Below are 125,471 nucleotides of genomic sequence, written 5' to 3'. Positions count from 1 at the left end.
AGAGTCAATGTGTTCTGTCCAGGTCAGCCTAGTATAACCAGCCTAGTGTCAATGTGTTCTGTCCAGGTCAGCCTAGTATAACCAGCCTAGAGTCAATGTGTTCTGTCCAGGTCAGCCTAGTATAACCAGCCTAGTGTCAATGTGTTCTGTCCAGGTCAGCCTAGTATAACCAGCTTAGAGTCAATGTGTTCTGTCCAGGTCAGCCTAGTATAACCAGCCTAGTGTCAATGTGTTCTGTCCAGGTCAGCCTAGTATAACCAGCTTAGTGTCAATGTGTTCTGTCCAGGTCAGCCTAGTATAACCAGCCTAGTGTCAATGTGTTCTGTCCAGGTCAGCCTAGTATAACCAGCCTAGTGTCAATGTGTTCTGTCCAGGTCAGCCTAGTATAACCAGCCTAGTGTCAATGTGTTCTGTCCAGGTCAGCCTAGTATAACCAGCTTAGTGTCAATGTGTTCTGTCCAGGTCAGCCTAGTATAACCAGCCTAGTGTCAATGTGTTCTGTCCAGGTCAGCCTAGTATAACCAGCCTAGTGTCAATGTGTTCTGTCCAGGTCAGCCTAGTATAACCAGCTTAGTGTCAATGTGTTCTGTCCAGGTCAGCCTAGTATAACCAGCCTAGAGTCAATGTGTTCTGTCCAGGTCAGCCTAGTATAACCAGCCTAGAGTCAATGTGTTCTGTCCAGGTCAGCCTAGTATAACCAGCCTAGAGTCAATGTGTTCTGTCCAGGTCAGCCTAGTATAACCAGCCTAGAGTCAATGTGTTCTGTCCAGGTCAGCCTAGTATAACCAGCTTAGTGTCAATGTGTTCTGTCCAGGTCAACTTAGTGGGAACCTGAAGGCCCACAGCCTCTACAAGTTTCTCCCATAAAACCTCAAGCCTGCTTCATCTCCCACCTTCCTCCTGGTAAAGAACACTGTCCGAGTTCCCCACAGAGAACCTGAATCACCACATGAATGCCCAACGCTCTACCTCCTCAATGGCTTCCTGTCCCTTCCCGGCTGTGTATGATACCCCCTCTTCTCCTCTTCCACAAGACCCCATCACCTGCAAATAGAGACCTTCCAATATCCCGCCGTACCTTGAGAGTAAGCATAATTAATGATGATTGAGAACAGAAGAGGACTAATCACGCCACCCTGCGGTGTACCATGATCCACTATGTAGCGGCTCCATAGAGACTTCCCCACCCTGACCTTTGTCCACTTGTTCTTCCTTCTTCCTACAACAGCTTCATTAGCAACCCCTTCCTTTCAGATCGTATCATACGTCTTCTCCACATCACAGACAGACGGAGAAGGTTGTGTCTGTCTGTCTTCACCTGGGCCTTCTTGACCTCTGCTTCTAGGCAGACCACTGGGTTCCGTAGTTCCCCTTCGATTCCTGAACTCACGCTGACGTGGCCTACTCTCCAGGAAGTTGGTCAGCCTCTCTGTACGCAACCTTAAACACGATTAGGGCTATTGGCCGATAGCTTGATGCCCTCGTTGGCTCCTCCCCTGGCATCTGGATTGGCACCACTACTCCCCCAGTAGACTCCATTACGTTATCCAGCACCTCATCTGGATTGGCACCACTACTCCCTCAGTAGACTCCATTACGTTATCCAGCACCTCATCTGAATTGGCACCACTACTCCCTCAGTAGACTCCATTACGTTATCCAGCACCTCATCTGAATTGGCACCACTACACCCTCAGTAGACTCCATTACGTTATCCAGCACCTCATCTGAATTGGCACCACTACTCCCCCAGTTCAGACTCCATTACGTTATCCAGCACCTCATCTGAATTGGCACCACTACTCCCTCAGTAGACTCCATTACGTTATCCAGCACCTCATCTGGATTAGCACCACTACTCCCCCAGTAGACTCCATTACGTTATCCAGCACCTCATCTGAATTGGCACCACTACACCCTCAGTAGACTCCATTACGTTATCCAGCACCTCATCTGAATTGGCACCACTACTCCCCCAGTAGACTCCATTACGTTATCCAGCACCTCATCTGAATTGGCACCACTACTCCCCCAGTAGACTCCATTACGTTATCCAGCACCTCATCTGGATTGGCACCACTACTCCCTCAGTAGACTCCATTACGTTATCCAGCACCTCATCTGAATTGGCACCACTACTCCCTCAGTAGACTCCATTACGTTATCCAGCACCTCATCTGAATTGGCACCACTACACCCTCAGTAGACTCCATTACGTTATCCAGCACCTCATCTGAATTGGCACCACTACTCCCCCAGTTCAGACTCCATTACGTTATCCAGCACCTCATCTGGATTAGCACCACTACACCCTCAGTAGACTCCATTACGTTATCCAGCACCTCATCTGGATTGGCACCACTACTCCCTCAGTAGACTCCATTACATTATCCAGCACCTCATCTGAATTGGCACCACTACACCCTCAGTAGACTCCATTACGTTATCCAGCACCTCATCTGAATTGGCACCACTACACCCTCAGTTCAGACTCCATTACGTTATCCAGCACCTCATCTGAATTGGCACCACTACACCCTCAGTAGACTCCATTACGTTATCCAGCACCTCATCTGGATTAGCACCACTACTCCCCCAGTAGACTCCATTACGTTATCCAGCACCTCATCTGAATTGGCACCACTACACCCTCAGTAGACTCCATTACGTTATCCAGCACCTCATCTGGATTGGCACCACTACTCCCTCAGTAGACTCCATTACGTTATCCAGCACCTCATCTGAATTGGCACCACTACTCCCCCAGTAGACTCCATTACGTTATCCAGCACCTCATCTGGATTGGCACCACTACTCCCTCAGTTCAGACTCCATTACGTTATCCAGCACCTCATCTGAATTGGCACCACTACACCCTCAGTAGACTCCATTACGTTATCCAGCACCTCATCTGGATTAGCACCACTACTCCCCCAGTAGACTCCATTACGTTATCCAGCACCTCATCTGAATTGGCACCACTACACCCTCAGTAGACTCCATTACGTTATCCAGCACCTCATCTGAATTGGCACCACTACACCCTCAGTAGACTCCATTACGTTATCCAGCACCTCATCTGAATTGGCACCACTACACCCTCAGTAGACTCCATTACGTTATCCAGCACCTCATCTGAATTGGCACCACTACTCCCCCAGTAGACTCCATTACGTTATCCAGCACCTCATCTGGATTGGCACCACTACTCCCTCAGTAGACTCCATTACGTTATCCAGCACCTCATCTGGATTGGCACCACTACTCCCTCAGTAGACTCCATTACGTTATCCAGCACCTCATCTGGATTAGCACCACTACTCCCCCAGTAGACTCCATTACGTTATCCAGCACCTCATCTGGATTAGCACCACTACTCCCCCAGTAGACTCCATTACATTATCCAGCACCTCATCTGAATTGGCACCACTACTCCCCCAGTAGACTCCATTACATTATCCAGCACCTCATCTGAATTGGCACCACTACTCCCCCAGTAGACTCCATTACATTATCCAGCACCTCATCTGAATTGGCACCACTACTCCCCCAGTAGACTCCATTACATTATCCAGCACCTCATCTGAATTGGCACCACTACTCCCCCAGTAGACTCCATTACATTATCCAGCACCTCATCTGAATTGGCACCACTACTCCCCCAGTAGACTCCATTACGTTATCCAGCACCTCATCTGAATTGGCACCACTACACCCCCAGTAGACTCCATTACATTATCCAGCACCTCATCTGAATTGGCACCACTACTCCCCCAGTAGACTCCATTACGTTATCCAGCACCTCATCTGAATTGGCACCACTACACCCTCAGTAGACTCCATTACGTTATCCAGCACCTCATCTGAATTGGCACCACTACACCCTCAGTAGACTCCATTACGTTATCCAGCGCCTCTTCACTGAAATGGGCCAACCTGACACAGCTCATCCTGCTCAGGTGAAGTCGACCCAAGAGACAACTGGCTGATGCCTTTTCTAATGCCTCTAAGGTATTTCAGACGGTTGCTAGGTGACCTCGTTACTGAAGACTGGCTGTTTTTTATGATTGTGTTTTGCTTTTCCTGTATAATGTTTATTTTAAATGTGTAGTTGAATGTGTTGATGTGTATTTTTTTTTAACCTTTATTTAACCAGGCAAGTCAGTTAAGAACAAATTCTTATTTTCAATGACGGCCGAGGAACAGTGGGTTAACTGCCTGTTCAGGGGCAGAACGACAGCTCGGGGGTTTGAACTTGCAACCTTCCGGTTATTAGTCCAACGCTCTAACCACTAGGCTACCCTGCCAACCCAGTATTGTGGTGCTATCCAGGGCTCATCTGGGAAAGAGACCTTGGTCTCAGCTTTGACTCTCTGTCAAAATAAAAGGTACAAAAAAAAATAAACCCAGCCTATTGCCCTCTTCACCTCTACCATAGTAGGGTGCATCCCCTCTCCTTCTGACAGAGAAACCCAGCCTATTACCCTCTTCATCTCTACCATAGTAGGGTGCGTTCTCTCTCTCCTTCTGACAGAGGAGAAACCCAGCCTATTGCCCTCTTCATCTCTACCATAGTAGGGTGTGTCCCCTCTCGTTCTCTCTCTCCTTCTGACAGAGAAACCCAGCCTATTGCCCTCTTCACCTCTACCATAGTAGGGTGCGTCCCCTCTCCTTCTGACAGAGAAACCCAGCCTATTGCCCTCTTCACCTTTACCATAGTAGGGTGTGTCCCCTCTCGTTCTCTCTCTCCTTCTGACAGAGAAACCCAACCTATTGCCCTCTTCACCTCTACCATAGTAGGGTGGTTCCCCTCTCATTCTCTCTCTCCTTCTGACAGAGGAACCCAGCCTATTGCCCTCTTCATCTCTACCATAGTAGGGTGCGTCCCCTCTCCTTCTGACAGAGGAGAAACCCAGCCTATTGCCCTCTTCACCTCTACCATAGTAGGGTGGTCCCCTCTCATTCTCTCCTTCTGACAGAGGAGAAATGCTTTAGCCATCGTCTCCGCTTCCTCCTATCTTACTGCCATATCCTCCCACTGGTCAACACGGGATCCTATCCCTTCTGAACCCCACTCATCCTCTTGATCGTCCCCCACACTTCTCGCCCTTCCAATGCTAGCCTTGTGTATACGGTACGAAAGTGATCCGTCGTTTTCCAGGAAGTAGCCTGGTAGTCTATTCCCTTTTGTAGAGGAGTTTTGAATGGTTTTGAATGGTCTTCATTGTAAAAACATCATCAAATTCATCTGGGAGAAGTACATTCATCCACAAACAAGAATATATTCTGAATGCTGATTGGCTGACAGCCTCGGTATAATAAAGCAATAAGGCCCGAGGGGGTGTGGTATAGGCCAATATACCACCAAGTTTATAATATTTCACAAATTTGATGATAGAATTGTCAAAGCCCGTTCAAAAAAAGATGGGGACCCCGGAAGCATGAAGCAGGACGACGCCCCTGATTACCGCTGTAGCGAATCGGAACGCAAGCTCACGAGACCTCTGGATGGTTGTACCAGGCTAGATCCTCTCCACTAAAACCAGAAACCACATATGTTGAAGAGGTGTCGTAGTAGTGGCATGCCGTAGTGTAAATGTCATCAACAACATCAACAACGATTGCGGACAATGAAAGGACTAGCACATTCACTATCTATACTTTTATTTCCATTGTTCACGTAACATGATTATGACATCACGTAACATGATTATGACATCACTTAACATGATTATGACATCACATCCATATCACTATACCACAAACACCTCATTCTGAAATGATTGTCCACACACACACACACGCTTCTTTCAGCAATATCCTACTCTGAACAATCTCGACATTCTAAAACAACTAACATCGTTTGCTAAGATTATGAACATTGATATTAAAAGACAAGTTATTGTAAAGTGTTAAGAACAGGGAAGAAGAGCTACTCTACGGACTACAAACCTAATATTTGGATTGTTGCATAATTAGCATATTTAATCACATGAATTAACCATAATAAAATAGAAAGAACAATGAGCACTTTATTAAAATGTTTATAGACACCACCGGCTCGTTTGCTCATGTCATTTCTCACGTTGGATTGACTGATGTGTGATAGTATGTTTTGTTTGTCTGCTTCATACCGTTCAGTCTGCTGTCGTTATACACCTTTTCATGCTATTCTCTTTCTTTTTTATAGTTTAAATGTATTTGATACAAATTGGCTTAATCTTGAAACCATTAACCTTTCACAAAAAACATTGCTCACTTAAAATAAAAAATACAATTCTTGCGAAACATGCATCAGTGTGCAGATATATATATATATATATATTACATTATGAGGTCATCATTGTTCATCATTCCCAGTCTAAACCGGCACCTCGTTAGGAGACCAACGGTCATCAAGCGGCACTCTTTCAATCATCACGATTATCCACCCTACTAGCATCCACTAACTGTAGAGGCTCCTCCTCTTCATCTTACTAGCTTCCACTAACTGTAGAGGCTCCTCCTCCTCCTCCTCTTCACCCTACTAGCATCCATTGACTGTAGAGGCTCCTCCTCTTCCTCTTCACCCTACTAGCATCCACTAACTGTAGAGGCTCCTCCTCTTCATCTTACTAGCTTCCACTAACTGTAGAGGCTCCTCCTCCTCCTCCTCTTCACCCTACTAGCATCCATTGACTGTAGAGGCTCCTCCTCTTCCTCTTCACCCTACTAGCATCCACTAACTGTAGAGGCTCCTCCTCTTCATCTTACTAGCGTCCACTAACTGTAGAGGCTCCTCCTCCTCTTCACCCTACTAGCATCCATTGACTGTAGAGGCTGCTCCTTCTCCTCTTCACCCTACTAGCATCCACTAACTGCGGAGGCAGCCTCCACTTCTTCATCATCATCATCAATACTTATGGAATACTCTTCACATCTTTAGTCCGAACCTCTTCAGTTTTTGTGTTCTGATGGATCTTCTTGTGTCGTCCCAGCTTCATAGAACTGGTGAATGTCTTACCACATTCGGCACAGCTGTACGGTCTCTCTCCTGTATGAGATCTGTTGTGTATCGTGAGTTCAGAAGCTTTTCTGAAGGTTTTCTCGCAGACAGAGCAGGAGAAAGGTCTCTCTCCCGAGTGTGTCCGTAGGTGTTCTTTCAGGCGCCCTGCTTGAGAGAAACTATTCCCACACACAAAGCAGCAGTGGGGTTTTTCTCCTGTGTGTAACTGCTGATGTCTTTTTAAGGCAGAGGAGAAGCTGAACCGCTTGTCACAATGGGGGCAGGGGTACGGTTTCTCTCCAGTGTGTACTTTCTGGTGGTCTTGCAGATGTCTTTTCTGAGTGAACTGCTTCTCGCACACAGTGCAACTGAAGGGCTTCTCTCCTGTGTGGATCCTCATGTGTAACTTGAATGCGGACAACTTCTGGCAATCTCTCCTACATATGTTACAGGTATAAGGACTCTCCCCCATGTGGACTTTGCTGTGCGTTTTGAGGTACGACGCAGTAGTGAAGCGCTTCCCACACACAGAGCAGCAGTGTGGTTTCTCTCCCGAGTGCGTCGGGTAGTGTTCCTTCAAACGTGACAGTTGAACAAAACCTTTCCCACACACTGTGCAAATGTGAGGTTTCTCTTCTCTGTGTAACTTCTTGTGTCTATTCAGAGCTATGGTGGAACCGAACATCTTGTCGCAGTCTGAGCAACCGTAAGGTTTTTCAACTGAATGCACACTCTCGTGTCTTCTCAGATGTCCTTTGTGGTTGAACTGCTTCCCACACACAGAGCAGCTGTACCTCAGAGCTGTATTGTGGTTCACCTGGTGTTGTTCAGTTTCTCCTGATGTTGACGGACTCTCCTCTGCCTCGGAACTCGGAGGATTGAGACGAGGAGGATCCAAGTCCAATCCAACTTCTTCTCCATCAGAATTGATCAGAACACCAAATTCCTCCTCCTCCTCCTCCTCATCTTCCTCCTTCAGTCCTTCGTTTTTAGCATTCATCTCTGGTGTTTGGTTGTGGTTGTCAAACTCAACAGGTTGTGGTAGTCCAGGTGGTAGATGGGTCTTCTGATGTTTCCATAGGTTGTGGGAACTGGTGAAGCTCTGGCCACATTCAGTGCAGCTGTAAGGTTTCTCCCCTGTGTGATCTCTGTGGTGGACTTTAAGGTCTGCTGGTCTTGCAAAACTCTTCCTGCATACAGAGCAGGAGTAAGGTTTCTCTCCTGTGTGCGTCCGGAAATGTTGCTTCAAACGCGATGATTGGGTAAAACTCTTCCCACACACAGAGCAGGGGTAAGGTTTCTCTCCAGTGTGTGTCAGCAGGTGTATTTTCATGGCTCCCAAATGGGCAAACTTCATCCCGCAGGTGGGGCAGTGGTAAGGTTTCTCTCCAGTGTGTGTTTTCAGATGTGCTTTCAGGTGTCCCTTCTCACGGAATTGGTTTCCACACAAAGTACAGGGGTAAGGCTTCTCTCCTGTGTGAATTCTCATGTGTTTTTGTAGCGCCGATAATTTTTGGCAGTCTTTTCCACACACTGAACAGCAGTGAGAGCTCTTAGCGTTGTGATTCTCCTGGTGATGTTCAGGTTCTCCTGATGTAGAGGGACTCTCATCAATGTCAGAACTCTGACTGGGATTATATCCTGTGTGAAAGAAATTGGAACAAGTTAAACAAAGCAGCAGACGAGTCAAGAGAAAATCCCCAGGTTTTACTGACATCCTGGCTGGAGGATTCCGGATTTCCTGTTTATTCCCTGCTGATTCCGGGAATCTTCCAACCAGGATTTCTGAAAAACCTGGGCATTTTGGGAAAGTTTACCTGACTCACAAACTCATCTCAACATACCAAGAAGAGAAGGATCCCAGTCCATTTCTTCTCCATCAGAATTAATCAGCCCAACAACTTCCTCCTCCTCTTCTTCCTCCTCTTCTTCTTCTTCTTCTTCTTCTTCTTCTTCTTCTTCTTCTTCTTCTTCTTCTTCTTCTTCTTCTTCTTCTTCCTCCTCCTCCTCCAGTTCTTCAGTTTTAATCTTCAGTCCAAGTGTTTGCTCCTCCTCTTTCACGCCAACAGTCATCCCAGCAGTTTGAGTGGAGGATTCACTATGGCTCTGGTCAGAAGGCAGAGACTCTGTGGGTTTGTGCCCAGCCTGGTGAGAAAATAATAAACGTTTATTTAGGATGGAGAATAACAATCAAAATGGTTCAAATGGCCTTAAAATGTTATTTTTGGTCCACCAGCCACTCAAATGTCTTACCAGCTAAACTATTAATAATATCGGTGCTTAAATGACACCAACAAAACACAAAAAAAAACAGATGTGCATGCTTTGTAATGTTTCAACTAGTAAAAAGTAATGTGGTATTTAGTCCAATCACTTTTTTGTGACCCCGTTAATCAGCCAGTGAAAGTGCAGGGCGCCAAATTCAAACAGAAATCTCATAATTCAAATTCAGCAAACATACATCTTATACAATTTTAAAAGGTAATCTTGTTGTTAATCCCACCAAAGTGTCCGATTTCAAAAAGGCTTTACAGCGAAAGCACACTAAACGATTATGTTAGGTCACCGCCAAGTCACAGAAAAAAACAGCCATAAAGCAGAAATAGAGATATAATTAATCACTAACCTTTGATGATCTTCATCAGATGACACTCATAGGACTTCATGTTACACAATACATGTATGTTTTGTTTGATAAAGTGCATATTTATATCCAAAAATCTCATGTTACATTGGCGTGTTATGTTCAGTAGTTCCAAAACATGCAGTGATTTTGCAGAGAGCCACTTCAAGTTACAGAAATACTCATCATAAATGTTGATAAAAGATACAACTGTTATACATGGAACTTTAGATAAACTTATCCTTAATGCAACCGGTGTCTCAGATTTTTTTTTTTACTTTACGGAAAAATACCATGCAATAATCTGAGTACAGCACTCGGAGACCAAAACAGCCAAACAGATATCCGCCATGTTGTGGAGTCAACATTAGTCAGAAATGGCGTTATAAATATTAACTTACCTTTGATGATCTTCATCAGAATGCACTCCCAGGAATCCCAGTTCCACAATAAATGTTTAATTTGTTCGATAAAGTTCATAATTTATGTCCAAATACCTCCTTGTTGTTAGCGCGTTCAGCCCCGTAGTCCATATTAATGACGCCCGAGCAGACGCGCGTTTACTAGGACCACACGAAAAGTTTAAAAAAGTTCCATTACAGTCCGTAGAAACACGTCAAACGAAGTATAGAATCAATCTTTAGGATGTTTTTAACATAAATCTTCAATAATGTTCCAACCGGAGAATTCCCGTGTCTGTAGAAATGCAATGGAACGCAAGCTAACTTCCACGTGACCGCGCATGGTCAGCTGCTCCTGGCAGACCTCTGACTCGTTCCCCTCTCATTCCCCCTTCACAGTAGAAGCATCAACCAAGGTTCTAAAGACTGTTGACATCGAGTGGAAGCCTTAGGAAGTGCAAGATGACCAATATCCCGCTGTATCTTCAATAGGGGATGAGTTGAAATGCCCAGCCATAAGAAGTTTTTATGGCGGTGGGTTACCGTGGGAACGGGACTCATGTTTGTGCTTGTGAGATTGAGTCTGATTAGTAGAAGTGCTACGTTCTCTTCCCTAGCGTGTTGAAACTCAAACATTGAAAAACCAACCTAGCTTGTGAACAAAACCACGTAGATAGAAAAGAAACAACGTGACACTTCAGTCGACTTTTCTTTTCAAGTAAATTAGACAAACTTTTATACCTGTGCCCTGCGCTTCTAAAAATGAATATTTTAACTCAGCTCTTCACGTGCGCACAGCCCCCCAGCCAGGCAGCGTTGCAACACGAGGTGGGATAGGCTATAGTAGTCGCAGTTCTTGGACTTTGTGCGATTCATTTTCCAGTTAAGAAACAAAACCGGCAGATGGCAGGTGTTAATTTTAGGCCCTGGCCACCTGAATGAAGAGACGTTGGATTCACTTTCCCAGGATACAAATTAAACTTCTGTGTTCTCGTGACAGCGCAGGTGGTTTCACACTATCTAGGGGGCAGAGTCGATGAGAGTCAAAGGTGACAGGAGACAGCGTGACAGGACACAGGTGACAGGAGACAGGTGACAGGTGACAGCGTGATGCAAACAGACGGGCTTCTATTAACATAAAAGGCTCATCTTGGATCTTCCAGAGCTCTACAGGGGTCGCTGCAGGACAGGACTAGCTAGACGCTGCAGGACAGGACTAGCTAGACGCTGCAGGACAGGACTAGCCAAGAGTTGCAGGACAGGACTAGCCAGACGCTGCAGGACAGGACTAGCCAGACGCTGCAGGACAGGACTAGCCAGACGCTGCAGGACAGGACTAGCCAGACGCTGCAGGACAGGACAAGCCAAACGCTGCAGGACAGGACTAGCCAGACGCTGCAGGACAGGACTAGCCAGACGCTGCAGGACAGGACTAGCCAGACGCTGCAGGACACGACTAGCCAGACGCTGCAGAACACGACTAGCCAGACGCTGCAGGACACGACTAGCCAGACGCTGCAGGACACGACTAGCCAGACGCTGCAGGACACGACTAGCCAGACGCTGCAGGACACGACTAGCCAGACGCTGCAGGACACGACTAGCCAGACGCTGCAGGACACGACTAGCCAGACGCTGCAGGACACGACTAGCCAGACGCTGCAGGACACGACTAGCCAGACGCTGCAGGACAGGCCTAGCCAGACGCTGCAGGACAGGCCTAGCCAGACGCTGCAGGACAGGCCTAGCCAGACGCTGCAGGACAGGCCTAGCTAAACGCTGCAGGACAGGACTAGCCAAAAGCTGCAGGACAGGACTAGCCAAACGCTGCAGGACAGGACTAGCCAAATGCTGCAGGACAGGACTAGCCAGACGCTGCAGGACAGGACTAGCCAGACGCTGCAGGACAGGACTAGCCAAACGCTGCAGGACAGGACTAGCCAAACTTTAAGTGACATGTGCTCTTCAGAACGCTCTTTCTCCATAGTGAGAGCTGCAGACCTTGAAGTCTATAGGGAGTCCATTAGAGGGCTGCCTCACCCTTGTTAGGGGAACCACGCTCAGCTGGTATCTAGGCTGTGATCCTGCTGCACCACAGTCCTGACTAAAATGCATGCTCAATGGAGAGTCTCCCAATGGATCATTTTTGTACATTTTTTATTTTATTTTACCGTTATTTAACTAGGCAAGTCAGTTACAAAACCAGTTATGCATTAGGGGGCGCTATTCAAATTTTTGGATGAAAAACGTTCCCGTTTTAAACAAGATATTTTGTCACGAAAAGATGCTCGACTATGCATATAATTGCAGCTTTGGAAAGAAAACACTATGACGTTTCCAAAACTGCAAAGATATTGTCTGTGAGTGCCACAGAACTGATGTTACAGGCGAAACCCAGATAAAAATCCAAACAGGAAGTGCCGCATTTTTTAAAACCGCCTCATGCCAATGACTCCTTATTTGGCTGTGAATGAGCTACGAACGAGCTTACGTTTTCCACGTATCCCCCAAGGTGTCTACAGCATTGTGACGTCTTTTTACGCATTTCCATTGAAGAATAGCCGTAAGGGACCATATATAGCAAGTGGTCACATGGTGTCTCCCGCAGAAAATCTTGCGTAAAATACTGAGGTAGCCATTTTTCCAATCGCTTCTTATGAGAAACCAATTGCCTCGACGGATATATTATCGAATAGATATGTTAAAAACACCTTGAGGATGGATCTTAAACAACGTTTGCCGTGTTTCTGTCGATATTATGGAGTTAATTTTGAAAAAAGTTTGGCGTTGTAGTGGTAGCATTTTCCGGTTGATTTCTCAGCCAAGCATGATGAACAAACGGGAGCTATTTCGCCTACAAAAATAATATTTTTTGAAAAAAGGAACATTTGTTATCTAACTGGGAGTCTCCTGAGTGAAAGCATCCGAAGTTCTTCAAAGGTAAATGATTTAATTTGGTTGCTTTTCTTAGTTTCGTGAAAATGTTGCCTGCTGCCAGCAGAGCTAGCATAGCATTATGCCATGATAAACTTACACAAATGCTTGTCTAGCGTTGGCTGTAACGCATATTTTGAAAATCTGAGATGACAGTGTTGTTAACAAAAGGCTAAGCTTGTGTTTGAATATATTTATTTCATTTGCGATTTTCATGAATAGGAAAAGTTACTAGGGGTATTTATGTCCGCTGCGTTATGCTAATTCGTTTGAGGCTATGATTACGATCCCGGATCCGGGATTGCTCGTCGCAAGAGGTTTTAAGAACAAATTCTTACTTAAGATGATAGCCTATCGGGGAACAGTGGGTTAACTGCCTTGTTCAGGGGCAGAACAACAGATTTTTTACCTTGTAAACTCGGGGATTCGATCCAGCAACCTTTTGGTTACTGGCCCATTGCTCTAACGACTAGGCTAATGCTTAGTCCAGGGCTAGTCTTAATCTGTGTCTGGGACATGGGCCTTTAGAATTAAAGGTGAAAGATTGGCCCTATATGAAGGACAAAAGTTGAGCTTTATTGAGAGGACCACAGCAACTTGGACAAAAGTTGGGTTGATAGAATAATAATTTCCACCGACCTTGACCAGTATATTCGGGAAGACAGCAGCATCTTGTAGAAGTGGAATCCCACTCCCAGTAGCCTGGTTAAGGCTCACAGCACCACAGATCCCCGAAGAGTTACGCTGGTGTCTCAGTAGGTTCTCAGAGAGCGAGAACCTCATTCCACACCCGGAGCACTGATACGGTTTCTCTCCAGTGTGAACTCTCTGGTGTTTCAGCAGCTTTGACTCGATAGTGAAACTCTTCCCACATTCGGTGCATTGGTACAGGTTCTCCCCAGTGTGGATTCTCTGATGTTCCTTCAGCTTGGTTGAAGTGGAGAAGCTCTGGTCACAATGGAAACATTTGTAGAAGTTGACTCCAGTGTGTGATTGAGCATGTATTTTCAAGGACACCAGTTGAGCAAATCCCTTACCGCATTCTCCACATTGGTACGGCGTTTCTCCGGTGTGGAGTCGTTCATGCTTCACAAGTGTCCCAGATAGAGCAAAGCGCTTGGGGCAGTAGGAGCAGCAGTAAGGTCTCTCGCCAGTGTGCACTCTCTCGTGGTTCTTCAGCTTGGCCGCAGTGGAGAAAGTCTTTTCACAATGAGCACAGAGGAAAGGTTTCTCGCCTGTGTGTGTCTGTTGGTGAGATTTTAGGTGCGCCAACTGAGAAAAACTCTTCCCGCACTCGGGGCAGCTATAAGGTTTCTCACCCGAGTGCAACAACTGGTGTCTCTTCAAGTCTCCCATGTGAGTAAACCTGCTCCCGCAGTCAGAGCAGGGGTACGGCTTCTCTCCACTGTGCACTTTCTGGTGCGTCTTGAGGTTTGCGGCTTGGGAGAAGCCCTTCCCACACACCATACACTCGTAAGGCTTCTCTCCTGTGTGTGTTCTCTGGTGTAGCATTAGTTTGTAGGAGCTGGATAGTTCTTTTCCACACGTTGAGCAGATGTGAGGGCCCAGAGCTTTGTTGTTCTCCTGGTGTTGGTCAGGTCCTCCTAATGTAGAGGGACTCGCCTCACTCTCAGAGCAATGGTCAGGTCTCTCTGCTGTGGTAAAGAGGTCGTATGGATAAGTAAGCACCTCAAATATGTTAAGATTTGAGACTGTCAATAATATAGATGTTTCTTAATTTGGGTAATTGGAAATACACAATTTATTTAAATTTCCTAAAATAAAGTAAACGTGAATGTGTAGGCTAACCCATACCTTAATAAATTAATCTTTGAACTCACCAAAAGCAGGATCTTCCTCCTCTTCTTTTACTTTGACATCTAGTACTAGACTGAGACCAGACTCCTCTACAACTGTGGGTTCAACCTGGTTGTTTTGGTCAACATAAGCCTAGGGTTAATAATCAGACAACTCATTCAGTATAATATGTCAACAGCAGCATGAATCTTAGTTATATTGTGTTAAGGGCCTTAATGACTGGTTTAAGGGTGCAAAATTCCAGTAACTTTCTTAAAAAATTCAATTTTTTTCCAGAAATACAAGTTGGAAGATTCCTGGAATCAGAAAGAAATAAGCAGGAAATCTGGAATCCACCAACACAGATTTAAAAATAAAACTTATTAAGAAGGAAAATAAATACAAAATTGCACTGGATACACCATATAAACCTACCTTATTGGTACCGTCCACAGAGGTGGCCTCCTGCCGCTGTGACCCACCCTGTATACCTTCATGGATACGACGACGGTGACTGGTTCTATTCGCTGACGAGGAGAAACTCTTCCCGCAGTCGGAGCACTGGAATGGTTTCTCTCCGGTGTGAACCCTCTGGTGTCTTTTAAGGAGTGACGACGACGAGAACCTCTTCTCGCATTGAGAGCAGTGGTACGGTTTTTCTCCGGTGTGCTGGCGCATGTGTATCTTTAAGGTCCACGGCTGAGTGAATTCCTTCCCACATTCTGAGCAGCTGTACGGCTTGGCGGTACTATTCGCTTCGCTTATATGGGATTGTTCATGTCTTGTTAGAGAGCTTGGGAAAACAAAGGTCTTTTTGCATGTGGAACACTGGTAAGGTCTCTCCCCCGTGTGCATCCTCTGGTGCATCTTGAGCTCTGCTGCAGAGTTGCAGCCCCTCTCACACTCAGAGCATGGGAAAGGTTTTTTCATGCTGAGTCTCTGCTTTTCTCCGGCGTGCGTCATCATGTGGACCTTCAAGTGCCACATACGTGAGAAACTCTTCCCACACACAGAGCAGTGGCAAGGTTTCTCTCCGGTGTGTGTCCGATGGTGTAGTTTTAACTCTCCTTGGCTGACAAACCTCTTCCAACAGTTCTTTTCCGGGCAGATGTACGGTTTCTCTCCTGTGTGCAACCTCTCGTGTGTTTTGAGGGTCCCCGTATCACTGAATCTCTTCCCGCACACAGAGCAAGGATATGGTTTCTCTCCTGTGTGCGTTCTAAGATGTCTCTGTAGTTTTGATGGGTGAGGAAACTCTTTCCCACACTCCGGGCAGCGGTAAAACGTCTTCTTAGCTGTGCGATTCTCCTGGCGTCGTTCTGCTGATGCCTCGTCACTAGAGCTGGGGTTTGGACTCTCTCCTGTTACAACAGTAGGGATAAAACAAGTTACGGTGCGTCCCAGATGCTACCCAATTTCCTATATAGCACACTACTTTTGACCTGGCCCTATACAGGAACTAGGGTATCATAATCTACTGTAGCGCTCTAGGTTCATGTATTAAAACTAATAAATCATCTCCTCGAGGGGCATTAAAGTATCGTCAGAGGGATTTAAAGTATTGTCTATCTGTGGGTAGGGTGCTGTGGGTAGGGGGCTGTGGGTAGGAGGCTGTGGGTAGGAGGCTGTGGGTAGGAGGCTGTGGGTAGGAGGCTGTGGCTGTGGGTAGAGGGTTGTGGGTAGAAGGCTGTGGGTAGAAGGCTGTGGGTAGAGGGCTGTGGGTAGAAGGCTGTGGGTAGAAGGCTGTGGGTAGGGGGCTGTGGGTAGGGGGCTGTGGGTAGGAGGCTGGGGGTAGGAGGCCGTGGGTAGGGGGCCGTGGGTAGGGGGCCGTGGGTAGGGGGCCGTGGGTAGGAGGCCGTGGGTAGGAGGCCGTGGGTAGAAGGCCGTGGGTAGAAGGCCGTGGGTAGGAGGCCGTGGGTAGGAGGCCGTGGGTAGGAGGCCGTGGGTAGGAGGCCGTGGGTAGGGGGATGTGGGTAGGAGGCCGTGGGTAGGGGGCCGTGGGTAGGAGGCCGTGGGTAGAAGGCCGTGGGTAGGAGGCCGTGGGTAGGGGGCCGTGGGTAGGGGGCTGTGGGTAGGAGGCCGTGGGTAGGAGGCCGTGGGTAGGAGGCCGTGGGTAGGAGGCCGTGGGTAGGGGGCCGTGGGTAGGGGGCCGTGGGAAGGGGGCCGTGGGTAGAGGGCCGTGGGTAGGGGGCCGTGGGTAGGAGGCCGTGGGTAGGAGGCCGTGGGTAGGGGGCCGTGGGTAGGAGGCCGTGGGTAGGAGGCCGTGGGTAGGAGGCAGTGGGTAGGAGGCCGTGGGTAGGAGGCCGTGGGTAGGAGGCAGTGGGTAGGAGGCTGTGGGTAGGAGGCCGTGGGTAGGGGGCCGTGGGTAGGGGGCCGTGGGTAGGGGGCCGTGGGTAGGGGGCCGTGGGTAGGGGGCCGTGGGTAGGGGGCCGTGGGTAGGGGGCCGTGGGTAGGGGGCCGTGGGTAGGGGGATGTGGGTAGGGGGCCGTGGGTAGGGGGCTGTGGGTAGGGGGATGTGGGTAGGGGGCTGGGGGTAGGGGGCTGTGGGTAGGGGGCTGTGGGTAGGGGGCTGTGGGTAGGGGGATGTGGGTAGGGGGCTGTGGGTAGGAGGCTGTGGGTAGGGGGCCGTGGGAAGGGGGCTGTGGGTAGGGGGCCGTGGGTAGGGGGCCGTGGGTAGGAGGCTGTGGGTAGGAGGGCTGTGGGTAGGAGGCTGTGGATAGGGGGCTGTGGGTAGGGGGCTGTGGGTAGGGGGCTGTGGGAAGGAGGCTGTGGGTAGGAGGCTGTGGGTAGGAGGCCGTGGGTAGGAGGCCGTGGGTAGGGGCCCGTGGGTAGGCGGCCGTGGGTAGGGGGCCGTGGGTAGGGGGCCGTGGGTAGGGGGCCGTGGGTAGGGGGCCGTGGGTAGGGGGCCGTGGGTAGGGGGCCGTGGGTAGGAGGCCGTGGGTAGGAGGCCGTGGGTAGGCGGCCGTGGGTAGGGGGATGTGGGTAGGGGGCTGTGGGTAGGGATATGTGGGTAGGGGGCTGTGGGTAGGAGGCTGTGGGTAGGGGGCCGTGGGAAGGGGGCCGTGGGTAGGGGGCTGTGGGTAGGAGGCTGTGGGTAGGAGGCTGTGGGTAGGGGGCTGTGGGTAGGGGGCTGTGGGTAGGGGGATGTGGGTAGGGGGATGTGGGTAGGGGGCCGTGGGTAGGAGGCCGTGGGTAGGAGGCCGTGGGTAGGGGGCTGTGGGTAGGGGGCTGTGGGTAGGGGGCTGTGGGTAGGGGGATGTGGGTAGGGGGATGTGGGTAGGGGGATGTGGGTAGGAGGCTGTGGGTAGGAGGCTGTGGGTAGGAGGCTGTGGGTAGGGGCTGTGGGTAGGGGGCCGTGGGTATGGGGCTGTGGGTAGGATGCCGTGGGTAGGGGGCCCGTGGGTAGGGGGCCGTGGGTAGGGGGCCGTGGATAGGGGGCCGTGGGTAGGGGCCCGTGGGTAGGGGGCCCGTGGGTAGGAGGCCGTGACAGAAATAAAATAACAATATATCTGTCTGTCTCAAGACAATAAATAACCATCCAAACCATTTAAAATAGGCAAACATTAATTTTAGGGATTAAAAAAAATAAAAAAAGTTGGATGTGTCTGACTAGGACTTTATCGCCCCCCCTGTCGATGAAAGTTTGCATCACGTGGAATTAAAATCGCCCCGGCAACAAGGAAAGCAGGTCCGGGACCAGACTAATTAATTGCCCACATGGGACAATAAAGCTGGAATCTTTAATGGTGAAACTAACACGTGAAACTAAAGACGTTACTGTAAACAACCAACACAGTTCTTTCCCCCTCAGACATCACTACAGCCAACACTGTTCTTTTCCCCTCAGACATCATTACAGCCATCACTGTTCTTTCCCCCCACAGACACCATTACAGTCAACACTGTTCTTTCCCCCTCATACATCACTACAGCCAACACTGTTCTTTCCCCCTCAGACATCATTACAACCAACACTGTTCTTTCCCCCCTCAGACATCACTACAGACAACACTGTTCTTTCCCCCCTCAGACATCATTACAGCCAACACTGTTCTTTCCCCCCTCAGACATCATTACAGCCAACACTGTTATTTTCCTCCTCAGACATCATTACAGCCAACACTGTTCTTTCCCCCCACAGACATCATTACAGCCAACACTGTTCTTTCCCCCCTCAGACATCATTACAACCAACACTGTTCTTTCCCCCCACAAACATCATTACAGCCAACACTGTTCTTTCCCCCCTCAGACATCATTACAGCCAACACTGTTCTTTCCCCCCTCAGACATCATTACAGCCAACACTGTTATTTTCCTCCTCAAACATCATTACAGCCAACACTGTTCTTTCCCCCCTCAGACATCATTACAACCAACACTGTTCTTTCCCCCCCAGACATCATTACAGCCAACACTGTTCTTTCCCCCCTCAGACATCATTACAGCCAACACTGTTCTTTACACCCTCAGACAGACATCATTACAACCAACACTGTTCTTTCCCCCCTCAGACATCATTACAACCAACACTGTTATTTTCCTCCTCAGACATCATTACAACCAACACTGTTATTTTCCTCCTCAGACATCATTACAACCAACACTGTTATTTTCCTCCTCAGACATCATTACAACCAACACTGTTATTTTCCTCCTCAGACATCATTACAGCCAACACTGTTCTTTCCCCCCTCAGACATCATTACAACCAACACTGTTATTTTTCTCCTCAGACATCATTACAGCCAACACTGTTCTTTCCCCCCTCAGACATCATTACAACCAACACTGTTATTTTTCTCCTCAGACATCATTACAGCCAACACTGTTCTTTCCCCCCTCAGACATCATTACAACCAACACTGTTCTTTCCCCCCACAGACATCATTACAACCAACACTGTTCTTTCCCCCCACAGACATCATTACAACCAACACTGTTCTTTCCCCCCCAGACATCATTACAACCAACACTGTTCTTTCCCCCCACAGACATCATTACAACCAACACTGTTCTTTCCCCCCACAGACATCATTACAGCCAACACTGTTATTTCCCCCCTCAGACATCATTACAACCAACACTGTTCTTTCCCCCCACAAACATCATTACAGCCAACACTGTTCTTTCCCCCCTCAGACATCATTACAGCCAACACTGTTATTTTCCTCCTCAGACATCACTACAGCCAACACTGTTCTTTCCCCCCTCAGACATCATTACAACCAACACTGTTATTTTCCTCCTCAGACATCATTACAACCAACACTGTTATTTTCCTCCTCAGACATCATTACAACCAACACTGTTATTTCCTCCTCAGACATCATTACAACCAACACTGTTATTTCCTCCTCAGACATCATTACAACCAACACTGTTATTTTCCTCCTCAGACATCATTACAGCCAACACTGTTATTTTTCTCCTCAGACATCATTACAACCAACACTGTTATTTTTCTCCTCAGACATCATTACAACCAACACTGTTATTTTCCTCCTCAGACATTGCATGGGTGACAGAACAGCAGATACTGCAACAACAAAAAATACCAAGCTGCTCACATCCGTTTCATCTACAAAACATAAGAAATAACAAAGAGCAGTGGATCCGTTTCCCCTAATGAGGAATCCATCTTTAAAAACTCATCAAATTGCATTGCCCTCTTGAGAGAGAACCATTTTATTTCTAGTTAACATTCAGTCGGCTACTTACCTGTATAATTAAAACTCCACTCCTCTAAATCTTCCTCCTCCTCTTTGACTACGATGTTAAATCTAGGTATTTCACTGAAGTTGTCAAGGCCTCCAGGGTAACCAAACTCCTGCCCCTGCGGTGTGTGGTCCCGGTCACCGTGGTTACCGTCAGGACCCAGTGACAGCGTTGGTCGGGGTTCAGTTGAGCAGGATGGGGACGGCCCACCAAAGTCCTAGAATACAGAATCAAATCAAATTGTATTTAAATCGCAACACACTGTATAGTAAAACAAACAGTCGGTGCCACTTGTCAGTTAAAAAAAACGACATCATCATTTAAGAACCACCTTCTCCTGACTCATTAGCCTGCTGTGGGTTAACAAGCCTGTATAAAAGGGACTCTACGGTGACCCTTGACCCTATTCACACTCATTAGCCTGCTGTGGGTTAACAAGCCTGTATGTAAGGTATTCTACGGTGACCCTTGACCCTATCCACACTCATTAGCCTGCTGTGGGGTTACAAGCCTATTCTTCGGTGACCCTTGACCCTATTCACACTCATTAGCCTGCTATGGGTTAACAAGCCTGTATGAAAGGTATTCTACGGTGACCCTTGACCCTATTCCCTCAGAGAGTCTCAGGGAGAGTAGGAATATGCACACACACAAAAAAATAAATAACACATTTCCAATTCACATGTGTGTGTATTAATACATACTGGTACATGTGTGTGTATTAATACATACTGGTACATGTGTGTGTATTAATACATACTGGTACATGTGTGTATTAATACATACTGGTACATGTGTGTGTATTAATACATACTGGTACATGTGTGTGTATTAATACATACTGGTACATGTGTGTGTATTAATACATACTGGTACATGTGTGTGTATTAATGCATACTGGTACATGTGTGTGTATTAATGCATACTGGTACATGTGTGTGTATTAATACATACTGGTACATGTGTGTATTAATACATACTGGTACATGTGTGTGTATTAATACATACTGGTACATGTGTGTATTAATACATACTGGTACATGTGTGTGTATTAATACATACTGGTACATGTTTGTATTAATACATACTGGTACATGTTTGTATTAATACATACTGGTACATGTGTGTATTAATACATACTGGTACATGTGTGTATTAATACATACTGGTACATGTGTGTATTAATACATACTGGTACATGTGTGTATTAATACATACTGGTACGTTATGACTAAAGGCCCTGACAATAAAGACTATGACTACAGGCCCTGACAATAAAGACTATGACTACAGGCCCTGACAATAAAGACTATGACTACAGGCCCTGACAATAAAGACTATGACTACAGGCCCTGACAATAAAGACTATGACTACAGGCCCTGACAATAAAGACTATGACTACAGGCCCTGACAATAAAGACTACGACTACAGGCCCTGACAATAAAGACTACGACTACAGGCCCTGACAATAAAGACTACGACTACAGGCCCTGACAATAAAGACTACGACTACAGGCCCTGACAATAAAGACTACGACTACAGGCCCTGACAATAAAGACTATGACTACAGGCCCTGACAATAAAGACTATGACTACAGGCCCTGACAATAAAGACTATGACTACAGGCCCTGACAATAAAGACTATGACTACAGGCCCTGACAATAAAGACTATGACTACAGGCCCTGACAATAAAGACTATGACTACAGGCCCTGACAATAAAGACTATGACTACAGGCCCTGACAATAAAGACTATGACTACAGGCCCTGACAATAAAGACTATGACTACAGGCCCTGACAGACAACACTGTTCTTTCTCCTCTCAGCCCAGTTTCCCAACAGCGCCTTGAAGATGTAGTCCGTGATCTTAAGCGCTCACAAATTTGTAACATATTGAACAAATTGGATTTGTATCATATCATGAATTGCAAAAAAATAAAAATAACTACATAAAAGGAGGAAGTGCACAATTTGGGGGGGGCTCGTTGTGGCTCGTGAACTCTACATTCACAACTACTGGCTGCTGTTAAAAGCTCTGGAGCATCACTTTAACACTAAAGTGCATCGTTAGAACCTTCGTAGGAGCATCACTAAATCTCTGAGCTGTTTCTCTGTTGTCTTCGTAGGAGCATCACTAAATCTCTGAGCTGTTTCTCAGTTGTCTTCGTAGGAGCATCACTAAATCTCTGAGCTGTTTCTCAGTTGTCTTCGTAGGAGCATCACTAAATCTCTGCGCTGTTTCTCAGTTGTCTTCGTAGGAGCATCACTAAATCTCTGAGCTGTTTCTCTGTTGTCTTCGTAGGAGCATCACTAAATCTCTGAGCTGTTTCTCAGTTGTCTTCGTAGGAGCATCACTAAATCTCTGAGCTGTTTCTCAGTTGTCTTCGTAGGAGCATCACTAAATCTCTGAGCTGTTTCTCAGTTGTCTTCGTAGGAGCATCACTAAATCTCTGAGCTGTTTCTCAGTTGTCTTCGTAGAAGCATCACTAAATCTCTGAGCTGTTTCTCTGTTGTCTTCGTAGGAGCATCACTAAATCTCTGAGCTGTTTCTCTGTTGTCTTCGTAGGAGCATCACTAAATCTCTGAGCTGTTTCTCAGTTGTCTTCGTAGGAGCATCACTAAATCTCTGAGCTGTTTCTCAGTTGTCTTCGTAGGAGCATCACTAAATCTCTGAGCTGTTTCTCAGTTGTCTTCGTAGGAGCATCACTAAATCTCTGAGCTGTTTCTCAGTTGTCTTCGTAGGAGCATCACTAAATCTCTGAGCTGTTTCTCTGTTGTCTTCGTAGGAGCATCACTAAATCTCTGAGCTGTTTCTCAGTTGTAATTGAAAATGCTTGTTATTCACTAACCACCTCAGACCACTCAGAACAGCTCAGTGTGTCGTTAGACGCCCTTTTAAAATATAAATACATAGAAGATCTCTGCAAAATATAGAATCAAGAGATATATATATATATATATATATATATATATATATATATATATATACACACATACATACATACACACACACACACACACACAGTACCAGTCAAAAGTTGACACCTACTCATTCAAGGGTTTCTTTATTTTTACTATTTTCTACATTGTAGAATAATCGTGAAGACATCAAAACTATAAAATAACACATATGGAATCCTGTAGTAACCAAAATAAGTGTTATACAAGATAAAATATATTTCATATTTGAGATTCTTCAAAAGGAGCCCCCCTTTGCACACTCTAGGCATTCTCTCAGCCAGCTTCATGAGGTAATCACCTGGAATGCTTTTCAATTAACAGGTGTGCCTTTCCTTCTTAATGCATCCTTCTTTCCTTCTTAATGCATTAATATGAAATAACTGGCTCTCATGAGGAAAGGAAGACCCCGAATGATCTCTACTGAAGAGGATACATTCATTAGAGTTAACTGCACCTCAGATTGCAGCCCAAATAAATGCTTCAGAGTTCAAGTAACAGACACATCTCAACATCAACTGTTCAGAGGAGACTGTGTGAATCAGGCCTTCATGTGCCAATTGTTGCTAAGAAACCACTACTAAAGGACACCAATAATGTGTGGAAATCTGTCCTTTGGTCTGATGAGTCCAAATTTTTCATTCCAACCGCCTTGTATTTGAATGGATGATCTCTGCATGGGTGGTTCCCACCTGAAGTATGGAGGAGGAGGTGTGATGGTGCTTTGCTGGTGACACGGTTGGTGATTTATTTAGAATTCAAGGCACACTTAACCAGCACGGCTACCACAGCATTCTGCAGCGATACACCTTCCCCTCTGGTTTGCGCTTATTGAGAATATAATTTGTTTTTCAACAGGACAATGAACCAACACATCCAGGCTGTGTAAGGGCTATTTGACAAAGAAGGAGAGTGGAGTGCTGCATCAGATGACCTGGCCTCCACAATCATCTGACCTATCTGATACATTTTATCGCCATTTCTGACTTTTGTTACTCGTCTACTTGGCTGGTGACTGTTTGTAATGATTTCTCTGCTGGGCGCTGTTCTCAGATAATCGCATGGTTTGCTTTCGCCGTAAAGCCTTTTTGAAATGTGACACCGTGGTTGGATGAACAAGAAGTTCATCTTTAAACCGATGTATAACACTTGTATGGTTTATTCATTTTTATAATGAGTATTTCTGTTTTTGAATTTGGCACTCTGCAATTTCACTGAATGTTGGCCAGGTGGGACGGGAGCATCCCACACCCCCTAGAGAGGTTAAACTGGTATACTTCATTTTCTACAATTTTCTTTAACCAACTTTGGTCTTTAATGCATTAAAATTAATCACTTACCTTTGATGATCTTCATATGGTTACACTCACAAGTCTCCCAGTTACCCAATAAATGTTAATTTTGTTCGATCAAGTCCCTCTTTATATCCAAAAACCTGTCGGCCGACAGACAAGCTCCTTACTTTACTTCCACTTCCACTTGCCTCTTCCATTTTCGCGGTTTTGGGTAGAGCAGACATTTCCATATATTTTTGTTAGCTGCATGTGGGGATGAAGCGGTTACCGGTTTCACGATAAAACACGGTACAATTCCAGACGGTTAGTAATACCGTTTCAAATTTGAATTATCATTAAAACCGTGTTTGATTACCGCGGTTTGAAAAACTCACGGTCAAAACAGTCCAGCATCAAACAAAGTTAGCGACAGTCTGACGCCGCACCGCGGGTTTGGTTTTGTGTGAAAACAAGGCGGAAGGCAGTGACAGCGCTTGGGAGATTTTTTCAGCCTTCCTAAGAGGACCAAATCTGAAGTGTGGTCGTATTTTGGCTTTTACAAGAGTGCTGAGGGAAACTTAATCGAAGATGGTCATCCTGTCTGCAGAACATGCAACAAGGCACATGGTTTGCTGCAACTACTGACCTCTGGACCAGTGAAAGTGGTTCAACCCCACATCAGCTTCACTATCCATTACCTCACCCCAAACTGGCAACTGGAATCAAACTGCCTGGAAACACAGTTCTTCCCAGAAGATCACTCGGCTCACACAACATCAGAGAATTGAGAATATGCTGGAAGAATGGGGAGATCAACAAGAAAGACCTGGTCTGCATAACCACAGACAACACAACAAACATGATCAAGGCTTTTGAAGGGTGCTGTGACTTGGGTGCTTTGGCCATCATTGGAATCTGGCTATCTCAAAAGGCTCTGAAAATTCAGAGCGTTGACACAGCAGTCAAGGCCTGCCATCATCTGGTCCAAGGCTTCTCACGAAGCCGGGAAGAGAAGAAAATAACTGACAACACCGACAACACCGATAACATTTTCATAACGTTTCATCTCTAACTGCATGTGTGACATAACTCCACCAGTCCCATGTATTTTATTTACAAAGATTATACCTTTTCAAAAAAAAAAATCATTAATTTTATTTAATGAATTAGTATATTTCAGTTGAACCATATTATTTGTTGTGTTATTTGTTCTGTCTTTTCTGGTGGATTAAATTGAAATTGCAACTAACTTTCTATGGCTTGTTTTGAAAAAAATGGAGATATTTCGGAGAGGATTTCATTTTAATATAACCGGAAGTACACCAAACATCTTAGTTTTGCACGACTAAGATCTCCTCAGCAAAAAAACGTCAATTTATAACAGATTTCTTGAGTCATCTCTGAAGTTAATTTGGACTATTTTGAGTCCAACTGTATATTGGCTACGGCGTCTCAAAATGGACAAACAGTACTATTGCCGCATTTTTTTTTCCTTTTCCAAGGTTAGGTCTTTTAAAAGGGAGTATGCGAGGTGTTTGGTTAGCCGAGCCGAGCTAGGCGCCAGCCGAATCGAAGCATCCTGGCGCATTAATAAGCCGCCTCGTTTTTTGCAGACAAGGCCTATAGGTGATCATACCTCTCTAGGAACTGATCCGTCGTCAGTATTGTGGAATAATTCTAATGATCAATTAAGATTTGAATGGGGGAAAAACTGATCCGAGAGCAGCGCTGCCTTTCTTTCCATCCTATCAGTATCAACACACGACGCACTTAGCGAGGATCCTCTCTGCACGGTGTTGAGGGGAAATGCATGTTCGTTCCATCCTATCAGTATCAACACACGACGCACTTAGCGAGGATCCTCTCTGCACGGTGTTTAGGGGAAATGCGTGTGACACCTTCGGCCGTTAGGATCGGTACATCATTAAAAACACTCGTAAGACGGGGGTGTGGCCAAGTAGCTACGCAAAACGAAAATCGTAACGATATGGGCAATTATAATTTGATTATTTTTTTTGTAATTATCCGCGCTTTCATGTCAATTAGTCAGGTGCGAGGTACTATGGGGTCTAAATCAGTGGTTCCGAAACGGATGACTTATTTCAGTTGTAATAGTAAAACGCACAAGGTGAAATGTAGAATTTGGGTAGTTCATCATCGGCATTGTAAATAAGAATTTGTTCTTAACTGACTTGCCTAGTTAAATAAAGGTTTAAGTAATTTTTTAATACATGTTTTAATTCATCAGTTCCTCGTGTCATGTTAGTCATTGCAGATCTTAAGAGAGACATTTATAACTGGTCTGAAATGTCCAGATCAACTAACGTTTTTTTAGCTTGTTTTTCTTTTAGCACATAGATTTTGTTTAATGTTTGAGTCACTCAGATATCACATCAATAAACATTATACATTGGCAAAATGTATAGAATTGCAAGAAAACGTGCTTCAAAAATTGCTACATTTTCTCTGCACCCCATGACAAAATGTGTAGAATTGCAGGGAATAAGTTTTAAACCTGCCAAAACAGTTTGTGTCATGAACAGTGCTTGTGCCCATAGAAATAGACCTGGGAGAACAAAAGGGTGGGCTGTTGGTCCTGCTGCTCTGATTGGACAAAGAAATAGACCTGGGAGAACAGAAGGGCGGGCTGTTGGTCCTGCTGCTCTGATTGGATAAAGAAATAGACCTGGGAGAACAGAAGGGCGGGCTGTTGGTCCTGCTGCTCTGATTGGATAAAGAAATAGACCTGGGAGAACAGAAGGGCGGGCTGTTGGTCCTGCTGCTCTGATTGGATAAATAAATAGACCTGGGAGTACAGGGTGGGGCTGTTGGTCCTGCTGCTCTGATTGGATAAAGTGAAGGTGTATTTCTCATTCATAATTTCACCCGGTCTTTTCCTCAAGTTTGGGTCTTGTCATTCAGATTGCTGCTGCTTCCTGTTAGTCTGCTACTATGATACATCAATAGGTAAGAACACACACTATCAATGTGCATAATATCTAACACGCAGAGCGAGGGTAGGGGAAATTGTTACGCTAACTTATTAACGCTAATTTATTAAGGACACACACCAGTCCGCACGCTGCTCCTAATCTGCAACTTTTTTTGGTCGATAAACGTGCAGGGAGATTTTGCCAACATCTACTTAGCAATATTAAAACACTAGTTTTTTCCCCCCCGATCACGAGTATCATCTGATTATCAACGGTCAATTTACGGATACGATTACAAAGCATTGCCATGTCGGCACACTCCTCTCATAGGATGAAGTTCCCAGAGTGTTACACTACGAAGCAAAGCTAGATCTACTCAGGCCGCTACAAAGCTAGATCTACTCAGGCCGCTACAAAGCTAGATCTACTCAGGCCGCTACAAAGCTAGATCTACTCAGGCCGCTACAAAGCTAGATCTACTCAGGCCGCTACAAAGCTAGATCTACTCAGGCCGCTACAAAGCTAGATCTACTCAGGCCGCTACAAAGCTAGATCTACTCAGGCCGCTACAAAGCTAGATCTACTCAGGCCGCTACAAAGCTAGATCTACTCAGGCCGCTACAAAGCTAGATCTACTCAGGCCGCTACAAAGCTAGCCAGCTTCATCCGTACTACGACGGTGGATATTGCTCGTCCGCCTCCAGCAGGCTTGTAACTGCGTGCATGTTGCACGTCTTAATATAGACAAATCTACTACGGCGAAAGTATAACTGCCAGAATAAAGGAAACACCAATATAAAGGTGTCTTAATATAGATACAGCGACTACAGAGAATGTATATATGAGAAAACACCAATATAAAGGTGTCTTAATATAGATACAGCGACTACAGAGAATGTATATATGAGAAAACACCAATATAAAGGTGTCTTAATATAGATACAGCAACTACAGAGAATGTATATATGATAAAACCCCACCATGAAGTGTGTTAATAGGGCGCTGGGCCACCATCAGAAAAGCTTCAATGTGCTTTGACATAGATGGTACAAGTGTCTGGAACTCTATCGGAGGGATGCGACACCCTTCTTCCACAAGAAATTACATCATTTGTTGTTTTGTTGATGGTGGTGGGAAAACGCTGGCTCTGGCTCTGCTCCAGAATCTCCCATAGTTCAACTGGGTTGAGATCTGGTGACTGAGACGGCCATGTGGTTTACATCGTGGTGACTGAGACGGCCATGTGGTTTACATCGTGGTGACTGAGACGGCCATGTGGTTTACATCGTGGTGACTGAGACGGCCATGTGGTTTACATCGTGGTGACAGAGACGGCCATGTGGTTTACATCGTGGTGACTGAGACGGCCATGTGGTTTACATCGTGGTGACAGACGGCCATGTGGTTTACATCGTGGTGACAGAGACGGCCATGTGGTTTACATCGTGGTGACTGAGACGGCCACGTGGTTTACATCGTGGTGACTGAGACGGCCCTGGCACGTGGTTTACATCGTGGTGACTGAGACGGCCATGGCACGTGGTTTACATCGTGGTGACTGAGACGGACATGTGGTTTACATCGTGGTGACTGAGACGGACATGTGGCTTACATCGTGATGACTGAGACGGCCATGTGGTTTACATCGTGGTGACTGAGACGGCATGTGGTTTACATCGTGGTGACTGAGACGGACATGTGGTTTACATCGTGGTGACTGAGACGGCCATGTGGTTTACATCGTGGTGACTGAGACGGCCATGTGGTTTACATCGTGGTGACAGACGGCCATGTGGTTTACATCGTGGTGACTGAGACGGCCATGTGGTTTACATCGTGGTGACTGAGACGGCCATGTGGTTTACATCATGGTGACTGAGTGGGCCATGGCACGTGGTTTACATCGTGGTGACTGAGACGGCCATGTGGTTTACATCGTGGTGACTGAGACGGCATGTGGTTTACATCGTGGTGACAGACGGCCATGTGGTTTACATCGTGGTGACTGAGACGGCCATGTGGTTTACATCGTGGTGACTGAGACGGCCATGGCACGTGGTTTACATCGTGGTGACTGAGACGGCCATGTGGTTTACATCGTGGTGACTGAGACGACCATGTGGTTTACATAGTGGTGACTGAGACGGACATGTGATTTACATCGTGGTGACTGAGACGGCCATGTGGTTTACATCGTGGTGACTGAGACGGCCATGTGGTTTACATCGTGGTGACAGACGGCCATGTGGTTTACATCGTGGTGACTGAGACGGCCATGTGGTTTACATCGTGGTGACTGAGTGGGCCATGGCACGTGGTTTACATCGTGGTGACTGAGTGGGCCATGGCACGTGGTTTACATCGTGGTGACTGAGACGGCCATGTGGTTTACATCGTGGTGACTGAGACGGCATGTGGTTTACATCGTGGTGACAGACGGCCATGTGGTTTACATCGTGGTGACTGAGACGGCCATGGCACGTGGTTTACATCGTGGTGACTGAGACGGACATGTGGTTTACATCGTGGTGACTGAGACGGACATGTGATTTACATCGTGGTGACTGAGACGGCCATGTGGTTTACATCGTGGTGACTGAGACGGCCATGTGGTTTACATCGTGGTGACAGACGGCCATGTGGTTTACATCGTGGTGACTGAGACGGCCATGTGGTTTACATCGTGGTGACTGAGACGGCCATGTGGTTTACATCATGGTGACTGAGTGGGCCATGGCACGTGGTTTACATCGTGGTGACTGAGACGGCCATGTGGTTTACATCGTGGTGACTGAGACGGCATGTGGTTTACATCGTGGTGACAGACGGCCATGTGGTTTACATCGTGGTGACTGAGACGGCCATGTGGTTTACATCGTGGTGACTGAGACGGCCATGGCACGTGGTTTACATCGTGGTGACTGAGACGGCCATGTGGTTTACATCGTGGTGACTGAGACGACCATGTGGTTTACATCGTGGTGACTGAGACGGACATGTGATTTACATCGTGGTGACTGAGACGGCCATGTGGTTTACATCGTGGTGACTGAGACGGCCATGTGGTTTACATCGTGGTGACAGACGGCCATGTGGTTTACATCGTGGTGACTGAGACGGCCATGTGGTTTACATCGTGGTGACTGAGTGGGCCATGGCACGTGGTTTACATCGTGGTGACTGAGTGGGCCATGGCACGTGGTTTACATCGTGGTGACTGAGACGGCCATGTGGTTTACATCGTGGTGACTGAGACGGCATGTGGTTTACATCGTGGTGACAGACGGCCATGTGGTTTACATCGTGGTGACTGAGACGGCCATGTGGTTTACATCGTGGTGACTGAGACGGCCATGTGGTTTACATCGTGGTGACTGAGACGGCCATGTGGTTTACATCGTGGTGACTGAGACGGCCATGTGGTTTACATCGTGGTGACTGAGACGGCCATGTGGTTTACATCGTGGTGACTGAGACGGCCATGTGGTTTACATCGTGGTGACTGAGACGGCCATGTGGTTTACATCGTGGTGACTGAGACGGCATGTGGTTTACATCGTGGTGACTGAGACGGCATGTGGTTTACATCGTGGTGACTGAGACGGCATGTGGTTTACATCGTGGTGACTGAGACGGCATGTGGTTTACATCGTGGTGACTGAGACGGCCATGTGGTTTACATCGTGGTGACTGAGACGGCCATGTGGTTTACATCGTGGTGACTGAGACGGCCATGTGGTTTACATTGTGGTGACTGAGACGGCCATGGCACGTGGTTTACATCGTGGTGACTGAGACGGCATGTGGTTTACATCGTGGTGACTGAGACGTCCAATCTGCAGCCTCCTCGTGTCACTTAATGATGCGTTTCATGGATGGATGGGGGGGGTATTGTCATCCTGGAAGAAATTATTCCTAATTGACTCAAGTGTTCCCTATATTTTGGCAGTTACCTATAGGTCTATGTGGGCTTATTAGTTTAGTGGTCCTTTTTTTTTTTTTTTTTTTTTTACTTTACCCCTTTTTCTCCCCAATTTCGTGGTATCCAATTGTTTTAGTAGCTAGTCTCATCGCTTCAACTCCCGTACGGGCTCGGGAGAGACGAAGGTTGAAAGTAATGCGTCCTCTGATACACAACCCAACCAAGCTGCACTGCTTCTTAACAAGGCGCGCATCCAACCCGGAAGCCAGCCGCACCAATGTGTCGGAGGAAACACAGTGCGCCTGGCAACCTTGGTTAGCGCGCACTGCGCCCGGCCCGCAACAGGAGTCGCTGGTGCGCGATGAGACAAGGACATCCCTACCGACCAAGAGACACATGACGTCAGGCGAGAAGTACACATTAGTCAGAGTGAAGTCAACTGATCGAATGCATAATGCCCCTGTTAGCCTTGACTGCCAGCTTAGTGGAGTCTGCCACTAGCACAGTCAGTGTAGTCAGATCAGCTATCACCATTGAGACCGTGTCTGTGCCTCGATCTAGGTTGGGCAAAACTTAACATGTTAACATAACTTAACATTCTCCTTAACAATCTCACTGGAATAAAGACCTCAATTCCTGTCATTATTGAAAAATATTCTGATATCTCACTTCTCAAAATAGGGCTACTTAATGTTAGATCCCTCACTTCCAAGGCAGTTATAGTCAATGAACTAATCACTGATCATAATCTTGATGTGATTGGCCTGACTGAAACATGGCTTAAGCCTGATGAATTTACTGTGTGAAATGAGGCCTCTCCTCCTGGTTACACTAGTGACCATATCCCCCGCACATCCCACAAAGGTGGAGGTGTTGCTAACATTTACGATACCAAATTTCTAATTTACACAAAAAAAACCTACTGCGTTTTCATCTTTTGAGCTTCTAGTCATGACATTGATGCAGCCTCCTCTCACTTTTTATAGCTATTGTTTACAGGCCTCCTGGGCCATATACAGCGTTCCTCACTGAGTTCCCTGAATTCCTATCGGACCTTGTAGTCATGGCAGATAATATTCTAATTTTTGGTGACTAACATTCACATGGAAAAGTCCACAGACCCACTCAGTGGGGTTTGTCCAACATGTCTCTGGACCTACTCACTGCCACAGTCATACTCTGGACCTAGTTTTGTCCCGTGGAATAAATGTTGTGGATCTTAATGTTTTTCCTCAAAAATCCTGGACTATCGGACCCCCACTTCATTACGATTGCAATCGCAACTAATAATCTGCTCAGACCCCAACCAAGGAACATCAAAAGCTGTGCTATAAATTCTCAGACAACCCAAAGACGTCAGAGTACAGAAATCAGTTAGCCAACTGAGGACCTAAATGTAATAGCCTAGATACAGTCGCACCCCAAAAACAAAAAACATTTGTCATAAGAAACTAGCTGGTATACAAAAAATACCCGAGCCCTATATTTCTTATTGTCCCTAGAACAGCTGGAGGCAGGGTTTTCTCCTATAGAGCTCCATTTTTATGGAATGGTCTGCCTACCCATGTGAGAGACGCAGACTCAGTCTCGACCTTTAAGTCTTTACTGAAGACTCAGCTCTTCAGTAGGTCCTATGATTGAGTGTAGTCTGGCTCAGGGGTGTGAAGGTGAACGGAAAGGCACTGGAGCCACGAACCACCCTTGCGGTCACTGCCTGGCCGGTTCCCCCCTCTCTGGGATTGTCTGCCTCTAACCCTATTAAGGGGGCTGAGTCAATGACGCTCCTCCATGCCATCCCTAGGAGGGGTGTGTCACTTGAGTGAGTTGAGTCACTGACGTGATCTTCCTGTCCGGGTTGGCCCCCCCTCGGGTTTGTTTCCCATGGGGGAGATCTTTGTGGGCTATACTCGGCCTTGTCTCAGGGTAGTAAGTTGGTGGTTTGAAGATATCCCTCTAGTGGTGTGGGGGCTGTGCTTTGGCAAAGTGGGTGGGGTTATATCCTGCCTGGTTGGCCCTGTCCGGGGGTCTCGTCGGACGGGCCACAATGTCTCCTGACCCCTCCTTTCTCAGCCTACAGTATTTATGCTGTAATAGTCTACGTGTTGGGGGGGCTAGGGTCAGTCTGGTGTATTTCTCCTGTCTTATCCGGTGTCCTGTGTGAATTTAAGCACGCCCCCTCTAATTCTCTCTCAATTTCTTCTCTCTGAGGACCTGAGCCCTTGGACCATGCCTCAGGACTACCTGGCCTGATGACTCCTCTCCACGCTTCTTCTGTGGTTCCTGCTGTTCTAGGGAGTTTTTCCTAGCCACGGTGCTTCTACATCTGCATTGCTTGCTGTTTGGGGTTTTAGGCTGGGTTTCTGTACAGCACTTTGTGACATCATCGGTTAATGTAAAAGGGACTTTATAAATACATTTGATTGATTTTACCATTTGAAAGTAGTCAACTGGGTGGGACTTCCTATGGTTTAAAGAAGCATCACATAATTTCATCCAGGTAGGCAGGAGGGACCTGCCAATGAATTATACTCATGAGCAGAAGGATCACATAATTTCATCCAGGTAGGCAGGAGGGACCTGCCAATTAATTATACTCATGAGCAGAAGGATCACATAATTTCATCCAGGTAGGCAGGAGGGACCTGCCAATTAATTATACTCATGAGCAGAAGGATCACATAATTTCATCCAGGTAGGCAGGAGGGACCTGCCAATTAATTATACTCATGAGCAGAAGGATCACATAATTTCATCCAGGTAGGCAGGAGGGACCTGCCAATTAATTATACTCATGAGCAGAAGGATCACATAATTTCATCCAGGTAGGCAGGAGGGACCTGCCAATTAATTATACTCATGAGCAGAAGCATCACATAATTCCATCCAGGTAGGCAGGAGGGACCTGCCAATTAGTTATACTCATGAGCAGAAGGATCACATAATTCCATCCAGGTAGGCAGGAGGGACCTGCCAATGAATTATACTCATGAGCAGAAGGATCACATAATTTCATCCAGGTAGGCAGGAGGGACCTGCCAATGAATTATACTCATGAGCAGAAGGATCACATAATTCCATCCAGGTAGGGAGGAGGGACCTGCTAATGAATTATACTCATGAGCAGAAGGATCACATAATTCCATCCAGGTAGGGAGGAGGGACCTGCTAATGAATTATACTCATGAGCAAACATACCATAACTGCAGGCCAACCTTGGCTTAATAACTGTTTAAATAACACCCTCCGGGAGGCGATATGCACCCTTTCAGGTTGTTTACCAACTCATAGAAGTAGTAGTAAATTTACTCATTCAAAATGGAGATGGCCTCAATGGCGCTGCCCGTGCGCTCAGAGACGCCTTAATGAGAGGTACAACGCTGCGATCTTAATAAGACATCTCTATTCTCCCAACCGACACAATCAGAGAACGGTTAGATCTGGTTCAGGGCATGGGAGCGGAATTCCACGATGTCCGGTCTCTGCTCTGTTCTTCAGAAACTTCCTTCACCCTTGGAGTTGAGTTGAGTAACCTAGCTAGGTCTGGGAGAGATCTGTAGACCCAACCAACAGAAATAACAAGGCATTCCACTAGTGCTGAGCAATTCGCCAAAATATCTGTTATTCTCCCTTTTTTTTAAACAACTAATTGACCAACGTTTCATTTCTTTCTGTGAGCTCAATGCGCACACTGCAGTTTCTCTAGATACACCAGATCCAGCCTGAACTGTGAGATGTAGTAGGGAGTTGTAGTTTCCAACAAGCTAATATTCCACATAATTACCACGTGCGCTAAACTAACTACAATGACCATAATCTAATGTGCATCTATTTGTCTGGTCTGTCTTTCTTTTATGCCTGCTACAGCATGATTTGAGAGGTATCTCTACCTGAAAATGCATGATCTAAGTGATTGATAGTTGCATGGAGAGGCAGGTAGCCTAGTGGTTAGAGCTTTGGGCCAGTAACCGAAAGGCTGCTGAATCGAATCCCTGAGTTGACAAGGTAAAAATCTGTCGTTCTGCCCCTGACATGGTGGATGTTGATTAAGGCAGCTCTCTCTGGTTCAGAGGGGTTGGGTTAAATGTATTAGACACATTTCAGTTAAGGTATTCAGTTGTACAACTGACTAGGTATCCCAATTTCCTCAATCAGCAGTCATAAAAGTATGCCTTCTTTACTTTAAAGAACTACAAAATAGTGATTGTCAGGCAGTAGCTCTGAGATGACTTGGCATAAAATGAAAGTCATAAAATAAAACAAATGTAATACACACAACTGACATATTTTAGAGTAAATGAATGGTTAATATGTGAAGCGCAGTAACTGTCATCACTACCATCATGGGAGTTTTATTAATAATTGTATCCTGTGCATCATTCAACCCCAATAATCGAAACAGAAAATAGTTTATTTTTCTGAATCGAACCGACCTCAAAAATAACTAATCGCTCAGCGCAGCGGGGAATGGTCGTGTTCGTGTGTAAACCAAGTATATGTCGGGAGAAGAGTGGAGAATGCTAAAGGCTAGCTACTATTCTGCCGACGTGTACTTGGTTTCCACAAGATCAATCCCCGCTACTGATAGCTAACGCTAGTTATCTCCATCCAGCCACTACCCATTGTGCTAACACCAATCCGATACTTCTTTTAAATCTGGGAGTGCACACTTTGGGAAAAGGGTGGAGAAACGGGACACAACTAGCTAGCTAGAGAACGTTTCGTTTGCTAGCAACCAAAGTCGTGGTTCTCACCTCCTCCATCTTGAATCCTTCAGGAATTGTTGAAGCAGTTAGCTAAATGCTGTAGCGGGAAATTAATTTCTGAAATCGTCCACGTCCTTCCTCTGAAATGAAATGTTCACCACGAGGTCACGTTAGCTAGCGAATGAAATAGTAGCACTTGCCATTACAATTTGACAAAGGTTAGCTAGCTAGGCTAACGGCAGCCAGGAAGCTAGCTAACTGCTTTGCTAAACCCGATTACAAAACTATTAAAATAGTACTTGGAAATATTGCCTGATCCGTGTTTACAGTTCAAGTTTGGCAACGTCACAGTATATTTTTCAACCGTATCATTGTGATATTTGACGAATTTCAAACACAATTACGTGGACAGCTAATCCAGACGGCTGGCTAGCTACATCAGCGTCTTTCTGCTTCCGGTCTAACTTCCGGTCCGGATTAGCTTCTACTGTGGACTCCGCTATACCGCCACCACCAGTTCAGGAGCACATTGCAGTGGTGTTTTACATGTATATTTTAATAATACTGAGTTGACTGTTATTGATATTTTATATGCAGAGCTCCTGAGGCATCACCTAAATGTGTAATACACAGAGTGGAAGAGGAGAAGTCCAGGGGCTACATGACTCAGGCTGCTTCCCTGACTTGACCTCTACAAGATTATCAGCAGATTCCATCACCGTCATCTACCATCCTCTGACCACTCCCTCCGCTCAAACCATGAACTGACCCGCTCCTCTTCGGAGGATGCAGCGTTCAAAGACTCGGCCTCTATTCGTCGACCTGTCATGATATATTGCTTGTCATTTTTGTTGTTGCAGGGTAGCCTAGTGGTTAGAGCGTTGGACTAGGAACCGGAAGGTTGCAAGTTCAAACCCCCGAGCTGACAAGGTACAAATCTGTCGTTCTGCCCCTGAACAAGGCAGTTAACCCACTGTTCCTAGGCCGTCATAGAAAATAAGAATTTGTTCCTAACTGACTTGCCAAGTTAAATAAATAAAGGAAAAATACATTTAAAAAATGTGTTGTTGTGTTTGAAGCGTTTTGGGATTCTATGAAAAACCCTATAGAAGTGTAATAAATGATTAGTAGTAGTGTATTGTAAATCCCAGTAATATACTTCAGACGACCCTTCTCACGCATCGCTAGTGGAGAAAAGCAACGAGCAACTTTTACAAGTTGTAGATCACAAATCTTACTCTTAATACAATTCATTATCAATTAATGGTCTTCATTTTTCGGTTCCGCTTCCTGAACCATGAAACACATTATTTGAAGCCTGTTTTGTTGGGTGGGCCTTAGAATTTACTTCCATGAAAATTAGACCATTTGGAATTTACTTCCTGGATTGAAATAGCTGTGAAAGCCACGGCAAATATGATGGATATACTGACAGGATACATACAGTACGTCTCTCCGTTGGGAGTCGTTGTCCACAAAAGCGGCACGGCGGGCTGTCAAGCTTCGCTCTATCCTTTCTTTGGATTGGTGAATACATCTCATCTCATTATTGTAATCCAGTTTTGAATATTCAATGAGGGTTGTTGACGTCAACCGCCGTTATTCAATGGGGAGAGATGCTATGCCCCATTTCATGAATATGCATAGCCATCTTGAGATGATATAAAGTGTTTTTTTTTCTTAAAGTTTCGGGGATGTCACGTGTCCTACTTATATAAGTACACTCGTAACAACTTAAGCTTTACGCCTATTAGACCAAATAAAACTCAGGTAGCAAATCTTTATTTGTTGTTGAACAATCCGACACTCTTTGGCCTCCATACAAAACTCCTTGCTTGGTGGGCAAAACAACGCCACCTGCTGGAGAGAGAAAGATTTCCCGCCGAGTTAGACACTCCGTTCATTTTCCTCTGGTGAGGGCCACTTCCACGTTACTTCTGGGTCGTGTCCCATAATCTCTTGAATGGGCTTCAAGATTATATGATCAAATTCATGAAAACGCGGTCATTTAAGATATATACATTTGCTCATAACCGTTGCCTTTTATCAAAATATTTGACGCTCAGAAACGAATTCCCATCTCCTAAAGTTAGAAAATTTGAACTACCACTCTTGCAGCCTTGTTACCATACTGGAGCGTGGTAAAAAGATTATGCTGGGTTTTGTGACTGAACCTGCCAGTAGTTTTTTGTAGACCTGCAAACCAGACTGTATAAAATAAGGAGGAAGCCATTAACCGCGTCACCCTTATGTGAAGTCTCAGTGGCGCGTTTGAAGATCAGGAAGTGTCATTTCAGCATGTCGCCATCTTGCTATATGGAGGAGTTTTTTGGAAACACGGCAGTTTGAGCTACTCCAGGAGGTGAAACATCACATGCAGTTTGAGCTATTCCAGGAAGTGACGTTGAAGGCTAGCTCAGCACTGCTCCCTTTCATTGGGATGTGTGTGATTTTTAAATAATCGGTTCAAGGACATACCTTGTTTGGGGGCGGCATGTAACCTAGTGGTTAGAGCGTTGGACTAGCAACCGGTTACTAGATCAAATCCCCGAGCTGACAAGGTAAAAATCTGTCGTTCTGCCCCTGAACAGGCAGTTAACCCACTGTTCCTAGGCTGTCATTGAAAATAAGAATTTGTTCTTAACTGACTTGGTCAAAAGTATTGGTCATATTGTGTAACGAAAAAATAATGTGAACGAATATTGACCATGAAGTTTGCCATATTCCCATTGATTATAATGGGGGACTACAACTTTCTGAAAACACTGCCTCAGTACCCCGGTCGGCCTTGATATCCTAAATGAGAGAAGGCAGCTTGTTCTCCCCTGCTGTAAACTCTTGAAAGATAGTCTGTTGGGAGTTGTAGTTTATGATGAATGAAATGTAACCTTTCGGCTTCGTACTCTTTTCTGGGCATCAAATAAGTTGAAAACCGATATGGTAATTCATTCAAATGAAAACACATACATTTTACAATGCAGTTCCAGTCAAAAGTTTGGACACACCTACTCGTTCAAGGGTTTTTCTACATTGTAGAATAATAGTGAAAACATCACAACTATGAAATAACACATATGGAGTCATGTAGTAACCATAAAAAGTGTTAAACAAATCAAAATATATTTAAAAATTTTCAAAGTAGCCACCCTTTGCCTTGATGACAGTTTTGCACACTCTTGGCATTCTCTCAACCAGCTTCATGAGGTAGTCACCTGCAGTGGTGTAAAGTACTTCAGTTAAAGTACTAGTTACATTTGGAATGCTTATAGCAGGACAGGAAAATGGTCTAATTCACACACTTATCAAGAGAACATCCCTGGTCGTCCCGACGGTCTCTGGTCTGGCGGAATAACTAAACACAAATGCTTGGTTTGTAAATGATGTCCGAGTGTTGGAGCCCCTGGCTATCTGTAAATAAAACAAATAAAAACAAGAAAATTGTCCCATCTGGTTTTCTTAATACAAGGAAGTTGTAAGTAGTAATACTTCTACTTTTGACAGTTAAGTATATTTCAAATCAAATACTTTTAGACTTTTACTCAAGTAGTATTTTACTGGGTGACTTTCACGTTTACTTAAGTAATTTTCTATTAAGGTATCTATACTTTTACTCATTTGACAATTTGGTACTTTTTCTACCACTGGTGACCTGGAATGCATTTCAATTAACAGGTGTGCCTTGTTCAAAGTTCATTTGTGGAGTTTCTTTCCTTCTTAATGTGTTTGAGACGATCAGTTGTGTTGTGACAAGGTAGGGTTGGTATACAGAAGAGCCCTATTTGGTAAAAGACCAAGTCCATATTATGGCAAGAACAGCTCAAATAAACAAAGAGAAATGACAGTCCATCATTACTTTAAGACATGAAGGTCAGTCCATCATTACTTTAAGACATGAAGGTCAGTCCATCATTACTTTAAGACATGAAGGTCAGTCCATCATTACTATGAGACATGAAGGTCAGTCCATCATTACTTTAAGACATGAAGGTCAGTCCATCATTACTTTAAGACATGAAGGACAGTCCATCATTACTGTAAGACATGAAGGTCAGTCCATCATTACTTTAAGACATGAAGGTCAGTCAATCATTACTTTAAGACATGAAGGTCAGTCCATCATTACTTTAAGACATGAAGGTCAGTCAATCATTACTTTAAGACATGAAGGTCAGTCAATCATTACTTTAAGACATGAAGGTCAGTCCATCATTACTTTAAGACATGAAGGTCAGTCCATCATTACTTTAAGACATGAAGGTCAGTCAATCATTACTTTAAGACATGAAGGTCAGTCAATCCGTAAAAATTAAATAACGTTGAAAGTTTCTTCAAATGCAGTCGCAAAAACCATGATGTATGATGAAACTGGCTCTCATTTGTTTTTCAACAGGACAATGACCCAAAACACACCCCCAGGCTGTGTAAGGAGAGTGATAGAGGGCTGCATCAGATGACCTGGTCTCCACAATCACCTGACCTCAACCCAATCGAGATGGTTTGGGATAAGTTGGACCGCAGAGTGAAGGAAAAGCAGCCAACATGTGCTCAGCATATGTGGGAACTCCTTCAAGACTGTTGGAAAAAAACCTTTACTCATGAAGCTGGTTGAGAGAATGCCAAGAGCGTGCAAAGCTGTCATCAAGGCAAAGGGTGGCTACTTTGAAGAATCTAAAAAATATTTATGTTTAAATATTGATTTGTTTAACACTTGGTTACTACATGACTCCATGTGTTACTTTGTAGTGTTGATGTCGTCACTATTATTCTACAATGTAGAAAATAGTACAAAATAATGAAAAACCCTTGAATGAATAGGTGTCCAAACCTTTGCCTGGTACTATATATCTCAAATGAATTTGAAGATGCCCATTTTTAGCCCATTTGTAGCCTACAAAACCAGAACCCAGAAGTTAAAATGACACTTCACTTTCATAGGGTATTGAAATTCACCCCAACCCTGCAGTGTCATCTCTATTATCCTCTCCTCCATACCAGGTAACTAAGGTGTATCTTCTAAGACACCTGAGGTAACTCTTGTTAATGACATTTGCTTACCGTGTATCACAAATGAAAGAACCAATCAAAGTCATTATCTACTTGGCTCTTTATTTTTCGACACAACACTACAGATAACGTATTTTCATAATATGTAGCCGTCTTTGTTGAGTATAAACATCGAAATAAAAGAGAGCTTCTTGTAAACATACACCAGTGCCTTCAGAAAGTATTCAGACCCCTTGACTTTTTACACATTCTGTTACGGCCTTATTCTAAAATGGATTAATTATAAAATCCTCATCTATCTCCACACAACACAATACCCCACAATACCCCATAAAGACCCAATACCCCACAACGCCATGCCACAACACCCCAATGCCCCATTACCCCACAACACCCCATAAAAACCCAATACCCCACAACAACTAAATACCCCATAATGCCAAAATGCCCCAATACCCCACAATGCCCATTACCCCACAACAACAACACAATACCCCATAAAAACCCAATACACCACAACGACTCAATATACCACAACACCCCACAATGCCACAACAACGACACAAAAATACCCCACAATGCCACAACACCCCACAATGCCACAACGACACAATACCCCACAATGCCCCATAAAACCCAATACACCACCATGACTCAATATCCCATAATGCCACAATGCCCCACAATATCCCATAATGCCACAATGCCCCACAATATCCCATAAAAACCCACAACGACACAGTGCCCCACAACGACACAGTGCCCCACGACACAGTGCCCCACGACACAGTGCCCCACAACGACACAGTGCCCCACAACGACACAGTGCCCCACAACGACACAGTGCCCCACAACGACAGTGCCCCACAACGACACAGTGCCCCACAACGACAGTGCCCCACAACGACACAGTGCCCCACAACGACACAGTGCCCCACAACGACACAGTGCCCCACAACGACACTATACCCCACAACGACACTACACCCCACTATACCCCACAACGACACTACACCCCACTATACCCCACAACGACACTATACCCCACTACGACACTATACCCCACAACGACACTATACCCCACTATACCTCACTATACCCCACTACACCCCACAATACCCACTACACCCCACAACGACACAAAGCTGAAACAGGTTTATAGACACGCTGGTAATTTTTTTGTTGGCAAAAAAACAAACATCTTATTTAAATAAGTATTCAGACCCTTTGCTGAGACTCTAAATTGAGCTCAGGTGCATCCTGTTTCCATTGCTCATCCTTGAGATGTATCTACAACTTGATAGGAATCCACCTGTGGTAAATTCAATTGACTGGATATGATTTGTAAAGGCACACACCTGTTTTTCAGCAGAAGGGACTGAGAGTCTAATCAGGATTGAGGGAAAGAAGAACAGAGCAAAAGACAGAGAGATCCTTGATGAAAACTTGCTCCAGAGCGCTCAGACCGGGGCGAAGGTTCACCTTCCAACAGGACAACGACCCTAAAGCACACAGCCAAGACAACGCAGGAGTGACTTCGGGACAAGTCTCTGAATGTCCTTGAACGGCCCAGCCAGAGCCCGGAATTGAACCCGATCAATCATCTCTGGAGAGAACTGAAAATAGCTGTGCAGCAACGCTCCCCTTTCAACCTGACAGAGTTTGGGAGAAACTCCCCAAATACAGATGTGCCTAGCTTGTAGCGTCATACCCAAGAAGACTATGCTGTAATCGCTGTCAAAGGCGCTTCAACAAAGAACTGAGTAAAGGGTCTGAATACGTACAGCTGAAGTCAGAAGTTTACATACACTTTGGTTGGAGTCATTAAAACTCGTTTTTCAATCACTCCACAAATTTCTTGTTAACAAACTATAGTTTTGGCAAGTTGGTTAGGACATCTACTTTGTGCATGACACAAGTCATTTTTCCATTTTTTTTTACAGATTATTTCACTTAAAATTCACTGTATCACAATTCCAGTGGGTCAGAAGTTTACATACATTAAGTTGACTGTGCCTTTAAACAGCTTGAAAAATTTCAGACAATTATGTCGTCATGGCTATTTGAGTCAATTGGAGGTGTATCTGTGGATGTATTTCAAGGCCTACCTTCAAACTCAGTGCCTCTTTGCTAGACATCATGGGAAAATCAAAAGAAATCAGCCAAGAATTTCCAAACGGCTGAAGGTACCACGTTCAGCTGTACAAACAATAGTACGCAAGTATAAACACCATGGGACCACGCAGCCGTCATACCGCTCAGGAAGGAGACGCGTTCCGTCTCCTAGAGATGAACGTACTTTGGTGCGAAAAAAGAACAAATCAATCCCAGGACAACAGCAAAAGACCTTGTGAAGATGCTGGAGGAAACCGGTACAAAAGTATCTATAACCACAGTAAAACGAGTCCTATATCGGCATAACCTGAAAGGCCGCTCAGCAAGGAAGAAGCCACTGCCCCAAAACCGCCATAAAAAAGCCAGACTACAGTTTGCAACTGCACATGGGAACCAAGATCGTACTTTTTGGAGAAATGTCCTCTGGTCTGAAGAAACAAAAATAGTACTGTTTGGTCATAATGACTATCGTTATGTTTGGAGGAAAAAGGGGGAGGCTTTCAAGCCAAAGAAAACCATCCCAACCGTGAAGCACGGGGGTGGCAGCATCATGTTGTGGGGGTGCTTTGCTGCAGGAGGGACTGGTGCACTTCACAAAATAGATGGCTGCATGAGGGACGAAAATGATGTGGATATATTGAAGCAACAACTCAAGACATCAGTCAGGAAATTAAAGCTTGGTTGCAAATGGTCTTCCAAATGGACAATGACCCCAAGCAAACTTCCAAAGTTGTGGCAAAATGGCTTCAGGACAACAAAGTCAAGGTATTGGAGTGGCCATCACAAATCCCTGACCTCCATCCTATAGAAAATTTGTGGGCAGAACTGAAAAAGCGTGTGCGAGCAAGGAGGCCTACAAACCTGACTCAGTTACTGTAAGGAGGAATAGGCCAAAATTCACCCAACTTATTGTGGGAAACTTGTGAAAGTCTACCCAAAACGTTTGACCCAAGTTAAACAATTTAAAGGCCATGCTACCAAATACTAATTGAGTGTATGTAAACTTCTGACCCACTGAGGATGTGATGAAAGAAATAGAAGCTGAAATAAATAATTATCTCTACTATTATTCTGACATTTCCCATTCTTAAAATAAAGTGGTGATTCTAACTGACAGGGAGTTTTTATTAGGATTAAATGTCAGGAATTGTGAAAAACTTAGTTGAAATGTTTTTTTTTATTTTTATTTTTTTTACCTTTATTTAACTAGGCAAGTCAGTTAAGAACAAATTCTTATTTTCAATGACGGTCTAGGAACAGTGGGTTAACTGGTCTAGGAACAGTGGGTTAACTGCCTGTTCAGGGGCAGAACGACAGATTTGTACCTTGTCAGGTCGGGGGATTTGAACTTGCAACCTTCCGGTTACTAGCTCAACGCTCTAACCACTAGGCTACCCTGCCACCTCTACGCTCTAACCACTAGGCTACCCTGCCTCTAACCACTAGGCTACCCTGCCGCCTCTACACTCTAACCACTAGGCTACCTACCGCCTCTACACTCTAACCACTAGGCTACCCTGCCGCCTCTACACTCTAACCACTAGGCTACCCTGCCGCCTCTACACTCTAACCACTAGGCTACCCTACCGCCTCTACACTCTAACCACTAGGCTACCCTGCCGCCTCTACACTCTAACCACTAGACTACCTGCCGCCTCTACACTCTAACCACTAGGCTACCCTACCGCCTCTACACTCTAACCACTAGGCTACCTACCGCCTCTACACTCTAACCACTAGGCTACCTACCGCCTCTACACTCTAACCACTAGGCTACCTACCGCCTCTACACTCTAACCACTAGGCTACCTACCGCCTCTACACTCTAACCACTAGGCTACCTACCGCCTCTACACTCTAACCACTAGGCTACCTACCGCCTCTACACTCTAACCACTAGGCTACCTACCGCCTCTACACTCTAACCACTAGGCTACCTACCACCTCTACACTCTAACCACTAGGCTACCTACCGCCTCTACACTCTAACCACTAGGCTACCTACCGCCTCTACACTCTAACCACTAGACTACCTACCGCCTCTACACTCTAACCACTAGGCTACCTACCGCCTCTACACTCTAACCACTAGGCTACCTACCGCCTCTACACTCTAACCACTAGGCTACCTACCGCCTCTACACTCTAACCACTAGGCTACCTACCGCCTCTACACTCTAACCACTAGGCTACCTACCGCCTCTACACTCTAACCACTAGGCTACCTGCCGTCCCGGCTAAGGAGTATGTAAATGTGAAATTTCCGGGGAAAAAAATACCTGTTTTTGCTTTGTCATTGGTATTGTGTGAATGTTGATGAGGGGAAAAAACAATTTAATCCATTTTAAAATAAGGCTGTAACGTAAACAAAACGTGTAAAAAGTCAAGGGGTCTGAATACTTTCCGAATGCACTGTATATATTTTACGTCAAGATGTTCAGGGCTAGTTCTTGTTTCCCCCCTTTCCACCATGCTACCGTTGACTCCTCCTCTTCATCTATGATACTATTGGCTCTTCAGTCTTGACCCCCGCCAGCCTGGTCCTCCTCAGGAAGTGAGATGTGGCGTCTCTTCTTGTGTCTCCGGCCACATTCGTCACAGCTGTAAGATTTCTCTCCTGTATGAACTCTACTGTGTATGTTAAGGTCTGATGATCTTGTTAAAGCCTTTCCACAGACAGAACAGGGGTAAGGTTTCTCCCCATGCGTCTCCTTTGTGTCCAAAAGTGATGCTTCATCAGGTCTGCTCGTCTAAAACTCTTCCCACAAACAAAACATCTGTACGGTTTCACGTGTTGTGTCTTTTTCAGATCAAATAACCGTTGCCAGTCTGTCCCACACACAGAGCAACTGTCTCTCTGAGCTTTGAGATTCCCCTAGGTTTCTTTAGGTTCTCCTGATGTAGAGGTTCTCCCCTCCGAACTTTCGTCTGTGTGAATGAGAAAACATAGGTTAGAAGGTCCAGTAACGTCAAACATGTGATTTCCTGTATTTTATACACATTTCCACACTAAGAGGTTAGGAAAAAAAATACTGTGAAAATTATGATAATAAAATTCTTGCTTGAGAATTTGCTCTACGAAGATATGTTTTTTTGTTTGTTTTTTTAATTTTTGGGGAATTTTACCCCTTTTTCTTCCCAATTTCATTGGTATCCAATTGTCTTTAGTAGCTACTATCTTGTCTCATCGCTACAACTCCCGTACGGGCTCAGGAGAGACGAAGGTTGAAAGTCATGCGTCCTCCGATACACAACCCAACCAAGCCGCACTGCTTCTTAACACAGCGCACATCCAACCCGGAAGCCAGCCGCACCAATGTGTCGGAGGAAACACCGTGTACCTGGCAACCTTGGTTAGTGCGCACTGCGCCCGGCCCGCCACAGGGGTCGCTGGTGCGCGATGAGACAAGGACATCCCTACCGACCAAGCCCTCCCTAACCCGGACGACGCTATGTCTGTGATGGCATAGCTGGCGCTGCAGTACAGCGCCCTTAACCACTGCGCCACCTGGGAAGCCCGATATTTGTTTATTTTAATTGAAAACAATCACAGCAGGGTACTTAATAAAATGAAAATTCATATGGTGTTAAAAACAGTGGCATTGGATTTTTAAATAAAAGAGCGATGTTCATTCAAAGTCAATATTGTATTAATGTAATTCATGGCTGTTCTGCTTCCACTTACCGAGACGATGAAGATCCCAACCAACCTCTTCTCCAGCTGAATGGATCAGACCACCAACTTCCTCATCTTCTCCCTCCCGCTCTCCTTCAATTGTAACAGGGTTTTGAAACTCAACAGGTGGTAAACCAGCATGAGTTTTCTGATGTCTCTGAAGTTTTTGAGAACTAATGAAGCTCTGGCCGCATTTAGTGCGGCTGTAAGGTTTCTCTCCTGTATGATATCTGTGGTGGACTTTAAGGCCTGCTGATCTCGCAAAACTCTTATCGCAGACAGAGCAGGAGAAAGGTTTCTCTCCAGTGTGTGTCCGGAAATGCTCCTTCAAGTAACGTGCTTCAGAAAAATTCTTCCCACACACAGAGCAGGAGTGGGATTTCCCTTCTATGTGCAACAGTCTGTGTTTACGCAGGGACGAAGCACATCCAAACCTCTTGTCACAATCAGGGCAAGGGTGTCGTTTCTCTCCAGTGTGCACTGACCGGTGGTCTTCAAGATATGCCTTCTCGCTGAAACTCTTCCCACACACAGAGCAACTATAAGGTCTCTTTCCTGTGTGAGTCTTCTCGTGCTTCAGGAGTTGTTTAGACAAGGCAAAGCTTTGCTCACACATAGAACAGTGGTGGGGTTTCCCTGTGTGTTGCAGAGAGTGGTCCTTTAACTGATCTGGACGGCTGAAACTCTTTCCACAGACAGAGCAGGAGTGGGGTTTTTCTCCTGAGTGCATCAGGAAGTGTTCCTTCATGCGTGATTGTAAGCTAAAACCCTTCCCACACACAGAGCAGGAGTAAGGTTTCTCTTCTGTGTGTAACCACTGGTGCCTTTTCAAGGCTGAGGCAAAACCAAACCTCTTGTCACATTTGGAGCAGACGTAAGGTTTCTCTCCAGTGTGCACTATCTGGTGGTCTTGAAGATGTCTTTTGACACGGAACTCCTTTCCACACACAGAGCAAGGGTATGGCTTTTCTCCTGTGTGTATTCTCATATGTATTAGCAGTTTTGATAACTTTTTGCAGTCTTGTCCGCACACTGAACAACAGTGAATTTTCTTAGCTGTGTGATTCCCCTGGTGTTGTTCAGGTAGTCCTGATGTAGAGGGACTCCCTTCACTGTCAGAGCAGTGGTCATGTCTCTCTGCTGTGGGATAAGATGGGATGGATAAACTACGTGAAAATTTGAAACTGTAACAAAAAATATTTTTTGTCCTTGGAATAACTGAAAGTTATACAAAGATGTATAAAAAAAAATGTGCAATCCAAGCCTTTACCGAATAAGTACCTTAAACTTACCAAAAGCAGGATCCTCTTCCTCCTCTTTCACTATGATAACCAGTGGTGGTGTAAAACCATGACTCTCTCCTGTGTGCGTTCTCTGGTGTTTGGTAAGATTTGACGATGAAGAGAAACTCTCCCCGCACACAGAACAACTGTACAGCTTCTCTCCTGTGTGCAACGTCTGGTGTTTTTTCAGGTTTCCTTTGTCACTGAATTGTTTCCCGCAGACAGAGCAGGAGTAAGGTTTTTCTCCTGTGTGAGTTCTCATATGTATTAGCAGTTTTGATAACTTGTGACAGTTTTTTCCACACACTGAACAGCAGTGAATCTTCTTAGCTGTGTGATTCCCCTGGTGTTGTTTAGGTAGTCCTGTTGTAGAGGGACTCCCTTCACTCTCAGAGCAGTGGTCAGGTCTCTCTGCTGTGGTAAAGACATACATATGGATTAACTCAAATTAGTCAACACCCTGACTAAGTCAAAATGTTTGTTCCTGACTAAACAGAAAACACATATTGTAAATTTATAGGGCCCATATTTTTCTCGAAAATGCTACATGTTAGCTTTTCCCATGAGATAACCTGGCACAGTTAGCCCTAAGCTAACCACCAGAAAGATATTTTAAACCTCCAAATCAAGGTTGTTCCACTTAAAATCAAATCAAATGTTATTGGTCGTGTACACAGTATTCTGCCGTTGTTATAGCAGGTGCAGCGAAATGCTTATGTTTCTAGTTCCAACAGTGCAGTGTTACCTAGCAATATAAAACAATACATACAAATCCCACCAAAATGTATCAGAACAGTCCATATATATATATATACTGTATAGACAGTATATGAATAGGAACGGTGTATACAACAGTAGTTATATAGGACAAACATAGACTAGAATACAGTATATACATATGAGGTGGGTGTACCAGGATGTACATAATAATAATTAAAGTGACCAGCGTTCAATGTCTATGTCCATAGGGCAGCAGTCTAAGGTGGTAGCCGGCTAGTAACAGTGACTATGTCCATAGGGCAGCAGGCTAAGGTGGTAGCCGGCTAGTAACAGTGACTATGTCCATAGGGCAGCAGGCTAAGGTGGTAGCCGGCTAGTAACAGTGACTATGTCCATAGGGCAGCAGGCTAAGGTGGTAGCCGGCTAGTAACAGTGACTATGTCCATAGGGCAGCAGGCTAAGGTGGTAGCCGGCTAGTAACAGTGACTATGTCCATAGGGCAGCAGGCTAAGGTGGTAGCCGGCTAGTAACAGTGACTATGTACATAGGGCAGCAGGCTAAGGTGGTAGCCGGCTAGTAACAGTGACTATGTCCATAGGGCAGCAGGCTAAGGTGGTAGCCGGCTAGTAACAGTGACTATGTCCATAGGGCAGCAGGCTAAGGTGGTAGCCGGCTAGTAACAGTGACTATGTACATAGGGCAGCAGTCTAAGGTGGTAGCCGGCTAGTAACAGTGACTATGTCCATAGGGCAGCAGTCTAAGGTGGTAGCCGGCTAGTAACAGTGACTATGTCCATAGGGCAGCAGTCTAAGGTGGTAGCCGGCTAGTAACAGTGACTATGTCCATAGGGCAGCAGGCTAAGGTGGTAGCCAGCTAGTAACAGTGATTATGTACATAGGGCAGCAGTCTAAGGTGGTAGCCAGCTAGTAACAATGATTATGTACATAGGGCAGCAGGCTAAGGTGGTAGCCAGCTAGTAACAGTGACTATGTACATAGGGCAGCAGTCTAAGGTGGTAGCCGGCTAGTAACAGTGACTAAGTTCAGTGCAGGGTACTGGGCGGAGGCCTGCTAGTGGTGAATATTTAGCAGTCTGATGGCCAGATAGAAGCTGTTTTTCAATCTCTCTGTTCCAGCTTTAATGCACCTGTACTGTCTCCGCCTTCTAGATGGTAGCAGGGTGGACAGGCTGTGGCTCGGGTCCATTATGATCTTCTAGATGGTAGCAGGGGGAACAGGCTGTGGCTCGGGTGGCTGAAGTCCATTATGATGATCTTCTAGATGGTAGCAGGGTGAACAGGCTGTGGCTCGGGTGGCTGAAGTCCATTATGATGATCTTCTAGATGGTAGCAGGGTGAACAGGATGTGGCTCGGGTCCATTATGATCTTTCTTGGCCTTCCTGTGACACCGGGGGCTGTAGATGTCCTGGAGGGCAGGCAGCGTGCTCCCAGTGATGCGTTGGGCTGAAGGCGCCACCCTCTGTGGTTGCGGACGGTGCATTTACCGTACCAGGCGGTGATACAGCCCGACGGGATGCTCTCAATGGTGCATCTGTAGAAGTTTGAGGGTCTCCGGGGGCCAAGTTAAATTTCCTGAGCCTCCTGGGAAGGTTGAAGAGGCGCTGTTATGCCTTCACGACACGGCCTGTGTGACTGGATCATTTCAGGTTGTCAGTGATGGGCCTTAAGCTTTTCACCACCTTCGTCTCTCTCTCTGCCGTCTCCAGGATCAGCTCCTTCATTTTGTTGACGTTGACGGAGAGGTTATTTCCCTGGTTCCACTCCACCAGGGCCCTCACCTCCGACCTGTAGGCTGTCTCGTCGTTGTTGGTAATCAAACGATCCCAACACAACAGGCTAAAATTTCAGGCGGCAGTTTCAAACAGCTCTTACACAAAAAGGGTATTATCATCATTTGTACATTTTCACAGTATGATTCCATCTTCAGCGTGGACATACAGGACCAGGACATACAGGACCAGGACATACAGGACCAGGACATACAGGACCAGGACATACAGGACCAGGACATACAGGACCAGGCCATACAGGACCAGGACACACAGGACCAGGACATACAGGACCAGGACATACAGGACCAGGACATCCAGGACATACAGGACCAGGACATACAGGACCAGGACATACAGGACCAGGACATACAGGACCAGGCCATACAGGACCAGGACATACAGGACCAGGACATACAGGACCAGGACATACAGGACCAGGACATACAGGACCAGGACATACAGGACCAGTCAAAAGTTTGGAAAAATACTCATTCAAGGGTTTTTCTTTATTTTTTACTCATTTCTATATTGTAGAAAAAACAGTGAAATAACACATATGGAATCATGTAGTAACCAAAAAAAGTGTTAAACAAATCAAAATATATTTTCTATTTTAGATTCTTCAAAGTAGCCATCCTTTGCCTTGATGACAGCTTTTCACACTCTTGGCAATCTCTCAACCAGCTTCATGAGGTAATCACCTGGAATGCATTTTAATTAACAGGTGTGCCTTGTTAAAAGTAAATTTGTGGAATTTCTTTCCTTCTTAATGCGTTTGAGCCAATCAGTTGTGTTGTGACAAGGTTGGTATACAGAAGATATCCCTATTTGGTAAAAACAAGTCCATATTATGGAAAGAAAAGCTCAAATCAGCAAAGAGAAATGACAATCCATCATTATTTTAAGACATGAAGGTCAGTCAATTCAGAAAATTTCAAGAACTTTGAAAGTTTCTTCAAGTGCAGTAGCAAAAACCATCAAGCGCTATGATGAAACTGGTTTTCATGAGGACCGTCAAAGGAAAGGAAGACCCAGAGTTACCTCTGCTGCAAGAGGATACATTCATTAGAGTCACCAGCCTCAGAATGCAGCCCAGATAAATGATTCAGAGTTCAAGTGACAAAAATGGTAATAAAAACAGACATCTAAACATCAACTGTTCAGAGGAGACTGCGTGAATCAGACCTTCATGGTCTAATTGCTGCAAAGAAACCACTACTGACGGACACCAATATGAAGAAAAGGCTTGCTTTGGCCAAGAAAACCGAGCAATGGACATTAGACCGGTGGAAATCAGTCCTTTGGTCTGATGAGTCCAAATTGGAGATTTTTGTTTCCAACCGCCGTGTCTTTGTGAGACGCAGAGTAGGTGAACGGATGATCTCTGCATGTGTGGTTCCCACCGTGAAGCTTGGAGGTGGTGGTGTGATGGTGCTTTGCTGGTGACACTGTCAGGGATTTATTTATAATATTCAAGGCACACCTAACCAGCATGGCTACCACAGAATTCTGCAGTGATATGCCATCCCATCTGGTTTGTGCTTAGAGGGACTATCATTTGTTTTTCAACAGGACAATGACCCAACACACCTCCAGGTTGTGTAAGGGCTATTTTACCAATGTTATACAGGACCAGGGCTCAGCATATGTGGGAACTCCTTTAAGACTGTTGGAAAAGCATTCCAGGTGAAGTTGGTTGAGAGCATGCCAAGAGTGTTCAAAGCTGTCATCAAGGCAAAGGGTGGCTACTTTGAAGAATCTCAAATATAAAATAAATTGTTTTGTATCCTACATGATTCCATGTGTTATTTCATAGTTTTGATGTCTTCACTATTATTCTACAATGTAGAAAATAGTAAAAATAAAGAAAACCCCTTGAATGAGTAGGTGTGTCCAAACTTTAAACTGGTACTGTATATTCACACAATATGTAAAAAAAAAAAATATATATATATATATATATATATTGGCTGATGTGGAATTTGTTACAGGAAATAATCATGCTATCAGCTGGTCGTGTTAGCATAGGGCTACTTTTCTCATGCTATCAGCTGGTTGTGTTAGCATAGGGCTACGTTTTCTCAAGCTATCAGCTGGTCGTGTTAGCACAGGGCTACGTTTTCTCATGCTATCAGCTGGTCGTGTTAGCACAGGGCTACGTTTTCTCATGCTATCAGCTGGTTGTGTTAGCACAGGGCTACGTTTTCTCATGCTGTCAGCTGGTTGTGTTAGCATAGGGCTACGTTTTCTCATGCTGTCAGCTGGTCGTGTTAGCAAAGGGCTATGTTTTCTCATGCTGTCAGCTGGTTGTGTTAGCACAGGGCTACGTTTTCTCATGCTATCAGCTGGTTGTGTTAGCACAGGGCTACGTTTTCTCATGCTGTCAGCTGGTCGTGTAGCATAGGGCTATGTTTTCTCATGCTATCAGCTGGTTGTGTTAGCACAGGGCTACGTTTTCTCATGCTGTCAGCTGGTTGTGTTAGCACAGGGCTATGTTTTCGCATGCTGTCAGCTGGTCGTGTTAGCATAGGGCTACGTTTTCTCAAGCTATCAGCTGGTCGTGTTAGCACAGGGCTACGTTTTCTCATGCTGTCAGCTGGTCGTGTTAGCATAGGGCTACGTTTTCTCACGCTATCAGCTGGTCATGTTAGCATAGGGCTATGTTTTCTCATGCTGTCAGCTGGTCGTGTTAGCATAGGGCTACGTTTTCTCAAGCTATCAGCTGGTCGTGTTAGCAAAGGGCTACGTTTTCTCAAGCTATCAGCTGGTCGTGTTAGCAAAGGGCTATGTTTTCTCATGCTGTCAGCTGGTTGTGTTAACACAGGGCTAGGTTTTCTCAAGATATCAGCTGGTCGTGTTAGCACAGGGCTACATTTTCTCATGGTTAAAGCTTAAGCAAGAGGTCGCAAGTATGGACCCATTAAATATCAAAGCTATAGTACAACACAAACACTTTTACTCACCAAAAGCAGGATCCTCCTCCTCCTCTTTCACATCCAGTACAACAGACTCCTCTACCGCTGCAGACACCTGCTGCTGTGATCCCTGTCCAGGAGCTTGGCTCAGGCTAGCCACAGGTCCTTCTCCAGCATGGAGACAGGACTGATTTGCCGACGATAATTTATTTCTGCAGAGAGAGCAGGGGTAAGGTTTCACCTTAGTGTGAACTCGCTGGTGTCTTTTGAGGAGTGGTGAAGCTGAGAAACTCTTATCACACCGACAGCAGTGGTACGGGTTCTCTCCGGTGTGCTGTTGCATGTGTATCTTGAAAGTCCACGATTGGCTGAATTCCTTCCCACATTCTGAGCAGCTGTATTGTGCGACACTAGTGTGGGATTGTTTGTGTCTTGCTAGAGAGCTACGGTGAACAAAGGTATTTTTACAGGAGTTACACCGGTAAGGTTTCTCTCCATCAGCATTGACAAAAACAACAATTTCCTCCTCCTCCTCTTTGACATTAATTGCCAGCTCCTGTTCCTCGTCTTTGATCTTGATATTCATAGTTTTACTGCCCGATGACGCCGTATCTGGAATTCCCAGTGTACACTGGTTGCTATGGTTACTGGCATGGCTGCATTGACGTTTGCGAAGACCTTCGGTCGAAGCAAAACCCCTCCCACAATCAGAGCACTCGTAAGGTTTATCTCCAGTGTGCACAGTCTGATGCTGCCTGAGCCTTGATGGTGACTCGTATCTCTTCCCACACTGTGAGCATTGGTAAGGTTTCGGTGTGGGTGCTCCTGTATGGCGTCGTACGTGTCTCGATAGAGTTCCCTTACAGCCAAAGCTCATCTCGCAGTAGGAGCACTGGTGAGGTCTCTCCCCTGTGTGCTTTCTCATGTGCATCTTCAGTTCATATGCAGAGAAACATTCCTTTCCACAATCGGAGCACGGGTGCTTCTTTGTCGCGTCTGGCTGTTTCTCTCCAGGGTGGGTCATCTGATGTCTTTCCAGGTGGGGCTTTAGTGTGAATCGCTTCCCGCACACAGAGCACTGGTAAGGCTTTTCTCCTGTATGTGTTCGGAAGTGTCTCTTCAGTTTGGAGGGGTGAACAAAGTCTTTCCCACATATTGGACAGACGGAAGACTCCTTAGCAAGGTTTGTGTGTGTTCTCAGGTGTCTGTTGAAATTAGATGGGTGAGCGATCTCTATTCCACATTCTGGGCAGCGCCAAAACTTCTTAGGTCTAGGATTCTCCTGGTGCTGTTCAGGTTCTGCTGGTGCCCCATCACTAGAGCTGGTGTTAGAACTCGCTCCTCGTTCGACTGGAAAATAAGGCGGGGGGGGGGGGGGGGGGTCATTCAACCTCAAAAAACACAAGAGGCTTTTAACACCCGCGTTCTGAAATCGTTTCTATAGTTACATAACATAAGCGTTCCAGAAACATTTGTGTTCAAATGATGTGATTTGATCTCTGAGGAATACAGCTAATTGATAGCATCCAAATTGGCCATTCTAATTTAAGGGATTCATATGATCATCAGTAAATATAGTAATATATAATAAGTACCAGACATCCAATTAAAATGGTCAAAAGTCACCCGCAGACACCCATCTCACCCAGACAACCAGTGTTACAGTATCAGTTCTTTACAGTGCCTTGTATATAATATAATAATAATAAATATATAATAAGTACAGTACAGTACAGTACAGTACAGTACAGCCTCGCCAAAGTATTCATCATAACTATGTTGTTGCATTTTACAACCTGTAATTTAAATAGATGTTTTATTGGCGAGGGGGGGGGGGGGGGGGGGGGGGGGGGGTCATGTAAATAGTCCAAATTGGTGAAGTGAAATGAAAACTGAAAAGAGGACATATCTATTCACCCCCTTTGGTATGAAGCCCCTAAATAATATCTGGTGCAACCAATTACCTTCAGAAGTCACATAATTAGTTAAATCAAGTCCACCTGTGCGCAATCTAAGTGTCACATGATCTCAGTATATATATGTACACACACCTGTTCTGAAAAGGCCCCAGAGTCTGCAACACCACTAAGCAAGGGGCACCACCAAGCAAGCGGCACCATGAAGACCAAGAAGCTCTCCAAAACAAATCAGGGACAAAGTTGTGGAGAAGTACAGATCAGGGTTGGGTTATAAAAAAATATCAGAAACTTTGAACATCCCACAGAGCACCATTAAATCCATTATTAAAAAAATGGATAGAATATGTCACCACAACAAACCACAACAAACCTGCTAAGAGAGGGCCGCCCACCAAAACTCACAGACCAGGCAAGGAGGGCATTAATCAGAGACAACAAAGAGACCAACGATAACCCTGAAGGAGCTGCAAAGCTCCACAGCGGAGATTAGAGTGTCTGTCCATAGGACCACTTTAAGCCGTACACTACACAGAGATGTTTTTAAAAAAAACCTTTTTAACTAGGCAAGTCAGTTAAGAACAAATTCTTATTTTCAATGACGGCCTAGGAACAGTGGGTTAACTGCCTTGTTCAGGGGCAGACCGACAGATTTGTACCTTGTCAGCTCGGGGATTTGAACTTGCAACATTCCGGTTACTAGTCCAACGCTCTAACCACTAGGGTACCCTGCCGCCCCTTTACGGAATAGTGACCATAAAAAAGCCATTGCTTAAAGAAAAAAAATAAGCATGAAGCACAAAGACACTCCCCAAACATATGGAAGACTGGTGCTCCTGGTGCTGTTCAGGTTCTGTCTGGTCAGATGAGACTAAAATTGAGATTTTTGGCCATCAAGGAAAACGCTGTCTGGCGAAAACCCAACACTTCTCATTTCACAGAGAACACCATCCCCACAGTGAAGCATGGTGGTGACAGCATCATGCTGTGGGGATGTTTTTCTCATCGGCAGGGACTGGGAAACTGGTCAGAATGGAAGGAATGATGGTTGGCGCCAAATACAGGGAAATTCTTGAGGGAAACCTGTTTCAGTCTTCCAGAAATTTGAGACTGGGACGGAGGTTCACCTTCCAGCAGGACAATGACCCTAAGCATTCGGCTAAAACAACACTCGAGTGGTTTAAGAGGAAACATTTAAAATGTATTGTAAAGGCTTAGTCAAAGCCCAGAACTCAATCCAATTGAGAAGCTGTGGTATGACTTAAAGATTGCTGTACACCGGCGGAACCCATCCAACTTGAAGGAGCTGGAGCATTTTTGCCTTGACGATTGGGCAAAAATCCCAGTGGCTAGATGTGCCAAGCTTATAGATACATACCCCAAGAGACATGCAGCTGTAATTTCTGCAAAAGGTGGCTCGACAAAGTATTGACTTTGGGGGGGTGAATAGTAATGAACGCTCAAGTTCAGTTTTTTTTGCCTTATTTCTTGTTTGTTTCACAATATAAAATATTTTGCATCTTCAAAGTTGTAGGCATGTTGTGTCAATCAAACGATACAAACCCCCCCCAAAAAAACTATTTTAATTCCAGGTTGTAAAAGCAACAAAATAGTAAAAATGCCAGGGGGGGGGTGAACACTTTCACAAGTCGCTGTATGTCTGACGAGAACTGCGGCTTGGAGTATTGCTTCTTTGTAATGCATTCCTTGTGAATCTGGTGGTTTTATTTTATTCCCATGTTCAGACAAAATTCGACAATGAAGATGCTTGCATTATTTGCCATTAATTATTGTGGAGGAACCAGGTTTTGCCCACTAGAGTTTGGTTAAAGCATCAGGCTGCTAAGAGATGGACAAACAATTGCTTTCATGGGAGGACTGGCTTGACTTGTGAGAATGACCACACAATTTATTTTCATTATTATAAAAAGCTATTGGTTTTCTACCCAAAGTTGCATGGAAAATGTTTTGATCCACTTAATAAACACAGGAGACCAGTAAAATTGATAAAATGATGTGGCAGTAGCAGGAATAGTGGCATCTATCAGGAAAAACCTGGCACTTGCACACAAATGTTTGGTAAATAATGCAAGTTATTTAAAAGGCTAATTTCTATGAACAGATGAAAAAAAAACAATCACCAGATTCACAGGGAATGCATTACATAGTATGGAGAAGCAATACTCCAAGCCGCAGCTTCGTACTACTTGTCAAACATAGAGAACTAATACTATACACTGGTTGTTAGGGTGAGATTGGCATTGGGGTGTGGGGTCGGTTGGTGCCTTTTGAGAATTTTATTGGATTTCTCATACACTACATGGCCAAAAGTATGTGGTCACTGCTCGTCCAAAATCTCATTCCATAATCATGGGCATTAATATGGCCTCATTTTGATATGGACTCACTTCCACCAAACTTTATAGTTGGCACTATGCATTCGGACAGGTAGCGTTCTTCTGGCCTTTGCCAAACCCAGATTAGTCCGTCGGACTGCCAGATGGTGAAGCGTGATTCATCATTCCAGAAAACATGTTTCCGATGCTCCAGATTCCAATGGCGGGGAGCTTTCCACCACTCCAGCCGACGCTTGGCATTGCGCATGGTGATCTTAGGCTTGTGTGTGGCTGCTCGGCCATGGAAACCCATTTCATGAAGCTCTCTGCGAAGAGCTCTTGTGCTGACGTTGGCAGAGGCAGTTTGGAACTCGGTAGTGAGTGTTGTAACAGAGGGCAGTTTGGAACTCGGTAGTGAGTGTTGTAACAGAGGACAGTTTGGAACTCGGTAGTGAGTGTTGTAACAGAGGACAGTTTGGAACTCGGTAGCGAGTGTTGTAACAGAGGCAGTTTGGAACTCGGTAGTGTTGCAACTGAGGACATATGATTTGTTCACGCTACAGCACTCTGTGGTCCTGTTCTGTGAGCTTGTGTGGCCTACCACCATGCGGCTGAGCCGTTGTTGCTCCTAGACGTCTCCACTTCACAATAACAGCACTTACAACCGACCGGGGCAGTTGAGCTCTTCAGTCCAATGATGATGCCACGTTGAAAGTCACCGAGCTCTTCAGTAAGGCCGTTCTACTACCAATGTTTGTTTATGGAGATTGCATGGCTGTGTGATTGATTTTATTTTATAAATGTTTTCAATTTAATTTGACATGTTTTATTTTTCTTTTTTACCCCTTTTTCATGATATCTAAATTGGTTGTTCCATTCTTGTCCCATCGTTGCAACTCTCATACGGACTCGGAGAGACAAAGTTCGAGAGCTTTTGTCCACATAGTGTATCTTACTCAATGGAAGGACTAAGTTTGATCCAGATCAGATGTGGGTATTTATTGACTATTATGTCAACCCTATAAATCAAAAGGGCCCATTTGGATTCAATCAATTAGCTTCATTTCTCAGAGATTAAATGTAATTTCAACAACAAAATAATGTGGCAGGAAAGCGAATCTTATCTGTTACCAACTACAGACGCAATTTCATTGTGATGGTGGTTGTCATGGCTACCTGAAATGACATGGAATGATTCAAGGGGTAAACAAAATGTATGACTATTTTATAGCTATTATCGGTCACTGTCCTGTGTTTTTATTCCATAAACAATTAACCTTTTACTGAATTAAACAGATAGTGTGACCATCTGTAGATGAACTATCAACAAACTATCTGTTGATAAGCAACTGCTTGCCAATGTTACGTTGGGGTTATGTTTAGAATAAGGTTGGGGTTATGTTTAGAATAAGGTTGGGGTTATGTTTAGAATAAGGTTGGGGTTATGTTTAGAATAAGGTTGGGGTTATGTTTAGAATAAGGTTAGGGTTATGTTTAGAATAAGGTTAGGGTTATGTTTAGAATAAGGTTAGGGTTATGTTTAGAATAAGGTTAGGGTTATGTTTAGAATAAGGGTAAGGTTATGGCTAGTAGATAGATAGTTGACATGCTACTGATGTCTGTAGAGAATCTACAGGTGGATTATCCAAATAAAGTGTTACCAATTAAACTGCTATATATATATATAATGGAACTGTATAATCTCTGAGATGTCATTTATGAAGCATGTTTATTTACCAGTATTATCCACGTCCCAGTCTTCCTCCTCCTTGACTACAATGTTAAATCTGGGTATTTCACTGCAGTTGTCGATGTCTCTATGGTTAGAGTCAGGAACCAGTGACTCTGGAGGGTTGGGTTCAGTGGAGCAGGAGAGAGGGGGGTTGGATGGGTCAGCAGAATCCTAAAACAAAGAATAAGATTGAATTAGAACCCAAAATATAAACTTGTTATACTCCGATGTTTGTAAAGAAAGTAAATGTAAACAAACACTATTTAACCTCAAATCATGGTTAAAACTATCATTTTCATATCATGGGTGGTCAGTCCTTGCATCAATAGCTGTTAATGAATTTGAGAGTGGTTACATTTCTTCAGGTCACCTCTCAGCTTTTTTATTAGCTTCTAAGAGGGGAGGCAAGACCCTTTGTGATCGTTTCAACTACTAATTGAAGCTTTAATACTTAGCTAAATGAATTAGCTAACTAGCTAATACTTTAGGCATAGCCATCCCGACTGGTTTAGCATTAGTTATAGTCATTCTCACCTCATCCATCGTGAATTCTTCAGAAATAGTTTCCTTTGAAAGAGTTGGGTCACTGAATTAAACTAAAGCAGATTCTTCTCAAATCCCCGACAGTTCACCACGAGGTCACATTATCTAGCGGATTACTTTCCATACAACTCAGATAGCTAACTAGCTAGGCCAACGGTAGCTAGATCATTTACTTTCCTAGACCAGATAGCAAAACTGTATGAAATGGTCGTTGAAAATATCGCTAACTCCACGTATATAGTCCGAGTTGGGCAAAATCCAAGTCTAATTTAAACGACATCAAATGATATCAGACACATTTCAGACACTACCAATCTAAGCTAACTAGCTATCAACACAAGCATCTTCTTTCTTCCAGCCCAGCTTCCGGGTTAGATTCTTCTGTAAATCCGCATTACCGCAAAACAGCAGAAGGCTCTATGGGACACTAGCTTGTTACTAACTTTACAGTTTGAAAATATTGAAATGTTTTACCGGTACAATTAATAATATATGCATGGTTAGCTACCAGCTAGCTACATTAGTGTCTTCCTGCTTCCGGTCTAACTTCCGGTCCGTCCTCGACTCTGCTGCCGACCCATTCTGCATTTATCGCCCCCACCAGTTCACCGTCTTCTATGTGTCATGGCGGTCTGCAAACAAACGTTTATTTGCATGCCGCCATCTACTGTGCTGGAATGTACGATCAATCATGATCTGACCAATTCTGTGCTACCATGAAAATAATATAACAACCAAATACCAACTTCTACCACCCAGTGGCGGTTCTAGACCATTTCAACTGGGGGGGGGGGGGGGGGGCAAGCTGGGGCCAGTTGAACTGTTAGAGGGGCCAGTTACATTAGACGTTATTGTTGTCATATCGTTTTCTTCACTGCATTGCAGGCATTAGCTGGCAAAATACCATGTTCGGTGTGGCCACTGTCTAATAACGGATGTATAAAAAAAACAACCCTCCTACCCTATTAAACTGTATCTACAGTACAGCACTGGGAAAGTATTCAGACCCCTTGACTTTTTCACATTTTGTTACGTTACAGCCAAATTCTAAAATGTATTCAATCATTTTTTTCACTCATCAATCTACACACACACAATACCCCATAATGTCGAAGCAAAAACAGATTTTTAGAACATTTTGGGAAATGCATATTAAAAAAAACTTCTGAAATATTACATTTACATAAGTATTCAGACCCTTTACTCAGTACTTTGTTGATGCACTTTTGGCAGCGATTACAGCCTGGAGTCTTCTTGGGTATGACGCAACAAGTTTGGCACACCTATATTTACGGAGTTTCTCCCATTCCTCTCTGCAGATCCTCTCAAGCTCGGTCAGGTTGGATGGGGAGCATCGCTGCACAGCTATTTTCAGGTCTCTCCAGAGATATTTGATCGGGTTCAAGTCCTATCTCAGGCTGAGCCACTCAAGGACATTGACTTGTCCCGAAGCCATTCCTGTGTTGTCTTGGCTGTGTGCTTAGGGTTGTTATCCTGTTGGAAGGTGAACCTTCGTCCCAGTCTGAGGTCCTGAGTGCTCTGGAGCAGGTTTTCATCAAGGATCTCTCTGTATTATGCTCGGTTAATCTTTTCCTCGATCCTGACTAGTCTCACAGTCCCTGCCGCTGAAAAACAACCCCAAAGCATGATGCTGCCACCACCATGCTTCACTGTAGGGATGGTGCTAGGTTTCCTCCAGATGTGACACTTGGCATTCAGGCCAAAGAGTTCAATCTTAGTTTCATCAGACCAGAGAATCTTGTTTTTAGGAGCCTTATGGAAAACTCCAAGCAGGCTTTCATGTGTATTTTACTGAGGAGTGCCTTCTGTCTGGCCACTCTACCATAAAGGCCTGTTAGGTTCTCCCATCTCCACAGAGGAACTCTAGTACTCTATCAGAGTGACCATCGGGTTCTTGGTCAACTCCCCGATTGCTCAGTTTGGCCAGGCAACCAGCACTAGAAGGAGTCTTGGTGGTTCCAAACTTCTATTTAAGAATGATGGAAGCAACTGGTCTTGGGGACCTTGAATGCTGCAGATGTTTTTGGTACCCTTCCCCAGATCTCTGCCTCGACACAATCGTGTCTCTGAGCTCTACAGACAATTCCTTCAACCTCATGGCTTGGTTTTTGCTCTGACATGCACTGTCAACTGTGGGACCTTATATAGACAGGCGTGTGCCTTTCCAAATCATGTCCAATCAATTGACTTTACAACAGGTAGACTCCAATCAAGTTGTATCACCATCTCAAGGATGAGCAATGGAAACAGGATGCATCTGAGCTCAATTGCGAGTCTCTTAGCAAAGAGTCTGAATACTTATGTAAATAAGATATTTCTGTTTTATTTTTATTTGCAAAAATGTCTAAAAACATGTTTTTGCTTCGTCATTATGGGGTAATGTGTGTAGATTGATGAGGAACATTTTTTATTTAATCCATGTAATGCTCCGGGTGTCGAACGGGAAGGGGAGCCACCCGAATGGGAAGGGGAGCCACCTGAACGGGAAGGGGAGCCACCCGAACGGGAAGGGGAGCCACCGGAACGGGAAGGGGAGCCACCCGAACTGGAAGGGGAGCCACCCGAACGGGAAGGGGAGCCACCCTCGGTCGGACTCGTGACAATCCATTTTAGATAAGACTGTAACTTAACAAAATGTGGAAAAGGTCAAGGGGTCTGAATGCTTTCCGAAGGCACTGTATATCATACTGAAACACTCCTTAGTATTGTTCAGCAGATCAACAACCAAAAACACTCCCCAACCCTCCTACCCCATTAAACTGTATCTATATCATGACCCCCCCCCCCCCCCTTAGTATTGTTCAGCAGGGAACCATTTCAAATGTAACATCTGTTACCCCCCAATATCTCTTTTTCCGTCTCCACAATAACCTTCAATCTGGCATTTCTTCTTTCCACAACCCGAGTCGTATTGATAACCTTACCAATAAAAGCTACGAAGTCAACTTTATTTATGTGACCTGGAAACCATGCCAGGACGAGCAGAAACACCCCGAAATTAGGTCTACTCATGGAAACCATGCCAGGACGGGCAGAAACACCCCGACATTAGGTCTACTCATGGAAACCATGCCAGGACGGGCAGAAACACCCCGACATTAGGTCTACTCATGGAAACCATGCCAGGACGGGCAGAAACACCCCGACATTAGGTCTACTCATGGAAACCATGCCAGGACGGGCAGAAACACCCCGACATTAGGTCTACTCATGGAAACCATGCCAGGACGAGCAGAAACACCCCGACATTAGGTCTACTCATGGAAACCATGCCAGGACGGGCAGAAACACCCCGACATTAGGTCTACTCATGGAAACCATGCCAGGACGGGCAGAAACACCCCGACATTAGGTCTACTCATGGAAACCATGCCAGGACGGGCAGAAACACCCCGACATTAGGTCTACTCATGGAAACCATGCCAGGACGGGCAGAAACACCCCGACATTAGGTCTACTCATGGAAACCATGCCAGGACGGGCAGAAACACCACAACATTAGGTCTACTCATGGAAACCATGCCAGGACGAGCAGAAACACCCCAACATTAGGTCTACTCATGGAAACCATGCCAGGACGAGCAGAAACACCCCGACATTAGGTCTACTCAGTCAGGAGCAGCCATGGAAGTTCCATCATTCCACTGTAGTTCCACCAATCTGTCTAACAGCCTCTGCATTCGATATATCATGACTCATTTAATATCTCTGAGCCTCTCTCTGCACCTGGCATCCACCAAACGCCCCCCCCCCCCAAAAAAAAAAAAAACACACACAATTACAACACAACCTTCACATTGCTTCCACATTTGCAGTAATCCCGTTCCCCTTCACGCATCGTTTCCTTCCTTTATATTGAACAGCTACATGTCCATTTAAAACACTGCAATAGGGATGGGACAAATTCTCTGACAATGAAACTGATGAATCCTTTCTGTTCTTGTCTGAGCAGCACTGATAAGCTTTCCCTTCTTTAACCCTCTTTCCTCCTGATCAACCTTTCGGCCACAATCACTCTGCCCCCCCTCACATGCTCATTAATATCATCTATAGACAGAGATATTGGAACACCAGTGACACCACTCCCCTCAACCAATCAGAAGCACCAGGAACATGTTTTTTTTTTTAATCTTCTTCTCGTCACCACTTTTCACTCCAACACATTACTGCTCTTACTTCCTACCTTCACCACCAGATCAGGAGCTCATCAATGTGCCTCGTTACAGAAAGCTGGGCGCATGACGTCACTATTTCACAGGAGAGGCGTTTGAACGTCATTAAAATGTTGTTTGTTTTTTTCTTCTTCCAGAAATGCCTTCGTGAACATGTGAACTTTCATATCGAATTTAATATGTAAATATAAATAACATGTGAACTTTCATGTGCCTTAATAACAAACTCGTATATAATATGTAAATATGAATACAATGTGAAATCACAAAGCTGTTTAGACGCAGAGAAAATACAGCACCTTGCCAAGCCGTGATTGGTGGTGATATTCGTCGTAGCACTTCATCCCAACCTGTACGATCTGTCAAAAAGGGAAAAGCTAGCAGGTGGATTAAATTGGGGGAAGTGGATGCTGAGTTCGAAGTTCAAAGTTGGTGAAGATTAATGTCCTGAATGGACAACAGTAGTGTCGGAAAAAAAACTGGAACAACGATGAAATTGTCTAAAATTGGAGTGGGGGTAAATGAATGATGTTGATTCACTTCTTGTTCGGGTGCATTTGTTGAGTGAGGATGCATATGTAGGAAACCCGTTTGAGGAGTTGAAAATAGTGAGGTACGCACTGGGAAAAGTGGAGTCTGTCAGAGTGACCAGGAGGGGTCTTATTTTGATTCGTTATATTTCTGAAGAACAGAGCAAAGTATTAGGGAGTTATACTCCAGTCCAGTAGGTGGCGGTAATCCAGCATTTACTGGATGCCAACCGCCGTCAAACCTCAAAGAAGAAGCAGCCCTGATTGGCTGAGATATTAAGGGGGTTTGGACATTCACAAGAAAGAGTCCATTATTTCGCTCAAGGCTTCTCTGTCAAATGGCACCTCCTGCTCTCTGTTACCGTGGAGATTTGAAAGATTCATTGGATTTGCCTTCTCACCAAGCTACTTGCCTATTGTCCTGTAGCCCATCCCAGCCTTGTGCAGGTCTACAATGTTATCCCTGATGTCCTTACACAGCTGTCTGGTCTTGGCCATTGTGGAGAGGTTGGCGTCTGTTTGATTGAGTGTGTGGACAGGTGTCTTTTATACAGGTAACGAGTTCAAACAGGTGCAGTTAATACAGGTAATGAGTGGAGAACAGGAGGGCTTCTTAAAGAAAAACTAACAGGTCTGTGAGAGCCAGAATTATTACTAGTTGGTAGGTGATCAAATACTTATTTCATGCAATAAAATGCTAATTAATTACTTAAAAATCATACAATTTGATTTTCTGGATTTTTGTTTTAGATTTCGTCTCTCACAGTTGAAGTGTACCTATGATAAAAATTACAGACCTCTACATGCTTTGTAAGTAGGGAAACCTGCAAAATCGGCAGTGTATCAAATACTTGTTCTCCCCACTGTATAAACATGTTCATCATGGACAACATGCAACGTGTAGCTACAGGTCTCAATGATAATGATGTCCAGTGGTGATTTCAGCATGTCAACCTCGTTGGGGGAAACACCATGGTTTAGATGAATGCCAGCAAAGCCACAACACTGTAACTGTAAACGAAACATTAAACATGAACTATAAACCGTGACAAACGTTGCCCACAAACTTTTAGGGTGAATCTGTCACAGAGAGTGGAGCTGATGGCCGACGAGCTTCAATAAGGTTTCTACTGACTCCTTGTGGATTTGTGTAACTGGATAAGAACTGCATCCTCCTTCAATAAAAATGAATGTCGACATGAGTTTTAACTTTTGAAGCCAAAACACACACACATTATTACATTCACGTTCAGTAAATTCACAAATGATTGTTATTTTATAATTAACACTTTGCTCTTAAGTATAGGCAACTACAAGAAAACGAGCTGCGATGAGGCAGGCCTATTCGTTCAGCAATTCTGAAATGGACAGCGACAGAAATTCAGATGTTTAGGCCTCACAGAGAAAGACAGAAACCCAGACTCAGCGGTTAGCCTACTATTTTAAGTATTTTATTAGGCTAAAAAGGAATGAATCATCTTCACTCTGGGTTACGAAGAGAACAGAATGAATCATCTTCACTATGGGTTATGAAAAGAGAACAGAATGAATCATCTTCACTATGGGTTATGAAGAGAACAGAATGAATCATCTTCACTATGGGTTACGAAGAGAACAGAATGAATCATCTTCACTATGGGTTATGAAAAGAGAACAGAATGAATCATCTTCACTATGGGTTACGAAGAGAACAGAATGAATCATCTTCACTCTGGGTTACGAAAAGAGAACAGAATGAATCATCTTCACTCTGGGTTACGAAGAGAACAGAATGAATCATCTTCACTCTGGGTTACGAAGAGAACAGAATGAATCATCTTCACTATGGGTTATGAAAAGAGAACAGAATGAATCATCTTCACTGTGGGTTACGAAAAGAGAACAGAATGAATCATCTTCACTCTGGGTTATGAAAAGAGAACAGAATGAATCATCTTCACTCTGGGTTATGAAGAGAACAGAATGAATCATCTTCACTGTGGGTTACGAAAAGAGAACAGAATGAATCATCTTCACTCTGGGTTACGAAAAGAGAACAGAATGAATCATCTTCACTCTGGGTTACGAAAAGAGAACATAATGAATCATCTTCACTGTGGGTTATGAAAAGAGAACAGAATGAATCATCTTCACTCTGGGTTACAAAAAGAGAACAGAATGAATCATCTTCACTATGGGTTACGAAAAGAGAACAGAATGAATCATCTTCACTGTGGGTTATGAAAAGAGAACAGAATGAATCATCTTCACTCTGGGTTACGAAGAGAACAGAAGGAATCATCTTCACTATGGGTTATGAAAAGAGAACAGAATGAATCATCTTCACTATGTGTTACGAAGAGAACAGAATGAATCATCTTCACTATGGGTTATGAAAAGAGAACAGAATGAATCATCTTCACTGTGGGTTACGAAAAGAGAACAGAATGAATCATCTTCACTCTGGGTTATGAAAAGAACAGAATTAATCATCTTCACTCTGGGTTATGAAAAGAGAACAGAATGAATCATCTTCACTGTGGGTTACAAAAAGAGAACAGAATGAATCATCTTCACTGTGGGTTATGAAAAGAGAACAGAATGAATCATCTTCACTCTGGGTTATGAAAAGAACAGAATGAATCATCTTCACTCTGGGTTATGAAAAGAGAACAGAATGAATCATCTTCACTGTGGGGTATGAAAAGAGAACAGAATGAATCATCTTTACTATGGGTTACGAAAAGAGAACAGAATGAATCATCTTCACTATGGGTTATGAAAAGAGAACAGAATGAATCATCTTCACTCTGGGTTATGAAAAGAGAACAGAATGAATCATCTTCACTCTGGGTTACGAAAAGAGAACATAATGAATCATCTTCACTGTGGGTTATGAAAAGAGAACAGAATGAATCATCTTCACTCTGGGTTACAAAAAGAGAACAGAATGAATCATCTTCACTATGGGTTACGAAAAGAGAACAGAATGAATCATCTTCACTGTGGGTTATGAAAAGAGAACAGAATGAATCATCTTCACTCTGGGTTACGAAGAGAACAGAAGGAATCATCTTCACTATGGGTTATGAAAAGAGAACAGAATGAATCATCTTCACTATGGGTTACGAAGAGAACAGAATGAATCATCTTCACTATGGGTTATGAAAAGAGAACAGAATGAATCATCTTCACTGTGGGTTACGAAAAGAGAACAGAATGAATCATCTTCACTCTGGGTTATGAAAAGAGAACAGAATGAATCATCTTCACTCTGGGTTACGAAGAGAACAGAATGAATCATCTTCACTGTGGGTTACGAAAAGAGAACAGAATGAATCATCTTCACTATGGGTTATGAAAAGAGAACAGAATGAATCATCTTCACTCTGGGTTACGAAGAGAACAGAATGAATCATCTTCACTGTGGGTTACGAAAAGAGAACAGAATGAATCATCTTCACTATGGGTTATGAAAAGAGAACAGAATGAATCATCTTCACTATGGGTTACGAAGAGAACAGAATGAATCATCTTCACTATGGGTTACGAAGAGAACAGAATGAATCATCTTCACTATGGGTTATGAAAAGAGAACAGAATGAATCATCTTCACTATGGGTTACGAAGAGAACAGAATGAATCATCTTCACTCTGGGTTACGAAAAGAGAACAGAATGAATCATCTTCACTCTGGGTTACGAAGAGAACAGAATGAATCATCTTCACTATGGGTTATGAAAAGAGAACAGAATGAATCATCTTCACTCTGGGTTACGAAGAGAACAGAAGGAATCATCTTTACTATGGGTTATGAAAAGAGAACAGAATGAATCATCTTCACTATGGGTTACGAAGAGAACAGAATGAATCATCTTCACTATGGGTTATGAAAAGAGAACAGAATGAATCATCTTCACTGTGGGTTACGAAAAGAGAACAGAATGAATCATCTTCACTCTGGGTTATGAAAAGAGAACAGAATGAATCATCTTCACTCTGGGTTATGAAAAGAGAACAGAATGAATCATCTTCACTCTGGGTTATGAAAAGAGAACAGAATGAATCATCTTCACTGTGGGTTATGAAAAGAGAACAGAATGAATCATCTTCACTGTGGGTTATGAAAAGAGAACAGAATGAATCATCTTCACTGTGGGTTACGAAAATAGAACAGAATGAATCATCTTCACTGTGGGTTACGAAAAGAGAACAGAATGAATCATCTTCACTCTGGGTTACGAAAAGAGAACATAATGAATCATCTTCACTGTGGGTTATGAAAAGAGAACAGAATGAATCATCTTCACTCTGGGTTACGAAAAGAGAACAGAATGAATCATCTTCACTATGGGTTATGAAAAGAGAACAGAATGAATCATCTTCACTCTGGGTTACGAAGAGAACAGAATGAATCATCTTCACTGTGGGTTACGAAAAGAGAACAGAATGAATCATCTTCACTATGGGTTATGAAAAGAGAACAGAATGAATCATCTTCACTATGGGTTACGAAGAGAACAGAATGAATCATCTTCACTATGGGTTACGAAGAGAACAGAATGAATCATCTTCACTGTGGGTTACGAAAAGAGAACAGAATGAATCATCTTCACTCTGGGTTATGAAAAGAGAACAGAATGAATCATCTTCACTCTGGGTTACGAAGAGAACAGAATGAATCATCTTCACTGTGGGTTACGAAAAGAGAACAGAATGAATCATCTTCACTGTGGGTTACGAAAAGAGAACAGAATGAATCAGCTTCACTCTGGGTTACGAAAAGAGAACATAATGAATCATCTTCACTGTGGGTTATGAAAAGAGAACAGAATGAATCATCTTCACTCTGGGTTACAAAAAGAGAACAGAATGAATCATCTTCACTATGGGTTATGAAAAGAGAACAGAATGAATCATCTTCACTGTGGGTTACGAAAAGAGAACAGAATGAATCATCTTCACTCTGGGTTATGAAAAGAGAACAGAATGAATCATCTTCACTCTGGGTTACGAAGAGAACAGAATGAATCATCTTCACTGTGGTTTACGAAAAGAGAACAGAATGAATCATCTTCACTGTGGGTTACGAAAATAGAACAGAATGAATCATCTTTACTGTGGGTTACGAAAAGAGAACAGAATGAATCATCTTCACTCTGGGTTACAAAAAGAGAACAGAATGAATCATCTTCACTATGGGTTACGAAAAGAGAACAGAATGAATCATCTTCACTGTGGGTTATGAAAAGAGAACAGAATGAATCATCTTCACTCTGGGTTACGAAAAGAGAACAGAATGAATCATCTTCACTCTGGGTTACGAAGAGAACAGAATGAATCATCTTCACTATGGGTTATGAAAAGAGAACAGAATGAATCATCTTCACTCTGGGTTACGAAGAGAACAGAAGGAATCATCTTCACTATGGGTTATGAAAAGAGAACCGAATGAATCATCTTCACTCTGGGTTACGAAGAGAACAGAATGAATCATCTTCACTCTGGGTTACGAAGAGAACAGAATGAATCATCTTCACTATGGGTTATGAAAAGAGAACAGAATGAATCATCTTCACTATGGGTTATGAAAAGAGAACAGAATGAATCATCTTCACTGTGGGTTACGAAAAGAGAACAGAATGAATCATCTTCACTCTGGGTTATGAAAAGAGAACAGAATGAATCATCTTCACTCTGGGTTACGAAGAGAACAGAATGAATCATCTTCACTGTGGGTTACGAAAAGAGAACAGAATGAATCATCTTCACTCTGGGTTACGAAAAGAGAACAGAATGAATCATCTTCACTGTGGGTTATGAAAAGAGAACAGAATGAATCATCTTCACTCTGGGTTATGAAAAGAGAACAGAATGAATCATCTTCACTGTGGGTTATGAAAAGAGAACAGAATGAATCATCTTCACTGTGGGTTATGAAAAGAGAACAGAATGAATCATCTTCACTGTGGGTTACGAAAATAGAACAGAATGAATCATCTTCACTCTGGGTTACGAAAAGAGAACAGAATGAATCATCTTCACTGTGGGTTATGAAAAGAGAACAGAATGAATCATCTTCACTCTGGGTTACAAAAAGAGAACAGAATGAATCATCTTCACTATGGGTTACGAAAAGAGAACAGAATGAATCATCTTCACTGTGGGTTATGAAAAGAGAACAGATCGAATCATCTTCACTCTGGGTTACGAAAAGAGAACAGAATGAATCATCTTCACTCTGGGTTACGAAGAGAACAGAATGAATCATCTTCACTATGGGTTATGAAAAGAGAACAGAATGAATCATCTTCACTATGGGTTACGAAGAGAACAGAATGAATCATCTTCACTATGGGTTATGAAAAGAGAACAGAATGAATCATCTTCACTATGGGTTACGAAGAGAACAGAATGAATCATCTTCACTATGGGTTACGAAAAGAGAACAGAATGAATCATCTTCACTCTGGGTTACGAAGAGAACAGAATGAATCATCTTCACTCTGGGTTACGAAGAGAACAGAATGAATCATCTTCACTATGGGTTATGAAAAGAGAACAGAATGAATCATCTTCACTATGGGTTACGAAGAGAACAGAATGAATCATCTTCACTATGGGTTACGAAAAGAGAACAGAATGAATCATCTTCACTCTGGGTTACGAAAAGAGAACAGAATGAATCATCTTCACTCTGGGTTACGAAGAGAACAGAATGAATCATCTTCACTGTGGGTTACGAAAAGAGAACAGAATGAATCATCTTCACTCTGGGTTACGAAAAGAGAACAGAATGAATCATCTTCACTGTGGGTTATGAAAAGAGAACAGAATGAATCATCTTCACTCTGGGTTATGAAAAGAGAACAGAATGAATCATCTTCACTCTGGGTTATGAAAAGAGAACAGAATGAATCATCTTCACTGTGGGTTACAAAAAGAGAACAGAATGAATCATCTTCACTGTGGGTTATGAAAAGAGAACAGAATGAATCATCTTCACTCTGGGTTATGAAAAGAACAGAATGAATCATCTTCACTCTGGGTTATGAAAAGAGAACAGAATGAATCATCTTCACTCTGGGTTACGAAGAGAACAGAATGAATCATCTTCACTATGGGTTATGAAAAGAGAACAGAATGAATCATCTTCACTCTGGGTTACGAAGAGAACAGAAGGAATCATCTTCACTATGGGTTATGAAAAGAGAACAGAATGAATCATCTTCACTATGGGTTACGAAGAGAACAGAATGAATCATCTTCACTATGGGTTATGAAAAGAGAACAGAATGAATCATCTTCACTATGGGTTACGAAGAGAACAGAATGAATCATCTTCACTATGGGTTACGAAAAGAGAACAGAATGAATCATCTTCACTCTGGGTTACGAAGAGAACAGAATGAATCATCTTCACTCTGGGTTACGAAGAGAACAGAATGAATCATCTTCACTATGGGTTATGAAAAGAGAACAGAATGAATCATCTTCACTATGGGTTACGAAGAGAACAGAATGAATCATCTTCACTATGGGTTACGAAAAGAGAACAGAATGAATCATCTTCACTCTGGGTTACGAAAAGAGAACAGAATGAATCATCTTCACTCTGGGTTACGAAGAGAACAGAATGAATCATCTTCACTCTGGGTTACGAAGAGAACAGAATGAATCATCTTCACTATGGGTTATGAAAAGAGAACAGAATGAATCATCTTCACTATGGGTTACGAAGAGAACAGAATGAATCATCTTCACTATGGGTTACGAAAAGAGAACAGAATGAATCATCTTCACTCTGGGTTACGAAGAGAACAGAATGAATCATCTTCACTCTGGGTTACGAAGAGAACAGAATGAATCATCTTCACTATGGGTTATGAAAAGAGAACAGAATGAATCATCTTCACTATGGGTTACGAAGAGAACAGAATGAATCATCTTCACTATGGGTTACGAAAAGAGAACAGAATGAATCATCTTCACTCTGGGTTACGAAAAGAGAACAGAATGAATCATCTTCACTCTGGGTTACGAAGAGAACAGAATGAATCATCTTCACTGTGGGTTACGAAAAGAGAACAGAATGAATCATCTTCACTCTGGGTTACGAAAAGAGAACAGAATGAATCATCTTCACTGTGGGTTATGAAAAGAGAACAGAATGAATCATCTTCACTCTGGGTTATGAAAAGAGAACAGAATGAATCATCTTCACTGTGGGGTATGAAAAGAGAACAGAATGAATCATCTTTACTATGGGTTACGAAAAGAGAACAGAATGAATCATCTTCACTATGGGTTATGAAAAGAGAACAGAATGAATCATCTTCACTATAGGTTACGAAAAGAGAACAGAATGAATCATCTTCACTCTGGGTTATGAAAAGAGAACAGAATGAATCATCTTCAGTATGGGTTACGAAAAGAGAACAGAAAGAATCATCTTCACTATGGGTTATGAAAAGAGAACAGAATGAATCATCTTCACTATAGGTTACGAAAAGAGAACAGAATGAATCATCTTCACTCTGGGTTATGAAAAGAGAACAGAATGAATCATCTTCACTCTGGGTTACGAAAAGAGAACAGAATGAATCATCTTCACTATAGGTTACGAAAAGAGAACAGGACGATACAATCACGAGGATTCACTTTTATAGACAGACAGACGCACTGAAAAAGCATTGGGAAAACAACCCTCGCAATACGAGCTGGAAGTACATGGGTCTATTAACGGAACTTTCTGACGAACAAAAATATTTGAATGGGAAGAGACTGGCAAACATGGTTACGAGGAAGGGATACTATAATATAATATGTTGTTGGGTCTCTATCTCACCACCATCATGGAGAAAATCACAAGATACAATTATAACACAGAAAAGTAAAGAAAAACAATTAAATGCATAATTCTTACATTACCTAAAATTATTAATACGCTACTAATGAGATATGACCTATATAAGCAATATAACAATGCAGATGTACAAACTATGGCAAAAAGCTCTGGCCACGTTCAGCACAGCTGTAAGGTTTCTCTTCTGTATGAACTCGATTTGTGCATTTTAAAGGTCTGATGATCTTGCTTAAAGTCTTCCCACAGACAGAACATGGGTAAGGTTTCTCCCCATGTGTCTCCTTTGTGTGTCCACAGGTGTTGTTTCACGAGGTCTGCTCGTCTAAAACTCTCCTGTGTGCACTGTCATTTAGTCTTTTTCAGATCAAAAAAACGTTGCCAGTCTGTCCCACACACAGAGCAACTGTATCTCTGAGCTTTGAGATTCCCCTAGGTTTCATTAGGTTCATTCTCCTGATGTAGAGGTTCTCCCCTCCGAACTTTCGTCTGTGTGAATGAGAAAACATAGGTTAGAAGGTCCAGTAACGTCAAACATGTGATTTCCTGTCTTTTATACACATTTCCACACTAGGAGGTTGGAAAAAAAATACTGTTTATTTTAAATTATGATAATACCCTTTTAGCGTAAGTGCTGTGTGAATTTAGACATTTCAATCTGGTGGGATGGAGTTTTGGCCTGTCTGGTGACATCACCAGGCGGTAAAGTAGTTAACAGACCAATAAGAAAGATGGTTCCAAACCTCTCTGCTAATAACAGCTCATTTTCAGTTTTCCCCTCTCTACTCAGACAACTCCCAGACAGTCCTAGCAAAATTCTTGCTTGAGATGTTGCTTGTTTATCTTTGACCATTTTAATTGAAAACAATCACAGCAAGGTACTTCATTTTTACCCAGAAATGATTTCACATGGAGTAAAAAATGGCTGCATTGGATTTTTAAATAAAAGAGCGATGTTCATTCAAAGTCAATATTGTATTTATGTAATTCATGGCTGTTCTGCTTCCACTTACCGAGACGATGAAGATCCCAACCAACCTCTTCTCCATCTGAATTAATCAGACCACCAACTTCCTCATCTTCTCCCCCCCGCTCTCCTTCAATTGTAACAGGGTTTTGAAACTCAACAGGTGGTAAACCAACATGAGTTTTCTGATGTCTCTGAAGTTTTTGAGAACTAATGAAGCTCTGGCCGCATTTAGTGCAGCTGTAAGGTTTCTCTCCTGTATGATATCTGTGGTGGACTTTAAGGCCTGCTAATCTTACAAAACTCTTATTGCAGACAGGGCAAGGGTGTCGTTTCTCTCCAGTGTGCACTGACTGGTGGTCTTCAAGATACCCCTTCTCACTGAAACACTTCCCACACACAGAACAGTAGTGAGGTTTCCCTGCGTGTTGCAGAGAGTGGTCCTTTAGCTGATCTGGACGGCTGAAACCCTTCCCACACACAGAACAGCAGTGGGGTTTCCCTGCGTGTTGCAGAGAGTGGTCCTTTAGCTGATCTGGACGGCCAAAACCCTTTCCACACACAGAGCAGGAGTAAGGTTTCTCTTCTGCGTGTAACCACTGGTGCCTTTTCAAGGCTGAGGCGAAACCAAACCTCTTGTCACATTTGGAGCAGACGTAAGGTTTCTCTCCAGTGTGCACTATCTGGTGGTCTTGAAGATGTCTTTTTACACGGAACTCCTTTCCACACACAGAGCAAGGGTATGGCTTTTCTCCTGTGTGTATTCTCATATGTATTAGCAGTGATGATAGCTTTTGGCAATCTCTTCCGCACACTGAACAGCAGTGAGAGCTCTTTGCTGTGTGATTCTCCTGTTTTTTTTTAGGATCTCCTGATGTAGAGTGACTCACTTCACTGTCAGTGCAGTGGTTATGTCTCTCTGCTGTGGGATAAGATGGGATGGATAAACTATGTGAGCATGTGGAATTGTCACCATAGTTCTTTTTTTCCCCTTTGAATAACTGAAAGTAATTATATAAATATAAATAATGATTAATAAAACATTTTTGCAGTTCAAGCCCTTACGGAATAAGTCCCTTTAACTTACCAAAAGCAGGATCCTCGTCCTCCTCTTTCACTTTGATAACCAGTGGTGGTGTAAAACCACACTCTTCTACAGCTACAGACACTTGACTCTCTCCTGTGTGCGTTCTCTGGTGTTTGGTAAGATTTGACGATGAAGAGAAACTCTCCCCGCACACGGAGCAACTGTACAGCTTCTCTCCTGTGTGCACCGTCTGGTGTTTTTTCAGGTTTCCTTTGTCACTGAATTGCTTCCCGCAGACAGAGCAGGAGTAAGGTTTTTCTCCTGTGTGAGTTCTCATGTGTATTTGTAGTTTTGATAACTTCTGACAGTTTTTTCCACACACTAAACAGCAGTGAATCTTCTTGACGGTGTGATTCCCCTGGTGTTGTTCAGGTAATCCTGATGTAGAGGGACTTCCATCACTCTCAGAGCAGTGGTCAGGTCTCTCTGTTGTGGGATAAGATGGATAAACAATGTGTAATGTGGAATTATATATTTTTTCCCCCTTTGAATAACTGAAAGTAACGCAATGATTGGTTTAAAAAAAAAAAAAAAGTTTGTCAATTCATGCCCTTACAGAATAAGTCCCTTTAACTTACCAAAAGCAGGATCCTCTTCCTCCTCTTTCACTATGATAACCAGTGCTGGTGTAAAACCATGACTCTCTCCTGTGTGCGTTCTCTGGTGATTGGTAAGAATTGACGATGAAGAGAAACTCTCCCCGCACACAGAACAACTGTACAGCTTCTCTTCTGTGTGCAACGTCTGGTGTTTTTTCAGGTTTCCTTTGTCACTGAATTGCTTCCCACAGACAGAGCAGGAGTAAGGTTTTTCTCCTGTGTGAGTTCTCATATGTATTTGTAGTTTTGATAACTTGTGACAGTTTTTTCCACACACTGAACAAAAGTGAATCTTCTTAGCCGTGTGATTCCCCTGGTGTTGTTCAGGTAGTCCTGATGTAGAGGGACTCCCTTCGCTGTCAGAGCAGTGGTCATGTCTCTCTGCTGTGGGATAAGATGGGATGGATAAACTATGCGAAAATATGGAACTAACTATATATTTTTCCCTTCGAATAACAAAGTAATACAAAGTTTGATAAAAACAAATGTTTTGCAGTTTAAGCCCTTACAGAATAAGTACCTTTAACTTACCAAAAGCAGGATCCTCGTCCTCCTCTTTCACTTTGATAACCAGTGGTGGTGTAAAACCACACTCTTCTACAGCTACAGACACTTGACTCTCTCCTGTGTGTGTTCTCTGGTGTTTGGTAAGATTTGACGATGAAGAGAAACTCTCACCGCACACGGAGCAACTGTACAGCTTCTCTCCTGTGTGCAACGTCTGGTGTTTTTTCAGGTTTCCTTTCTCACTGAATTGCTTCCCGCAGACAGAGCAGGAGTAAGGTTTTTCTCCTGTGTGAGTTCTCATGTGTATTTGTAGTTTTGATAACTTGTGACAGTTTTTTCCACACACTGAACAGTAGTGAATCTTCTTAGCTGTGTGATTCCCCTGGTGTTGTTCAGGTAGTCCTGATGTAGAGGGACTCCCTTCACTCTCAGAGCAGTGGTCAGGTCTCTCTGCTGTGGTAAAGACATAAATATGGATTAACTCAAATTAGTCAACACCCTGACTAAGTCAAAATGTTTGTTCCTGACGAAACAGAAAATAAATAATTGTAAATTTATAGGGTCCATTTATAGGGTCCATAAACAAACATACAGTCAATAGCACAATAGAAAAGTCTATATACAGTGTGTGCAAATGAGCTAAGATTAGGGAGGTAAGGCAATAAATAGGCCGTAGTTTCGAAGTAATTACAATATAGCAGTTAAAAACTGGAATGGTAGATGTGCAGAAGATGAATGTGCAAGTAGAGATACTGGGGTGCAAAGGAGCAAAAAAAATATATATATATATGGGGATGAGGTAGTTGGATGGGCTATTTACAGATGGGCTATGTACAGGTGCAATGATCTGTAAGATGCTCTGACAGCTGATGCTTAAAGTTAGTGAGGGAGATATGAGTCTCCAGCTCCAGTGATTTTTGCAGTTTGTTCCAGTCATTGGCAGCAGAGAACTGGAAGGATAGGTGGCCAAAGGAGGAATTGGCTCTGGGGGTGAGGAACAGCGAACGGAGGAAATGTCATGCTGAAACAGGAAAGGGCCTTCACCAAACTGTTGCTCTAAGATTTCCCTTCCCTGGAACTAAGGAGCCTAGCCCGAACCATGAAAAACAGCCCCAGACCGTTATTCCTCCTCCACCAAACTTTACAGTTGGCACTATGCATTTGGGCATGATTCATCAATCCAGAAAACGCGTTGGCACTGCTCCAGAGTCCAATGGCAGCGAGCCTTACACCACTCCAACCGACCCTTGACATTGTGATCTTAGGCTCATAGAAACCCATTTCATGAAGCTCCCGACAAACAGTTATTGTGCTGAAGTTACTTCCAGAGGCAATTTTGGAACTCGGTAGTGTGTGTTGCAACCGAGGACAAGATGATTTTTACGTGCTACAGCACTCGGCAGTCCCGTGAGCTTGTGTGGCCTACCACTTCGCGGCTGAGCCGTTGTTGCTCCTAGATGTTTGCACTTCACAATAACAGCACTTACAGTTGATCGGGGCAGTTGAGCTCTTCAGTATGGGCCATTCTATTACCAATGTTTGTTTATGTCGATTGCATGGCTGTGTGCTTGATTTTATACACCTGTCAGCAATGGGTGTGGCTGAAATAGCCAAATCCACTAATATGACGTATGTCCACATACTTTTGTCCACATAGTCCTTCCATTGAGTAAGATACACTAAGTTTGATCCAGATCAGATGTGGGTATTTATTGACTATTATGTGAATCCTATAAATCAAAAGGGCCCATTTGGATTCAATCAATTAGCTTCATTTCTCAGAGATTAAATGTAATTTCAACAACAAAATAATGTTGCAGGAAAGCGAATCTTATCTGTTACTAACTACAGACGCAATTTCATAAGAATCATTGTGATGGTGGTTGTCATGGCTACCTGAAATGACATAGAATGATTCAAGGGGTAAACAAAACGTATGACTATTTTATAGCTATTATCGGTCACTGTCCTGTGTTTTTATTCCATAAACAATGAACCTTTTATTGAATTAAACAGATAGTCCATCTACAGATAGTGTGACCATCTAAACGAATAGTGGGTCCATCTGTACAGCAGCTACAAATGGACTATCTGTTGCTTAGCAACTGCTTACCACGGTGGGGGTTATGTTTAGAATAAGGGTAAGGTTGGGGTTATGTTTAGAATAAGGGTAAGGTTAGGGTTATGTTTAGAATAAGGGTAAGGTTGGGGTTATGTTTAGAATAAGGGTAAGGTTGGGGTTATGTTTAGAATAAGGGTAAGGTTGGGGTTATGTTTAGAATAAGGGTAAGGTTGGGGTTATGTTTAGAATAAGGGTAAGGTTGGGGTTATGTTTAGAATAAGGGTAAGGTTGGGGTTATGTTTAGAATAAGGGTAAGGTTGGGGTTATGTTTAGAATAAGGGTAAGGTTGGGGTTATGTTTAGAATAAGGGTAAGGTTGGGGTTATGTTTAGAATAAGGGTAAGGTTGGGGTTATGTTTAGAATAAGGGTAAGGTTGGGGTTATGTTTAGAATAAGGGTAAGGTTGGGGTTATGTTTAGAATAAGGGTAAGGTTGGGGTTATGTTTAGAATAAGGGTAAGGTTATGTTTAGAATAAGGGTAAGGTTATGTTTAGAATAAGGGTAAGGTTATGTTTAGAATAAGGGTAAGGTTATGTTTAGAATAAGGGTAAGGTTGGGGTTATGTTTAGAATAAGGGTAAGGTTATGTTTAGAATAAGGGTAAGGGTATGTTTAGAATAAGGGTAAGGTTATGTTTAGAATAAGGGTAAGGTTGGGGTTATGTTTAGAATAAGGGTAAGGTTGGGGTTATGTTTAGAATAAGGGTAAGGTTGGGGTTATGTTTAGAATAAGGGTAAGGTTGGGGTTATGTTTAGAATAAGGGTAAGGTTGGGGTTATGTTTAGAATAAGGGTAAGGTTGGGGTTATGTTTAGAATAAGGGTAAGGTTGGGGTTATGTTTAGAATAAGGGTAAGGTTGGGGTTATGTTTAGAATAAGGGTAAGGTTGGGGTTATGTTTAGAATAAGGGTAAGGTTATGTTTAGAATAAGGGTAAGGTTATGTTTAGAATAAGGGTAAGGTTATGTTTAGAATAAGGGTAAGGTTGGGGTTATGTTTAGAATAAGGGTAAGGGTATGTTTAGAATAAGGGTAAGGTTATGTTTAGAATAAGGGTAAGGGTAAGGTTATGTTTAGAATAAGGGTAAGGTTGGGGTTATGTTTAGAATAAGGGTAAGGTTATGTTTAGAATAAGGGTAAGGTTATGTTTAGAATAAGGGTAAGGTTATGTTTAGAATAAGGGTAAGGTTATGTTTAGAATAAGGGTAAGGTTATGTTTAGAATAAGGGTAAGGTTGGGGTTATGTTTAGAATAAGGGTAAGGTTGGGGTTATGTTTAGAATAAGGGTAAGGTTAGGGTTATGTTTAGAATAAGGGTAAGGTTAGGGTTATGTTTAGAATAAGGGTAAGGTTGGGGTTATGTTTAGAATAAGGGTAAGGTTGGGGTTATGTTTAGAATAAGGGTAAGGTTGGGGTTATGTTTAGAATAAGGGTAAGGTTGGGGTTATGTTTAGAATAAGGGTAAGGTTGGGGTTATGTTTAGAATAAGGGTAAGGTTGGGGTTATGTTTAGAATAAGGGTAAGGTTGGGGTTATGTTTAGAATAAGGGTAAGGTTGGGGTTATGTTTAGAATAAGGGTAAGGTTAGGGTTATGTTTAGAATAAGGTTAGGGTTATGTTTAGAATAAGGGTAAGGTTATGTTTTTTTATTTTTATTTTTTATTTCACCTTTATTTAACCAGGTAGGCTAGTTGAGAACAAGTTCTCATTTGCAACTGCGACCTGGCCAAGATAAGGCATAGCAGTGTGAACAGACAACACAGAGTTACACATGGAGTAAACAATTAACAAGTCAATAACACAGTAGAAAAAAGGGGAGTCTATATATACATTGTGTGCAAAAGGCATGAGAAGGTAGGCAAATAATTACAATTATGCAGATTAACACTGGAGTGATAAATGATCAGATGGTTATGTAAAGGTAGAGATATTGGTGTGCAAAAGAGCAGAAAAATAAATAAATAAAAACAGTATGGGGATGAGGTAGGTGAAAATGGGTGGGCTATTTACCAATAGACTATGTACAGCTGCAGCGATCGGTTAGCTGCTCAGATAGCAGATGTTTGAAGTTGGTGAGGGAGATAAAAGTCTCCAACTTCAGCGATTTTTGCAATTCGTTCCAATCACAGGCAGCAGAGAACTGGAACGAAAGGCGGCCAAATGAGGTGTTGGCTTTAGGGATGTTTAGAATAAGGGTAAGGTTGGGGTTATGTTTAGAATAAGGGTAAGGTTATGTTTAGAATAAGGGTAAGGTTGGGGTTATGTTTAGAATAAGGGTAAGGTTGGGGTTATGTTTAGAATAAGGGTAAGGTTGGGGTTATGTTTAGAATAAGGGTAAGGGTAAGGTTATGTTTAGAATAAGGGTAAGGTTGGGGTTATGTTTAGAATAAGGGTAAGGTTGGGGTTATGTTTAGAATAAGGGTAAGGTTAGGGCTAGTAGATAGTTTGCTCAGGTGGTAGGTCATGGCACTTCTAACGCCAGGGTTGTGGGTTCGATTCCCACGGAGTACAACAACAACAACAAAGTTTGAAAATGTATGCACTCACTAACTAACTGTAAGTCGCTCTGGATCAGAGAGTCTGCTAAATGACTCACTACTGTAGTGGCTCTGGATCAGAGAGTCTGCTAAATGAGTCACTACTGTAGTGTCTCTGGATCAGAGAGTCTGCTAAATGAGTCACTACTGTAGTGTCTCTGGATCAGAGAGTCTGTTAAATGACTCACTACTGTAGTAACTCTGGATCAGAGAGTCTGCTAAATGACTCACTACCGTAGTAACTCTGGATCAGAGAGTCTACTACATGACTCACTACTGTCGTGGCTCTGGATCAGAGAGTCTGCTAAATGAGTCACTACTGTAGTGTCTCTGGATCAGAGAGTCTGCTAAATGACTCACTACTGTAGTGGCTCTGGATCAGAGAGTCTGTTAAATGACTCACTACTGTAGTAACTCTGGATCAGAGAGTCTGCTAAATGACTCACTACCGTAGTAACTCTGGATCAGAGAGTCTACTACATGACTCACTACTGTCGTGGCTCTGGATCAGAGAGTCTGCTAAATGAGTCACTACTGTAGTGTCTCTGGATCAGAGAGTCTGCTAAATGACTCACTACTGTAGTGGCTCTGGATCAGAGAGTCTGTTAAATGACTCACTACTGTAGTAACTCTGGATCAGAGAGTCTGCTAAATGACTCACTACCGTAGTAACTCTGGATCAGAGAGTCTACTACATGACTCACTACTGTCGTGGCTCTGGATCAGAGAGTCTGCTAAATGAGTCACTACTGTAGTGTCTCTGGATCAGAGAGTCTGCTAAATGACTCACTACTGTAGTGGCTCTGGATCAGAGAGTCTGTTAAATGACTCACTACTGTAGTAACTCTGGATCAGAGAGTCTGCTAAATGACTCACTACCGTAGTAACTCTGGATCAGAGAGTCTACTACATGACTCACTACCGTAGTAACTCTGGATCAGAGAGTCTACTACATGACTCACTACTGTCGTGGCTCTGGATCAGAGAGTCTACTACATGACTACAATGTGAATGTATTAGTTGACATGCTACTGATGTCTTTAGAAAATCTACAGGTGGACTATCCAAATAAAGTGTTACCAATTAAACTTCTATATATAAAATGGAACTGTATAATCGCTGAGATGTAATTAATTAATGTTTATTTACCAGTATCATCCACGTCCCAGTCTTCCTCCTCCTTGACTACAATGTTAAATCTGGGTATTTCACTGCAGTTGTCGATGTCTCTATGGTTAGAGTCAGGAACCAGTGACTCTGGAGGGTTGGGTTCAGTGGAGCAGGAGAGAGGGGGGTTGGATGGGTCAGCAGAATCCTAAAACAAAGAATAAGATTGAATTAGAACCCAAAATTAGACCTTGTTTTGCTATGATGTTTGTAAACAAAGTAAATGTAAACAAACACTATTTAACCTCAAAACATGGTTAAAACTATCATTTTCATATCATGGATGGTCAGTCCTTGCATCAATAGCCCTGTTTATGAATTTGAGAGTGGTTACATTTCTTCAGGTCACCTCTCAGCTTTTTTTATTAGCTTCTAAGAGGGGAGGCAAGACCCTTTGTGATCGTTTCAACTACTAATTGAAGCTTTAATACATAGCTAAATGAATGATCTAACTAGCTAATACTTTAGGCATAGCCATCCCGGCTGGTTTAGCATTAGTTATAGTCATTCTCACCTCATTCATCGTGAATTCTTCAGAAATAGTTTCCTATGAAAGAGTTGGGTCACTGAATTAAACTAAAGCAGATTCTTCTCAAATCCCCGACAGTTCACCACGAGGTCACATTATCTAGCGGATTACTTTACATACAACTCAGATAGCTAACTAGCTAGGCCAACGGTAGCTAGATCATTTACTTTCCTAGACCAGATAGCAAAACTGTATGAAATGGTCGTTGAAAATATCGCTAACTCCACGTATATAGTCCGAGTTGGGCAAAATCCAAGTCTTATTTAAACGACATCAAATGATATCAGACACATTTCAGACACTACCAAACTAAGCTAGCTAGCTAGCTATCAACATAAGCATATTCTTTCTTCCAGCCCAGCTTCCGGGTTAGATTATTCTGTCAATCCGCATTACCGCAAAACAGCAGAAGGCTCTACGGGACACTAGCTTGTTACTATCGTTACAGTTTGATAGAAACCTGAGGAATTATTGACAATATTTACCTGTACACTAAATAATATATGCATGGTTAGCTATCAGCTAGCTACATTAGTGTTTTCCTCCTTCCGGCCTAACTTCCGGTCCATACGAGACTCTGCTGCCGACTCATTCTGCGTTACCGCCACCACCAGTTCATCTTTTTCTATGGTATCATGGCGGTCCGCAAACAAACGTTTATTTGCATGCCGCCACCTACTGGGCTGGAATGTACGATCAATCATGATCTGACCAATTCTGCACAACCATGAAAAAAACATAACCAAATACTAACTTCTACCACCCCCACCCCCCAGAAACACTCCCCAACCCTCCTACCCCATTACTGTATCTATATCATGCTGAACCCCCCCCCCCCCCCCCCCCTTAGTATTGTTCAGCAGATCAACAACCATTTCAAATGTAACATCTGTTACCCCCCCAAATATCTCTTTTTCCGTCTCCACAATAACCTCCAATCTGGCATTTCTTCTTTCCACAACCCGAGTCGTATTGATAACCGTACCAATAAAAGCTACGAAGTCAACTTTATTCATTATTCAAAGTGTCCTTTGACACCAGACATTCATGAGAGCAAGATTTCCGAACAGGCCTTCCAAACCAGCAGAAACACAACCAACCTTAAGTACAGTTGTTCTATCAGTCCTCACTGCAGTTCCACCAATCTGTCTTAACGGCCTCTGCATACTATACACCATGACTCATTCTATCATCTCTGAGCCTCTCTAGCCTCTCTCTACCCGGCCTCTACCAAATGCTGCACTGTATTTGTCACATGCTCCCGAATACAGCAGGTGTAGTTGACCTGACCGTGAAATGCTGACGTACAAGCCCTTAACCCATAATGCAGTTCCAGAAAAATGTTGACTAAATAAACTACAGTTTAAAAAAACAATCCAAAAGTAATAGAAGAAAATGACATAACAATAAACGAGGCTATTTTACAGGGGATACCCGGTACCGAGTCAATGTGCTGGGGTTACAGGTTAGTCAAGGTCATTTGTACATGTAGGTAGGGGCAAAGTGACTATGCATAGATAATAAGCAGCGAGTAGCAGCAGTGTAAAAATAATGGAGGGGGGGGGTCAATGTAAATAGTTTGGGAGGTCAATGTAAATAGTTCGGGAGGTCATTTGATTAATTGTTCAGCAGTCTTATGGCTTGGTGGTAGAAGCTGATCAGGAGCCTTATGGACATAGACTTGGCGCACCGGTACCACTTTCCGTGCGGTAGCAGAGAGAACAGTCTATGACTTGGGTGACAGGAGTCTTTGACAATTTTTTGGGGCCTTCCTCTGACACAGCCTAGTATAAACAGTACCAGTCACGGCAACTTATTCAACCTGTCAAATGTCAGTGAGGACACAGTGAGGACCTGTTCATAGGTCTTGCTCACATCGGCTACAGAAAGTGTGATCACACAGTAGTCAGGAACAGCTGGTGCTCTCACGCATGCTTCAGTGTTGTCCCGCTCCTTGAAAGTGGCAGCGCTAGCCTTTAGCTCGGTGCGGATGTTACCTGTAATCCATGGCTTCTGGTTGGGACATGTATGTACAGTCACTGTGTACAGTCTGTGCTAGCAAAACAGTTCTGTAGCGTAGCATCTACGTCCTCTGACCCCTTACGTATTGAGCGAGTCACGGGTACTTCCTGCTTTAGTTTTAGCTTGTAAGCAGGAATAAACTCTTCCTGGGGTCCAAACACACCAAAGCATCCACTTTACATATAAAACAAAAGATAAAACAGTGAACTATGTTTATACTGAATTAACTATTTTATTTTATTTCACCTTTATTTAACCAGGTAGGCAAGTTGAAAACACCTTTATTTAACCAGGTAGGCTAGTTGAGAACACCTTTATTTAACCAGGTAGGCTAGTTGAGAACACCTTTATTTAACCAGGTAGGCTAGTTGAGAACACCTTTATTTAACCAGGTAGGCAAGTTGAGAACAAGTTCTCACAATTGCGACCAGGCCAAGATAAAGCAAAGCAGTTGGACACAAACAACACAGAGTTACACATGGAGTAAAACAAACAATACAGTCAATAATACAGTGGAAAAATATGTCTATATACAATTTGAGCAAGTGAGGTGAGATAAGGGAGGTAAAGGCAAAAAAAGGCCATGGTGGCAAAGTAAATACAATATAGCAAGTAAAACACTGGAATGGTTGATTTGCAGTAGGGAACTGGAAGGAGAGGCGGCCAAAGGAAGAATTGGTTTTGGGGGTGACCAGAGAGATATACCTGCTGGAGCGCGTGCTACAGGTGGGTGATGCTATGGTGACCAGCGAGCTGAGATAAGGGGGGACTTTACCTAGCAGGGTCTTGTAGATGACCAGGAGCCAGTATGAAGCGTGGGCCAGCCAACGAGAGCGTACAGGTCGCAGTGGTGGGTAGTATATGGGGCTTTGGTGACAAAATAGATGGCACTGTGATGGACTGCATCCAATTTATTGAGTAGAGTGTTGGAGGCTATTTTGTAAATGACATTGCCGAAGTCGAGTATTGGTAGGATGGTCAGTTTTACGAGGGTATGTTTGGCAGCATGAGTGAAGGATGCTTTGTTGTGAAATAGGAAGCCAATTCTAGATTTAACTTTGGATTGGATATGTTTGATGTGAGTCTGGAAGGAGAGTTACAGTCTAACCAGACACCTAGGTATTTGTAGTTGTCCACATATTCTAAGTCAGAGCCGTCCAGAGTAGTGATGTTGGACAGGCGGGCAGGTGCAGGCAGCGATCAGTTGAAGAGCATGCATTTAGTTTTACTTGTATTTAAGAGCAATTGGAGGCCACAGAAGGAGAGTTGAATGGCATTGAAGCTCACCTGGAGGGTCGTTAACACAGTGTCCAAAGAAGGGCCAGAAGTATACAGAATGGTGTCGTCTGCGTAGAGGTGGATCAGAGACTCACCAGCAGCAAGAGCGACATCATTGATGTATACAGAGAAGAGAGTCTGTCCAAGAATTGAACCCTGTGGCACCCCCATAGAGACTGCCAGAGGCCCGGACAACAGACCCTCCGATTTGACACACTGAACTCTATCAGAGAAGTAGTTGGTGAACCAGAGGCAATCATTTGAGAAACCAAGGCTGTCGAGTCTGCCGATGAGGATGTGGTGACAGAGTCGAAAGCCTTGGCCAGGTTGATGAATAGGGCTGCACAGTATTGTTTCTTATCGATGGCAGTTAAGATATCGTTTAGGACCTTGACGTTGGCTGAGGTGCACCCATGACCAGCTCTGAAACCAGATTGCATAGCGGAGAAGGTATGGTGGGATTTGAAATGGTCGGTAATCTGTTTGTTGACTTGGCTTTCGAAGACCTTAGAAAGGCAGGGTAGGATAGATATTAGTCTGTAGCAGTTTGGGTCAAGAGTTTCTCCCCCTTTGAAAAGGGGGATGACCGCAGCTGCTTTCCAATCTTTGGGAATCTCAGACGACACGAAAGAGAGGTTGAACAGGCTCGTAATAGGGGTGGCAACAATTTTGGCAGATCATTTTAGAGAGAAAGGGTCCAGATTGTCTAGCCCGGCTGATTTGTAGGGGTCCAGATTTTGCAGCTCTTTCAGAACATCAGCTGACTGGATTTGGGAGAAGGAGAAATGGGGAAGGCTTGGGCGAGTTGCTGTGGGGGGTGCAGTGCTGTTGACCGGGGTAGGGGTAGCCAGGTGGAAAGCATGGCCAGCCGTAGAAAAATGCTTTGTCACGGATGAATAGGAGTGGAAGGTAGAAGTCAGGTGCAGAGAGCAGAGAGTTCAAGAAAAATAGGCACTTTATTCCGGCACAAACGGTCATGCCCAAACACAGGGGGGAAAACACTGACCAACCCAAAACACAGGGCTGAAAACACTGACCAACCCAAAACACAGGGCTGAAAACACTGACCAACCCAAAACACGGTCCGGAGCACAAAACCACAGCCAACACTAAACGTGAACACAAAATAATCCTGCACAAACTAGATCCTAACAAGCTAAAAATAGGCTAGAAAATCAAGAAAACACAAATAGGAACAGGTGCAACTAATAAGACTAAACTAACAGAACAGGAAAAAGGGATCGGTGGCGGCTAGTAGGCCGGTGACGACGACCGCCGAGCCCCGCCCGAACAGGCAGGGGAGCCAACTTCGGCGGGAGTCGTGACAGTACCCCCTCCCCCCCTGACGCACGGCTCCCGCAGCGTGCCGCCACCGGCCCCGTGGGCAACCCGGGGGGGCGAGGTGCCGGTCGATCCGGGTGGAGGAGGTGGAAGTCCCTCAAAAGTGAAGGGTCCAAAATGTCCCCCACCGGTAACCAGCACCTCTCCTCCGGACCGTACCCCTCCCAGTCCACGAGGTACTGTAGGCCCCTCACCCGGCGTCTCGAGTTTCAGGCATTGGAGTGTTTCAGGCATTGGAGCTTAAAGGATCTTGGATAACTAAAACACTTACCGCAGACAGAGCAGGGTTTCTCTCCTGAATGCGTCCTGAAGTGATCCTTCAAGGTGGATGATTGAGTAAAACTCTTCCCACACACAGAGCAGGAGTGGGGTTTCTCTCCTGTGTGTAACTTATGGTGTCTTTTCAAGGCTGAAGCGAAAGCAAAGCTCTTGTCACAGTCGGGGCAGGCATAAGGTTTCTATCCAGTGTGTTAGCATAGGGCTACGTTTTCTCATGCTGTCAGCTGGTCGTGTTAGCATAGGGCTACGTTTTCTCATGCTGTCAGCTGGTCGTGTTAGCACAGGGCTACGTTTTCTCATGCTATCAGCTGGTTGTGTTAGCACAGGGCTATGTTTTCTCATGCTGTCAGCTGGTCGTGTTAGCATAGGGCTACATTTTCTCATGCTATCAGCTGGTTGTGTTAGCATAGGGCTACGTTTTCTCATGCTATCAGCTGGTCGTGTTAGCATAGGGCTACGTTTTCTCATGCTATCAGCTGGTCGTGTTAGCATAGGGCTACGTTTTCTCATGCTGTCAGCTGGTCGTGTTAGCACAGGGCTACGTTTTCTCATGCTATCAGCTGGTTGTGTTAGCACAGGGCTATGTTTTCTCATGCTGTCAGCTGGTCGTGTTAGCATAGGGCTACATTTTCTCATGCTATCAGCTGGTTGTGTTAGCATAGGGCTACGTTTTCTCATGCTATCAGCTGGTCGTGTTAGCATAGGGCTACGTTTTCTCATGCTATCAGCTGGTCGTGTTAGCATAGGGCTACGTTTTCTCATGCTGTCAGCTGGTTGTGTTAGCATAGGACTATGTTTTCTCATGCTATCAGCTGGTTGTGTTAGCATAGGTCTACGTTTTCTCATGCTGTCAGCTGGTCGTGTTAGCATAGGGCTACGTTTTCTCATGCTGTCAGCTGGTCGTGTTAGCATAGGGCTACGTATTCCTACAGAGAGAGCAGGGGTAAGGTTTCACCCTAGTGTGAACTATCTGGTGTCTTCTGAGAAGTGCAAAAGCTGAGAAACTCTTATTACACTGAGAGCTGTGGTGTGGTTTCTCTGCGGTGTGCTGTTGCATGTGTATCTTGAAAGTCCACGATTGGCTGAATTCCTTCCCACATTCTGAACAGCTGTACTGCGTGACACTAGTGTGGGATTGTTTGTGTCTTGCTAGAGAGCTAGGGTGAACAAAGCTCTGATTACAGGTGGTACACTGGTAAGGTTTCTTTATCACCATTGACAAAAACAACAATTTCCTCCTCCTCCTCTTTGACATTAATTGCCAGCTCCTGTTCCTCGTCTTCGATCTTGATATTCATAGTTTGACTGCCCGATGATGCCGTATCTCGAATTCCCAGTGTACACTGGTTGCTATGGTTACTGGTATGACTGCATTGATGTTTGCGAAGACCTTCGGTCGAAGCGAAACCCCTCCCGCAATCAGAGCACTCGTAAGGTTTCTCTCCAGTGTGCACAGTCTGATGCTGCCTGAGCCTCGACGGTGACTCGTATCTCTTCCCACACTGTGAGCATTGGTAAGGTTTTGGTGTGGGTGCTCCTGTATGGCGTCGTACGTGTCTCGATAGAGTTCCCTTACAGCCAAAGCTCATCTTGCAGTAGGAGCACTGGTGAGGTCTCTCCCCTGTGTGCTTTCTCATGTGCATCTTCAGTTCATATGCAGAGAAACATTCCTTTCCACAATCGGAGCACGGGTGCTTCTTTGTCACGTCTGGCTGTTTCTCTCCAGGGTGGGTCATCTGATGTCTTTCCAGGTGGGGCTTCAGTGTGAATCGCTTCCCGCACACAGAGCACTGGTAAGGCTTCTCTCCTGTATGTGTTCGGCGGTGTCTCTTCAGTTTGGAGGGGTGAACAAAGTCTTTTCCACATACTGGACAGACGGAAGACTCCTTAGCAGGTTTTGTGTGTGTTCTCAGGTGTCTGTTGATATTGGAAGGGTGAGCGATTTCTATTTCACATTGGGGGCATCGCCATGGCTTCTTAGCCGTAGGATTCTCCTGGTGTTGTTCTGCTGATGCCTCTTCACTAGAGCTGGAGTTAGGATTCTCCTGGTGTTGTTCTGCTGATGCCTCTTCACTAGAGCTGGAGTTAGGATTCTCCTGGTGTTGTTCTGCTGATGCCTCTTCACTAGAGCTGGAGTTAGGATTCTCTCCTGTTACAATAGGACAAGAAAAATTCAATGACAAATTAGGGATGCACGATTTAATCGGTGAACATATCGGAATCGGCCGACATTAGCTAAAAACGCCAACTAGTTTAACGCCAACGTGCTGGCATGCATAGCTATATAATGTATATGACGTAATGACGCCATGTAAAATTTTGCGCAACACGTGCAACACAGCTTTCCTAACCTGGCCCACAATGTCTGCTGTGTGGATCGAGCAGTCAACAAGTCCAGCAGTCATTTGAAAGAGTAAGACAATTTCAGCGAGACAACTCAAAAGGCGAAATCCATTCACGCCAAGATAATGGGATTCATTGCCCTTGACAATCAACCGTTCTCTGTCGTGGATGATGTTGGCTTTCGCCGACTGGTCGAGCACCGGTACACATGTTGCCCTACCGGAGTTACACAGTAGTAGCGTCACTGCTATTAGCTTCACGACATACTATGGCCGTTTGGGTCTTTGTGTGCCAAAAAAGACACACGTCAAATAACACAGTTCTATTATAGAATGTTATGTGGTCTGAATTTGCACGTCGAAGCCAAGCGCCACCAATACTATCAGTAGCACTGTCAAAACTGTACAAAAAAAGTCTGCAAACAAGCAAACACCGGCCACGAGCGATGTGTTTACAATACTGCATTGGTAATAAAGCATTATTTGTTCGACCGCAACTTCTGGGGTAGCTAGCTTTAGCTTTAGTTTGGTATCTAGCGTTTAGCTTGGTATCTAGCTAGCACCAATACAACCATCTTGAAAACAATGACCAGTTGAAACTGCAGTCATTTTCATTATTCTTAGCATTATTCTTGTGAGTAAGTATTAGCTAGGAGGCCACTTGTTTTTCACCTATTGAAATTGAACTTAAGTTCATGAAAATAAATAGCTAGCCAGCTACTTAACTTTGTTGCCCAAAGCTAACGTTATAAACAGGCTAACTGCAAAGTCCACTATTGTAGCTAATCCTAAATTGTAGCTAGCTTCACATAGATGGGTCCGACCATTAATCAAATAAGAACTGTCTTATAAATTAAGGTTATTTTAGATGATGACACCTCGCTATTTAGTTAGCTAGCTAACTATAGCTACTGAAACAGATTGTCGTTTTGCTATGTTTTTGGGGAAGAACATTATTTGCATCCATGAGCTAGCTAGCTTTTTTTATGACCAGCACTGTAGGTGCGTGAGACAACTTTACCAGCATCATAGCATACGTATCGATGAACCGTTGTGACATATGAAGTACGAGTGATTGTGTAATCAATGTGTAATAACTATGTAAAAAAAAAATTATGAATGCATTAAATTATTATGTGGCGTGCAGTCATATTCAGGTCCTGATTGGTCAACAAGCTTATTTGACACGTCTAATAGTGTTATATGACACACAAAGACCCAAACGGCGTTCCATAGCATGAGAAATCCTGGTTGAGAATGAAACGATGAAACAGCACAGCAAGTAAGTGAAAGAAATAGGTTTTGATTATGTTTCACTGGTAATGGGGACACACGTCAATGCCAACTAAATAACTTTTTGGTGTGTGTGTGTGTGTGTGTGTGTGTGTGTAACCTTTATTTAACTAGGCAAGGTCAGTTAAGAACTGTCATATTGGTGCATCACTACGACAAATACATGATTCTATTCTATTATTTGTAATTGTCCTCCTTATTCTGCAAACGAGTCACCTTTTAGTGAATTAAACTGCTATTTATGGCAGTGTTTTCACTATATTCATTTAAAAGTGTATCTCGGCAGAATTGTTTCCGCCACTCCAAAATATATGATAATTATTATAATTAAAATGTTTTACAAATATTTTTGCCAATTACGCCATTTTCTTCTTCCCCGGGGTCAGATGAAGTCGTGGATACCATTTTTATGTCTCTGCGTGCAGGTTAAAGGAAGCTGCTAACTAGCGTTAGCGCAATGAAACTTCCCTCAAACTGCGCGCAGAAACATACAAATGGTGTCCATGAGTTCATCTGACTCTGGGGAAGTAGAAAAAGCCCAAAATCTTGCACTTTCCCTTTAAGATCAGAGTGAAACGTTACAATGTATATTTGAACAGTGGTAGGAATGAGAGCCACGAGGGCACAGCCACTGCCTGCTCCTCTTCATCTCCCTACAGCGCAGTGGAGCAGCATCTGTTCTATTACAGATGGTGTCAACATTATTACATTTATCATGCGTTTTGGAATAGAATGCCCTTTTAAAAAAGAGTCCCCAGAAATGACCTTCTCCTCACAGTCGTTCTACAAACAGTCGTCGTCCCCCCACCCCACCGCCGCTGCTGAAAAGAATCCTGGGGGAAACACTGTATGGAGCAGAACTATATAATCCCATTGATATGATTAATTCAGTATCTATAGTAATACTTACCAGTATTATCCACATCCCAGTCTTCCGCCTCCTCCTTGACTACAATGTTAAATCTGGGCATTTCACTGCAGTTGTCGATGTCTCTATGGTTAGAGTTAGGAACCAGTGACTCCGGAGGGTTGGGTTCAGTGGAGCAGGAGAGAGGGGGGTTGGATGGTTCGGCAGAATCCTAAAATAAAGAATGACTTGTTATAAAATGGCGACATTCATCATCAGCGACCACTTGCGTGTATCAGAGTTCCAAAACGTGTACGCACAGCAGTGTTCTAGAACTTTGGCTTTAATACTTTCTGAATTGCGTTCCTTTTTGTTGAAATTATGGGAAGTTGTGCGTTCGGGCTGTCCCCCCCCCCCCCGCTGTGCGTCGCTGGCTGTCGCGCCGCAGCGTCTGTGGACTCCGATTTACGCTCAAAGGCGTCTGCCTACATAGGTTCGGTTTGCTCCAAGCAGAAATCAGCGAAGAGAATGTCTCTGTTCACAAACTCCTTAAAGACCTTTAATTGAAAAACTAGAGAAAGGCAATATTAATTTGTCCCTCTTGAGCTACTGTTGCAACTACACAGCCAGAAACACTTCATCAAAATGGTTCAATTCATGCACTTTCCAATTCATCCCTGGTCATCCCTACTGCCTTTGATCTGGTGGACTCACTAAACAGAGAACATCCCTGGTCATCCCTACTGCCTTTGATCTGGTGGAGTCACTAAACAGAGAACATCCCTGGTCATCCCTACTGCCTCTGATCTGGTGGAGTCACTAAACAGAGAACATCCCTGGTCATCCCTACTGCCTCTGATCTGGTGGAGTCACTAAACAGAGAACATCCCTGGTCATCCCTACTGCCTTTGATCTGGTGGACTCACTAAACAGAGAACATCCCTGGTCATCCCTACTGCCTCTGATCTGGTGGAGTCACTAAACAGAGAACATCCCTGGTCATCCCTACTGCCTCTGATCTGGTGGAGTCACTAAACAGAGAACATCCCTGGTCATCCCTACTGCCTTTGATCTGGTGGACTCACTAAACAGAGAACATCCCTGGTCATCCCTACTGCCTCTGATCTGGTGGAGTCACTAAACAGAGAACATCCCTGGTCATCCCTACTGCCTTTGATCTGGTGGAGTCACTAAACAGAGAACATCCCTGGTCATCCCTAATGCCTCTGATCTGGTGGAGTCACTAAACAGAGAACATCCCTGGTCATCCCTACTGCCTCTGATCTGGCGGAGTCACTAAACAGAGAACATCCCTGGTCATCCCTACTGCCTTTGATCTGGTGGAGTCACTAAACAGAGAACATCCCTGGTCATCCCTACTGCCTTTGATCTGGTGGAGTCACTAAACAGAGAACATCCCTGGTCATCCCTACTGCCTCTGATCTGGTGGAGTCACTAAACACAAATGCTTAATTTGTAAATGATGTGTTGGAGTGTGCCCCTGGCTATCCGTAAAAATAAAATAAAAAAATCAAGAAAAATCATGCCATTTGGTTTGCTTAATATAAACAATGTGAAATTATTTTTACTTTCACATTTGATACTTAAGTATATTTTAGAAATTACACTTAGTTTTGATACTTTAAGTATATTTAAAACCAAATACTTGCTGGGTGACTTGAGTCATTTTCTATTAAGGTATCTTTACTTTTACTCAACTATGACAATTGGTTACTTTTTTGCAACACTGTAAGTGTGAAGCATCCGGTTGGCGTTTCCACACTACCAAATATGGTGATGAGAGGAAACCCAGTGGCCGGCTGGGGGAGAAGATGGAGTGAGATGGATTTTGGCCGATATTCTGCACATTTTCTCATCGATTAAACATTTGATCTCCATTCAGTATTCTGTTTCCAAAACTTGAATCTGTAACAGAGTGGACTGCGTTTAGTAGACTTTACCCTTTGCAAAGTAAAAAAAAAATCGTGTTGTTTAGAAGGGCGTATTGAGAACACACACACTTAAGAGTAGACATTCCCTAATGCAAATATGCAAATAAATGCTAGGCTCTCACTAGCTCCTGTTTGGCTCTGCCCACTTCCTTGCTTGATACACTTTCTCCCATCGGAAACGACAGGCTCTGGTCGATCTTGGGTTAGTTAAAAAATATATATTTGGTAATACTGTTGACCAATCACCGACGAAGGGGCGTAGACTTCAGCTACCAAATTTCAACTTGCCTCAAGAAAATAAAACGTGTGCTCGAACGTCACAAATGTTCGTCATAATACATGTGCGCACTGTTTCGACGGAAAGCATGCGACAGGCTTTAGGCAACGCCATCCAGACTGGTTTAGCATTACCCACCTAACATTAGCTACAGTCATTCCATAGAGATAGAGGACACAACATTGTATATGTTCTATTATGGAATCTCTGAGAGCATGGGCAGCGCCATTGAGGCAATCTCCATTTTGAAGTAGTCAATTTTCTTCTTCTACTCCTTCTATGAGTTGGTAAACAAACTGAAAGGGTGCGTACGGCCACCTGGAGGGTGTTATTTAAACAGATAAAAAGCCAAGGCTGGCAATTGACTGTCACCTGCAGTTTTGGAACGTTTTCTCACAAATATAATTAATTGGCTGATCCCTCCTGATGACCTGGATGGAATTTTGAGATCCTTCCTTAACCCACCGGAAGTCCCACCCAGTTGATTACTTCAAAATGGTGAACGTCCTCAATGGTACTAGTCCTCCACCTGTCTCTATGAGTCTTTCTCACCTCATCCATCATGAATTCTTCTATAGCTTCCTAGGAATTATGTAGTTAGAGCACTGAATTATAGCAGATTATTCTGACATCACCGTTTTCATTCCACTGACCGTTCACCACGAGTTCACATTAGCTAGATAGCTGATTGCTTTCTATCCAGGACTATTTGAAAACTAGCTAACCAGCTAACTTACTTTACTAGACCCGATAACAAAACGATATGGAATTGTGGTTGGTAAACATCGTTGGTTCCACGTTTATAGTCCTTGTTTGGCAATATCAAAACCTACGTTAAACCGTATCAAATGACACATTTTCACACACTTGCAAAATAACCCCGCTAGCTAACTATCGACGTTAGTATGTTTCTTCTTCCGGGTTAGATTCCTCGGCGTTAGCGCCACCACCTGTTCTGGAGTCCAAACAGCAAAAATATGAATGGGACTTTGTCTCCAGTACAGTAGTGTACATACAGCACAGTATGATATAAACAGGGTTGGGTAAATTACTTTCTAAATGTAATCTGTTACAATCTGTTACCGGTCCAAAATGGTACTCAGTAGGATAACCCGAACTCAGTAATGTTATCTGATTACTTCCCCTTAAGAGGCATAGATGGGTTGGTTGTTTAGCAACAAAACCAACGCATGCGCAACTATGGGGAAACAGAGTTGGCTGATGCTGCGTTCACATGCTAGTCAGAAACAAGGAGGACATTTCCGACTTGCTGATTCGTTGAATACAGCAGGTGTATAACTACAAGTTAGCAAGTCGAACATTTCATAGTTTCGACTAGCACTTGTACTTAGCATTAGACTGTTGACAACATGTATACTATATTTAATCTCCAAATGTTTATTGAAAACAAATACATTTGCACAATAAGCACTTGTCTCACATACATCGTTATGGTTGTTGGTTAGCTTGCTAGGGAATTTTTTGCCATATTAGCATAAACATGACATCCGTCAAAACAAGACATCAATACAATGAGCACTACCTACGATTCCCCACATGGAAACTGATTTTATTCATTTAGTGACACCTCTAGCATTGCGATGCCGTGCCTTAGACCGCTGCACCACACGGGAGGTCCCCATGGCAACCTCTTGTCACCGAGGGGGTTTGTTTATCTCGCCCGGGTTACACCGGTGGGAGGAGTTGGTACCAGGTTGTAAGTGATTGCATTAGTCGTGGAAGCGGGCTGCCTCCCCGGCATGAACCAGGTGGGAAGTGATTGCATTAGTCGTGGAAGCGGGCTGCCTCCCCGGCATGAACCAGGTGGGAAGTGATTGCATTAGTCGTGGAAGCGGGCTGCCTCCCCGGCATGAACCAGGTGGGAAGTGATTGCATTAGTCGTGGAAGCGGGCTGCCTCCCCGGCATGAACCAGATGGGAAGTGATTGCATTAGTCGTGGAAGCGGGCTGCCTCCCCGGCATGAACCAGGTGGGAAGTGATTGCATTAGTCGTGGAAGCGGGCTGCCTCCCCGGCATGAACCAGATGGGAAGTGATTGCATTAGTCGTGGAAGCGGGCTGCCTCCCCGGCATGAACCAGGTGGGAAGTGATTGCATTAGTCGTGGAAGCGGGCTGCCTCCCCGGCATGAACCAGGTGGGAAGTGATTGCATTAGTCGTGGAAGCGGGCTGCCTCCCCGGCATGAACCAGGTGGGAAGTGATTGCATTAGTCGTGGAAGCGGGCTGCCTCCCCGGCATGAACCAGGTGGGAAGTGATTGCATTAGTCGTGGAAGCGGGCTGCCTCCCCGGCATGAACCAGATTGGAAGTGATTGCATTAGTCGTGGAAGCGGGCTGCCTCCCCGGCATGAACCAGGTGGGAAGTGATTGCATTAGTCGTGGAAGCGGGCTGCCTCCCCGGCATGAACCAGGTGGGAAGTGATTGCATTAGTCGTGGAAGCGGGCTGCCTCCCCGGCATGAACCAGGTGGGAGGTGATTGCATTAGTCGTGGAAGCGGGCTGCCTCCCCGGCATAAGCCAGGTGCTCTGGCTGACATGAAGACGCCTACTTCCTTAATAGAGTAACACGTTAATTAGTCATTACTGATTAAAACAGACACTCTACACTTCTTGAGCTCAGCAGCTTCATAGATTATATAAAATAAAAATGGAGATTGTTTTAAAAAAAAATCATTGCAATGATTTATTTAATCATTACACGACTACTGTGCGCAGGTACTGTTGTAATCAGGTGGTGATATTCCACACAGACACCGAGACCCGCCTGCGAGAACTTCAGAAGAAAACATTTAAGTGCTCATGAATGAAAGACAATTCAACAGAGTAATATGACAATAATAACAATGAAAGTTATTCAAATAGTATATTTAGTGTAAACCAGACAAGCGTCCCGACTCAACAGATGGTCATAAAAAAAAAAGGCGTTGATCACAAATCTTCATAGTAAAATAACACTTGCTTGGCTTATCACCCGCTCCCAGAACCTGAACGTAAAAGGACCAGTGCGCCTCTATGTGGCCTCCCACTGATGATGACATCACAGCCTGAACCTCGGTGTTTGGCCCTCCTCAGTCAGAATTAGCATACAAGAGCATACAAATCATTTCGATCATGTTTTTGGTTTTGTTGTGCGGACCCTCTACAAATGAAACTCTCAAGGCAAACAGCGCCTAGTTAGCATCCATCTGTCGTAACTGTGGTGGGGATCGGAGAAGAGGAACACACAGAAATAACGGTACCCCCCTGTATATAGTCTCCACATTGACTCTGTACCGGTACCCCCCTGTATATAGCCCCGCTATTGACTCTGTAACGGTACCCCCTTGTATATAGCCTCCACATTGACTCTGTACCGGTACCTCCCTGTATATAGCCCCGCTATTGACTCTGTAACGGTACCCCCCTGTATATAGCCCCGCTATTGTTATTTTACTGCTGCTGCTCTTTAATTATTTGTTATTTTTACTTTTTAATTTTTTTTTTAGGTATTTTCTTAACTTCATTGTTGATTAAGGGCTTGTCAGTCAGCATTTCACTGTAAGATCCTGTTGTATTCAGCATTTCACTGTAAGATCCTGTTGTATTCAGCATTTCACTGTAAGATCCTGTTGTATTCAGCATTTCACTGTAAGATCCTGTTGTATTCAGCATTTCACTGTAAGATCCTGTTGTATTCGGAGCGTGTGCCCAATACAATTTGATTTGATGCTAGCAAGCACATGAATTCCCACTACTTTTAACAGTCGAGACAAAAGTAGTGAGATTAACCACAGAGATAATATATCTGTCTGGTTTCCCGGATATAGATTAAGCCTGGTCCAAAGGCTGTCTATATTAAAATGATATAGATTAAGCCTGGTCCAAAGGCTGTCTGTATGGTCTAAAGGCTGTCTATATGAAGATGATATAGATTAAGCCTGGTCCAAAGGTCGTCTATATGAAGATGATATAGATTAAGCCTGGTCTAAAGGTCGTCTATATGAAGATGATATAGATTAAGCCTGGTCTAAAAAGGTCGTCTATATGAAGATGATATAGATTAAGCCTGGTCCAAAGGCTGTCTGTATGGTCTAAAGGCTGTCTATATGAAGATGATATAGATTAAGCCTGGTCCAAAGGTCGTCTATATGAAGATGATATAGATTAAGCCTGGTCTAAAAAGGTTGTCTATATGAAGATGATATAGATTAAGCCTAGTCTAAAGGCTGTCTGGATGAAGCATCTTAAAGTAGGAGTGCTGATTGATGGTCAGCTTCCCCCTTTTTAGATCCCAATAAATAAGGTTACATGGACAGGGGGACCTGATCCTAGATCAGCTCTCCTACTCTGAAACACATGATACATAACGGCCCCATGGAGCAACAATCGGTTTCTCTATTGAACATGCTATTTAAATGCAGAACTAGTCTTAAATCGGTGTCCGGGAAACTGGCCTTACATGTTGTCAGCAACGTAGCGGGGGTTAAAGGCGCCGTCTGCAGTTCAAACTGGCCTTACATGTTGTCAGCAACGTAGCGGGGGTTAAAGGAGCAGTCTGCAGTTCAAACTGGCCTTACATGTTGTCAGCAACGTAGCGGGGGTTAAAGGCGCCATCTGCAGTTCAAACTGGCCTTAAATGTTGTCAGCAACGTAGCGGGGGTTAAAGGCGCCATCTGCAGTTCAAACTGGCCTTAAATGTTGTCAGCAACGTAGCGGGGGTTAAAGGCGCCGTCTGCAGTTCAAACTAGAGGTCGGCCGGTTAATTAGGGCCCATTTCAAGTTTTCATAACAAATCGATAATCAGCATTTCTGGTTATGGCCATGATTGCATTAAATTACACGAGGAGCCTGAGTGGCAGGCCGACCACCTGGTACGCGAGGGCAGCAAGGAGCCTGAGTGGCAGGCCGACCACCTGGTACGCGAGGGCAGCAAGGAGCCTGAGTGGCAGGCCGACCACCTGGTACGCGAGGGCAGCAAGGAGCCTGAGTGGCAGGCCGACCACCTGGTACGCGAGGGCAGCAAGGAGCCTGAGTGGCAGGCCGACCACCTGGTACGCGAGGGCAGCAAGGAGCCTGAGTGGCAGGCCGACCACCTGGTACGCGAGGGCAGCAAGGAGCCTGAGTGGCAGGCCGACCACCTGGTACGCGAGGGCAGCAAGGAGCCAAGGTAAGGTGCTAGCTAGCATTAAACGTATCATATTAAAATCAATCAATCTTCACATAATCACTAGTTAACTACACACGGTTGATGATATTACTAGGTTAACTAGCTTGTCCTGCGTTGCCTGTTAATTTATCATCGAATCACAGCCTACCAAACGGGTGATGATTTAACAAAAGCACAATCGTTGCACGAATGTACCTAACCATAAACATCAATGCCTTTCTTAAAATCAATACACAGAAGTATATATTTTTAAACCTGCATATTTAGTTAAAATAAATTAATGTTAGCAGGCTATATTAACTAGGGATGTTGTGTCACTTCTCTTGCGTTCATTGCACGCAGAGTCAGGGTATATGCAACAGTTTGAGCCGCCTGGCTCGTTGCAAACTAATTTGTCAGAATTTTACGTAATTATGACATAACATTGAAGGTGGTGCAATGTAACAGCAATATTTAGACTAATGGATGCCACCCGTTAGATAAAATACGAAACGGTTTCGTATTTCACTGAAAGAATAAACATTTTGTTTTCGAAATGATAGTTTCCGGTTTTGACCATATTAATGACCTAAGGCTCGTATTTCTGTGTTTAATATATTATAATTAAGTCTATGATTTGATATTTGATAGAGCAGTCTGACTGAGCGGTGGTAGGCAGCAGCAGGCTCGTAAGCATTCATTCAAGCTTTACTGAGTTTGCCAGCAGCTCTTAGCAATGCTTGAACCACAGCGCTGTTTATGACTTCAAGCCTATCAACTCCTGAGATTAGGCTGGCAATACTAAAGTGCCTATTAGAACATCCAATAGTCAAAGGTATATGAAATACAAATGGTAGAGAGAGAAATAGTCGACATGTCGTAATTCCTATAATAACTACAACCTAAAACGTCTTAACTGGGAATAATGAAGAACTGGGAATGTTGAACCACCAGCTTTCATATGTTCTCATGTTCTGAGCAAGGAACTGAAACGTTAGCTTTTTTTACATGGCACATATTGCACTTTTACTTTCTTCTCCAACACTTTGTTTTTGCATTATTTAAACCAAATTGAACATTTATTTGAGACTAAATAGATTTTATTTATGTATTATATTAAGTTAAAATAAGTGTTCATTCAGCATTGTTGTAATTGTCATTATTACAAATATTACCACACTCATATATATATAAAAATTGGCCGATTAATCGGTATCGGCTTGTTTTGGTCCTCCAATAATTCTATCAGCGTTGAAAATGGAAGATTTCCCATTTAAAGGTGCCAGTACTGCCAGTGAGGTCTCTCCAGATCACTCTCAACTCTAGGTAGGCCTAGAGGCATGGGTCTCTCCAGATCACTCTCAACTCTAGGTAGGCCTAGAGGCATGGGTCTCTCCAGATCACTCTCAACTCTAGGTAGGCCTAGAGGCGTGGGTCTCTCTACTCTAGGAGCTGGCGTGGGCCTTCCCGTCCTGGGTGATTGGTTCGGTATGTCCGCGCTGGACGACTGCTTAGGCCTGCCTAGCTGGCGGGTCGGTCCGATGGGCTTGGGAGCGTGGGTCCTCTGGTGCTGCCGGAGCCCCTGTAGATAGTAGAAACTCTTCCCGCACTCCTCACACTGATGGGGCTTCTCTCCCGTGTGGACTCTGAGGTGAACCTTGAGGTCAAACTCTCTGAAGTAACTCTTCCCGCAGACGGAGCAGAGGTGGCTCTTCTGTCCGGTGTGCATACGGAAGTGACATGTAAGTTGGGACTGTTGCTTGAATCGCTTTCCGCACTCGGGGCAGAGGTGGGGTCTCTCTCCCCGGTGAGCGCTCTCGTGCTTCTTCAGCCCTTCTTCTGTGATGAAGCCCTTCCCACACTCGGTGCATTGGTAAGGCCTCTCCCCGGTGTGCATTCGCATGTGGATCTTAACGTAGTAATTACTGCGGAACCTCTTGCCACAGTCAGGGCAGGGGAAAGGCTTCTTGTTGTTGTGAGCCAATCGGTGTTCTTCCAACGGTGCCTTCTCAGAGAACTGCTCCCCACACAGCGAGCAGAAGAAAGAGGCCTTCTCTCCGCTGTCCTGAGACGTCATGTGTTTCTGCGCTGGTGGTAGATCTGGACAGTTGAAGTTCTCCTGAGCTGCTGATGCGGCGACGGTGTGATTCTCCTGGTAGTGTTCAGGACCTCTTGATGTAGAGGGACCTAACCCACCAGCAGACAACAAACTGGGGTTACCGTCTGCAGGGACGATAAAAGGTTGACATTTAGGTTGTGGCACCAAAACGGACCCCTATTCCCTATATCAGGGCTCTCCAACCCTGTTCCCGGAGAGATACCCTCCTGTAGTTTTTAAATCCAACCCTGTTCCTGGAGAGATACCCTCCTGTAGGTTTTTGCTCCAGGGTTGGAGTTAAAACCTGCAGGAGGGTAGCTCTCCGGGAACAGGGTTGGAGTTAAAACCTACAGGAGGGTTTCTCTCCAGGAACAGGGTTGGAGTTAAAACCTACAGGAAGGTAGCTCTCCAGGAACAGGGTTGGAGTGAAAACCTACAGGAGGGTGTCTCTCCAGGAACAGAGTTGGAGTTGTACCTTCAGTACAGTACCTTCAGTACAGTGCCTTCAGTACAGTGCCTTCGGGAAGTATTCACACCACCCCAACATCACCATACAGTACAGTGCCTTCAGTACAGTGCCTTCAGGAAGTATTCACACCACCTCGACTGTTCCCACATGTTGTTGTGTTACTGCCTGAATTTAAAATGGAGACATGTGAGATGTTGTGTGACTGGCCTACACACAATACCCCATGATGTCAGAGTAATGACGCCATGTTTTTAGAAGTTCTTATAAATTAATTAGAAATGAAAAGCTGAAATGTCTTGAGTCAGTTAAGTGTTCAACCCCTTTGTTAGGGCAAGACTAAATAAGTTCAGGAGTAAACATGTGCTTTAACAAGTCCCATAATAAAGTTGCATGGACTCACTCTGTTTGTAATACTAGTGTTTAACATGATTTTTGAATGACTACCTCATCGCTGTACCCCACACATACAATTATCTGTAAGGTCCCTCAGTCGAGCTGTGAATTTCAACCACAGATTCAACCACAAAGACCAGGGAGGCTTTCCAGTGCCTCGCAAAGAAGGGCCCCTATTGGTTGATGGGTAAACATCAAAAAGCAGACACTGAATATCCCTTTGAGCAGGGTAAAGTTAGTAATTACACTTTGAATTTGTCTCCCACTTTGACCAGTATTTTGTGTTTATCATTAACCATTAAAAAAAATAACAATTAAACCCATTTCAATCCCACCTTGTAACACAACAAAATGTGGAAAAAGGTCAAGGGTCAAGTGAATCCTTTCTGGAGACACTGTATTAGGTTACAAACCTGTTTGGCTATAATGTTAATTATACGTTAGAGTACGTGGACCACAACATCAGGATACGTTGCTGAACATCTTTCCAAAGTCTCTCTCACCTCTGTGTGTTTTCATGTGTGTTTTCAGGTTCCCTGGCTGAGTGAAACCCTTCCCGCACAGGGAGCAACAGTACGGTTTCTCCCCGGTGTGGATTCTCACGTGCAACTTCAGCTTGGACGCGTCGGATAGTTCTTTGCCACAGGTCGGACATCGGTGAGTCCTCTTCCCTCTCCCCCGCCGCTGTCCTGTAGTTGGACCTCCTGCTGCCTCACCAGAGAACACACCCAGACTCTCCTCTGGAACAAACACACAGTTAGTCCATCTCAAACGGTATCCTATTCCCTATTTATTTATAACCTTTATTTAACTAGACAAGTCAGTTAAGAACAAATTCTTATTTTCAATGACGGCCTAGGAACAGTGGGTTAACTGGCCTAGGAACAGTGGGTTAACTGGCCTAGGAACAGTGGGTTAACTGGTCTAGGAACAGTGGGTTAACTGGCCTAGGAACAGTGGGTTAACTGGCCTAGGAACAGTGGGTTAACTGCCTTGTTCAGGGGCAGAACGACAGATTTGTACCTTGTCAGCTCGGGGATTTCGGTTACTAGTCCAACTCTCTAACCACTAGGCTACCCTGCCGCCCCAGGGTGCACTACCTTTGACAAGAGCCTATGGGCCCCTAGTGTGCACTACGTAGGGAATAGGGTGCCATTTGAGGCACAACCTACTCACAGTGAATTCACTAGTAACCCGTCAGAAAGGCTATATAATAGTGCTTACAGTCATGACGTAAGCCGTTGTGCGTCTCCATCACAGGCTCTCTTACCGGCGTGCTCCTCCTGATGTCTCCGCAGCAGCTCTTGGTTGTCGAACGGCGTTCCACACACGTAGCAGTTGTAATCTAGATGTGTCTGCAGGTGTAGCAACAACTCATATTCCCGGGGGAATCCCTCTCCACATTTAAAACAGCGACGGTTGTTAAACCTCTTGGCTTTGGGTTGCTTCTGTTTGCCTTCTTTGACGCTGGTTTTCCGTTTGACCGGTTGTTTCTTCCGGTGTTTTCTCTGTGGTCCCGATGCAGAGGGACCACCGCCACCGGTCTTGGCTGTGTGACCAAAGAGAATGGGTTTACAGGATTGGTCAAATACATTGTCCGTCGCCCAAATGGCACGCTATATTCCCTATTTAGGGCACTACCTTTTGAACAGAGCCCTATATAGCAGCCAAATTAACAGGCTATAGTTGATGTTCAGGGAGCCATTTTAAACACAGCCAATTTATTACGCAGCCAAATTAACAGGCTATAGTTGATGTTCTGTTGACAGGGAGCCATTTTAAACACAGCCAAATTAACAGGCAATAGTTGATGTTCTGTTGACAGGGAGCCATTTTAAACACAGCCAAATTAACAGGCTATAGTTGATGTTCTGTTGACTGGGAGCCATTTTAAACACAGCCAAATTAACAGGCTATAGTTGATGTTCTGTTGACTGGGAGCCATTTTAAAACACAGCCAGATTAACAGGCTATATAGTTGAATGATGTTCTGTTGACATTCTACCTCCACTTACCAAGACGAAGAGCAGGTTTCCAACTGGCGTCGTCTTCTTCAGAATTACCCGAACCATCAACGTTCACCTCTTCTTCTTGCTCCTCCTCTTCCTCCTCTTCTTCTTCTTCAGCTCTGGCCTTCAACCGAGGTGTTTGACTGGACGCCTTGCTGCCATGTCTTGGATCGGGACCCTGGGCCTCTATAGCTTTGGGGCTGGATTGGTCACCAGGATCCTACAATGAAAACACAAGTCATTCTTGGTTAACAGTCAGTAGTAGTAATATAATGTTTGTTGTAGGGTTTCCCAGGGCAACGTCCAACCTCGGCTGCCTTTCTGTTCCTTGTCAAACAGGAAGTGGAGATTTTGAGTGGCGGTTGGCTAAATCAAATCAAATGTATTTATATAGCCCTTCGTACATCAGCTGATGTCACAAAGTGCTGTACAGAAACCCAGCCTAAAACCCCAAACAGCAAGCAATGCAGGTGTAGAAGCACGGTGGCTAGGAAAAACTCCCTAGAAAGGACTCCCTAAAACTCCCTAGAAATCTATGCCTAACTTTAACCTAACCCCCACCCATTCTAACCATAAACCCAAACCAATTCCATAAACTTCTAGATTTTAAAGTGAACCCCCCCTTAAAACAAAACCTGAAAGCGACAGCATCAGCTCACAGCAAACCAAAGCACATACCTTTCTGATGAGGGATGTAGGAAGACCACTTCCTCCGCTGCCGTAGCGAGGACCTGTGGGGATGGGTGGGGTTGGTTCCACTATAGGCTTCCCAGGGTGCATCTGCTGCATGTGTGACCGGATGCCTGCTCTGTACCTGTAGCTCTTGCCACACTCGTGGCACTGGTAGGGCTTCTCTCCAGAGTGGACTCTGAGATGCACCCGGAGGTCAAACTCTCTGGCGAAACTCTTCCCACACAGGAAGCAGAGATGGCTCCTCTCTCCGGTGTGGATCTTGAAGTGACAGGTCAGCTGGGATTGTTGTTTGAAACACTTGCCACACGCAGGGCATCGGTACGGTCTCTCTCCTCGGTGAGCGCTCTCGTGCTTCTTGAGCCCCTCCGCTGACAGGAAAGTCTTATCACACTGGGCGCAGCGGTAAGAGATCTTCCCACTGTGGATCTTCCGGTGGATCTTGATGTAACTCTTGCTGGAGAATCTCTTCCCACAGTCTGGACAGGGGTAAGGCTTCTCTGGTTTCTCATGGGAGTGGGCGATCATCAGGTGATCATCCAGAAGGCCTTTCTGAGAGAACTCTGCCCCGCAGAGAGGGCACTGCGGATTAGACTGGTTCTCTACAGTGTGAGTTCTCATGTGTATCTGTAGAGTTGATGGAGTTTGGCATTCCTCTCCTATTGGCTTAGCTGTGTGGTTGTCATGGTATTGGTCAGGGACTCCTATTGGTTTAGCTGTGCGGTTGTCATGGTATTGGTCAGGGACTCCTATTGGCTTAGCGGTGTGGTTTTCATGGTATTGGTCCAGAACTCCTATTGGCTTAGCTGTGTGGTTGTCATGGTATTGGTCCAGAACGCCTATTGGTTTAGCTGTGTGGTTGTCATGGTATTGGTCCGGGACACCTATTGGCTTAGCTGTGTGGTTGTCATGGTATTGGTCCAGAACTCCTATTGGCTTAGCTGTGTGGTTGTCATGGTATTGGTCCAGAACTCCTATTGGCTTAGCTGTGTGGTTGTCATGGTATTGGTCTGGGACACCTATTGTAGGAAGCCTCTCCACAATGTCAGGCCAGAAACTGGGATTTCTGACTTCTCCTGCATGGGGGAAGATAGTGTTAGTTCATGTTAAGTCTAAACAGATAATGACTGGGGTCAGGACGATACCAGTATCACCCTACTCAGATAATGACTGGGGTCAGGACAATACCAGTATCACCCTACTCAGATAATGACTGGGGTCAGGACAATACCAGTATCACCCTACTCAGATAATGACTGGGGTCAGGACAATAACAGTATCACCCTACTCAGATAATGACTGGGGTCAGGACAATACCAGTATCACCCTACTCAGATAATGACTGGGGGTCAGGACAATATTAATTAACACTTCTCTTTAGTCACACCTTCTGCCTGACACCTCTTTAGTCACACCTTCTGCCTGACACCTCTTCTCTTTAGTCACACCTTCTGCCTGACACCTCTTCTCTTTAGTCACACCTTCTGCCTGACACCTCTTCTCTTTAGTCACACCTTCTGCCTGACACCTCTTCTCTTTAGTCACACCTTCTGCCTGACACCTCTTCTCTTTAGTCACACCTTCTGCCTGACACCTCTTTAGTCACACCTTCTGCATGACACCTCTTCTCTTTAGTCACACCTTCTGCCTGACACCTCTTCTCTTTAGTCACACCTTCTGCCTGACACCTCTTTAGTCACACCTTCTGCCTGACACCTCTTTAGTCACACCTTCTGCCTGACACCTCTTTAGTCACATCTAACTAAACTGAACTAAAACCATTTATTGATGTGTAATATCTGACATTTTGTTTTTACAACAGTGACATTATCCGGATAAAATACCTAAAGTTTTGTTTTTTACAAAAGCTTAAAGGGATACTTTGGCATTTTGGCAACGAGGTCTTTCATCTACTTCACCAGAGTCAGATGAACTTGTGGATCCCATTTTTCTGTCTCCGTGTCCAGTATGAAGGAAGTTAGAGGTTGTTTTGTGAGCCAATGCCAACTAGCGTTAGCGCTACGCTAGTTAGCAATTATTATTATTTTTAAATGTTTTACTGAACCTTTATTCCACTAGGCAAGTCAGTTGTGCTGCCGCTAGTCAGCAACTTCCTTCAAACTGCAAGCAGAAACATAAACATGGGGATGTAGATAAAGGGCCTCAATACCAAATCCCAAAGTATCCCTTTAAAGAGAACAAAGATATTTCCAGAGTTGGGTCAACTGGTCAGATGTACGACTTCCCACCTTTTAAAGAGAACAAAGATATTTCCAGAGTTGGGTCAACTGGTCAGATGTACGACTTCTCACCTTTTAAAGAGGACAAAGGTATTTCCAGAGTTGGGTCAACTGGGCGGATGTACGACTTCTCACCTTTTAAAGAGGACAAAGATATTTCCAGAGTTGGGTCAACTGGTCAGATGTACGACTTCTCACCTTTGTGCACACTCTGGTGTATTTTCAGATTTCCTTTCTGAGCGAATCTCTTCCCGCACACGGAGCACTGGAAAGGCTTCTCTCCCGTGTGTATCCGCTCGTGCATCATCAGTTTATGTGCATCGGATGCTTCGTATCCACACGTTAAACAGCGGTGAACCTTCTTGGTTTTGAACATGGTCGTGCCATCTATATGAATGGTCTGGTGTAAGAGCATGTCGTAGACGCGGGAGAATCCCTCTCCACATTTAAAGCAGCGGTGGGTCATCTTGGCTTTCTTCTGCTTCGGATTCTTTTCCTTCTTCGGTGTCTCTTTTTTCTTCGGTTGCTTTTGTCCTGGACTCTTCTTCCGTTTGGTCGCCCGTGTCTTCTCTTTCTCCCGGTGTTGTCGTTCCACCGCTCCTGGTGTTGAGGTGGTTCCCTCACTACCGTGGCAGGAATTAGGACTCATTCCTGTGGAGAGAAGAGAGTTCAGTGGGTCAGTATGGGTGGAGTTCCCTCACTACCGTGGCAGGAGTTAGGACTCATTCCTGTGGAGAGAAGAGAGTTCAGTGGGTCAGTATGGGTAGAGTTCCCTCACTACCGTGGCAGGAATTAGGACTCATTCCTGTGGAGAGAAGAGAGTTCAGTGGGTCAGTATGGGTAGAGTTCCCTCACTACCGTGGCAGGAATTAGGACTCATTCCTGTGGAGAGAAGAGAGTTCAGTGGGTCAGTATGGGTAGAGTTCCCTCACTACCGTGGCAGGAATTAGGACTCATTCCTGTGGAGAGAGGAGAGTTCAGTGGGTCAGTATGGGTAGAGTTCCCTAACTACCGTGGCAGGAGGTAGGACTCATCAGTATGAGAAGAGTTCCCTCACTACTGTGGCAGGAGGTAGGACTCATCAGTATGGGTAGAGTTCCCTCACTACCGTGGCAGGAGGTAGGACTCATCAGTATGAGTAGAGTACCCTCACTACCATGGCAGGAGATGGGATTCATCAGTATGGGTAGAGTTCCCTCACTACCGTGGCAGGAGGTAGGACTAATCAGTATGAGTAGAGTTCCCTCACTACCGTGGCAGGAGGTAGGACTCATAGTATGGGTAGAGTTCCCTCACTACCGTGGCAGGAGGTAGGACTAATCAGTATGAGTAGAGTTCCCTCACTACTGTGGCAGGAGGTAGGACTCATCAGTATGGGTAGAGTTCCCTAACTACCGTGGCAGGAGGCAGGACTAATCAGTATGGGTAGAGTTCCCTCACTACCGTGGCAGGAGGTAGGACTCATCAGTATGGGTAGAGTTCCCTCACTACTGTGGCAGGAGGTAGGACTCATCAGTATTGGTAGAGTTCCCTCACTACCGTGGCAGGAGGCAGGACTCATCAGTATGGGTAGAGTTCCCTCACTACCGTGGCAGGAGGTAGGACTCATCAGTATGGGTAGAGTTCCCTCACTACCGTGGCAGGAGGTAGGACTAATCAGTATGAGTAGAGTTCCCTCACTACCATGGCAGAAGGTAGGACTGATCAGTATGAGTAGAGTTCCCTCACGACTGTGGCAGGAGGTAGGACTCATCAGTATGGGTAGAGTTCCCTAACTACCGTGGCAGGAGGTAGGACTCATCAGTATGGGTAGAGTTCCCTCACTACCGTGGCATGAGGTAGGACTCATCAGTATGAGTAGAGTTCCCTCACTACCGTGGCAGGAGGTAGGACTCAACAGTATGGGTAGAGTTCCCTCACTACCGTGGCAGGAGGTAGGACTCATCAGTATGGGTAGAGTTCCCTCACTACCGTGGCAGGAGGTAGGACTCATCAGTATGGGTAGAGTTCCCTCACTACAGTGGCAGGAGGCAGGACTCATCAGTATGGGAAGAGTTCCCTCACTACCGTGGCAGGAGGCAGGACTAATCAGTATGGGTAGAGTTCCCTCACTACCGTGGCAGGAGGTAGGACTCATCAGTATGGGTAGAGTTCCCTCACTACTGTGGCAGGAGGTAGGACTCATCAGTATGGGTAGAGTTCCCTCACTACCGTGGCAGGAGGTAGGACTAATCAGTATGAGTAGAGTTCCCTCACTACCATGGCAGGAGGTAGGACTGATCAGTATGAGTAGAGTTCCCTCACTACTGTGGCAGGAGGTAGGACTCATCAGTATGGGTAGAGTTCCCTAACTACCGTGGCAGGAGGTAGGACTCATCAGTATGGGTAGAGTTCCCTCACTACCGTGGCAGGAGGCAGGACTCATCAGTATGGGTAGAGTTCCCTCACTACCGTGGCATGAGGTAGGACTCATCAGTATGAGTAGAGTTCCCTCACTACCGTGGCAGGAGGTAGGACTCAACAGTATGGATAGAGTTCCCTCACTACCGTGGCAGGAGGTAGGACTCATCAGTATGGGTAGAGTTCCCTCACTACCGTGGCAGGAGGTAGGACTAATCAGTATGAGTAGAGTTCCCTCACTACCATGGCAGGAGGTAGGACTGATCAGTATGAGTAGAGTTCCCTCACTACAGTGGCAGGAGGTAGGACTCATCAGTATGGGTAGAGTTCCCTCACTACTGTGGCAGGAGGTAGGACTCATCAGTATGGGTAGAGTTCCCTCACTACCGTGGCAGGAGGTAGGACTAATCAGTATGAGTAGAGTTCCCTCACTACCATGGCAGGAGGTAGGACTGATCAGTATGAGTAGAGTTCCCTCACTACTGTGGCAGGAGGTAGGACTCATCAGTATGGGTAGAGTTCCCTCACTACCGTGGCAGGAGGTAGGACTCATCAGTATGAGTAGAGTACCCTCACTACCGTGGCAGGAGATGGGACTCATCAGTATGGGTAGAGTTCCCTCACTACCGTGGCAGGAGGTAGGACTAATCAGTATGAGTAGAGTTCCCTCACTACCGTGGCAGGAGGTAGGACTCATCAGTATGGGTAGAGTTCCCTCACTACCGTGGCAGGAGGTAGGACTAATCAGTATGAGTAGAGTTCCCTCACTACCATGGCAGGAGGTAGGACTGATCAGTATGAGTAGAGTTCCCTCACTACTGTGGCAGGAGGTAGGACTCATCAGTATGGGTAGAGTTCCCTAACTACCGTGGCAGGAGGTAGGACTCATCAGTATGGGTAGAGTTCCCTCACTACCGTGGCAGGAGGCAGGACTCATCAGTATGGGTAGAGTTCCCTCACTACCGTGGCATGAGGTAGGACTCATCAGTATGAGTAGAGTTCCCTCACTACCGTGGCAGGAGGTAGGACTCAACAGTATGGGTAGAGTTCCCTCACTACCGTGGCAGGAGGTAGGACTCATCAGTATGGGTAGAGTTCCCTCACTACCGTGGCAGGAGGTAGGACTCATCAGTATGGGTAGAGTTCCCTCACTACAGTGGCAGGAGGCAGGACTCATCAGTATGGGAAGAGTTCCCTCACTACCGTGGCAGGAGGCAGGACTAATCAGTATGGGTAGAGTTCCCTCACTACCGTGGCAGGAGGTAGGACTCATCAGTATGGGTAGAGTTCCCTCACTACTGTGGCAGGAGGTAGGACTCATCAGTATTGGTAGAGTTCCCTCACTACCGTGGCAGGAGGCAGGACTCATCAGTATGAGTAGAGTTCCCTCACTACCGTGGCAGGAGGTAGGACTCAACAGTATGGGTAGAGTTCCCTCACTACCGTGGCAGGAGGTAGGACTCATCAGTATGGGTAGAGTTCCCTCACTACCGTGGCAGGAGGTAGGACTCATCAGTATGGGTAGAGTTCCCTCACTACAGTGGCAGGAGGCAGGACTCATCAGTATGGGAAGAGTTCCCTCACTACCGTGGCAGGAGGCAGGACTAATCAGTATGGGTAGAGTTCCCTCACTACCGTGGCAGGAGGTAGGACTCATCAGTATGGGTAGAGTTCCCTCACTACTGTGGCAGGAGGTAGGACTCATCAGTATGGGTAGAGTTCCCTCACTACCGTGGCAGGAGGTAGGACTCATCAGTATGAGTAGAGTTCCCTCACTACCGTGGCAGGAGGTAGGACTGATCAGTATGAGTAGAGTTCCCTCACTACTGTGGCAGGAGGTAGGACTCATCAGTATGGGTAGAGTTCCCTAACTACCGTGGCAGGAGGTAGGACTCATCAGTATGGGTAGAGTTCCCTCACTACCGTGGCAGGAGGCAGGACTCATCAGTATGGGTAGAGTTCCCTCACTACCGTGGCATGAGGTAGGACTCATCAGTATGAGTAGAGTTCCCTCACTACCGTGGCAGGAGGTAGGACTCAACAGTATGGGTAGAGTTCCCTCACTACCGTGGCAGGAGGTAGGACTCATCAGTATGGGTAGAGTTCCCTCACTACCGTGGCAGGAGGTAGGACTAATCAGTATGAGTAGAGTTCCCTCACTACCATGGCAGGAGGTAGGACTGATCAGTATGAGTAGAGTTCCCTCACTACTGTGGCAGGAGGTAGGACTCATCAGTATGGGTAGAGTTCCCTCACTACTGTGGCAGGAGGTAGGACTCATCAGTATGGGTAGAGTTCCCTCACTACCGTGGCAGGAGGTAGGACTAATCAGTATGAGTAGAGTTCCCTCACTACCATGGCAGGAGGTAGGACTGATCAGTATGAGTAGAGTTCCCTCACTACTGTGGCAGGAGGTAGGACTCATCAGTATGGGTAGAGTTCCCTAACTACCGTGGCAGGAGGTAGGACTCATCAGTATGGGTAGAGTTCCCTCACTACCGTGGCAGGAGGTAGGACTCATCAGTATGGGTAGAGTTCCCTCACTACCGTGGCAGGAGGTAGGACTCATCAGTATGAGTAGAGTTCCCTCACTACCGTGGCAGGAGGTAGGACTCAACAGTATGGGTAGAGTTCCCTCACTACCGTGGCAGGAGGTAGGACTCATCAGTATGGGTAGAGTTCCCTCACTACCGTGGCAGGAGGTAGGACTAATCAGTATGAGTAGAGTTCCCTCACTACCATGGCAGGAGGTAGGACTGATCAGTATGAGTAGAGTTCCCTCACTACTGTGGCAGGAGGTAGGACTCATCAGTATGGGTAGAGTTCCCTAACTACCGTGGCAGGAGGTAGGACTCATCAGTATGGGTAGAGTTCCCTCACTACCGTGGCAGGAGGCAGGACTCATCAGTATGGGTAGAGTTCCCTCACTACCGTGGCATGAGGTAGGACTCATCAGTATGAGTAGAGTTCCCTCACTACCGTGGCAGGAGGTAGGACTCAACAGTATGGGTAGAGTTCCCTCACTACCGTGGCAGGAGGTAGGACTCATCAGTATGGGTAGAGTTCCCTCACTACCGTGGCAGGAGGTAGGACTCATCAGTATGGGTAGAGTTCCCTCACTACAGTGGCAGGAGGCAGGACTCATCAGTATGGGAAGAGTTCCCTCACTACCGTGGCAGGAGGCAGGACTAATCAGTATGGGTAGAGTTCCCTCACTACCGTGGCAGGAGGTAGGACTCATCAGTATGGGTAGAGTTCCCTCACTACTGTGGCAGGAGGTAGGACTCATCAGTATTGGTAGAGTTCCCTCACTACCGTGGCAGGAGGCAGGACTCATCAGTATGGGTAGAGTTCCCTCACTACCGTGGCAGGAGGTAGGACTAATCAGTATGAGTAGAGTTCCCTCACTACCATGGCAGGAGGTAGGACTGATCAGTATGAGTAGAGTTCCCTCACTACTGTGGCAGGAGGTAGGACTCATCAGTATGGGTAGAGGTCCCTAACTACCGTGGCAGGAGGTAGGACTCATCAGTATGGGTAGAGTTCCCTCACTACCGTGGCAGGAGGCAGGACTCATCAGTATGGGTAGAGTTCCCTCACTACCGTGGCATGAGGTAGGACTCATCAGTATGAGTAGAGTTCCCTCACTACCGTGGCAGGAGGTAGGACTCAACAGTATGGGTAGAGTTCCCTCACTACCGTGGCAGGAGGTAGGACTCATCAGTATGGGTAGAGTTCCCTCACTACCGTGGCAGGAGGTAGGACTCATCAGTATGGGTAGAGTTCCCTCACTACAGTGGCAGGAGGCAGGACTCATCAGTATGGGAAGAGTTCCCTCACTACCGTGGCATGTAGCGTACGTGCTATTGTGTGAAAACAGTGGCCACGCATTCCCTATAAAGGGAATAAGGTGTCATTTGGGACAAACACGTTCTTTAACTCACCTTTCTGTCACCACTTGTAAACAGGATATGTTTACATATCTTACATTACTCATCTCATATGTATATACTGTATTCTATTCTACTGTATCTTAGTCTATGCATTACTCATCTCATATGTATATACTGTATTCTATTCTACTGTATCTTAGTCTATGCATTACTCATCTCATATGTATATACTGTATTCTATTCTACTGTATATTAGTCTATGCCACTCTGACATTGCTCGTCCAAATATATATATATATATATTCTTAATTGTGTGTATTGTTAGATATGACTTGTTATATACTACTGCACTGTTGGGAGCTAGAAACACAAACATTTCACTACACCTGCAATAACATCTGATTACCGTGTGTATGTGACCAATAACATCTGCTAACCACGTGTATGTGACCAATAACATCTACTAACCACGTGTATGTGACCAATAACATGTGATTTGACTTTGATTTACCAAGATGAGGAGTATCCCAGGAAGCTTGTTCTACTACAGAATTCAACAGATCACCAACTTCCTCTTCCTCCCCTTCCTCCTCCTCTTCTTCATCTTCACCCTCTTCTTCCTCTTCCACCTCCCACTCTTCCTCGTCCTCCTCTTCTTCTTCCTCCTCCTCCTCTTCTTCTTCCCCATCCTCATCCTCCTCTTGTTCAATATGAATGTTCATCCCAGGTGTTTGAGTGATGTCCTCCTCATGTCTTTGGTCAGGGCCCAGAGACTTGGTCGACCCCGATTGAGCCCCAGGATCCTAGAAGAAAGACGGGACTGTTTCTAGTAAAGTTACCATGGAAACCATGTTGGAACAAAAATGGGTTCAATAGAACAGTGGAATATATGATAATAATGTTTATAATGGCAACAATATCTCCTATTAAAATGTTTGTTATTATTGTCTCCCACCTTCTTGATGTTTGATGTAGGGGGACTTCCTCCTTCACTACCAGAGCCACGGACAGGACTCTCACCTGTAGAGAGAGGTTGGTATTATGGGTTATAATGAGACTACCAGGACTCCTGTAGAGATAGGTTGGTATTATGGGTTATAATGAGACTACCAGGACTCTCTCCTGTAGAGATAGGTTGGTACTATGGGTTATAATGAGACTACCAGGACTCTCACCTGTAGAGATAGGTTGGTATTATGGGTTATAATGAGACTACCAGGACTCTCTCCTGTAGAGATAGGTTGGTATTATGGGTTATAATGAGACTACCAGGACTCTCTCCTGTAGAGAGAGGTTGGTATTATGGTTTATAATGAGACTACCAGGACTCCTGTAGAGATAGGTTGGTATTATGGGTTATAATGAGACTACCAGAGTCATGGACAGGACTCTCTCATGTAGAGATAGGTTGGTAATATGGGTTAGACCAGGGGTCTGTGTTAGACTCAGGCCCACTGGGGGGGGCATTTCTAGCATGGGGGGGGGGGGGGGACCCACGCCATGTCTATTTCTATGGGCACCAGCACTGTTCATTACACACACCGTTCACACGCCTTTTGTTGGTGGAGAGGATTTTGCAGGTTTAAAGTGTATTTCCTGCAGTTCTACACATTTTGTCATCGGGGAGCAGGGAACATTTTGCTGTATTGAAGTAATGTCTAATGTGTATTCATGTGATATCTGAGTGACTCAAACATGGCATCAAAATCTATGAGCTGAAAAACGTTAGCTGACATGGACTAGTTGACCAGGACATTTCAGACCAGTTATAAATATCTCTCTAAGGTCTGTAATGACTAACATGACAAGAGGAACTGACGATGAACTACCCAATGTCTACATTGCACCTTGTGCATTCTACTATTACAACTTTCAAGAGTATGTTTAAAGCCGGACTGAGTTCCTTAAAACCACCGGGTTAGATAATGAGTTATTACTGTGTAACTGAAGAACAGTCAAGTGTTCTGCCTCCACTTACTATGTTGAACAGAACCCCAGTCAACTGAAGAACAGTCAGAGTTCTGCCTCCACTTACTATGTTGAACAGAACCCCAGTCAACTAAAGAACAGTGTTCTGCCTCCACTTACTATGTTGAACAGAATCCCAGTCAACTAAAGAACAGAGTTCTGCCTCCACTTACTATGTTGAACAGAATCCCAGTCAACTTCTTCTCCATCAGAATTAATCAGCCCTCCAACTTCCTCTGCATTATCCGTTGCCCCTTCTCCATCCTCCTCCACCTCTTCCTCCACCTCTTCCTTCTCCTCTTCCTTCTCCTCTTCGACTTTAGCCTTCAGCCCCAGTGTTTGACAGAGGTCCTGTAGGTTATCAGATACCATCTGCTGCCCCTGTGATGTGTTCTCCTCCTCACAGTGGATGGGTTTCTCTGCTTCTGTTGTGTGTGACCTCTGGTGCAAGTTCAAACTTCTTTTTGTAGCAAAATTCTTCCCACAGTCGGGGCAGGGGTATGGCTTCTTTCCCGTGTGCATTCTCACGTGGGTCTGTAGAGACGGTGAATTTTTAAAATGTTTCCCACATTCTGAGCAGCAGTGAGACGACGTCTTAGTTTTGTGATTCTCCTGGTGTTGTTCAGGTTCTGCTGCTGATGCAGAGAGACTCTCCTCTACTTTTTTGCTGTGCGATTGCTGGTGTATTTCTTTCAAACTTAGCGAGTCCGGTTTCTCTCCTGTGTGTTGCAGCTGGTGTCTTTTCAAGGATGTACAGAAGGTGAACCTCTTGTCACACTCGGAGCAGGCGTACGGCTTCTCTCCAGTGTGCAGTTTCTGGTGTTGTTTAAGATATGCTTTCTGAGTGAAGCCCTTCCTACAGACGGAACAGGAGAAAGGCTTCTCTCCTGTGTGGGAGAGCTGGTGGGCAGTCAGGTTGGCTTTCTGGGTGAAGCACTTGCCACAAACAGAGCAGGAGAAAGGTTTCTCACCAGTGTGCACTAGCATGTGTTGGTTCAAATTTCCCTTTTGGTTGAAGCTCTTCTCACACACGGAACATTTGTAAGACTTCTCCCCGGTGTGTTTCAGCTCATGTGATTTCAAGGTGTGTAGATAAGTATAACTCTTCCCACACACGGAGCAGGAGTGAGGTTTTTCTCCCGTGTGTGTCAGCAGGTGTCTGCGTAGTTTGTAAGCGCTAGAGAACTCTCTTCCACACTCCAGGCAGCAGTTCTTTGCCTGTTCAGGATCTCCCGATATAGAGGGACTGCCCTCCCCATTAGAACAGTGGAACCGCTGGTGTGTCTTCAGATGTTCCTCCCGAGTGAAACTCTTCCCACAGTCAGAACAGAAGCAGGGCTTCTCTCCTGTGTGAGTCAGAAGGTGTCGTTGTAGTTTAGACGGACATGGGAACTCCTTCCCACAGTCCAGGCAGCTGTAGCTCTTCCTGGGTTTGGGACTGGTCTTCTTCTCTCCTGTGTGTGTTGTGTTACGATGTTTTCTTAGATAATGCTGGGTAGGGAACTCCTCTCCACACTCTCTGCAGCTGTGTGTGTTCTTGGCTGTGTGATTGTCCTCCTGTTGTTCAGGTTCTCCTGAGGTAGAACTTGTCCCCTCACTGTCAGAGTGACGGCTGGAACTCTCTCCTGTCTCTCCTGTGGGGATATAGGAAGAGTCTGATCAGGATTGCTCGAGTGGAAACCAAAGGGGTGTATTCATTAGTGTACACTGAAGCAGACAAAAATAAGTGTTTCTTATATTTCCCTGTTTCGGACATCCCAGCTTGTGTAAGTGTTGCACTGTTTTGTTAACGCTGTACCTAAACAACAGTCAGATCGTTTAAACATTCAGTCTGCCTCATCCTCCACCTACTAAAGTTAACGGAAATCTCTCAACCCGACTTACCTCTCAATCTTAGAAAGTCACTGAAGTAGTCAAGGTTCCTAGGAACCATCTCTGGACCGCTGGTTCTCTGGTCACCATGGACACAGTCAGGAACCAGTAGGTTTGCCTGGGGTTCATCAAAATCCTAATTTTAAAAAGTACAGTCAGAGATAGGCCTAGAAGATAATGTCATGTCATTGGTTTTGGTCTTAATAACAAACTGACTTGATAAAATAGTCCTTACTACTTGACAAATGTATATCAACTTCTACAAATGACAAGCTAACCTTGAACAAGACATTGACAATGGAGTTTACTAAAGCAGAGCTATGTATTTACATAACTAGCTAACCAGCTATATCTATATATCTACCTGCTGTATATATGGCTTTGGGCTCAAGCAAAACATGCTTTAGTTTCAGGGCAACTAGCTAGCTTAAGCTCACTTCTCACCTCATACATTGTGTGAGCCGAAGCGACAACAAAAAAATAGCCGAGAAAATGTGGTTCTCTGGCTGTAGCAAAAAATGAGTTCAAATGTTGCTTTGCTAAGAGAAATCACAGCTGTTTTGCAAAAATAGATAGCAGGCTAAGTTAGCATAGCATACTGAGCTAGCTAACGGTACTTAGCTAGCTAATAATGTTAGCTTAACTTGTCGTTTGAAACTTCACGTCTGGCTGGTTTAATAGTTCCATATCTACGTTATCACAGGATGGAAATAATCTACGCCAATTATAGTGAAGATATATTTGTAAATAACTATAGCTACAATGCTTTTGAGTAAGGTTTATCTAAGTAGGCTAGCTAATGTTGACAGAACCGCCTAGAACTACTTCCGGGGCAGCAGCTAACCCGGAAGTTGATGCCATCACTGGACGCCATTCCACATAGTTTGGATATGGCCATTCTTTGATCGCATTAACGGTGAGGGGAGAATGGGAAAATGTTTAAATAAATCAGGTTATTAAAACATTAGGTATTGGCTTTGTCCAAACGGTGTAGTTAGCTAGTCGTTACGGTTACATAACTGTTAGCTAAGTAACGTTTCGTCATCAGACAGATACATTTTTAGCGTGGTACTGTTGGCTAGCTAATAGCTCCTGCGAACTAATTTGAAGCTCTGCTCAAACAGAGTCGACGGAGGAGTAAAACGACGATAGTTTTCTATTTCTATTTTGTAAATAAAGGCAGAGTGACTGTACATATAATCAATGAGTTACTGTTGTACCTAATGTTCGTGTTACACTAGTTAACGTTAGTTAGCTTCAAAATACAAGCCCTCATCGTGGGAACCTTGACATTTCATGTATATCTTACAAAAATATTTTTATTGCCATTAATATTTGTTTTATTATATTGTTCTATTAAGTAAAAATTAAATAGTGACAGTAAATTAAAAGTCAATGTTTCACGGACTTGACAAATATAGAATGTCACTATACATAATGCACGCCTGTATAAAATGTTTTTGTTTTACACCATATGTCCTATTTACACAGGTGACCTCACAAGGGCTTCCACAGGTGACCTCACAAGGGATTCCACAGGTGACCTCACAAGGGATTCCACAGGTGACCTCACAAGGGCTTCCACAGGTGACCTCACAAGGGATTCCACAGATGACCTCACAAGGGATTCCACAGGTGACCTCACAAGGGATTCCACAGGTGACCTCACAAGGGATTCCACAGATGACCTCACAAGGGATTCCACAGGTGACCTCACAAGGGATTCCACAGGTGACCTCACAAGGGATTCCACAGGTGACCTCACAAGGGATTCCACAGATGACCTCACAAGGGATTCCACAGGTGACCTCACAAGGGATTCCACTGTTCTGGTGACAGGAAGAAGATCGGACCCTGAAATAACTTGTCTTTGACAGAGACTCATAATGCAGCACTTCCCGAGGCTCCCAGTGTGGCAGGAGATATAGGAGACCTGTGAATACACAGGAGATAGACACACCTCACACTAGTGACAGCTCCATTCAATAGCAAGTTGTTATTTTTATTTTTACAAAAAAAAAAAAACATTCTAACTCTGCTGAGACAAAATGAGTTCTGAGAAGGAAGCGTTGATGGATGAAATCGAAAAGAGTTTATGGAATTTAACTGAGGACAATTTACGCTACCTGTGTGAACGTTGTGGATTAGATGGCTCTGAAATTAAAGGGATGAATCATCGCTTATTAAGGCGTAAAGTCATGGAGGAAATGTGGGACAATACGGAGTCAATGAAATCAGAGGAGCAGGGAATGTCTTGGTTAGTCCAACTGAAAGAGGACATCAGGAGGACACAGGAGGAGGGTAGCAGTGCACTTATGAGTCCCAGCCAATCAGAGGATGTAGACCGCGATGAAGAACACAACAAGGGGGACAGGGATTGGTTGCCGAGCAACGGACTGACAGCAGAGCCCTCGCATTCCAGCCAATGTGATGATGATGATGCTGTCGACTGTGATGAAGAATGGAATGAAGAGGGAGGAGCTGGGTTGCTTAGCAACACACCAGACCAGAGTAAATTAAAGAGGCACATCAGATCGCACACTGTTAAACAACACACAGTGAATCCCTCAGTGAAACCTCACCACTGCTCGGATTGTGGGAAACAGTTCATTGTAAAATCAAGCCTTAAACATCACCGGCTAGTTTTTCACACAGACCACCCTCACCGCTGTGGTCAATGTAAGAAGAGCTTCATAACTGCAGGAAGGCTGGAATCACACACAAAAACACGACACCCGCCAAGTGATCCTCTGAAGAACCCACATGTGTGCTCTAAATGCGGTAGGGCATTCGCTGTGGCTGCCAGTCTTAAGAGACACCTGAGAACTCATACTGGGGAGAAACCGTACGTCTGCCCCCAGTGTGGAAAGGACTACAGTGACTGTGGAAACTTGAGGAAACACATGAGAAGAACTCACCCAGTAGAAGAGATGGTTGTGGAGCGTTTCGCCACTCAGAGGAGCATCCCTACAGGGAATGTGGAGGAAATGCAGGACAATACGGATTCAATTAAATCGGAGGAGCAGGGAACATCTTGGTCACTCCAACTGAAAGAGGACCTCAAAGGGATACAGGAGAATGGTAGCGCTGTACCCATGAGTCCCGGCCAATCCGATGACGATGGTGCTGATGACGACGATGATGACGATGATGACGATGCTGCAGACTGCAACGTTAAGGACAGGGATTGGTTGCCAAGCAACGGACTGAAGGCGGAGCCCATGAGTCCCAGCCAATCCGATGACGCTGTAGACTGGGACGAGGAGGACAGGGATTGGATGGCTAGCGATGGGCTGGAGGTGGAGTTGTCTCCAGAGAGACACACACCAGAGCAGAGAGTGAGAGAAGTAGGTACTTAAATTCCTGTTAAACATTAGCTTTTAGAAATCAGCATTCTTTTAAAACACAGACCATAAAGTGTTTTAAACCATTTCCCCTGCATTTTTATATTGAAAGTGAAGTGTTTTTTTTACTTCAATAGAGTGATCAATAGACATGCAACTACAGTTTTAATTCACATGCATTTCATCAGATGCCAACTGAAGCTATTTGGCTAGCAGCCACACAAGTAAATGAGCTTTTACACTAAAAAACAGGGTATATTTTACCAAAACGATGCACGGCCAACATATTTATAATGTTTATCATAGAAAGAATGGAGCCAGATACATGTCCTGATGTTTTGCTTTGAAGTTAATCTTTAAGCATTGTAACTGAACTGAAGCACACAGCAGTCAGAGTGGTGGAATGTAATTGGTCAAGACGAGAGCGAAGATATTTCATCCGATTGCGGAAGTGCAACTTGAAGCACAAAAAAATGTGTCCGTTTTTTAAATTCATGATTTGGAGTGAAACCTACTGAAGTTTTACAAAGAAACGCAACATATTTTTTATCTTTCCTTTTATGCGTAAAGAACGGCGTTAATGCGACCTCTGCTTGAAGTGTGTTTCTCTTTCCTTGAGTCCTCTCATCGTTGATTCCTGGACCTCCTCCTGTAAATGCATTGGAGAAGGTTCTAGGTTATTTCCCTTTACCCTCCAATGTATTTTAAGAAGGATGCCGATTACAGAAGGTTCTAGGTTATTTCTCTTTATCCTCCAATGTATTTTAAGAAGGATGCCGAGTAATCGACAGATGAGAGGAATCAAGGAAAGACTTTTGATTTTCTCTGCAAAAATGACTCGACTGGCTGGAAAGTTCCAGCCCTGATTCATTACATCTCTATTTTCTTATGATTTTCTAGGACAAACCTCCCCCGCCCCCCTTTGCCCTCCCAGAGTCCCCGGTAGCGGTCCCCGGTGCCTCTCCCGGTAGCGCCTTAATGTGCGGTCTGAAGAGGGTGTCCGTGCGGCTTGTCGACTGCAGGAAGACACCGGGGCAGAGTGGCCATATAATACACAAGACAACACAGACGGGAGAGAAACCCCACAGCTGGTCTAATGCTGAACAACACAAAACCCTCTCAGGAGACAGGCCTGGCTCCCATATCTGTGATCACTGTGGGAAGAATTTTACCACTGCTACCAATCTGAAAACGCATTTACCGTGTCTGTCTGGAGAGAAACCACACGTCTGCTCTGAATGCGGAAAGAGTTTCACACAGGCCGGCTGTCTTAAGAGACACCTGAGAACTCATACGGGGGAGAAACCGTACGTCTGTCCTCATTGTGGGAAGGCTTGTACTGATTCTGGAAACTTAAAGAGACACATCAGAAAAACTCACCCAGGAGAGGAGGTCATTGTGAAGAGACTTGCCTATCAGAAGAGCGTTCGTAATGCTAAAGAATACAAACAAGCCCACTCCGGAGATGGCTCTCATATCTGTGATCACTGTGGTAAGAATTTTACCACAGCAAGAAGTCTAAAACTACACATACAGTCCCTGCAGAGAAGGAGAGAGAACTTGACTGCAGAGAAAGCTCATGTGTGCTCTGAATGTGGAAAGGGCTTCCATCAGGCTGGAAGTCTTAAGAGACACCTGAGAACTCATACTGGGGAGAAACCGTACGTCTGCCATCATTGTGGGAAGGCTTGCAGTGATTCTGGAAACTTACAGAAACACATCAAAAGTCACATGGGTAAACAACACACAGTGAAACCTTACCTCTGCTCTGATTGTGGGAAGCAATTCATTGGAAAACAAAGCCTTGGACATCACCGGGAGGTTTTTCACACAGATCACCCTCACCGCTGTGGTCAATGTAAGAAGAGCTTCATAACTGCAGCAAGATTGGAATCGCACATAAAAACAAGGCACCCGCCAAGTGATCCTCTGAAGAACCCACATGTGTGCTCTGAATGTGGAAGGGGATTCCCTGTGGCCGCCAGTCTTAAAAGACACCTGAGAATCCATACTGGGGAAAAACCGTACTCCTGCCCTCAGTGTGGAAACAGTTACAATGATCGTGGAAATTTAAAGAAACACATAGGAACTCACACAGAAGAAAAACCTTACCACTGCTCGGTGTGTGGGATGAAGTTCCGTCATACAAAAACGTTACAACGGCATCACCAGGAGAACCACAAGGGGGAGACACTGGGTCCCATCCACAGGCACCAAGACCCTCTTCCATGCCCCCACTGCGGGGAGGAGTTCTCTACCAAGGCTCTTCTGAAGGATCATCTACGGACCCACTCTAGCCGGGTTCACTGCTCCCGATGCGACAAGACCTTCTCCACTAAAAGTAACTTACTGGTTCATCAGCGGATACACACTGGAGAGAGGCCTTACCTTTGCCCTCAGTGTGGAAAGAGTTTTTCTCTGGCAGGGAGTTTAAAACTTCATCTCCGGATTCATGCGGGTGAGAAACCTTACTGCTGTACTTACTGTGACAAGAGATTCACAAGTAAGAGTCACTGCAATCTTCATCTGCGAATCCACACTGGAGAGAAGCCGTACCAATGCCCTGACTGCGGGAGGTGTTTCGCTGACGGGAATGTCCTGAAAAACCACCGGAGGACCCACACAGGAGAGAAACCGTTCCAGTGCCGCTTGTGTGATAAAGCCTTTGCTCAGTTGAGCAGTCTGAAGAAACATCAGGAGACACACAGGCAAACTCAGCCTGTCTCTGTCCCAAGACTCCCTAATCCCTACCCACCACACAATCAGCATGTCCCTTATCCCTACCCATCACAGATTCAATGGTAACCTTGTTTACACCTTACCAAGTTGTCCGGTGTCCTGTTACCTGGTAACCTATCTGTTACCTGGTAACCTATCTGTTACCTGGTAACCTATCTGTTACTCTGTTACCTGGTAACCTATCTGTTACTCTGTTACCTGGTAACCTATCTGTTACCTGGTAACCTATCTGTTACCTGGTAACCTATCTGTTACCTGGTAACCTATCTGTTACCTGTCCCAGATAGGAAGGATGCATTTCTAACGTATTGGGACAGGAACCTAGACTCAGTCTGTCCCAAAAACCCAACCTGCCATGCACTCTGTGAATGGTAAGCTTGCTTATTAAACCTGTCCAGTCCCTTGTAGATAACTAGATGGAAATGAATTGAAGGATCCATTTTCTTTTATTTTCATTTGTTATGATTTTATTGAGGCAGGTTTGCAGTCATTGAGGGTTGATTTGCTGTATATAGAGCTTGGAATAGAATGGTATTTTGTCCATCTGTCTCAAAATAATTATTTTGCTCAAAGTTCATATTTTATCTCCAGAGTTTTGTATTCGCAGTTGATATTTGATATGTTGTTCATTTTAAAAAGTGTTTAAAATTCATGGCCGAACCTCAACTGGTGGAAATAAAATGGTGACAACGATATGTTGTCGGGGTAATTCTTTTTCTAATTCTTTGAGTAATTCGTTTTATGAATAAATAAGGGTCCTAGGCAGGGGTCAAAGTTAGCCGGTGTGCTCTGGTACCGCGACCCGGAAAAGAAATAGTGGGGGTACACCGTACCGGTAAAATGTGAACCAATCACAATCATTTCTAAGAAATACCAAGAAAATTACACCATTATTTGACAATACCGCATGTCAGCTGCATGAAAATGATTTGACTTGAAAACTGGCAGTAAACCCTCAAAGTTGCATTGTAATTCCGCGAGAACACTAAAATGTTGCCAAATGAGAGAACAGCAGCGTGTAGTGTGAATATGGTGTACATACAGTACCAGTCAAAAGGTTTAGAACACCTACTCATTCAAGGGTTTAGAACACCTACTCATTCAAGGGTTTAGAACACCTACTCATTCAAGGGTTTAGAACACCTCCTCATTCAAAGGGTTTAGAACACCTACTCATTCAAGGGTTTAGAACACCTCCTCATTCAAGGGTTTAGAACACCTACT

General features: G+C 44.5%; 6 protein-coding genes across 10 annotated transcripts; 1 reads left to right on the top strand and 5 right to left on the bottom strand.

Annotated features, from left to right (window-relative positions):
- Positions 1-5,647: 5,647 nt before the first annotated feature.
- On the bottom strand, positions 5,648-36,716 carry LOC139395693 (zinc finger protein 850-like). Of its 5 annotated transcripts, XR_011630572.1 has the most exons (8): positions 36,303-36,711; positions 20,462-20,675; positions 15,176-16,101; positions 14,785-14,893; positions 13,583-14,598; positions 8,830-9,130; positions 6,523-8,626; positions 5,648-6,472 (listed from the first exon to the last, which is right to left on the bottom strand). XR_011630572.1 is itself a non-coding variant. In XM_071143030.1 (7 exons), the coding sequence occupies exons 1-7, from the start codon at positions 36,309-36,311 to the stop codon at positions 6,900-6,902; spliced, it is 4,299 nt and encodes a 1,432-aa protein (XP_070999131.1). In that variant the 5' UTR covers positions 36,312-36,716; the 3' UTR covers positions 6,509-6,899. The 5 variants fall into 5 exon arrangements, 4 of the variants coding, with proteins under 4 accessions (XP_070999131.1, XP_070999130.1, XP_070999132.1 ...); XM_071143030.1 differs by lacking the exon at positions 5,648-6,472 and having other exon boundaries at positions 6,509-8,626; positions 13,583-14,595; positions 36,303-36,716; XM_071143029.1 differs by lacking the exon at positions 5,648-6,472 and having other exon boundaries at positions 6,509-8,626.
- Positions 36,717-46,240: 9,524 nt separating this feature from the next.
- LOC139395694 (zinc finger protein 585A-like) lies at positions 46,241-60,795 on the bottom strand. Its single transcript, XM_071143033.1, has 6 exons — positions 60,278-60,795; positions 59,749-59,914; positions 53,808-55,109; positions 48,342-48,746; positions 47,059-48,189; positions 46,241-46,301 (listed from the first exon to the last, which is right to left on the bottom strand). Exons 1-6 carry the CDS (start codon positions 60,284-60,286, stop codon positions 46,249-46,251), a joined length of 3,066 nt encoding a protein of 1,021 aa, XP_070999134.1. The 5' UTR covers positions 60,287-60,795; the 3' UTR covers positions 46,241-46,248.
- Positions 60,796-73,957: 13,162 nt separating this feature from the next.
- Positions 73,958-77,450, bottom strand: LOC139395696 (zinc finger protein 850-like). The gene is made up of 5 exons (XM_071143035.1): positions 77,036-77,450; positions 76,484-76,888; positions 75,906-76,331; positions 74,865-75,740; positions 73,958-74,340 (listed from the first exon to the last, which is right to left on the bottom strand). The coding sequence occupies exons 1-5, from the start codon at positions 77,310-77,312 to the stop codon at positions 74,300-74,302; spliced, it is 2,025 nt and encodes a 674-aa protein (XP_070999136.1). The 5' UTR covers positions 77,313-77,450; the 3' UTR covers positions 73,958-74,299.
- Positions 77,451-89,456: 12,006 nt separating this feature from the next.
- On the bottom strand, positions 89,457-96,632 carry LOC139395698 (zinc finger protein 664-like). Its single transcript, XM_071143036.1, has 2 exons — positions 96,578-96,632; positions 89,457-90,427 (listed from the first exon to the last, which is right to left on the bottom strand). Exons 1-2 carry the CDS (start codon positions 96,630-96,632, stop codon positions 89,457-89,459), a joined length of 1,026 nt encoding a protein of 341 aa, XP_070999137.1.
- Positions 96,633-101,177: 4,545 nt separating this feature from the next.
- Positions 101,178-118,987, bottom strand: LOC139395695 (zinc finger protein 208-like). The gene is made up of 11 exons (XM_071143034.1): positions 118,609-118,987; positions 118,177-118,300; positions 116,466-117,926; positions 115,280-115,344; positions 114,836-115,127; positions 108,230-108,682; positions 105,780-106,867; positions 105,108-105,321; positions 104,363-104,641; positions 103,596-103,832; positions 101,178-102,355 (listed from the first exon to the last, which is right to left on the bottom strand). The coding sequence occupies exons 1-11, from the start codon at positions 118,615-118,617 to the stop codon at positions 101,406-101,408; spliced, it is 5,172 nt and encodes a 1,723-aa protein (XP_070999135.1). The 5' UTR covers positions 118,618-118,987; the 3' UTR covers positions 101,178-101,405.
- A 668-nt stretch (positions 118,988-119,655) lies between these two features.
- LOC139395699 (zinc finger protein 585B-like) lies at positions 119,656-124,938 on the top strand. The gene is made up of 2 exons (XM_071143037.1): positions 119,656-121,511; positions 122,409-124,938. Exons 1-2 carry the CDS (start codon positions 120,213-120,215, stop codon positions 124,311-124,313), a joined length of 3,204 nt encoding a protein of 1,067 aa, XP_070999138.1. The 5' UTR covers positions 119,656-120,212; the 3' UTR covers positions 124,314-124,938.
- Positions 124,939-125,471: the final 533 nt, after the last annotated feature.

This window comes from Oncorhynchus clarkii, unplaced genomic scaffold, assembly GCF_045791955.1.
Source record: "Oncorhynchus clarkii lewisi isolate Uvic-CL-2024 unplaced genomic scaffold, UVic_Ocla_1.0 unplaced_contig_12495_pilon_pilon, whole genome shotgun sequence".
NCBI classification, from domain to species: Eukaryota; Metazoa; Chordata; class Actinopteri; order Salmoniformes; family Salmonidae; genus Oncorhynchus; species Oncorhynchus clarkii.
This window is presented reverse-complemented; position numbering and strand designations above follow the sequence as displayed.

Excerpts from the sequence above, each read along its gene's own strand:
- LOC139395694 (XM_071143033.1), bottom strand. Across the intron at positions 55,110-59,748 it reads CTGGGACGTGGATAATACTG|TCGAACGAGGAGCGAGTTCT; the intron begins GTAAATAAACAT and ends CTTATTTTCCAG. Across the intron at positions 46,302-47,058 it reads TTGGGATCTTCATCGTCTCG|ACGAAAGTTCGGAGGGGAGA; the intron begins GTAAGTGGAAGC and ends TCATTCACACAG.
- LOC139395696 (XM_071143035.1), bottom strand. The coding sequence starts at position 77,312 with ATGAGAACTCACACAGGAGAAAAACCTTACTCCTGCTCTGTCTGCGGG. Across the intron at positions 76,889-77,035 it reads GGACGAGGATCCTGCTTTTG|CAGAGAGACATGACCACTGC; the intron begins GTAAGTTAAAGG and ends CTTATCCCACAG. Across the intron at positions 76,332-76,483 it reads GGAAGAGGATCCTGCTTTTG|AGAGACCTGACCACTGCTCT; the intron begins GTAAGTTAAAGG and ends ATCCCACAACAG.
- LOC139395693 (XM_071143029.1), bottom strand. Across the intron at positions 16,102-20,461 it reads GTGGAGTTTTAATTATACAG|GAGAGAGTCCAAACCCCAGC; the intron begins GTAAGTAGCCGA and ends CTGTTGTAACAG. Across the intron at positions 9,131-13,582 it reads TCCCGAATATACTGGTCAAG|GCTGGGCACAAACCCACAGA; the intron begins GTCGGTGGAAAT and ends TTTTCTCACCAG.
- LOC139395698 (XM_071143036.1), bottom strand. The coding sequence starts at position 96,632 with ATGGGGACCTCCCGTGTGGTGCAGCGGTCTAAGGCACGGCATCGCAAT. Across the intron at positions 90,428-96,577 it reads ACGGCATCGCAATGCTAGAG|GAGAGAATCCTAACTCCAGC; the intron begins GTGTCACTAAAT and ends CTATTGTAACAG.
- LOC139395699 (XM_071143037.1), top strand. The coding sequence starts at position 120,213 with ATGAGTTCTGAGAAGGAAGCGTTGATGGATGAAATCGAAAAGAGTTTA. Across the intron at positions 121,512-122,408 it reads CAGAGCAGAGAGTGAGAGAA|GACAAACCTCCCCCGCCCCC; the intron begins GTAGGTACTTAA and ends ATGATTTTCTAG.
- LOC139395695 (XM_071143034.1), bottom strand. Across the intron at positions 115,128-115,279 it reads CTACATCAAACATCAAGAAG|GATCCTGGGGCTCAATCGGG; the intron begins GTGGGAGACAAT and ends TCTTTCTTCTAG. Across the intron at positions 106,868-108,229 it reads ACACCAGAGTGTGCACAAAG|GAGAAGTCAGAAATCCCAGT; the intron begins GTGAGAAGTCGT and ends TCCCCCATGCAG.